Here is a 122,158-nt window from a genome sequence, read left to right as displayed (position 1 = left end):
CCCAACGCCAAAAAACTCGGTTTTTGCTCGGTATTGCTAGATATTATTTGGTAATAACGAGGAATATCATCATGTGAAGACCAATACCGAGTTATACCGAGCTATACCGAGCAATACCGAGCACATACCGAGTTTTCTCTAGAAAAAACTATGTATTTTTTGTATTGCTCGGTATTGCTCGGTATAGCTCGGTATAGCTCGGTATTGGTCTTCACATGATGATATTCCTCGTTATTGTTTGGTATTGCTCGATATTTGCTTGGCATTTCTCGTTTTTTAGCGCGATTTTAGCTCTGGGAGGACGCATCTCTGCGTCAGGTGGGAGGACGCAATAAAAATTCTTAAAGTTGACCTCCATAATTCAAGTTTACCTTTAACTCCCTCTCTAGTCTTATCAACAAGAAGAATATCATCAGCAAAAAGGCATGCACCAATATGCAAGGTACATCCTCTTGGATCACGCTAATGGATGGTCCTGATGAAACCAACTGGAGGCCTGCAATGGCGCATCGTATATAAAATTTTATATATCAAAAAATTATTTTTCATGATGATATTTGGATAACTTTTGAAAGGCTCATATTTTGATCATCACTTTAAAAAGAATACAGCCAAACTTATCTTCTCCACAAATGAGGAGAATGACCAAAAACACGTTTTTCCATTCTAAAAATTGAATTAACCAAATACGTTTTTTTCACGTTGAAGTATTTAAAAAGTTTTTAGCTTATAAATAGCATGCCTAAGCTACAGTTTTTGCCACACGACTGACTGAGTGACCAACAATGGAGACTCCTCAATCCTTTCTGCTTTCTCCTCCACCTAAGGAAACTCGGCAATCAGCAAATTTTCATCCAAGTGTTTGGGCTGATTTCTTTATCTCAAAGCCTCCACTCCCTGACATAAATATGGTAGTACTAATTCCTTCAATTAATCCTACAGTTTTTTTTAAATAAAGTATTAATATCTTCAATCTTGCTTTAAATTAACAAAATATTAAAATAGTATAATGACGATCAAGACAAAATCTGATAAATTTATTATGTTTTGGTGTTTTACGTGTCATGTCTTCTGTCTAACTTAAAAGACTTAAGTTAAATACTATTATGTACTTCTATCCATTGTTTCAGCTCGGATTTTAATGGATTTTTATCTTTATAGCAATTCTTCAAATAGTTTTAGATCTTAATTACATCATTAACATATGGAAATTGTTGTCATAATTTGTTTTTATATTAATCTATTATATTATTGTATCATTCAAATTATTTTCAATATTAACTAAGTTCTCTCTTCAATTGGATTTATAAGTATCTTCACTTTTAACTAATGCTTACTGTTATTTTTGTGTGGAAAAAATAAGACATCGCTCAAATCAAAGAATGACGAGCTAAAAGTTGAAGTAAGAAAAAAATTTAAAATTAATGAATTCACATCTAACTATCTTCAATCTTGCTTTAAATTAACAAAATATTAAAATAGTATAATGATGATTAAGACAAAATCTGAGAAATTTATTACGTTTTGGGGTTTTATATGGTTTATTCCGACGTATTTACCGGCGTATATGACGTCGGAAACATTCCGGCGTCATATGCGCCGGAAAATAAGTCGTAAAATTTCCGTTGCATTAGGCGCCGTTACAGGCGCCATTTCTACCGACGCAAAATTATCCGCCGGAAAATCCGACGGTAATCGCGTGTTTTCCCGTAGTGTCTTATGTCTAACTTTACATGCTTAAGTTAAATACTATTATGTATTTCTATCCATTGTTTCAGCTCGGATTTTAATGGATTTATATCTTAATAGCAATCCTTTAAATGTTTTTAGATCTTAATTACACCATTAACATATGAAAATATTTTCAACAATCATAGAACTTTTATATTACTATATCAGTCAAATATTTTCAACAGTAACTAAGTTCTCAAAGTATATACAATAAACTAAGAATTATTTGTGTTATTAGTCGATCTCTCTTCAGTTGGATTTATATGCATCTTCACTTTTAACTAATGCTTGTTATCTATATGTGGGAAAAATAAGGCATCGCTTAAATCAAAGAATGATGAGCTCAAAGTTGAAGTAGGAAAAATGCTCATCGATAACACTCATCCATTGCATTCACTAGAGCTTATTGATAGGATCCAATGCCTTGGAGTGGCCTATCATTTTGAAAAGGAAATAGAAGAGAAATTACTTAAATTTTATGAAACCAGTGCTAGCTATGATGATCTATACACAGTTGCACTCAATTTTCGACTACTACGACAACAAAGATATCACATCTCATGTGGTAAGTTTTGTTCAGCATAGCATTGATCAAAATGCATATTTTTGCTATATATAAGAGGTCTTTATGTATATATTAAACATGTATTTTGGTTTTCTTTTTAGATGTGTTTAGCAAATTTTTGGATGAAAAAGGAGAATTCATGTCTTGCTTAAATGACGATGTAAAAGCTTTGCTAAGCTTATATGAAGCAGCACATCTTTCTATGCCTGATGAAAAAATATTGGATAAAGCCTTAGACTTTTCAAAAATCCAGCTCAAGACTTTAGCTTCTAATATGGATCCCTATTTATCAAAGATGGTATCAAGTAGTTTGGAAATACCATTAGTCAGAAGAGGAGATAGGTTGAAGGCTAAACTTTATATTTCAATCTTTGAAAAAGAAAGCATATGCAATGAAACCCTCCTTAATTTTGCAAAATTGGACTTTAATTTTTTGCAAGCATCTCATCAAGAAGAAGCACGAAGTTTATCCATGTAAGTTTTCTCAAACTCTTGTCTATTTAAGTTGTAAGAAGTTTGAATAATGATAATACTTATTTGTAATTGTCACATCTTACTTTCAATTAATTAGTAAAGCTCTTAAGTTACAAATATGTATATGTTAGTTGTTTTGTGGAGTTTGATTGTATTGATCAATTAGTTTGCATTGTTGAATCAAATTAACCTATATTTCATTTGTTGAGCACGATAAGGAGCTCTCTAAAGGGTTATAGGGGGTGCAGTGTGCCCCCTACTCAAGGGGGTGTAACAGGTGAGATATTATTGTATTTGCATCTTGAGACGGTGAGTGAGAGTGTGAGTGTGAAAATCTCTATAGTTTCTCCCATTTACATAGAGGGTTTCTTAGTGTTGTTCGACATCATGATTTTTTTTTCTCTTTTTGAATTTTTTCATGTTAAATCTGTTTGATCTTATCCGTTGTTTTATTTTTTTGTGTTTGTTTCATTCTTGATTTACTTCCCAACAGTATAGTCATGCTCCTTCAAAAAATGCTATTATAAAATAAAAAATGTTGCTAAATGCATTTCTTTAAGTCATAGTTTTATTTTCATTTTCAAATAATGCATGATTTATAACTCACATGTATTGGTGTTTCATAGTATATTATCTACTCTGAAAATCTTCCAAAAGTTTTTATTATATTTTTACTCATTGCTAAGGACATATTATCAAATTGCAGATGGTGGAAGGATTTAAACTTGACAAAAAGCTTACCATTCACACGTGATAGACTAATAGAAGGTTATATTTGGGCACTTATAGTATCTTTTGAACCCCATTTTTCACGTGCAAGATTGATGATGGCAAAAGTGATATCACTAATAACCATTCTTGATGACATATATGATGTTTATGGGACAATTGAAGAGCTTCAATTGCTTACAGATGTAATCGAGAGGTAATATTTAGATTAAAAAATTTTCATCATTTTTGAAATTAATGTTCAATGAATTAATATTATTTTAATTTTGATTACACATATCGCTCATAGTTGGCAATTTGAAAATGTTGGAAAGCTGCCTCAATACATGCAACACGAGTTCATTGCATTGTACAAGAACTTCAAAGAGTTTGAGAATAAACTAGAGCAAGAACAATATTCATTTCGTGTGCACTACCTCAAAGAGGAGGTAATCTTCTTTGTACAAAATTATATGTTTACATCCCAAGTAACTAGTAAGCAATATTTTTAAATTCAAAGTTATTTTTCAGAAGAAGAAAGTGGCCAAAGCATACTTTCAAGAAGCCAAATGGGCAAATGATGGCTATTTTCCAAAGCTTAAAGATTATTTGGGAGTTAGCCTTATTTCTTCTGGGTACAGTTATCTTGCATGTGCATCATACATAGGCATGCAAGATGAAATTTCAAAAGAATTTTTTGATTGGGTAACTGGTATGCCTCTAATCATTAAATCCGCTGAATTTATTGCTAGGGTGGTGAATGACATTCGTACAAACGAGGTAAGTTTAATTTCAAATCCAAATGTATTTAAGTAATTATTTAACTTATTATAGACTCAACTCCAACACCATATATAAGCTAAGAGCATGATTAACACTATGTAATACTTGCAGTTTGAACAAAAAAGGAAGCATGTTCCTTCAGCTGTCCAATGCTATGTCATGGAACATGGATGCTCCAAGGAAGAAGCAAGCAAGAAACTTATGGAAATGGTAGAGGAAGAATGGAAGATATTGAATAGAGAATTCATGTTTTCTAAGAAGAAAATTCCTATCCATTTACTTAGGACAATTGTTAACTTGGCAAACGCAATTGAATTCATATATAAGGACACCCAAGACAATTTCACAGAATCCACTAAAACCATGAAAGATAATATCATTGATTTGCTTGTTGAACCAGTTCAGATACATATGGATGTTAGACTTACAAGTCCTTCAAGTGTATAATATAGTATCACATATGTATAAGGTTGAACTCATGAAATATTTATCTGTTCAAGAACTTGTTAGCTATTTGCAAAATAAGTTTATTTCATATTAGTATTCCTCTCTTGGAAATATTGATGTATCAAATAAGATTAATTATCATGGCATGCAATAATAATCTGTGGTGTATTATTTTTATATGATATACTCATTGGAGAAACATGTTATGAATTTGACAAAGAAAAATTTCCTATTTTACTAAGTAATTAGGATCAAGCGCCAGCTTTTCATATCATTAAAGAACTCAGGCTTGCAAATTCATAAACTTTGAAAATTGGGTATTCTTACTAATTAATTTACAAAAGTTGAAAGACATTATTTTTTTAATTTTTAAGAAGAGTATATAGAGCCCATAAAGTGGAATTTAAATGTGCTATCACTAATTTTATATTCAAAGGCATATTAATAAATGATATATCTTTCTCCAGAAAGAAAATATCACTTATTATCCATTATTTGAATATGAAGATAATGATCCTCTCCAATTTTCCTAAAGAAAGTTAATTGATTTATCAATTGCTAAAAATCCCCTTAGAGCTTGAATCTAGTATTTATATATATATTTGTTCCACCGTTATATCAATTTGTCTTAGTAGATCTCATTTAAAAGAAAAAAAAAAACAAAACAAAAAAAAAAACCTTATATTTACAACAATTCATCCCCTATATTTACTCAAATTCATGTTATCCCCACATTCTCGCTCTATCCACTTCTCAGCCGCAGGCCACCGGGCCCCTTCGCCACACCAAGCAAGCACCCATGGCGCAAGCCATGGCGTTGCTGCGGTATTCCTTCTTTCTCTCGCCGTCGGCCTCACACACTCTCTATCTCGCACGGCGGCAGTACCCTCTTTCGTCTTCTCTCCTTCTCAAGAGAAAAACCAAACCCCAAATCTCAGCTTCCTCTCCTTCTTCCATGTCCAACGTCGCCTCCACCGATGCGGCGGCTTTAACGGTTTTCCACCTCCACAATACGTTGACGAAGCGGAAGGAACCTTTCCGGCCAACACTGGAAGGCAAGGTGGGCATGTACGTTTGCGGGATCACTGCCTACGATCTGAGCCACATCGGCCACGCGCGCGTCTCTGTCGTCTTCGATGTGCTGTATCGGTGGGGTTTGGATGACATTTTCTATTCATGTCTATCTCTGATCTGATTTCACATTTCTGCCATTGTACTGGTTTATTTATGTGCTGGGGCGTTTATTTTAAAGAGCAGTGCACCTAATACCCTCAAATTCAACAAGTGCAGTGCTGTAGAGTATTGAGTTTGAAATGCATCTTTGATCCGTATGTGAGTGTTTAAATGAATTCGCCAGTCAAAACTCTAGAAGTGACGGAGACGGACATCCACTGATTTTCGGACCGTCGGATTTGGACTCTATAACATTACTAGTTTGGTGCATTACTAGTTTGGCATATTTTCGTCACTCAAAGACCTGTAAACATTATCAACATCATCTTTAGGCTGTGTATCCTACCAAATTGGCTTATGTTCTCCATTCACATGTACATTGTATATAATATGCCACATAAGATAATGTGTTGAAAAAATGACGAATTTTTGAATGTGGGAAGGGGTGTTCATCTTAAATAAAAGAGGAGTTGATGAGTAGGATAGTAGAATATATGAGAAGGTGGCAGGTCACATTATACGGAGTGCTTACATAAAGCTGATTTTGAAAATGTGCCGATTTATATGATGTGAAGAGGGTTTCTTTTATTTAAATTTGTAATGCTTTGAGGATGAAATGGGGATTGAATTTTTTGCTGAATGGGCTAAAATTATCACAATGGTGCCTTCTTTTCCCAATGACTGTTATCCGTGACTTCAGAAAATGATAATAGCGTTATTGCAACCCATTTAATGAATGATCAATGCCCACTTTCAGCCTATATAGCATTACTCTTTTTAAAATTAATCAATGAACTTATTTTCACTACCATATGAAAGCCATTATGACATTTTTGTGCTGTGCTACTGATGAGGATATGTTTCAATGCAGTTGCAATATGAGTCTTAATTATTTTTAGAGCTGGATTATTCATTTCATTGTCTTGAATTCATTTGACAGTTATTTGAAGCATTTAAAATATGAAGTCATTTATGTGAGGAACTTCACTGATGTTGATGACAAAGTGAGTCCTGCAGTCTTTAATCGCTCTTGTACCTATTTAATTATAACTGGACAAATCTTTATGAACAATTTTTTTCTTGTGGAACCCCTCGAGATCTCTAATAATTATTGTCAATATCTTCTTGCTGCTTCATATTCATCCTTTGAACCTTTATGCATTTGTTTGCTTTTTATATAGATTTGATGATTTACTCACTTCTTTGTTATTTTTGTGTTGTGGAAAAGAATTAATTTAGCATAACAGTTACTAATCTCTACAAGAAATATTATATTTTAGATTACGCTAGCTTTTAAAGGTTTTAGTCAAGCCTTTTAGTTGTGATTTACGTATGTTTTCATTATAGATGTTCCTCTGAGAAATTCCTCTCTAGTTTATTTTTAATCTTTTTTTGTCATTTCTTTTCATTTAGGAGATATTCTAATCAACACCACAATCTTGAAATCACCCATAGCCAAAAAGTATGTTCGACAAAAGAAGAGCATTTTCATTATCCTAATGGCCCTAGCTGGAAGGCAGATACCTGCCACATGAGATGTACTTTTTTCTTTGACAAAATGCTAAATTTTTTACTTATCTTGGTGACTATATAATGTGAGTAGTTCATAGAATGTTGCGTCCATTGCTTTCATACTCATGCCTTAGCTGATACCTGACAAACAGCAGAATTCTTTTCTTGCAACAGAAATCCATTCAAAAGCATGAATTTCGATGTAAAATGTACATAGAATATCATTGTTTGATCAAATTATATTGTTGTGAATTGTGATCCCTACATTTCCATCATTATATTTGGAGGCTTCTCAGACGCAAAGTTTATCATTTCATATATATTTTTGCTTGTATTTTCAAATCCTTCTGTTCTTTGAGAGATCGTTGCCTTGCAGTGAACTTGCATGCCCCCTTTATTCCATTTTTGGAAGTTGTTTTCTATATGTATTATGGATTATTGGGATGCTGTGGACTTGATTTATGTTACACGAGGAGCTTGGTCATTTCTCTTATAGAAGCTACACCATTTATCAATATTTTCCATAATCAACCTTCTATACCAACTATCTTGCATATCTATGACAGGAAACCTGAGTTCTGCACTTTTGGAATTATGTAGATCATTGCTAGAGCAAATGAGTTAGGGGAGGATCCCTTGACTTTGAGCAACCGCTACTGCACTGAATTTCAGTCTGATATGGCTCATCTTCATTGCTTAACGCCTACTTTCGAACCACGTGTCTCAACTCATATGAGCCAAATTATACATATGATTAAGCAGGTATGGAAGTTAAATTAATACCTTAATATATTCTTGTACGGAGAAATGGAATGTTCTTTTTACTTTTTCCAGTGGAGTTACATTGCACCTATACTGTGTGCTTCAATTTACTAAAAACCTACTAGTGTCGTAGGCTTCATTTGGTAATATTGTGTTATGATTATATGTAAGTAATGGTCTCCATTACTCTCACGCGCCTTAACAAGCTGCTTTGCAGGTATGTTGTCAATGATTTTGTAATAACAATGTGGAAGTGCACGGGCAGTATAGCATTTTTGTTACATGTTTTTTGCATAAATTAAAATTTTGTTGTTTGTGGTTATTTAAAAGCAAAACAACTGGTTTCCTTAGTATTTTTATTGGCAAATTAGGTATTTTGTTTTTTAAATAACTTTTGTCATAATTTTTTATCATAAGTATCCATTTTTAATGACTCATTTTATAATTTTAGTCTTGGTTAAATCTGTGTTAACGCTGTACATTTGATTTATTTGAGCTTGGAAAAGAGATTTATTAAAATGACAGTCTATGACATTATGTGCTCATAAATTGAATGTAGTTTTTAAATATTTAAATGATTACTTTAAAACGTTCAATAGAGAGGTTTTAGTATACAAATATAGGCTTGAATTTTGCTTCTGGTTTAGCAACATCACTTTAGCTCAAGAAGACTCAATACTTTTCTTTTTGAACAGATTCTTGTTAATGGTTTTGCCTACAGTATTGATGGCGACGTCTATTTCTCTGTTGACAAATATCCTTCATATGGCCAATTGTCTGGTAGGAGATTGGAGGATAATCAACCTGGACAGAGGGTTGCTGTAGATTCAAGAAAGCAAAATCCTGCTGATTTTGCTTTGTGGAAAGTAAAATAAAATTATAACCTGTTATTGTTTTTATCCTCCATATTTTTGTCAATATATATCTTTTAATTTTGGCGGCTACAGGCTTCAAAGGATGGGGAACCATTTTGGGAGAGTCCTTGGGGACCAGGAAGGCCAGGATGGCATATTGAATGCAGTGCAATGAGTGCAACTTATCTTGGTCATTCGTTTGATATACATGGTGGTGGGATGGACCTTGTTTTCCCTCACCACGAGAATGAAATTGCTCAGAGTTGCGCTGCATGTAAAGAAAGCAATGTAAACTATTGGGTCCATAATGGCTTTGTTGATGTTGGATCTGAAAAAATGTCGAAATCACTTGGTAATTTTGTCACAATACGCCAGGTAAGCCTAGAGTTTAACCGATGTCGGAAATTGGTTGTTTCAGACATATGCAAATAAATTAAATACCATTAATGGAATGACATTTTTGTATGTATACTCGTTAAATTATCTTGATGATAAGTCAAATTATGTTGTTTTTCTGTAAAATTCACCTACTCAGGTTTAAGTTTAAATATTATATGGGAAATAAACCATTGCTACCCCTCACTGTAACATATTTTGCTTTTGCCAACCTTTTCCGTTGGGTTTCTGATATCTTAAAAAACATCTCAGGTCATAGAAGTGTACCATCCATTGGCTTTAAGGCTCTTCTTAATTGGCACTCACTACAGGTCGACAATCAGTTATTCTATTGCACAGCTAGAGATAGCATCGGATCGATTGTACTATATCTATCAGGTATAAAGCTACATTGTTAGCTATTTTTTGCTGCATGCTCAACCTCTAATTGTTTGATATATTTTTTGCAGACTATATGTGATTGTGACAACTCATTGAACCAATTTAATGGGGAAAACCTGAAGGACTATGTACCAAAATATATTGTAGATTGCATAAACAAATTTCTATTTGATTTTGAAAAATCTTTAGCAGATGATCTACATACTCCAATTGCGTTGGCTTCATTTTCTGAACCACTGAAGATCATTAATGATCTCCTTCATACTCGTAAGGTAAGGATTTATTTGCTTATTTGAGAATTATAACAGCCTTCATGCCTGGTTGGTTATTCAATTTTTACTCTTTTTTATTGCAATTATTGGAATGATATTCAACGGTCATTTTCTATTGTTGTGGGTTTAGCATAATGTTTTATTTGTATGTGTGACTGTTCTCAACCAAGATATTGCATCACATGTGTAATGCTTTATATGTGTGTGTGCATGCATTTAAGTAGATTTCTATCTGCTCGTGTGATGAAGATTAGATGGTTCATGGAAACTTTGAACCATAAAGGACATTTTAGAATGCAAAGGTTCGAGATTAGTAGAACAATACTGAATATATTATATGCATTTTCAATAGATGTACAACAACAACATCAAGCCTTTATCCCACTACGTGAGGTCGGCTACATGAATCTTTTTTCTCCATTGCGCCTGTTAAGAGTCAAATTCTCATTTAAATCTAAGAAAGAATATCATTTCTAATCTTTTCTAACCAAGTCTTTTTAGGTCTATATCTACCTTTCGTAATATAAGCTAAATCTAATATATCTACTCTCCTAACTGGGTCATCAGAAGGCTGACGTTTTATGTGACCAAACCATCTAAGGTGACTCTCTCTAATCTTATCTGCCACTGGAGGTACTCCAACCTTTTTCATGCATATGCTCATTTCACATTCAGTCTCTAAGAATAAAGCCACTCATCCACCTGAGCATCCTCACTCTGCAACACTTAACTTTATGCTTCTCTTTTAATGACCATTATTCTATGCCATAAAGGATTACAAGTCTCGCTACCATCTTATAGAAATTTCCCTTAAGTTTGAGGGATACTTTTCTATCACACAATAGACCCGATGCATTCCTCCACTTCAACTATTCAACTTGAATTCTACTAATAATATCTTATCTATTTCACCATCACTCTGAACAATAGACCTTAGATATCTAAAATGTGTGCTCTTATTAATGACTTGATTGCCCAAAGTCACAATCCCCCACTAGATCTATTACTAATAAAATTATACTCCATGTATTCGGATTTAGATCTATTCAAGAGAAAACCTTTATACTCTAAAGTTGACCTCCATAATTCAAGTTTGCCTTTAACTCCCTTTCTAGTCTTATCAACAACAAGGATATCATCAGCAAAAAGCATTCGCTAGGGTACATTCTCTTGCAAATGCCTAGTAAGACATCTATGACTAAATGATGTAGACAAAGGTGGGGTCAACACAAGTCCAAAATAAATCAGATTTTGGCTTCCCTTGAGTCTACTAGCTCAATCCAATTGAGCTAGAATTTTAGCTCATTTATGAGCTAGGCTTTAGTTCATTTATTGAACTAGAGGTTAACTCATTATTAGCTAGGATTTTTAACTCATAGTTATCTTTTAATTAGTGTAATTTTATGCTTTTTATGTTTGTCTCTTGGAATTCCAAACCGGCCTTTGGAATTCCAAGATTTCTTTTTCCCATGGTGGCTCCTTGAATTCCACCATGGCCTTTTAGTATTTTGTGTGTCTCTTGGGATCTCACGGCTGGGCTCATTCTCCCGTGGCCGTGGCTCTTTGGTCCGTGCGGTTCCTCGTTTCCCGTGGCTGTGGCTCTCTGTCCGTGCGGTTCCCTTCGTCTCCCGTGGCTGTCTCCTTGGTTCCTGGTTTGGGTGTAAACCGAGAGCTTGGGGGGAAGTTTTCTATGCTTTTTAATGCTTAGGTTATTGTGTTAATTAAATGTTTGTGTCCTTTTGTATTCCCCTTTCATACCTATAAATATGAGGGGTTATGTAATGTTTTGAATAGTTGAATGTGATATTTGATTTTTGGAAAAAAATCTGTTAACCTGCGGGTTGCTTGGAAATCCTGCGGGCTCTTTCCACCCTTCTTTTCTCATCCCCTCCGGAAATCCTGCGGGCTCTTTCCAACCTTTCTTCTCGGGCTTCTAACCTCTTTCTTCTCTCCGCAAGTGCCACTCCACCTGTATCCTTCTTCTCCAAGTGCAGCAACTTTAGGGTGTCTTTTTAATTTTATTTGGAGTCGTTTGTATTCTAGTCGAGTTTTGTAATTTTAATTTCTTTAATTTCTTTAATTTGAAATATAAGAGTTTGTTTGTCGTTTTTCTCGTCTCATTTTCAATTTCGTCGGTAGAAATCTGTCGTCTGTTTTTGTCGAGCAAGAAATATAGGGAGCTTATAGTTTTTGCCCGCATCACTAAAGCAAGAAGATATGGCTTTAAAGCTGATTCTTGATGTAATCCACAGCTGAAATAGGAAAATACTTAGTCAAGCCACCTTTTGTTTGAACACAAGTAACAGCTCTTGCATATATATCCTTAATGGCTTAAATATAAGCATTATTAACCCCTTTCTTTTCTAGAACTCTCCATAGCACTTCTCTTGGAACTTTATCATATGCTTTCTCTAAATCAATAAATATCATATATAGATCCTCCTTATTCTCTATATACTTCTCCATCAAACCTCTAAAGAAATGTATAACTTCCATAGTAGGCCTACCCGCCATGAATCAAATTTGATTTTGAGAAACATTAGTTACACATCGTTACCTATCCTCAATAACTCTCTCCCATATATTTAAAGTATGACAAATTAACTTAATTCCTCTATAATTCGCACACTCATGTGGTCACCTTTATTCTTAAAAATAGGAATCAACATTCCATTCATCTGGCATCTTTTTAGTCTTCAAAATAATATTGCAAAGTTTCATAACTTAAGAAATTCATTTATCTCCTAAGAATTTTCACACCTCTATTGAAATATCATCAGGTTCAACAGCTTCTCCATACTTCATTTTTTTTAAATCTCTCTAACTTCCAGTTTACTAATTCACTGATAAAAATAATATCTATTTTCAATTTATGTAAAATTTATAGTTATCCATTGTCAACCATTGAAGATCATGTAAGCTCTACTATGGTGTGATATATTTAAGTAATTTTTATTTTAAAAAAAATAAGGGATATAAAGGTGTTACATTTGGATAGTTAAAATAGAGAACACTTGAGTACCATGCAATAAGAAAATTTTAAGAAGGCTAAATTTATTAACTCTATGTAGACTAACAATGCTATATGGATTCAAGTTTAAGGCAAGAAAGAATATTTTTTAACCAAGTTTAGTGTGATAAAAATGATAGTATTAAGTTGGATGTGTTTGAATTTTTAAGAAAATGAAGTGAGATCGTATCAGGTAGACATGGGAGTGGCACCCATCTAAGGTTCGATTTTGTAAAATAAATTTAATTGGTTTTGGCATATACAATAAAATAGCCTTAATAAGGTAGGTATATAGGATCAATCTGAAGAAATTAACAAAGGAAAAGAGTTGGAGCAAAGATAGCATTGATATTAGTTGCGCACAATGACTCCAAAATATGGAGTTAACATGCTCCAAGATGACTCAGAGTTAGGCTTCCTAATACAACTAGTTTGATGTGTTGTATGCCTTCATGCAAAGAAAAATAGCGGATTCACATATCATAAGTAGTCAATAAATTCAACAATTCACTTTCTTTAATTGTAAACAGACGATACTTGAGTTTAAGATCAATTGCTAATGATATGATTGGAAATATCCAAGAATTTTAGCAACAAAACGGTAACAAATAAAATCTGTGAGAAAATTGAAATAATTTTCACAAATCAATTTGTCATCGTATCAGTTTTTTATTTATTTTCTTATGACTATTTTTCAATTTTTATTTAACATATTTATTTTCATTTATTTTATTTTAGTTTTCTTTTTAAGATTTTAATTAATTTTTTTATTGATGATGAACTAAGTTAATCTATTAATAGTTTATTATATATTTATAAATTGCTATATATATATATATATATATATATATATAGTCTTTTTTAAACCTTGATAATTAGTCCTGGTTCTAAGTGACATTTTGACGCTACCTAAGATTGTGATATCAATTTGATGATGGACAACTTAGCGTTAAATTTTCTAATGCAACTAATATGATCATCAATATGCATTCATGCAAAGAAAAGTAGAGGATTCCCATCTCACACATCACCATTCATTAAAAATAAGCTCACTTTATTTTAAATGTAAATATGTGATACTATAATTTAAGATGAATTAATAATGAAATAGTTAAGAATATTTGAGAGCTTGCCAAACATGTTTAAAATTTCCTTGGTTTTGCTTCCTGTTAGAAGTAGCAATCATCTATGTTTTTCTGCATTCAGGTGGAGCAGGCTATAGTCATAAAACTTTGTAAAAAAATTTCATGTATTGGGTTGTGACTTCTATAATAACGGCTCATTATTGTTTTGACCTTTCTGTCAATGCTTCTTCATTTCAATTCATGCTATCTTTATTTTTATTTCTCTTTATTTCCTGATATTAATCTTAAAAATATTTTCTGAACAAGGTTTTCAAGTCATAGAAACTATATTGAGGGATTTTCACACATAAATTCAAATAGATGTGTAGGGGTGCAAACGAGTTGAGTCGAGCTCGAGTCAAGGGTGTTCAAGTCGAGCTCAACTGTCAAATACCGAGCTCGAGCTCGACTCGTGCCAACGTAAACGAGTTTGAGCCGCTCGTCGAGCCGCATGTCGAACCTCCCGCGCAGTCCGTTTCAGCTTCATGCATGCAGTTTTTTAAAACTAGAGAGAGAGAGAGGGCGGTTTTTTAAAAATTAAAACTGCATAGAGATAGAGAGAGAGAGGGAGAGCAACTTTTTTTTGGGTTTTATCAGGGAGAGAGTTATTAGCATTTATTTCTGTCAGAGAGAGAGAGAGGGGAAAACGATGAGATTCTTTTTAATTGTCCAAATATATGATGGTGGGAAGTTAAGTGTGATTTATACAACATTTAATACTAATTTTTTTAAAATATTCGGATTTAATAATTTTAAGCCGGCTCGCGAGCTCTCGAGCCAAACCTAATGAAGCTCAAACTCGATCTTGTTTAGCAAACGAGCTCGAGTTTGAGCTCCATAAGCTTGGCTCACGAGCCCATAAACGAGTTGAACTCGAGCCAGCTCGGCTCACTTACACCCCTATAGATGTGTAGGCATTCACAAACTTAGTAGTGGAGGCTTCGGATTTATATTTTATACTTCTTAAAGAGAGAAGAAAATATCCCAAGCTATCACTTAAATGGAGGGTTAGCCATTGTATATGATTAAAAATAAATTTAAGCTATATAAGTTAACAATTTAAACAACACTGAGGATAAACTTAAATTCTAAACACATGTCCATGACATTTTTTGTCAAAACCTTTCAAATGGGACCTTGATGTTCTTCTTTTATTCTCTGGTGACTTTTAAGCCTGACTGTTACTGTTTTTTTTTTTTTTCCATCGAATACGGTCATATGATAGCTCTTCTTATTGATAAGTTTTATTGTAAGAACTCTACACAAAACATGCTTTTATCCATGATTCCTATCATCTTTTTCATATTAGAGAAAGCTTCACGAATATTGAGGACTAAAAACTAAGATCATCTAATTTGGGTCCCTTCATTCTCCTGCGCTGTTAGGCATCCATAAGCCTTACGAGTATATGATCTGTCCTCAATGGGAAGATGGAGCAATCAAGCATCAAAACATCCTCAATGTAACGATTGTTTTTTTGCTATGATTGATATGAAAATATAAGTTCTTTGTATCTTGCTTCATTTCTTTATTACTTATAGGACCTGGTGTGACAAATTGTCAGGGTAAAAGATCAACAACGAGAACATTCTAGTGCTTACAAAATTGTTCTAACTTTCATATGCGACTGTTCTAAAAAAACCAAGGAAAACATGACCATAAAATTAGCTGAGATGCATTTGCACAAGTTGTTTTCTATAAATATTCAACCGGACCAAAGCAAACAAGTGATTATTTTGTTTGAATCATTTTCCGAAGTTACAAGTTGAACTAAATTGTTCTATGAACCTCCTCAGGGAATATATAGTTTTCATGTGGCTAAGTTGCATTAATTTGACCCTTAATTACCTCATGCCAATAGTGAAAAATCTCCATTTTTGAAATGATTTTGTTCGAAATAGAACATCTTTAGAAAACTTAATATATCTGGTAGGGACCTATATGTGAGGTTTTCAAAGCTAATTCCTTGTAAATGAAGTCATCAAAAGCAGTATTACCATACAGATATTTCTCTAGATTTATGGATTGAGCATCTTATATGTTCTATGAATATTGTGCTCCTCCCATGAAGTTGTTCACATTCTTTCCTTTCCTTCTGGTTTCTTGATAATATGGGCAGGGAAAGAAAGAGCATATGAGGATGGAATCTCTTATGTTACTGGGAAATGAAATCAAGGATGGTCTTCACATTCTGGGATTGAAGCCTTCTAGTTTCTCCGAGGCGAGTAATTTTGTTATTGCTAGAGAATCAGTGCTTTAAAAATCGGATTGGACCGGCCAGTCTGACCGGTTCAACCGTGAACCGGCCTAAAGGCCGGTCCGGTTCAAGCTAAAAACCGCCTTTGGTTCAAACCGGCCAGTTTTGACAAGAACCGCTGGTTAAACCGGCGAACCGGCAAACCGGTCCCAGTTTTTTAAAACTATTCCCTTTCTTCTTGCCCCAACTCCTCTTTCAATTTCCAGGCTCTATTCCAGTTGAGAGAGAAAGCCTTGAAGAGAGCTGAGCTCACTGAAGAACAAGTGTTGCAGAAAATAGAAGAGAGGAGCTCAGCGCGGAAGGCGAAACTGTATGAAAAATCTGATGTGATCAGGAAGGAGTTGGCTGCTGTTGGGATCACGCTGATGGACGGTGCTGATGAAACCAGCTGGAGGCCTGCAGTTCCCCTTCATGTACAGGAGCAATTGCCATCTGCTCTTTGAATTTTTTCAAGCCTTTATGTATTTGAAGAACAATTTGTCTTTGCTGTTAAATAGTTATGCTCAAATTAATTCCTGTAAGTTTACATCCGAATGATTTTGGAGTTTTTAAGTCTTAAACTTGTCTTTGCAATGTATGTGCTGCCCATATCATTCACAGGTGTGATGAATTGTCAGTTGAATGAATCACTTTACTGGGCCTCTAGAATAGGGAAAATTATTGTGTTGTGTCCGGACTGTTCGGATGCACCAGGGTTGGGTGACGTGGCGCGTTCGGATTCGCCTTCAGTCGAATTCGGATGCTGCATGTAATAATTCGCCCCTAGAATAGTGAGTAGCTATGTGATTGCTCATCATCAGCATTTTATTTGCTTTATTTATGTGCAGAGCTTCTTGAAAACCCACAAGGGCTTGCTATAATAAATTATGCTTAGCTCAAATTTTTTTTTTTTTGAACATTTAGGCTAATTAAGTCAAATTTGCACACACATTACATACACGAGATTCAACCGAAGATCTTTTAATTGATAATAAAAACTCTCAACTAACAAATCAAGGTGAGCCGTGTAGCTCGATTCATAACTATAGAGAATAACATGACCAAGCTCAAATTCATTAATGAGTTAAGCATTTGTGTTCTTGTTTAACTCATTTATTAAATATGAATAGAAAGATAAGTTGGTGATCATCAAATATATTTGCATATTTATTTTTAATTGTTGGCTTCACTTATGTGAAAACAAGTTTGTAATTTCATAGCAAAACATTGTTTAAGCATCATAGAATATAAATATATTTGTGACTTTTTATAAAATATTAGAGGGAAGAACACCATGTTTAGAGTTTTTAAGTTTGATTTGATCTCTAGATTGCACTTTGGAGAATTCTAAAAGATGAGCTGAAGTAGTATGCTATGTTAAATGAGGATAATGAATTCAAAAATACAAATATGGGAAAAGCTTTCATGGAGTGCATTAAGGAAGATAGTACATGAAAGCTTGGGCTATGTTTCTTTATAGATGGTGTCCTTCTCAAACAAGACAAGTGCTACTTTTATTGAGATGCTTGAATTAGTTGAAGATGAGGAGGATTTTTTAGATCCCTATAGGTTAGTAAGAGAGAGAACACTAAAAACATTGAAGAGAGATATGATGCACTATAAGACCACTACCTATTAAATAATACTACAATCGAGCACACTATGATCAGATATTATATATTAATACACTATTAAGCTTATGAAGCTATCCCAATGCTAGCGAAGAGATGAATTGATTTCCTTGAGGAAAAAGCACCAAGGATGTCGAACTTAGGGGTGCAAACGAGTCAAGTCGACTTGCGAGCCTACTCAAATTTGACTCGATAACGAGCTCACGAGCCGAGCTTATTGAGTTTTGAGCTCAAGCTTGAGTAGATTTACATGCTCGTTGGATAATGGAGCTCCAGTTTGATTGAGTTGTTGCTCGACTCATTAACTCATCAAGCTGCTTGAGTGGGGAAGGGGGGGGCCGCAAGAGCGGAAGCTGAAGGCGAAACCTCATAAGCGAAAGCTGAAGGCAAAACCTGAACCTACCGCAAAAGTGGAAGTGAACGTTGACCCGTTCGAGCATGCCTCACGAGCCTACATCCATTGCCCCAAGCTGAGTTTGAGAATGCCATTTGAGCTCAAGTTGAGCTAGAGCTCAAGTTCGAGCTCGCCATTTGGCCGATAAGCCGTGCTTGAGTTAAGCATGACTCAAGGTTGACTCTGCTCGTTTACACCCCTAGTTGAGCTTGAAGATCAAGAAGATGCTCACTAAGAAGGATTTGTTTGCATTGCTGATCAATAAAATTATATGTGGTGAAGATCACCGATGTGAATTTTTTATGTACGTGTTATATGATAATTGTTAACTTACAAGCTTTTTCTAACTTATTTTATATATGCAATTCTCCATACTACACTAGTGTATATCAATGATGAAAAGGACTTCTATAAATTTATCATGTATATTCATATAGCCTATTTTAACTAGAGTTATAAAGAAGTGACTTAGCAACCCCATTTTTTAGGGGATAACAAGATAGACAATAGAAGTACAATTTGCTACAATTCAATTCATGCCATTCTATGAAGGGTGAAGTAGCTTTTTTATCACTATATAGGGTTGAGGAGCAACAACTATATGTTGGATTACAATCAAATAATATTGGTGCAAAAATTGGATGCTTTGATCAATATTTTTCATAGTTTTATATGTTGGGATTAGTAAGTGGAATGAGGTAGTATTTATTGCAAACTTAGCCATTCACATAGATGATGTTGGGGATGATGTATAGTAGGAGTATGAAACATAGAGGAGGTAGAGAACATAAAGGACCAATCCCTTGCAATTGTATCTACATAATAGGAGGTCAAGAAGGTTGAGGATGTTAGTCCCTTTCTTATAATTATATGTAAGAGTGATGCACAAATATTATGATTTAAAATAATGGCATGAAAGAATAAGAAGTATTTGACTGAAAATTTCATAAATCCATTTGGAAAGAGGTACAAGCCAATGAACTCATGCTCCGTTTATCTCTTACACTCGATTAATGAGTAATTTCCCTCCTTAAGATCTTGATATCACGATTGGTTGACAACTCCAAGGAGAATTCGATTTGAGCGAGCAATTAAAGCACGTAACAATTCCAACAATTGAGTATCTTATTACATGGTTAGATAGGAATCAGAAATATATTTTAATTTTTTTTAAGGTATGGTTCTATCATTTGAATAATCTTTATGCTAAATTCAATTTTTATCTTTATAACCTATTAATTCTTTATGCTTTTTTAATAAGGGAGTGAATTTGACACCAACCATAAATTTATAAATATTGCATCATTATATTAGATGAAGTTTTTGGATAAGTATTGTAGATTAATAATCTCAATTTACAACAATCTCAAGAGAAACGACTCCTTTAAGCGAACCAATGAGGCCATCGTATACATTATTGGAGAGGAGAGATTCTTAAAGTTATGAGTTAAACCAAAACTCATATCATCAAATAAAGTTATTGATGTTATGTGAGATCTCACTTCCATGAAGGCCATAACATAATATAACTCTGAAATCTCTCACCTTGATATATATCTTACAAACAACAATGTATAAACTCTTCTCTTCAAAATCTCCTTAAACATAGAGGAGTTCCACTAAATATGAGGCCCCAAGGTTTATAGCGAGGTACACAATTTTGATATTTAAAAAAAAATTATGCAACCAATTATCACATATAATATAATGAGTATATTCTATTACATTTCTAATTGAGATTATGAAGTGTATGATATACCATACTTAATATATTCAACTAAAAAGAAAAATCTCTTGAAGTTATGCTTGATTGTATATTGTTCTATAATTAAAGTTTATACAAATATTATTTGAACAAGATTGCAGTCTCTTCAAATAGAAAAATTATTAGGCGCGGAGTCCAGACGTAGAGATACGTCCATACATCCATTTAAAATTTGACACGTGGAATGCACTTTAATTGTTCTTTTATTGTGCGCTTTACTTGTGTTTTACCTACACTTTAGTTGCACTTTGAGTGTTCGTTTATTACGTTTTTTTTTGCCGTGCTTTGATTGTGCTTTACATGTGCTTTCACTGCGCTTTACATGTGCTTTACATGTGCTTTGACTGCGCTTTACATGTTCACGGAGGAATTGTCAATATTTTATTGGAGTCCGGATGTATCTCTTCGTCCGAACTCCCGCACCTGATAATTTCTCCTTCAAATATGATTGAAATTTTATTTGAATCAATGCCATTTGATGGAAATTTTAAATAAATATTTCAAGATCAAAAGTGGCAATATGTTAAATAATAAAAATTTCCAACATATTGTTTACCTAAAAAATTAAAAATTGAGCATATTTAACAAACTTCCCATATAATGTCAAATTTCGCCGCCACAATCATATAAATATACAATGTATCGAGAGAGATTTTGTAGTTCACGGCGGAATTGTCCATCTAATTATTGCATCAGGTGACCGAAGCCATCTCTCCGTTCGGTCGCCAATGGAAATGCGACATCTGTTAGACGTTTTTTTAATTTATTATTAACGCTTTATGTCTTGTCAGATTAGCGACCCGACCCGATAACACCTTTCATTTGAATTCCGGGAAATAAAGAATGGAAATGCCGCGCGACATCTTCACTGTTACTCCAGCTCCAGCTTTGGTTAGCGCTCTCGGATTCCTCCATTTCCTTCGTTTCTGCATTAGCTTATTCCTGCCGGAGGTTAAAAAAACGCATGTCGCATTTCCATTGGCGACCGAACGGAGAGATGGCTTCGGTCAACTGACCCAATAATTTGCCGCTCTCGTGGCTCGTTTTACACTCCTTGCAGTCGATTGCGTTGCGGCTTTTGTGCTCTGTCGAAAGAGGAAAGAAGAAGCAAGTGGAAGGAGAATCGAGCGAAAGGCGAGGGAGAAATGGCCACCATCCTTGCGTTCGGCGCTTACCACTTTCCCATTTCCGACCAATCCCTACCTCTCTTTCTCCTCCGCTACTCCCCAATCCCCACCCCTTACCTTGGCTCCGTATCCTCCGGCTGTCGATATAGGCGGCTTCAGTTCTCTGTATCCGCCTCCAGAGACCGGAAGGTCGAAGAGAAGTCATCTGATGATCGGCGTGCCGGTACCCTAGCTGGCGGGCGGCGGAGCTTGGGAATGGAAGTTCGAAAGCAGGTCGAAAAGGGCTTGGCGAGTGAAGACGGAGTAGTGGATTTTGAATGGAAGTGGCCTTTGTGGAAGGAGCTGCCGATGCGTTATAAGCTCATCGGGACGACATCCCTTGCTTTCGTTGTTTGCAACATGGATAAGGCATTCTTGTATTCTAGTCTTTTTTTTTTTAAATAAGAGTACTGCTATACTCTCCGAATACATTCATAGTTAGAATAGGGTCATATCGCATGTGAGCAATTGATACTATAAACGTTGTGTAAAACGGACTGTACAATAGGAGATCTCCTATTTTATTGTTCTAGTGCCCTAGCCAGTGGGAAGCGTGGCTTGGTATTGGAGGTTAGGAAACCAAACGATAAGGGCTTGACAAGCAAATATGGAGCATATAGGGTATTTATGGGAAGTTGCTTTTATGGAAGGAGCTATCCATGCATTATAAGCTAATTGGAAAGATAAATTATTAGGTATGGATGATGTACTTATCTTCAACCAATGGTACGTTATACGTAACTGTGTACAAAACTGTGTATAACATGTAGATAATTATGTGCAACCTTGCTATTGGCTACCCCTAGGTTCGTCATATGCACTTAATAATTTCTCCATTGGAACAATGTCAATTGCTTTTGATATTTGCAGGATGGATAAGGTGATCTTATATTATAATCCTTTTTTGTTCTTTTGGCTAGAGTAATGCCACACCACACAAATGGATTCACATTTAAAACACAGCAACATCAATTGTGATCAATTAATGCTAAATTGCAAATACCTCTCCAGATTTAATTCTATGCTGGAAAAAGGACTTCTCATTCTAATTCAATGCAACTCTCTCAGCTGAAAAAGCATTCCTGTTGTTCCCCAACATTTCAACCCTACCATTCTCTCACACTTTGACAGCCAGATAAGATTGAAAATCATTTATCATTTTAATAGGTATAAGTGCTTCAGATTTAATACTTCTTATTCAAATATTAATTTTTTTACCTAGATATAAGGTCATTCATTCAAATATGTTTATCTATTATAAGATTTGTGATGTAGATATAAGAATTTATCAACTGTACCATTTACCCAGACATAATTTATTATCATATATGAGATCTTTTGGTCTTATGTGAGATGTTTAATTCATATGTAATTTGGATGATCTAACTAGGATAATGCTTGAAGATCATTCATTCTAAGTATCTTATTATAACATTATGTACATAAACCCATTTTAAGTGTAAATTTATTTGAGTAGTAGTATAGCAGTAAGCAACCAATTCTTTGATGGTGAATCTTTAGTAGGATTAGGTTAACATTTTGCTAATTAAAGGAATAGCCTAGATTTTTTTTTTAAATTATTATATGGCTTTTATGTTTGGAGTGATATTTATGTAGGTTAACTAGTTAGAGCTTGTTTCACGATATGGAAGTTAAAATGAATCATATTCTTTAGAATGGATGAACTACTATTTCTTTGTCCTTCTGTTCTATATCTAATACATTTTAAATCACTTTTAGTAATCTTATTGTCAACATCGAATTTAAGTTTTGACATAAAATTTCTTTCACAGAATGGAAATGAATATTTTGATTACTGAGAAGTGAAGAATAAGTGTAGAAAGAATGGAGGAATGAAGAGAAGGAGATTTAGAAGATTAAAAGAATAAATGTTTAGAAGGTAAAGATAAAGAAAGTATTAAGAGCCCTATTGTTAGAGGAAGGGAGGTTTTAGTTCTGTCAGGGGATGCCAAAAGAAAGCCTTTTTATAGTCTCTTATCAACTAACTGAATTTCAACCTAAGGCCAACTGTTTATAATAGTTACCATAAATTCATAAGTCTTTCTAACATTGCTAAAATTAAAATAATGCGAATCATATCCTAGAGAATATATGATGATTTTACTTTTAATTACCGCCAAAATGACAAATAAGTGAAAGCGACATAAAACTTCTAACTAAACATTATTATGTTGGTACAAATAAGATTGAATTCTAATAGTTAGGAATCATCTCATGGTGCATCATTTCTCTTGGAGTACAAATCTTTAGCTCGGAGAGTTAAAATGTTACAAGATGAAGAGTTGCTATTCTTTGATTGTATGTATAGCTTGTGAGATCCATCTTGAAGAAGAAAGATTGATAGTAATTTTACCCCAAGGAAGATGTGATGAATGTGAAATTCATCTTTTGGAGATGGAGAGGAAGTATATCACTGCTGTCAAAGATTGTCAATCAAAAGCTCTTGTCGAAGATCCTCAAGAACACTATCACAATAAAAGATTTAATTGGAAACTTGAAGGTTTTCATGTACACTGCTTGATTGATTTGATCTGATGGAAGTATTATTTTTAAAGTACAATTTCTGATATCACATGAAATATGCATTTTGCTATCTAAAACGTGAAAGTTCTTTGGAAGAAAATAAATAAACATTTGATGTGAAACGTACATGCGATGATGGAGTTACTTTAAGAAATTAATGAGAACAATTTAAACAAATAATCCCAAAGTAAAATTTATCACTTATAGCAAAAGATTGATCCTTGGAATTCGTGGTTTTTAACTTGGTGGGGCAAAGTAGAGCAAGTTCAATCAACCAAACAATTCAAGAAACACAAAGAATATTGTAAAACTACGATGGTAACAAGAATCCACGAATTAATAAAGAGAACTTTCACCTTTGGAGCCCATACGCTCAACTAATCTAGGCTTTAGCGGAAGAAGAGTCTCCACCTTAGAATCGAGGTCGCTCCGAGGAAGGAGGAACCTTGGATCGTCGTTCTTGGATAGGTGGCCGAAGTAGGGAATTCTGGACAGCGGTTGGGGCCTCCCGGGTAAGGGTGTGGTGCAAGGAAACCTGCAAAATTGTTGGACAGCAGCTACGACGTCATCCCGGACAGTTAGGCGTGCTGAACTTGATGCTAGTGGGCAGTGGGCTGCAATGGTGATCTCTCCAATTCACTGTACAGTGTTGGAAATGGCAGAAAACCTGAAACAGCCCTTGGAGGGCTTCGGGACAGCAACCTGGGTGGCTTCAGGCCACAGAACGGTGAAGAAACTGGGTGGGGTTCTCTTGGCAGCAAGTTGAGAAGGGAACGTCCAGCAAATGGGATATCTAGGACAGCTGGAACGTGAGACTCTTATGCAGGAATTTGGTGGCTGCATGAGGCGTTTGGGGAATTTTCATTGGTACTTTTGATGGGAATTAATTGGGTGAATAGTAGGGAAGGGAACGGGTGGGGCTAAGCAAGAACTCGGTTAGGAAACCTGAAATTAATTTCAGATTTCCTGATTTTAATTTGGACTTTGAAATTTCAAATTTTTGAAATTTGAAATTTAGGCTTAGGAGGGAAATTAGGAATTAATGAGGCCTTATTTGAAGCCATGAATTAAGCTCCTAATTAAGGGGAGGAGTAATGGGTATGGGTGGCCAGCCATAGAGCAAGGAGAGAGGGGGGTTTCGGTTTTGATGAGGTGGGGCCCACTTGGTTAATTAAGGGATTTGAGTAGAAGCTGAAATAAATTCAGATTTTAACCAAAAGGAAAAATTTCCTAATTTATGATTAAGCAATTATGCAGTAATTTGAATTTCAAATTCAAATTGAAATTCAATTAAGATGATGGCATAAATTCAGGAATTTAATTTTGGCAAGTGGGTAACAGCTCTTGGTGAATTTGAATTTCAAATTCAAAACCCAAGAGGGGCCGGCGGGTAGAGAGGTGGAGAGGGAAGGAGGCGGCTGCAAGGGGGAGGAAGCCAGCGGGCTGGGGAAGGGCTGGCCGGTGGCTGTTGGCCGACGGTTGGGCTGCAGGCCGGCGGCCTGGGCAATCCAGGGAGGGGCCGGCGGCAAGAGCAAGGGAGGGGAGAGGGTGGGGGAAATTCTTGGAATCCAAAAAGTGAATTCTAATCTTCCACCAATGCTTTCCCTCGAACCTTCGTGACAACGATGAAATCTTGAGAAATAAAGAAAAGAAAAATTGAAGAATAAGGAAAACCTAGAACTCACAAAGAGATCTAGATTCTCCTACGAACTCACTAAGAGATCGTGGAGGTTGCACTCACAAAGAGAACAGGAACTCGAAAATTTTCATTCAACAAAAACTCTCTATTACAAGAGAAGGACCATATAAATAGGCCTCACAATGACAAATAAAAAGCAAAAGACTAAAATGCCCCTTGGGCTACAATAGCGACCAAATACCCATAAGGGCAAAAACGGAAAAACATAAAATAAAAATAAAATACTACATAAAATAATGAAAATACAACTCATGCTCGTAACCATCGATCTCCGGCGTCGAAAATGCTGACGATGTCTTCATCAACATTAGTCTTGTTTGGAAGATGGTTGCAAGGTTAGAGAGTTGAAGAAGATGGAAGATTACAAGTTTTATAAAGTAAGAAATTTAAAAAAAAAGTTTTTTTTATGAAACACATATCATGATTTTCATTAAGGATTAAGGGAGGGTAGGAGTATCTTGGATTGCGTGCAATGGGAGAAATAATTTTACTGGAAAAAAAGGCTGGATAACTTGAATGGTTGGGAAGGCATTAAGTTTGAATTTATTTGGAGGTTTGCTGAGGATTTTGAGAAGAGGAAAAATATGATATTTAAGAGTAGTTAGGGACGTAAATTTGAAGAGGGAATTAAGTAGCATTTATGGAGGTTGTTAGGATTTATTTTTTAATTTTTTGTTTGAGATGGTGGGGAGAAAAATGAGGATCAATTAAAGAGGTGTCAAAAATGAAAGAAGGTGCTTTTCTTATGATAAGTCACAAAAATGCAGAGGGTGCTGTGCTGTGCTCATAAAAAAAAAAAAAAGTGTGGGTGATGAATTTGAATGGTTTTTGGGATTATTATAGGTCCAATTTAAGGCTCAAGATGATGAATTAGGCGAGTGCTTGATTTAGAAAACTAATTGATATGAAAAACTGTAATCAAGTAGGATAATGATGTATGAATAGAAGAAAGTGAAGTTAGTTAACGACTCCCCTTAATGAGATTAAAAAAAAAAGTGAAGTTAGTTGGTGGCCAGAAATATAGTAAAATAAACCAATGAAATATCCTAGAATCTTTCCTATTGATCTTTATAATGGAGATTAAGATTTAGGATGTTGGTTTTGGCGCATATTTAGGCTAGGATTTTATTTAGAAAATCTAATTGGGCAAGGAAAAAGTACTTACAGCTGACCTTTCGAATTAACTTGAGCTATGCGGGGGAAGTGGGAGAAACTTATCTAGAGCTCAATCTTCGAGGTGGCATGCTGTGGAATTTATTTAAAAGAACAGGGATGACATTGGACAAGGCCTGTGTAGGCTAATGAACATTTGAAATCAGCTGTGAAGTGGATTTGGCATTATTCCTATCTTCCGTATCAGCTTGAGCTTTGGGGTGATAGTTCTAGTGCCAATGGTTCAAAACTGGTATGGTAGAAGAACAATGAAAAAAAGTTCTTTTGGTTTTCTTCTTCAAGTACCTTGAAAACATTCCTCAGTGAATTTGGTCAACGTAATAAAATACCTTCTAAAGTAGCATATCAAATCCTTTCAGCCTTTTCCTTGTTAGATTGATCGAATTATCATCAAATTATTCATAAATGCATTAGACTAAACTTCAAAGTGTGAATTAATAATGGATTTAGTTGCAATATGTGAACAGGGTGAAACCAATTCAGCTAGGAGGAATAAGCATTATTAGAAATGAATACTTCTTGTTGTTCATGGATGCAACAAAATAGCTTGTTTTGTTCCTTTCAGCCTTTTCCTTGTTAGATTGATCGAATTAGCATCAAAATTAATCATCAATAGATTAAACTAAACTTGAAAGTGTGAATTAATATTTAGTTTAGTTACAGTATATGCTCAGAGTGAAACCAATTCAGCTAGGAGGAATAAGCATCACAAGAAATGATGCTTTCTTGTCATTCATGGATTTGGCAAAATAGCTTGTCCTGAGTGTGGAATTCATTTGGAGCTCCTTTCTGGTTAATCTATTGATATATGGCATTTATTTGAGTGCTTCACTCATACATGATATGCAGTTCATTTTGATATTTTGGACATTTGTATAAAACTAATGTTTTGGTTTTCATCTCTGCTTCATGTCAGACTTGTTTTGATTCATAAACGTAGATGGGCATCTGTTGCAATTTGAAACTGATTGGGGTAAAAACCGGCCTGCTTTACCTTTTCAAAGTCTTTTGACAGAATCTTATGCTCTTATATTCTACTTTGCATTTTTTATTTGTTGTTTTTGTGTTCTATGGGTAAATATGTACGCATCTTTGTTCTATTATATAATTATTTTCTTTGAAAATATTGTTTTTTTGCGATTTCTTTCTCAGGTTAACTTGAGTGTTGCCATAATTCCTATGTCACATCAGTTTGGATGGAACTCGTCCACTGCTGGCCTTGTCCAGTCTTCATTCTTTTGGGGATATGCGCTGAGCCAATTGCCTGGGGGATGGCTAGCCAAGTTATTTGGTGGAAGGTTCGTTTTGGATTATGTGCATTGGAAGGATTTGTTTGGTTAAAACAGATTATTAACTAATCGTTGCTTTTTTGTTCTTGTAGTTCTTTTGGAATTTATTATTTTGATTGATTTTTCACAATCAGTTAGAGATTAAATCCTTGATTCAGAAAAGGAATATGTACTAGCTTGACCATAGTCACCATACCAACTGATTGTTCTCCTACGTCGCTGTTTCCATTTTATGTAATTCTTATGGAGATTTTATGAAAGTAGTCAGATGGTTTCCCATAGATTTTCTTTAACTACAATAATGCTGCATTCCAAATGCTTGCTACTTAAATTGCTTTTTTATTTTTTGTTGCTGTTTTATTCTTATTCATTTATGTAAGGTAAATCATGCCATGTTCAATGCATTTAGGACTGGTTTGGTTCCCAAGAAGTGATGGGATGGGTACTTCTCACTTTTCAAAATGATAGCTGGAGAGTCACTTCAGGGCTATAGTTGGTCCTTGCCTCATTCTATCTTAGGTGATAATATGCATCATGGTCTGCCTGTACATATTATATCTTAGGTGATACACCACATTTCTAGTTGCAATGTTCAGTACATCTTCAAGGAAAGAAGAACTACACCTCTTCAGCATTCGAGTTTGCTAGGGGCTGAAACGGCAACATTCACTTTGAGCTGTTTTTTTCAAAGGAAAGTGATGCAAGACGAATTTTGGGAATTAGGATTTTGGGTGCATGGTTTCCCTTGGCTAAGTAGCTGTCTAGGCATTTGTTGAGACTATGATGCTTCTGTGGGCGATATGGAATCTCCTATGCCCTTCTTACATGTTAATCCACCGAGTTTGTTGACGCACAGTGCATGCCCTTCTTTGGCAGCCTCGTAGGCATACTTGCTTGCCATGCTGTCCCCATTCCTGCTCATTGCGATGCCTCACCGTGTCATCCTATTATAGTGCATCAATGCTCTACCTCTCTTGGCTCCTCAGGAAGCTTTGGTGATGCCCGATCTTCCTCTCTCCTGCCTGCCTTTGTGGATTTCATCTTTACTTCGTTACATGGTTCTTCGTCTAGCTCTTTATTCTTGACATTGGTGCTTTATGGTTTTGGCATCAAGGATCTGCCTCGTGATTCTTCTGAAAGTTGGAAAATCAACTTTGTCCTCTCCCTATGTTGTACTTTTTGTTGGGGAGGCTCATACTATCCAATTCCCATGATGACGTCCATACCCTACTCCTATTTCAAGTTCAACTTCTGCCAATCCTATAGTGGCTTGGGATGGTGCTTTTATTAGCCATTAATTTTTGTCTTCTATTTACGCCATTTTTATTAGTTCCTCACATCCATTTACTTGATCATGTTATTGCTCCTGCTAAGTCTACTATTCTCTTTCATTCTTTTGCTGAAGCTGTTAGGGGGAAAGATTTATTTTGTAACCATATCCTTTTGCCAAATTTCCTTTATTGTTTCAACAAGGCTGGGACACTTCTCAATAGAAGTCACTCACTACCCTTTATGATAAGTCCACTCTCTTTTTTTTAAAGATGATATTTCTTATTTGGCAGCACTGTTTTCATTCACTTTAGTTAGTAAACTTACCTTAGCTGTCCTATTTTGGAAATTATTCACATATTCATCTATGATTTACGTTTATTGGTAATTTATCAGATGGATTTTTTCCTGTCACAATGTGCTTGCTGAACTATCTTTGCCAGCAATTTATTCTAAATTTTTTTCCTTGTAGATCATATAATGTGAATGGTCTTCCAACATGCGTGTTGAAGTGTTCTCCATATTTTGATACTTCTGAGGGGCCTATTCCTCATCTTTGCGTTCATCAACCAATCTAAATTGTACTCTCTTTGTAATGATTGTTTGTACGATAATTGGACTACATGTAGTGACATGATTTAGATTTGGTAAGATTTGCATGTTTATGTGTCATTTATTGATTTTATGTGAATTATTAGGGTATTATTATTATTATTATTATTATTATTATTTTGAATTTGGGATGAAAATTTTGATAAGTTTCAAGCGGCCCTTTAGGGTGTTGTGTCACTGTGGTGTTATACTATTTGTTCGTGGTGCTGCGATGCTGTCATGAGGCATTGTGGTGCTCATCTCTCTATTTTCAGGAGTTTGATAAGTGGAAAGCATTTTTTGGGGGAGTTGTGGTGCTTATTTCTCAATTTTAAGGATGAGAATTTGGCCCTTGGGGGTGCTGCAGCGCTAGGCTATATAGCCTTCTCCTAGACAGTTGGTGCTAGGCTTTTTGGAAGGTGTCGGCGTCAGCTTATTGAGGTATGTACAGTAGTTGATTTAGTAGGCATATATGATCCTATCATAGTTGTGAAAGCTTGATTCATATTCCTTACAAAGGAAAGGTACGGACGCCTCTCCACTTGATCACTTCTAAGTTTTTATTTATACCTTGGCTCAAAGAGTCATAATTCTATCTTGATTTAAGTATGAAGACCAATCACAAACTTAAATTGATCATTCAATTGATACCTATACTCACCATGTAATAAATATTTGTTTTTGAGTTTACGTTGTATCTAAGCTCATGTATGTTTAACATTAGGATTTCTCCAAAATGACTTATCTTGTTCCATTAGTTTTGATTCAGTACATTTAACTCATTGGGAATTAAACATATCATAAGCACTATAGAAATCTTGTAAAAACCACGTGACAATCATGAACACAAAACCATAAGAAAATCTTGATTGTCATAAATCTGATTGAATCAAACCACACATTTAAACTAGTCACAAATTATACTGATGAGAAGTATTGAAGAATTGGTTGATAAAATGGAGTTCTAGATCTCATGTCGATCTAGAAATATTTTTCTAGAGGTTGTCAATCATTACTTGCATCTTACTCAAATAATTCATATCTAACTAGTACTTACAAGTACGAGAGGCAAACTAGGATTTCATTAAACAATTTGTTTTTTTTATATGCCCCCTATCCCTATTGATAATCCCAAAGAGCCAAAATTAATAACATTGCCAAATCCAAAAATTAGATATGGTGCTAGAATTGTAACCCACAACTAATGTGAAACAATCCCATGCAAAAATGATTTTCTTAATGAAGTTTGCACGTTTAGATTTAGAGGCAATAATAAGCAAGATCTTATGCGGAATTGAACGATAAAATAAATATTAAAGTGGTACCTAGCTTAGGTTATCTCACATGCATAGAGGTTGAGATCATTAAATAGTCAACTAAGTCTTACTTTAAATACATGAATTATTCCAACAATAAATTTCAATACTAACAATAAGATTAGTCTATGAAAGATCCCTCACACAACTCATTAAGATTAGGCAAGGGCTAATGAGTATTTTTATGTATTTTAATTAATTGTTTGCTTTAAGTATGGGAGGGAGATTAGGGCATGATATGTTTTTGTCTTGTGAAGAAAAATTGGGAGGTTGTTCTTTTAGGTGCGAGGGCTCTAGATCTTCATTCTAGAGAATTGGGAGAGTGTGATCCTCCTCTCGAATAGAGGATCCTTGTATCTTTACTGTTTTTCTTTTATCTACTAGTAAAATACAAGTTATTTCTCAACTATTCTCTCCAATTTGCTGTGTTTTGCCACTGTTTGCTGTCATTTTCTGCTGTGGACAGCAGGTTTTCATTGAGAATTGCTTCTAAAGTGGTTAGGAAATACTTGAAATCAAGTATTTCCTATCATATCCCTATTGTTATTGTAAGTTCTTAGCGCCATACAGATTGGATAGTTAATGTGAGTGATTGAGGTCCTGAGTAAATTGCATCTTTTAGTTGTCATATTGAACTCTGGGCGTAGGTCCAGCTTCTCAAACATTGTACCATTTGTAAACGTATTTTCTAGTAACATCTAATTTGTTGAGATTGTTTTGCTATTCTCTTTGGTTCATGTCTGCAAATATTTCTTAGTTTTGGCCTAGGTGCCAACAAGGTTTTAAAAGGCGAAATCGGGAATCGAGGCGTTTTTTCTAAGCGAGGCGAGGCGTAAGCCTCGAGGCGGATCGAGGCGTAAGCCTCAAAATGATTAAAATAAATTAATTTGTCCGCCTCGAACGCCTTTTTAATCGATGGGTGCCAAGACATTTTCTCCAGATCCTCTAGATGATTTGAGGATAAGCATGTGCATATTTATCCATGAAAATACAATATTGTAGCTTCTTAATCCTACATTTAATGTTTTTTTACACAGATTGTTGTCATTGGTAACTAAAACATTGATTGGATGTTATATCATGATAATGCTATATATTATCAGTGTCTCAAGAACTAGTGTCATAGGGCAATGGAGCATGGTCGCCATTCTTTCCATTGCTTCATTTTCTCCTAAGACAAGCTAGACTTTTTCATCCATCTTCCCTATCTATCTGTTTGTAGGCGGGAATTCATAAATCCTTTTTTTTTTTCTCTATGACTTATGTGTCTTTTCTTCTCTCTCATTTGCTTGAATATTTCTTTACTCAAGTTAGTGTCAAATTTTATTCTTACATTTCTACAACATTATAACGTTGATATAACCTTATGAGATGTTGAATAAAGAAATTTTAAATTCATAAAAATGCTAGTGCAATTTTTTTCTTAGTTTGCCTTTCAAAATAATTTCTTCTCTAAACAGCTTTATTTTAATACAGGAAAGTCCTTGAAGTTGGAGTCTTGTCATGGTCTTTGGCCACAATACTTGTTCCTAATTCAGCAGGATTTATGCCTGGTTTGGTTCTTTCAAGAATTTTGGTACGCCAAAATTTATCTAAAATTTACTAGAAATTTTCTATTTTACGTTTTGAGATTTAGTTGTTCTGAATTCCTTAATGTACATGCTGATCAAAGTTGTTTGATATTTTTTTTTCTTACAGTTTGCTATCTTTTTCTGGCTTGATTATTTTGTTTGACATTTTATTACTATAAAAATTAATCAGATGATTACCCTGTTATGTCCAAAGTTTCTCCCTTTCTGTTATGGTATTTAATATCAACTAGTCATGGATTGGTCCAAATTTTGTGCTTGATTACTTGCATATCTTCTGTACCGGTTGTGCCAACTACTGCAACATTGCAGATAATGTTACAGAATATATAGCTCTTAAAAGTCGTCCAGCAGCTCTTGCATAAATTGCAGACATTGTCCACTAAAATACTGGAATCAAGTGAGTTCTTGAGGATTCGAAGTATTAGAGAATGTGTTGGATTTATCCTAAACCATCTATACATGAGTACTTGTTTGGTATTCTTAATAATTGAAGTACGAGGTCACTTCTGTTGACTGCATCTTATTTATCTTAACTTGGGAATTCATCAAAAATAATTGAATTATGTACATATGTAACACCTTTCCTTTTTTTTTTTGTTTTTTGAATGTCAAATGTAAAAACTTATCTTATTGCATGATGCCTTAGACTTTTTTTTCAGGTGATGTTCCCGTTGAAGCGGAATAATAAGTAAATTCTTGATTTTTTTTAGCTGGTATATTGGTAGTAAACTTATAGCGTCTTGATCATTCACTGTTAAAAAGCAATGCTGACCAGACACATATGGTATCTCCTGTGATAACATTTTGTACAAAATTCCCTTTGTTTCTATCTCACCAAAAGTTTCTGAAGCCCCACCTGGGCATCTTCATTTCACTGTTTTTACCCTCCTCTGCCATGGCTTTACTCCTTCCGATCATAACCTTGCATTAGGTCTTCATTTTGAAATACTCAGGTTGGGATTGGAGAAGGTGTTTCCCCATCAGCAGCAACTGACCTAATTGCCAGGCAAGTTATTCATATACTTAGTTTATCCTTATGTAAAACAATATCCAAAATATATGCTACCCACTTTTAAAGATCTTTGTTCACCTTTATCTAGCCATTTGTCACTTCAAGGTAAGTCTCTCAGGTCATTTCCTTTCCTTTTTTCCTTTAACTGTATTCTACTTCTGAGGTTACCCGATGAAATTGTTTGTTTTGTTATTTTCCTCGGTTTACTTATGTTGCTAAACGCATATTGTTTCCTCCTGGTTACCTAAGCTCTCTCTTTTTTTTTTTTCTTTTTGAAAGCAGTACTGGTTTTTTTTTCCTCTTAAAATTATAATAAAAAGCTTCTAAATGAAAGATTTCAGTTTGTGACAGAACCTTGGAAGTATAGATAATACTGATGGAATTGCTTATGTCCACAACAATCCAATGACAAAGGTTCATGCAGCCGTACTTTTCAGTATTCTCATCAACTAGTATAATTTTTACTGATGGAGATGGTATAATTTTTACTGATGGAGATGGTCTGTTTATTCTGAAATAGATGTGAGTTTATCCAGTAAAAGTAACAGTATTTGGCAAGTGTGGGCCCCGAGAATTCATGCTCGGGATTTATTGGGAGAGTTTTGGTGTTTTGTGTGAAATTTTTCGAAGTCAAATTAGGATAAAAGATGAATCACTACCTAGAGATTTCATCACCATTTTTGTGAGCATTTTATAATTTAGTTCTAGGTTGCCCATAGGTGTAATCCTCTATGATTAATTACCTCTCATGATGACTAGAGAGAATTTTTAGTTAAGGCTAGCCATCAGATGCTAAATGTTTAGTGTCTAGTAAGGTTGGAAATTTTGTCATCATAAACTTAAAGTGGATAGTGGAGGAAATGATGACTTTCCTGATTATGTTTTTGTCATATTAGGTTGTCATAGACCCTATTCTGGTTAATCAGAGATATTTGATTTAACTTGATCGAGGCATTATTATCGCAACCATAAGTTGCTTCATCCATGGGGACGTTTTTGATTTGTGGTGAATGTTTGTCTTAGGGGATGAATTTAAGTCAACTTGATGCAATAAAAAATTTGGGAGAGGGACCCAAATTTTTGATCACAAAAGAAAATATCTTCCTATATAAAAGAAATACTAAAAATGCTAAAGAAATTCATCAAATTCTAAAAAAGACACAAAATAAGAAACAAAGACACTTTTATAATATTAGAGAAAACTCTTACATTTCATGACACTTACAAACAACACTTACAAACTTGGACACACACCTTACAAATGACTCAAACAAGACACCTAAAGTTGCTTTCATCCATTAGAAGAAGGATACAGATGGAGTGGCACTTGCGGAGAGACGAAAGAGATTAGAAGCCAAGACGAAGGTTGGAAAGAGCTCGCAAGATTTCCATAGAAGTAGAAGAAGAAGTGGAACAAAGCTGTCAAGCTTTTTCCAAAGAAACCCTCAGGTTTTCTTACTCCAAAAATAACATTTTTCACCACCTAAAACAGCCACAAACAACACTATTTATAGGCACAAAAAGGGCAGCCAAACAGCCCAAATAGTAGGGAATATGGAAGGTTAAAAGACACCAAGAAGAAGGCCAAAAAGCACCTAAAAATTGCCGTAGAAATCTGTCCCAAATCAGCCCCAAAATCACTTCAATCCCACACATAAATGGGGAATTGAAAAGCCAACAGATTTTGTACAGAAATCCCAAACGTCACAGCAAAATACAAAGAATAAAGCCATGATTTCAAGCAGATACATCACGGAACCCAGCAGCCAAACAGCCACTATAAATTTTGGTAAAAGGGGGGACATGGGTAGTAAAAAAGGCAGCAAAACCGAATGGTTAGCAGCAACCATGGGAGGAAAAACAGCAGAAAAACTGCAGCAGCCCAAGAGACAAAAGGAAGATGAAAGGGCAAGAGAAAAGGGGGAAGGAGAAAAGACATTCAAGAATCAATGAGCTAATTCTTTAGTTCCATTAATGAACTAAAAAATAGCTCATAATGAGCTAACTTTTAGCTCAAAATATTAATGAGCTAGCAAGCCCAAAATAAGTCAAAACCAAAATATTCATTTTGTTTTGACCCCCCTCTATTTTTTTTTTTTTTCCCCCCCCCCCCCCCCCTGCATGCATCACAACTTTAGCTAATAGAGAATTTTTGGCCCTATTAAGGGACCATTTGGATTCATCATTAAAGGGTTTTTAAGCCTTTGGGGAACTTATGGGCTTCGGCTACAACCGCAAGAACTTCGAACCCTTGTTTTAGTCGATCAATTACACTCAACTGTCTCCAAACTTTATTTAGAAGACAAGGACAGAAGCAGCCCGGTAGAAGCTGCTCTTAATTCCTTCCTGGTTTTGCCCAAATCACACGAAAATGCCTATCCTCGTCCTAGCACGCACGAGGAAAAGGGTACTCACGCTCGGTCAAGTCGCACGCACAGAAGTTCCTAGCCATTCCTCCTTCGCTCGATCTCTTCTCAATGCCACACGCACGCAAGAGGAAGCCCTTCCTCTTCGATCACTCTTGCCTGTAAGCAAGTTAGAATGCGCTAGATCACACGAAGATGCTGCCTCCTATTCGATTGGGCCGCCAAGAATGAACGAAGGAGCTCCAAGGATCACACGATCCTTTCTTCCCAGTCGCGCAGGAGAGCTATGTTGTTGCTCTTGCTCTCGCTCTCTCCTGAATCGCTTGGACGGGTCACACTTAGGAGTAGTAGGGAACAAACACTCTCTCTTGATCTCCTCTCTCTTGGCTTCATCCCAACAAGGAAAAAAAATCGAGGCTCTCAATTTCAGTCTTTAGGTAGAAACGAATGCATGGATTCCTCTCTTTGCCTGGGTCGCTCATTCTTCTGCTATAGCCGTTCACACGTCTCTCTCAATATGCTCCTAATCGCGGGAATTTCGGGATGATATATGACAGGAGATTAGAAGCGCAAGTTATCATTTTAAGGTAATTGGAGCCTTTGATTTGAATTTACTTGGAAAGCCTATTTGAGTTTAATTAGAGAGATTGGGCTGAATCGAGTTCAAATTAGTCTAATTTATAGATCGATTTGAGTCCATTTGATTTAATTTGGGTTCAATTAAACTTGATTTGTGTCTCATTTAATTTTGACGGGGTGTGATCGAATTGATCAAGCTCAATCAGGCCTAATCGGGAATGATTCGACTTGATCCGAGTTGGGTCGACACAAAAAAAAGTGTCAACACAACTCTGCTTCACTTTTATGTGTGAATGTTTTGACATAGGGAGCCTTATTAGGTACCATGGTTTTCTTGGTTATCTCGATAGATTATGGTTCAAAAACATGCCAAGGTCAATTTCATGGAAGTGCATTATAAAGCATGACTGATGTGTACTTCAAGTGTATCTTTTAAGTGTGGACATTTGATTTGGAGACATTAACCATCTGATTTAGAGCGAAGTTGTAAGGTGAGATTTACTTTGAAAGGGTCCATCCGCAGGATCTGTTTGGGCTTCTTCGTTCTGAATGATACTTTCTTCATCTTCTCTAGTTTTACCATCTTTCTTTATCAAGCTATGTAATTTATGCTCAATTTTTATTCAATGGTCGACTAAACTCATAGTTTTTTACTGATGATGGAAAACCTTTGTAATTCTTAATGTAGGCTCTTTTGTTTTAGAGTATGAATGATTGTTTTCAATATCTCCCACTCTTTATTTAATTTATATTGTGGCCATGTATAAAATTAACATCTACTGTGATACATTGCATCGATGGAAGAATGTTGGAACAATTAGTAGAATTGAGATGGAATGCTTGCATGCCAAGATAGGATTTTTAATATTCGAGGGTCTATGGAGTTTTGATAATTGTAGGAAAGCCATAAACCTTCTATATCCTTACAAGCTCGACAGAGATCTAATGATGCATATGCTCGAGTCACAACTAATGTAGTGGAGTCTGCTTAGGAAAACTTAGGATATTCACTGTCATTAGTCCAAAACACTTTAATTATTGGTATCTTTACTATTTTATGCACTTCTCATTAGGGATAGAGATTACTGTTGTTTTCATTTCGTAGGATAAATACCATAGTTTGAGTATACAGTACTAGAACATTTGTGTGTAGCACAGTATTTCTCCGTCGGAACAACACTTTCATACATTTTTTTACTTGATTGGCATGCACACTTGCATTTTTATTGGGGTTATATCCAAGCAAACAAGAACTAAACATAGCCCCCATCAGATGCAAGCACGGTTTTCGAATTTGATCGGACCGGTAACTTGGCCGGTTGATATATATATTAAAAGCTGGATTCTGGTATTCTGGTATTGAGTATTTAGATGTTGGCTAATACTGAACCCTACTAGGTTATCCTACTAACCAATACTTTAAATATCAAACGTCAATAACTTCTTAGTTGGATCAAGTAATTGGATATCTTATTGATTTGGTTGGATTGGATCGAATACCCTAAATACACAATTGCCATCCCTATGGGAAATAGATTTTTGTTCCAAATTTCTAATTTTCTGCATGTTTTTAAAATAGTAATGAGTGTTGGTTGATCTTTATCCATGATTTCATGTACAGTGTATTTGTTTTTTCATGCATCTTTTCCTATGTTTTCTTCATTCCATGCAGATCTATTCCATTAGTGAAATTAATATAATTAATTGACCTATACAGATCTATTCCATTACAAGAACGCTCCAGAGCAGTTGCATTTGTTTTTGGAGGTCTGAGTGTAGGAAGTGTCTTGGGGTACGTCTATGAATAAATGGTTCTGTTTCTGACTCACATATTTACTACTTTATGGCTATTTCTATGAATCTAATGTTATTATATTGTCCCATGATTCACTTAGCTTGAATTATATAGCATGCGATATTATTCTTGTCATGTTGGCGTTTTAGTGTTTTCTTCAATATACTAGTGCAGTGCCTAGTATTGTTCTCTAATGTGAATTTACCTCTTGCTTGCATATGCCTCAATGTTAGTGTCTAAACTGGCTTGATAGGGTACTTTGATGGATTTTGTGTTTGGGAACATTGCAAAGAGAGAAAAAACCAACTTATTTATTTTGTTGTTGATTTTTTACTTCGTTGTGACAAAAAGTAGGAACCACTTTGGTCAATTTAAGGAAAAAATATTTGTCCTTGCAGGCTTTAAACCAGTCAATATTATAGAATTGTCCATGTTTAGTTCCTTCATTCGACCTATGCTCATGCTCTAGAGAAGCAACATTCTTCTGGTCACAATAAAGAATAGGAAAGAAGATGAGTTTGAACCTTGGAACTTTGAATAAAGTGCATGCTTAAAGATTTTTGGTTTTGAGTTGCCACTTCATTCAAGGGCTGTTACAGACGGGCCAGTCTTTTAAATATTTTTATCCATGAACTAAACTAATGGAGAGGCATATGCTAGTTTGCCGAAGTTTGTTTTTACTGTAGTTTTTATTTACAATGAAGGAAAGTAGTTGAAGATGTGAATAGAATAAGAGTATGCTATTGGTGCATGGCTTGCCAACTTGACTAAAACTTCAGTTGGCAATGCCAAGTTGAGTGGAATTTTGATATCCTACTGTGATGTGATATACGATGTTGAAGATTTAAACTGTTTAACTGCAAAAGTTGAATATTTTGGAAAGTTTTGTGCTGCTATGTTTTCTGCTAAATCTAAAATGAACAAGTGTACACTGAAGGTTCATTTGGTGCAGGGACAGGGGTTTCCCTGCCACTTCCACCATCTTTCCACTATGTGGCTACGGCCACCACTTTTTCTAGGCAGGTTGGGACGTCTGATGTACACATGCAGGTCACCAACTCAAACAGGCCCTAGACCAAGTGTGACACATGTGCCAATTTATATTAAAAAACGTTGGCTTGGAGAATGAGTTTCTTTGTTTATTATAATGTTGGACTAAGGATGCACTGCCATGAACATTTTATTTGTTTATAATATTTGAGAAAGAGAAGACTCAACCCTAATATATTGTAGATGTAAGTGTTTTGGATGCCCAAATGGATTCAACGACTTTAGTTTAGCTTTTGGTAGCAAAACTAATTGAAACGCCAATCCACCCATTTTTAAATGTTTTAATTTCTATGATGTCTGATGTTTTTAATTGTTAGGAAGTTTAGCGTTTCTTTGTCTGCATTATTTGGATCTGGAGCAGAAATTTTAATTTCCAGGCATGATTCCCTGAATGTTGTCACATCCTTCTCAGTTTAATAATGCCAAATATCAGAGTTTATGCAATAGTAAAAGTTCTCTGCTAGTCTAGTTCATGATGCTGAAATTCTTTGCAGGCTTCTCTTTGCCCCTCCCATTATCCAAGCGTGTGGTTGGGAATCTGTTTTTTATATATTTGGCATTCTTGGAATAATTTGGTGAGTAAAAAAATAACACTTCATCTTGTACATTATGTAGCAATTGTCTTTCTCCAATGTTACAGTAAAATGTTGATATCTTAAATCCAATGTATGCAGGTGCATCTTTTTTGCTAGTTGCATTTGATAAGAAATATTTTAAAAATAAATTGTTTTGAGCCAAAACTTTGTAGTCTCTTTTTCTTAAGTACTTGCATTGTCAATCAAGGTGTTTGGCATTCAAGTTCGTTAAAGAGGCTCAGCCACCACTTGACGCTAAAGAGGAGTTCGTTAAAGAGGCTCAGCCACCACTTGACGCTGATTACTTTGGTAAGTAAATTTTCTATGTTCCCGGACTTATCAATTTAGCATTTAAGACTTGTAGAGTACAACAACCTCATGATTTTGTTACTAACTATTCATAATTTTGAACTTTAGGCATCCTTATTTATTATGAAGTTTTGAATCTACATTAGTATTTTCCTTGCTATTACTAATATATTTCTCAAACTTTTCTTAGAATCAAAATTTTGAGTGCAATTGTTTAACTGCCATTGTGTAAAGAAATCAAATCTCCTACTGTTCCCCACAACTGCCGGAAAGAAATAAGTTAATATTACAGGCTTCACACAAATAGCATTTAGAGTTTTAATTTCAAGTAATATACAGGACAAAAATCTTTATAATAAGAAAACAAAATTTTTTATTTTAAACATTCCTATCTAGTTTTTATTTATATTAATATACACATACAATTTTTTGCTGCTAAGTGTTACTTAATTGAATGTTGCTGCATTTATGTTGTATGTGGATTTTTGCAGGGATATATGGTGACAAAGTATCCTGAAAGAAAATCTGATGCTATAGCTAGCCCTATCTTCTAGATTAGAACTATGAGGTTACAGTGCAGTTTTATTGTCTAATCAATTATGAGAAGAAGATAAATGGTCCCTGGACTAGTTTTGAGCGGCTATTTTTGTCCCAAACTACTGAAGGTGCTTAATTTGATCCCTTAACTCCTCAAAATTGATTCAAATTAATCCCACATTTAAAATTATTGTGTATTTAGATGGAAAGCTCATATGAGATAACTTGCTTGGAGGTTTGAATCTATCAAGTAGCTTTATACTAAATATAGCATTTTAGTTTTTTTTTTACTATTACTAATTTAACTCTTCGTCGAAGTGAGGTCGCTTGCTTGTGATCCACGAGCAGCTGAAAGTTTATGGCAATTGGATTCTAAGTCTAGGCCAAGGTTTGTAAATCACCCATGCTTACCTAAGAATGATTCCTGTAGTGGGTGATTGAGATGGAGGTAGACTCGAGAAGATTATTTTGTTTGTAAGTACAAACCATTGTGTTATTCCTCTTGAGAGTTGTGATCTTCACATTATTCGATCTTAATGATCTCGTTCTTCGTGCACCACTCAATGCTATCATTATTTTTTTTTGTGGGTCATCATGATATCTCATATTTGTTTTCTGTGTGCTGTTGTCAACGGTCTCTAATCTCACCTCTCCCTTGGTGTTTCTCCTTCAACAACCAAGCTCAATTTTTAAGAAATGAAACTAAAGATTATGATAAGAAAAATAAGCTGTAGAAAATTTTAAAAGCTGGCTATATCCTTTAAACATACCTTTGCATGAACTTCTCATCTATTGGCGTAGTAATTCTAACGGTGGGGCTAATTTGGAGTAATTTTAAAGAATTATGAGTTCAAACTGCACACATTCAGCCTAAAATGGTCCCTCATAGAAGTCTAAGGACCATTTTAGGCCTTTTATGATCTAGTTCAAAATTTTGGAGAACATTATGATTGAGGTGCTGTTAAATTATGAAATATAGAGCAAAAAAATATTATAGTTTGGAGGTTGCAGGAGTAGCACTTGTTAAAGATGATGTTATAAAAAATAGATTTGAGTAGTTTGAGCATGGTTGTTGAATGTTGAGAGTAGAAGATGTGTACAAGAAGGCATGTGCATATTAGTAATGTTAAAGGAATATGAAGGAGAAATCTGATGCGGACATCGGCACGAAAATCTGGCGCATCTATCACAGGAGGCGTCGTAAATCGACGGCTCTGATTTAAGTTGTCATTTATGAATTATTTTATGCATTTTAGTTTCTATTTTATGTTATTTCTTATTTTACCCCTAGGAGAGGAGATCCTCTCCCTAGCAAAGCCTCCTCGTTCTACATCAAAATCGCTATACCAAATGTAGCATATCATGAAGTTAAGAAAAATGTTTGGATAAATTAGAATTACACATTACAATACAAAGATAATTAACTAAGTCCATCCAAAATAGTTGAGATGAGGTTAGTGATGGTGATGATGAAAAAGATGAAAATGAATTAATTTGGGGGAAAGCTTTGTTTTGTAGGGCTCTAAAGTTAGGTTTCTCTCATTTTATCCTTTTATGATGGGAGTTAAAGAATTTCATTAAATAGTTTGCTAAACGAAATATATAGAATTCTTTTATGGAAAAACAACATTACTTTACTAGCGAAGGCCGCTAACACTTATTGTTGAAGTATGTGTGTGACTGTTATTTTTTACATGCCATTGCTATGATTCATGTTATGTGCCCTCTAAATCTAATACTTAATGCAATTACATGCTCCCGCTCCTTTGGAAATCATCATGAGCAACATTAATATAATGATCTCATGATCCTCAACACAACCATTTTCAGCATTGTGAACTTTATGAGATCTATTTGATGCTTGCTTTCGGAGGATCTTCATATGGTAATGTCTTTTATGTTTAATGATCTCGAGGAATGGTTCACCTTCAGTTTGATTCACAGGTCACATGCTCAAAACAATGAAAACATCATACGCCATGTCAAGCAAAAAGTGGTGTATGAGCGCTGTGCCGCGCCGCACATTATCGCACGTGTTATTTTGTGCTATTGGCATTTATAACTCTTAAACATTTAGCTTTGTTTGTTTCTTCTTCATGGTCTCTTGTTAGGGTGATATCATTAACATAAACGATGTGGATATAGTTTTTGCTGTGAAATGATTGCTTGGCGATGATTAGATTGCACTTTAGTGTTCCCATGCATTTTTAATCATCATATTGAATATGTTGAACCTAGCTCTTAGTGATTGTTTTAAGCTGTATAAAGATTTCTTGTCTTCAAACTTGGTTCTTATTACTTTTATTCTCACATCCATCAGGAATTGTTTTATAAACTACATCATGTAAAGCGTCATGAAAAAAGACATTTTTCGCATCTAGTTGGTAGAATGGTTAATCTAAACAAGAAGCAAGAGAGAAAATTGCCCTAAGAGTGTTCATTTTATAATCGGTCAAAGGTTTCTTGAGAATTAATACCATTGGTTTGAGTGAAGCCTTTTTCCACAAGTCTTATTTTTATTGGTTAACACTTCTGTTCGCTTTATATTTCACATTAAATACCTATTTTCATTCAACTCCTTTCTTTTCTTTAAAAATATTTGAGAACTTTGATGTACCCTTTCTTTCAAGGGCCTGAATTTCTTCATGAACTATATTTCTTTGGTAAGGAATATTTGAAGTTACTTAAATACTATTAGAAATTTTCAAACTAGAAAGATATGTAGTAAATGCATAATTTAGGAGACAATTTGCCATAAGAGATATAATGACTAATTGGGTGATTGAAGCTTTTCTTGAGAGCTGTTCTAGGCATATTAAGATCATCATTAGAATTAGTATTTCCTTATCTGATGTAGCCAGGGGGGGTCAAAACAAGATGATAATTTGTTTTGACCCTTGGGCTTCTGGTGTTCTCGGGTAAGCCTTGGTTGCTTGGTATTGAGCTCAAAATGCTGGAATTTTAACTAGTTTTAGCTCATAAATGTTTGAGCTAAAGTTTAGCTCAATGATTAGGGAATTTATTGCACTTCCTAGCTCATTAATCCAAAAAGGTTTGGTATTTAGTCTTGAATTCATTTTGTAGTGGGCTTTGCCTCTTCTTCTTCCCTTTGTCTATTTGTTTTCTTGTGCTGGTGGTTTTCCCATGCCTTGTCCCTTGGGTTCCCGTGGCTGATTGTTGGTTTCCTGTGCTGGGTGGTTTTCCCGTGCTTTTGCCTCTTTGGTTCCCGTAGCTGCTGCTCGGTTCTGCAGCTGGCTGCTTGGTCCTGTGGCTGGCTGCTCGGTTCCGTGGCTTTTTTGCTTGGTTCTCGTGGGCTGTCTTCTCTGTTTTGTTGTGCCGTTTGGGGACTGAGGTTATGTGGTTGTTGGTCTTTCATTTCCCTAAATCTAATAGGTTTATTTACTGCTGTTTGGTGGCTGTTTGGGGGGGGGGGGATTCCATGGGATTTTTCAAGTTTTCTGTGCAGTTTTCCTGCAGTTGTTTGCAGTCTTTTGTCCTTCTATATTCCTTGAATTTAATGGGTTTAATGGGAGATATTTGGGCTGTTTGGCTATCCTCTTTTATACCTATATATAGGAGATGTTTTGAGACTTAAAAATGGTTGAAAATGTGATTTTTTGAGTAAGAAAACCTGAGGGTTTTATTGGAAAAGCTTGAGAGCTTTGTCCTCTTCTTCTTATTCTCTATCTTGGGATAACTTGCGAGTTACTCCTATTCTTCGTCTTGGCTTCTAATCCCTTTCTTCTCTATGCAAGTGCCACCTCACATGTATCTTTCTTCTCAACGATTGGCAAGCTCCTTTAGGTTTGTTGTGTCCAAGATTGTAAGGTGTTTGTGTCCAAGTTTGTAAGTGTTTGTATCCAAGTTTGTAAGTGTCTTTATATGATATAAAAGGTGTCTTTTAGTATTTTATATCTTTTTGTAGTATTTTGTGCATCTTCTAAGTTATAGGAAGAGTCATCTTTTGTTAGCAAAAATTTAGGGCCCTCTCCCAAATTTTTGATCGCATCATTATCTTTGTGAATTGATGTTAGGACTTACGTTAAGCATTGTGTTTGTTTCAAGAGAAATGCTTTGTTCAACCTTGTTTGTTGAATTTTTTTGTTGTATGGAATATGCTCCCTTATTTCGAAATGTTGAGATTTTGGTAGGCTTGGAAGAGATGTAGGTTGAGATATCAATAAAGTAGAACTCATATTATAACAGAAGTCATATTCATAGAGAATTGATGTTGTCTTCTTAATTGTGAGTTTTAGGGAAGAAATATTGATTTTTAAAAGATTACGTTAATAGCGGTTTATTGTTTTTTTAGTACTAAGAGAATAACATTTATATCTTTGTTGGTGAGGAGAGTAACCAATATAAATGTATTTAATAACTTTTCGGTCTAATTTACTTCTTTGATAAGGAGGAATTTTAACGAAGGCTGAATATTCTGACAATTTCATAAGAATGATGGAGATGTCTATTTGTGGGATAGGAATGAATGCTGGTTTGGAAAGGAGTTTTGAATTTTAGAATTTGTGATGACAAAGATTAATGAGATATGCAGCACTAATGACAAACTCTCCCAAATACTATTTTAGGACATTGCTAATGATCATAATTGATCGAGCAACCTCTAGAAGCTGTCTACTTTTTCTTATTGTTATTCCATTTTGTTGAGTATTGATGGAAGAAGTTTGACAAACAATTCCTTGTTAAAGGACACACTCTTCAAAAAGTGAATGAACATGTACTTTCTTAATGTTGATTCGTAGTACTTAAATTTGGGTTTGGAATTAGGTCTTTATAAATGAGTGAAATTTTTGAAAATTTGAATTGGCTTTAGACTTTCATGGGAAAAATCTCTTTTAGTCAATTGACTTTTAGTGTGGTCACCAATGAAAGATATAACAACCTAGTACTCAAGATATTATTCACTTGAGATGAGACCCAAATCTAACTATGGCTTGTTGCAAAGCTTTGAGACTTTGTAGGGATGATTAGTATAAGAAGTTTGAGTATGGTTAAATAATTAACGAATTTTATATCGAAACACCTTAAGATTTGTGGCGAAGAATTTTTTAGGTACATAAAAATTTGGACGGCCAAGGTGAAAATGCCCCAACATGATGGTGCTTTTGTTGGAAGAAGATGCATATTGAGCATTTTCTTATTTACCTTTCAGAATTATCTTTATAATTTAGGAGATAGAGTCCAGCATTTTCATTCACTTGTTAATCATTCTCCCCAAGTTCTTATCTTGGGATTCACTATTAGTAGGAAAAAAACCAGTGATAAAGTTCATATCCTTGAAATTTTTTGCTAATTATTAATAAATTGCAGGAAAGTTTAAAAATCAAGAGAATTGAGTTAAGAACTAAGAGCTTATGACATTGATAGTCTCAATGCCAATTATTTCTCATGTTGATCCATTAGCAATTCTGATTATTTAATCTTTTAAACACAAATAAAATATTTAAAATAAGTAGACATCCCCTGTCATCAAAGGCTCAAGTGTCCACAATTCAATACTATGGTCTCTATTTTGGACATTAAAGGCATTCAAAATCTTATCCTTTAGAGCACATCGATGTTGATTTTTAGTGAAGAAGGCTTTGGTTTGAATTGGATAGTCAGCAACATGAAGAAAGTTTCTTGGATACCAGTATTGTCATGGGATCTTGATTCATAGCAAGAGGTAACACATTCTTTCCAAGGTTATTTCGTATTTAACCATCATTATTTAAACAAAAAATTGTGAGGAGAAGAATGAGGAAGCTTTAGAATTGTGCGTGGATGTGCAAAAAATTGGGAAATGTTTGATGTGAAACCACATGCGGTGAACATGAATTGCACGTTAGAGATTAATGAGAGTTTAACTTTGCAATATTAACGATAAAATCTAGCTTTCTCAATTTGGATTCAATAAACTTCGTGATAGATTATGTTAACGGCGGTGATTACATTTAAGAATTACATGAGTCTTACAAAATATAACCAAAATAAACTTGATAATGCAAATAGCTACGACTAAAGCCACACGTTTAAAATTTAGATCATTCACCTTGAGGTCCTTTCATTGCCTCGAAAATAGGGGCTAGCGGAGGAGGATTGTAAGTAAACTTCAACGATGCCACTAATAGACAAGTAATCCCGAGAGGACTCGTCGCCGGGGAGGAAGCCGGATTTGGAGAAGCGGTGGGCGGCTGTTAATGATCCAACGTCCATGCATTCTTGCCGGGAGTTGGTGGAGCATCCGGGAGAAGAGGGGGAAGAATTTTGGGCTGAATTTGCGTTGTTAATATGTCATTTGGGAGAGAGAGAGGCCCACTAAGAGTGGCCGGCCCAATAAGGAGGAGAGAGAGAGATTTAGGAGTTATGAGGGTGGGGCCCAAGTTTAAGTAAGAAATTCAATTAAACTTGAATTTTAATTTCAGATTTAATTAGAGTTTAAGTAACTTCCCACAATTTAAAATAAGAGGGAATTTGAATTTCAAAAATTGTAACTCCTCTTAATTAATTCCCTAATTTAAGGGACTCAATTAGGAAGGTCATTAAGGGAGGGAAATTCAAATTGCAAGGAGGCTAAAGGGAAGCCGGCGGCAAGGGGAGCTGGCGGGCTGGAGGGCTAGCCGGCGGCTGCTGGCAGGCGGGTTGGGCTGGCCGGTGGCTGCTGGCCGGCCCCCTCGGGCTACAATAACGACCAACTACCCATAAGGGCAAAAACGGAAAAACATAAAAATCAAATAAACTACTACATAAAATGATGAAAATAAAGGTCATGATCGTGGCCGTCGATCTCCGGCATCTCCTGATGGTACATGTGTCGCAATCTCTGACGATGTCCCCATCAATGTTTCTCTGATGACATGTTAAAAATATGAAAGAAAAGTACTTATGTAGAACTAAATGTGTGGGGAATTATGTAATGCTGAAAATACACGCCTTTGAATTAGAGCAGCACTACTTACGTTTACTTTTAGGGATTTAAACAAATATTAAAACAACAAAAAGGCGACTTAGCTTAGGCCAAATTACAAGATAAAGTTCGAATAAAAAATAATCAGTTCCAATCACAATTAGCATAGCATGGAGGAGTTCAAAGGAAATCCCTATGTTAACATATAGATTAGGCCCTAATTGGATCCACTCACTCACACTCTTGATGTAGGCTAAACGGAGATAGGTTGCACAACCTTTTATAATGCCACAAATTAAAGGGAAGACTTAGAAAAGCAAAGACTTGGAGGAGAAATTCACCTTTATCAGGGTTTTGAAATGGTGTGCCACTGAGCGGGAGAGAGTTGTTTGTCGATGGCGGCGGCAAGAGAGAAGATAATCCTTTCGATGTAATCCTCAACGGTACGGTCGACTTCCAAGTTTATGTCAAAGAACGAAGACTTGAGGTTGCCCTTAATTGTTGTAAACAAATTCGTGGTTTTGTTCAGGATCCGCCATACAATGGAGAAAGGAAGTAGAACATGAAACTTCATATGTTGTGGAAGTTTGGTAGGGACGACGTCAATTAGTAAATCTGAAATTAATTTCATAAAATTGAAAAATCTGAAATTAATCCGGAGGAGGAATAGTTGGGAGGGAAATTAATTTCAAAGAGCAAAGAGGAAGGGGGGAAGAGAGAGGGGGCCGACGGCTAAGGAAAAGGGGAGGGGGTTATTTCCCAAAATTTGAAGTTTAATTTCATATTTGATTGGGCGGGGATCTGAGGTTTGAATTTTGAATTTCAAATATGAGGAGGGAAAGTAAAGGTGCTCCTTTGATGAGGGAGTTGATTAGGGCTCCAAACGGGGAAGAGAATTAATGTAGGATAGAGAGAGGAAAGAGGGCTGGCGACATGCTTTGGGCAAGAGGGGGGCTGTAGGTGGGGATTTAAAACTTGTCTTCTTAGAATCTTAAATTAGGAAATATTATTTCAAATCAAATCCTATTTAAAATTCAAATAGATTTGATTTTAGTAACATTCCTAAAATAAACATAGTAGATTAGGAAAGAATTTTAAAATTTAAAATGAAAGGAATAAGCTTTTAATACTTTCCTAGTGTGATTTGCACCCAATATGGAAAACAATAATGTGGTAATTTGAAATTTGGAGGCTAAAGGGGAGGAGTTGTGGCTGGCGGCTAGGGTAGGTTAGGTGTCACACCCCAGTTTGACTCACCCTCTACCACGAACTGGAGTATAACAGAGAAAGATTTCAACGTCTCAAACTCCACACTTAACAACAGGAAGCATGTAATATACCTTATTGAACCTCAACATAATTAAAACAAATACAAAGCTCAACTAAAATTTTTAAAATTCATTCACATACTCAAAAGTCTTTACATCTAGCATTCAGATCTCGCTTTAGATCTCTTGCACCCCAAAACGTACTTATATCAAAAGAACGGTCACCTCTTTTTATTGTCTCAAGGGCTCCTTCCCCTTTCCTGCAGTACAACCACTGCTAATGAGCTTGGCTCAATGAAATACGCAAGCAAGTTATAAGAAATAATATTGAACCATTAAGAAATACCATAACTATGCTAACATAATTAAAACACATATTGAAATGTCATATTGAGCATGAAAGTGCCTAGTAGTATTATTTATCTTACCAAAACTATTTCACATCTTTAAATAAGTTAGAGAATGGCTATAAGCTTTTGCACCATTCAACTTTCCAATTCAAGGTTGGGTCTAATTTCCCAACTTTTAGAATGGAAGTTGTTCTCTCATTCAGGGTTGAGTCAAATTTCTCAACTTCTAGAATTAAGAGTGTATGCTTACCTCATCAGGTCTTTCTCCTTTACTTGTGCGGGCCTATCCCCCATATATAACTTATTTCACTTTTCATATAGTCATCCTTTTTAGAGCTAATGACATATGCTTTTGATGATATAGTTGCGCTTTAGCTGCTCTTCAGTTACCCTTTAGCTTCCCTTTAGGTGCCCTTTAGTTGACCTTTAGGTGCGCTTTAGGTGCCCTTTAGGTGTGCTTTAGGTGCCCTTTGCCTGCACTTTAGTTGCGCTTTTGGTGCACTTTAAGTGCGCTTTGTGTCCTTTAGGTACGCTTTTTGTGCACTTGACTAGTTTATGAATATTTACCTTTTATGCTTAAGAAATCATTCAAATTTCTAAAGATTACCCCTTACATAAACAATTTCATACATATACAACCATATTCATACAAAATAACCAAAATCAACTAGAATACATGTGATCATAAACATAATCAAGAGGAAGTGCAATAATAAAACATTTACTAATTCTTATAACCTTGTTTGGATATCTCACCTCGTGAGGAATTGGTTCTCCTAGACTCAACCTTCTTTTCCTTTTGTAAATAACATTCACTAAACTTCCTCATTCAACAGCACAACTTTTTCAAATTTGGTCACCACTGTACCAGTTCATTTCTCCATATTCTTGAATTAAGTAACCACCACCTTCAGCTATATTTTAGAAATTCCAAAATTGTAATTCAACACAAAGATTACAGAAATTGCTATCTCAGATTTTTGAAAGCTTAAAACTCCTACCTCAATTTCATTACATGATAAATCAGCTATCACGCTTGAAATTCCCACACACAACCCGCCTCTTTCAACTCCAGTTCTCCCACGGCTTGCAGAGCTTCGTCTCTTGAATGGGAAGGAAAAATAAAATGAAAGAATGGCTACTAGTGTTGCTAATATAATAATATAACCATTCCACTAAAAATGCATTCTTTATTATAATACTATATACTTAATTCCACTAAGCCACTATACATTAATGCTATCCGGTAGATGAAGTATGAGAGAGATCAGCCATTGCATGTCAAGCTAAGTGGATATGCTACAGTAACCATAAATAGGAAAATTGATTATTTGCTTTAGCAATTAAATCATTTATTTAAATTAATGCTAAGTATTATTACAGGTAATACTTTTAATTAAGTTTTTAAAACAAACTCATTTAAATGATAACATGCCTTTTACATGAATACGGATAATTATACTATAACGATCAAAATTAAAATTAAAAGCTAATACAATAATTTAACATTTCCATATATAAAAAGAAAAAATAATGGATGATTTTATTGAGAAACATTCCCACTTACTTTAACAAACTTTGGGTATTATATTAGGGTTGGGATTGGGGTTTGATGTGTGGACCGGTGGCTATGGGGAGGGGCAAGGCCTTTATGGTCGACAGCTAGGAGGAGGAGGGTGGTCTATGGGAAGGGGTTTGGGGTTCTTGGCCGACTGCTATGGAGGAGGATGGGTAGGGTTTTGGATGGTGGCTGGCTGCTATGGTGGAAGAGGAGGCTTAAAGCCGGTGGCTAGGAGGGGATTTGGCCGGCGGTTAATGGAGGAGGGGAATTAGAGAAAGAAGGTTAACCACGAGCCCGGGCGCTTCCTACTACTGGTGGGTGATCCGTTGCCCTCACCTAGAGTTCTCATCAAAGCTCTCTCTCAAAGCACGTAAGAGACAATTGTTGAAATTTCATAAAATCTTCATTCACCCTCATAAGAATAGGAGGCTATAAATAGTTCCCACATACAATAACAAAACAAAAGACAATAGTACATTCCTTGGGGTCACAAACATCTACTCCCTCAAGTGAGGGTAAAATCAGAAAAGAAACAACAATAAATCAACTGCAATTAATAACTAAAAAATAAAGCAGTGTAATCATGGCCGTCGATCGTCGGCCCCGTCTTTGGTAAACTCTCCAAGGTCGGAAGTCCTCATCAAGTATTGTAATTTTTTTTCTAATGGGGTGGAAGAGATAATATTTTATAGGAGAGATGGCCCATATTAAGGAAAAAATGAAAAGGTAATTAATCTAATTATTTTCATTCAATTTAGCATTTAAAAATTTATTTTGTATAAGAAAATAGTGGTAGGTGGGTTGCATATTGAAGGTGAAATAGTGCGGATTGTTAAGGTAGCTAATCACATGTTTGGTGACATTTACATCCAACAGAGGAGGATTAGGAGCAATGTATTGCCAAGATGGTCTTAGAGGTTTAGGAGCAACGGATTGCCAAAGGTTACGTGGCAGAATTTAATGCAGAATTTGATATACTATTTTCAGGACTTCCACACTTTCTTTACTATATATTTGCTTGGCTTTGAAATCAATTGATGACGAGCAAGGCAACACAATGATGAATATGATCAAATTTTATTTTTATGTTTATTTATTTATGATATTTTGATTTGTTGAGGAAGAGGAATTCAATATAGGGGAACTGGCAAAGATAATATTAGTGCTATTATAAGCACGCTTTAGGAACAAATTGAAGTGATTCTCTGTTCCTTCGCATCGCTTTCCTATGAAGCACAGCTTGCATGAAATTGCACTTGTCGCACTGCTTCATCATATCGCATTGTAGTGTTGAATGCTCAACTTACTGCTTAGAATGAAATCATAGTTCAGATTTCATTACTCTTTTCAACATTTGTTGCAATAACTACAAATGTTTGCTTCTCACCATCTCTCGTAGCAATTGATTTGTTGTTCGGTGATTCTCATTCTCTCCTATTGTTGCTTGTCTCTTCATGTTGGTTCTTCTTTTCATGGTCTTGTTTCCTAATGATTCTTGTTGTTTGCTTTATTAGCTTCTTGCGCGCAGCTTTCTTTCAGGAGTCTTGATGCTTATGTAGACACTTGCTCTCGCTTCCAACACATTTGGTCTCTAGCTAATCACCTAATCTCGCTAGTTTTTTAAATTTTTAGTATTCTTTCATCACGTCCTTTCTATCGTTGATTTTTTTTTACTTTCACATTAGTGATAATTACTATGATTGAATGTATTGTTATTTTTATTGAAAATTATTTGATGTGATCCAAGTTTGGTTAATTAAATATTTTTTGTATTTAGATAATATTTGTGTATATAATATACAAGTTATGATTGCTCTAGTTATTAAAAGTGTGTATTTGCTTTATGCTTTGCTCATTTAAACAAAAAGAACCCTTGCGCATTGCATCGTGCTTAACACTTTGAAAACACTTGATAATGGAACATGAGTATTGAGAAGTTTAGACAAATGAATGCTTTAAAGAGGGACGCAAGAGGTGGAGATGAAGAAGCTTGTAGAAAATACTAGAAGGGAAAGTGAATCCCCTGATGAGAAGCCAAATGAAGAACTCTTAGTTTACATCATGTACTCATATTGAATTACAAGACTAATTTTTACTTGTAGCAAAAAAAATCTTATTTTCCTTGCACCATATTGAAAATTGCAGAACTGCACCAAGCAAACGAATTCTAATTAGTCCTAAATGACAATTACAAATAATATACAATAAATTTTTAGTTTTTTTTGTATACAAATAAGACTTAATACTAATAAATAAAAATTTATATATCTTGCACCGCATCATTAGTACTTAATACAACGGCTATCCCCAAATGCATGAAAGAGAACACTAGTCAGCTCAACATCAAAGAAGATGGTTATCTTGAAAGTTAGAGCAGCTTGATTTTAGTATTAGCAGAAAATTTACAAGTATGCTAACCTCTCAGAGTATGATGCAGTTTGGACTAAATTTAAATGAAACCATTTGCATTCGTATTTTTCACAAATTAAAGGAAGTGATTTTAAGTTATATATTCTTTTAAGATTGTCAGCTTTTGTTGATTTTCACCTTACTCAAAAAGGTATTGTTTGCTTGTATTGAAATTCTGTACTCTTTGGACATGAGTATCAAACTAAGTTGATAATTACTTGATAGATTTTAGAGAAAGGCCCATGGATGTGGTTGACCATTTCGTGGTTTCTAAACCTGAGGAGAAGTCACGGAGTTCATCATTTGAAGAATTAAGTAATTCACTTAAGGTATGTTGCTGGTTAATAAGTAGTCTGCATGTCTGTATTTGTGATATAACATGTTGAATTCATGTTTATTCAGAAACTGCTTTTCTTGTGCCCCGTTTGCTGTGATAAAAAATTCATCAAATGCAGTTTCAATGCTGTTAATTATTAACTGTTTATTATCCAAACTTGGAAGCATTTAATACACTTTTATTCAATAGATTTTCATGTTCTATCAAGAAAAATTGTAGTTAAAATAGAATAATTTTCTTAAGCATAGAAGATTTCCTGGACTCTTATGTGAAAGCATCCAGGTTCACTCTTAAGAGTAATTTTTGTCACAGAATTATTCAAAGTGGACATTAATACGTTTTATCATGCAAATAAACAGATTTAAAATTCGTTATTCTACCAATTTCTTGTAATACCTGGATCTTTTATTATATTATGGCATGCAACGTCTCATCCAACTCTATTCTAACAATTAATTAGCGTCAATGTTATTTTGCTTCCAATTGCAATTCCTTTGGGGGAAATAATTTAATATAGTTCAAAAGTTCGTGAAGTACTAGAAGCATCAAGAAAAAATTCAATGACAATTTCTAGATGAATGTCACAGTCAGCTGGCTAAATTGATAATCTATATCATTTTCTATTGAAAATAGGACGTGCCATGGAGAGCATTTTTCAGAAGTCGGGCAGTATGGGCAATGGTGTATGCTCATTTTTGCGGAAGTTGGGGACATTATACCTGTTTATCCTGGCTTCCTACATATTTTGGGTACGCCACTTCATATCTTTTCTTTGTTTGTTTATTTTCCATCTTTTGTGTATCCTAAAACAGTTTGGATCGCGCACAACATTGATCACTAGCTATAGTCCACTGATCACTTCCTTATTCTTGAGAAGCTTAACTGATTATTTCTGAAAATCTCGAAACAAGCTTATCCTTTTTTAAGTTTTTAATGTTTCATAAGTTTATATACTTCGATTAAGTGAAACATCCTTCAATTATTATGGCTGTTATTCTCAACACTTGTCATTTTAAGTCTATAAACTTTTAAGGACGTTTACTTGGTATTCTGTAAATTCCCGGTTAGAATGTTTTCATTAATGTTAGTAAACCTTATGTTATGTTTTTCGTTTATATTCTAGTGTAAAACCTCTAGTAGCCTTTAATTTGACTAGCTCATGCTTAGGAAGTTCGTTTTGTGTAATGGGTTCTTCTTTTTTTCCTTGCTGAAAAATGAAACTTTGGATGCTTTGATTTCTATCTGCATAATTCAGTAACCTCGATTATTTTCTTAGTCAGTGTGGCCTTAATCGTATTTTCATATTTCTTTTAAGGAAAATTACATCATGTTCATCTAGCTTGTACAAAGTAATAATTAGGTCAATTTCTTTCCAAACTTTCACCATAAGAACCACAAAACTTTATAACCATTTCATATGGCTAATTCATTTTATGGATTTGATGCAATATAATAAGGATTTGTTTACCATTCAACCAATTTTTCCTATACAATGCTAGTTTTTCATAGGCCTCCATCTACAATCCCAAGTGCTGCAATTTTTTACAATTGTTATGCTATCAAGCTAAAATAAATTAAAATCTTGCATATATATTATGTTTGAAAAGTTGGGAATATGTATAGGTTTATATAAAATTTTCAAGCATATTATTGTTGGTGAGAGTGAGAAAGCAATTAAGAACAATTTTAACCAAAAAAATGGTTCATAGGCACAATCTAAAACAATATATAAAATAGTGAGACTATAATATAATAATAATAATCATAAAAAATGAGCTGCAATAGAGTCAAATCAGGCTGCAAAAGAGTTGAACTAGATCAATTTTCAAGCCTTGCTGCAATCTAGTTCTTTGTACCTTCTTTTTGGTACTCTTTTATATCAAACATAGTTGTAGCCTATTAGACCAGTCCATTGGACCGGTCCACGTGGGAGCGGCCCAGACGCGAACGAGGCGGAATGCCTCCGCCTCCTGTTGTTGTCGCACGCGCCGCAGGAGCTTTTTAGGAAGGATTTTTGAGGGATTTGGGAGGGAAATTTGAAGGTAGGGACTGATTAGGGGTTTCCTTTTGATTTGTATGCATTAAAGACTTTGTTTTCCTAGGGTTAAGGCATCTTGAATTTGGCTAAAATTTGAGATCTCTTAGATTTACGTTTTTCTTTGGGCTCTAGCGGCATCTGGAGATTTGGGAGAGATCGATCCTGCTCTCGAATAGAGGATCAATTGTATCTTGCTATTTTTCATTTCCCTTTCATCAAATAATATAAATTATCTACTGTTTTTGAGATTTTGTGCGGATTTTTGTGAAGAATTCTCGTTGTTTTCAGAAGATTGGTAGGAAATAGTTGCGATCTACAAGTGCTTCCTATCAAATTGATGTCAGAGCACGTCGTTCGAAGGGGGACCAATGGCCGGAAGGAAAATGAAAGATTTGGAGGGAGGACTTGGGCAACTAAAAGCAGATTTTGAGGAAAAGATGGCTGATTTTCAAAGTCAGAGTGCATCCATCAATGAAAAGATGGAGGAAAAGTTCACCGTGGTGGAAGACATGTTGAAGAAATTGCTTGAAGCCAAAACCAAATTGGTGACATCGGAAGCAAAGGAAACTACTGGCGGCCATGGAAGAGATGGGAACCCTAACACATCTAGGGGAAGGGAAAAGCCATAAGTGGAGATCCTGCAGGGAGAAGACGGAATGCCTTCTCTAGAATCACTTTCTAGGGAGGAGATGAGCATTGGCTACACAAGAAGGGGTGCTGAATTTGTAAGGAGAGGGGATGATTTCGATCGTCGAGGTGCTGGTTTTGAAAGAAGAAGAGGGGATTTTGATGAATGGTTTGGGTATGATCGTCGGTGGGAAGATCATGACAATTGGGGAGCACTTCTGCTTCGAGGAATGGGAGGTTATGGAGGATTTAGGGGAAAAGGGTGTGATCTGAGGGTGAGGAAAATGAAGAAGTCAATCTTTGAGGGGGGATGCGCATGAGTGGATCTACAAGGTAGAAAGATATTTCGGTGTCAATGGGATGACAGAGGAGGAGAGATTGACGGCAGTGGGCCTATGCTTAGAAGGGAATGCTTTGTCTTGGTATTAGTGGAGGGACATGCGACGACCTATACAGAGTTGGAGAGAGTTCAAGGATTGTTTGGTAGAATGTTTTCGAACGGGCAGGGAAGGAGACTTCTACGAGCAGCTCTTCGCCTTGACACAGGAGGGTTCAGTGACGGAGTATTGGGAGAGATTTGAGTACCTTGCTAACCGACTGGATCGCCTTTCTGAGACAGTTCTAGAGGGAAACTTCATGAAGAGATTGACACCAGAGATCCAAGCAGTGGTTAGAGTAATGAGGCCTCGTGACTTGGGAGACGCTATGGAGCTAGCTTAATTGGTAGAAGATTAGAGGCACCTGGAGGGAGAGACTGGAGGCGGCAGCTTAGGAGGCTCGTACAGGATGACCACCACTTTATTGAAATCCAAGGAGCCAACATCGGATACTCTTCGGGGGACTTCAAAGGAAAAGACTGCAGAAGGAAGACCTGGGAACAATTTCAAGAAGCTCACAGAGACAGAATTACAGGAGAATAGGGCGAAGGGGCTCTGTTTCAGTTGTGATGAGAGGTTTACGCCGGGGCACAAGTGTAAGGATCGAACTCTTCAGGTTCTTACTTTTTGTGATGAAGAAGGAATGGAGGGTGTCATCTTTCCACCTTGCGGACAAGGTGGATCTTTGGGAGGGGATTATTATTAGACCGGTCCAGCCAGTCTACGCGAGATCGGCCAGGCGGAACATCCGCCTCTTTCAGTGGACGACCACATCGCAAGTGCCAAACAAGCATTTTAGGAAGGAGTTTTTAGGGTTTTGGGAGGGAAATTTGAATGTAGGGATTGTCTAGGGATTTCCTTTTGATTTGTATGCATGAAATAGTTTGATTTCCTAGGGTTAGGGTTTCTTGAATTTGGCTGAATTTGAGATCTCTTAGATTTAGGTTTTGCTTTGAGCTCTAGCGGCGTCTAGAGATTTGGGAGAGATTGATCCTCTTCTCGAATAGAGGATCAATTTTATCTTGTTAATTTCCATTTCCCTTTTATCAAATAATACAAATTATCTAGTGTTTTTTGTGGTTTTGTGTGGATTTTGGTAGAGAAAGCTCATTGTTTTCCGAAGATTGATAGGAAATACTTGAGATCTACAAGTGTTTCCTATCAGATACTTATGTTTTTCAAAATCAGTTTGGATTCATGCTATGAAAGCTATACATTTGTTAAGAGGTTGGATGGAGAAGTATAGAGAGAGTAAAGAGGGTCTATATATGATATTTATTGATTTAGAGAAAAATATATGATAAAGTTCCAAGAGAAGTGCTCTGGATAGTTCTAAAATGTAAATGAGTTAATAATATTTATATTCATGTCATTAAAGATATGTATGCACGATTTGTTACTTGCGTTCAAACACAAAGTGGTTTGATCAAGTATTTTCTTAATTCAGTTGGATTACATCAAGGATTAGCTTTAAGCTCATATCTTTGTACTTTAGTCTTAGATGTTCTTACTTGATATTTGCAAGTGGATGTACCTTGGTGTATGTATTTTACTGATGATATTCTTCTTGTTGATAAGACTAGAGAGTAAGTTGATGAAAAACATGAATTATGGAGGTCAACCTTAGAATCAAAAGGTTTTTGTTTGTGTAGTTCTAAAATCTAATACATGCAGTGTACTTTTAGTAGTAATAAATCTAGTAGTATGATTTGTGACATGGGATGATCAAGTTATTAAAAAGAGTTTCACATTTTAGATATCTAAGTTCTATTATTCAAATTGATGGTGAAATAGATGGGATATTATTAGTAGAATTCATGTTGGATTGTTGAAGTAGAAAAATGCATTGGGCCTATTGTGTGATAGAAAAGTATCCCTCAAACTCAAGCGACAATTTTGTAAGAGGGTGGCCAAACTTGCAATGCTTTTTGACAGAGAATATTGACCATTAAAATATAAGCCTAAAATTAAATATTGCAAAGATGAGGATGCCCAGGAGGATGAGTGGCTTTACACTTAGAGACATAATGCAAAATGTGTATTTGTGTGTGCGCACACACACATATATAATGATTTTGATTTTCCTATGCTCATATTTTGATTCATATTTCATACCATCATAATGTTGATTGATTATTTTAATTGTTATCATTTTAGATCACATAAACCATCTTTTTATAGTTATGCTTGTGAGGTCCAGCTGGAATCAGTTCCATAATAAAGCTAGCGGAGCGGGCTAGTGAAGTAGTGCGATCGAGCGGGGGACAAAGTGATTGCTCGCATGAAATAAATTGAGTTCGCTCGATTTAGTAAAGTCGAAGGCAATGAAGAGAGGATTTACATGTGGGAGTGGGAAAACAATGTGTGCAAGGAAAAATTTCGTGCCCTTTTTTGTTAAAAAAAGGTGAGTGGTTTATTGTTTTTTGACAATAATCGAAGAAGGTTGGAGAAGTAAGAGAGTTGCGTGCGGTTGATGCTCAGCAAAGTTTGTGCTCCGCTTAAAGGAAAAAGAAGAGTAAGTAAATTTCTAACTAAGAATGGGCTTATGATTTTGATTTAATTTGACTGATTTCCTTATGCAATTGTATGTGATAGAAAAGAAGAAGAAGATAGTATAGTATGTGTGATGTCAATTGTCAATTCAATGGGAAGAAAAATAAATTGAGGTTATTAATATAATTTAAGTATATATTATATTGATCATATGATGTGTCACCTAATTAGAAATGTAAGTTAAAGAATGATGTTGTTCTACGTTGCCCTTGTAGCATTCTATTTCTCCAAAGTTATTAGTATTGTTAATATTGTTTTTGGATAGTGGAAGAATTAAGCCATTGAGCCGAGGAAAAAATACCGTAAGCCAGCAAAAGTTCTCAGGTAAAGTTTAGGTGTTGCATTAAGGAACATGTTCTAAGTATGAATCTTCTTTCTTTGATGGCGGCCCTTATTATGTTAGATCCATAGTGATGATAAGCTTTTAATGATGGTCCTAATACAAATGTTTATGATGACACACCTCTTTTTTTATGATGAATTGGATAATTATGAGTTATCAATACTTGAGTTTATTATTGTACCTAAGGTTGATTCTAACATATTATTGGAGGCTAAGCTAGTGCCTATGTTTGATTAAGTGTCTGATCTGAGAATGTTGCCTGACAAGAGGCAATGTGATGCAATCAAAAATTTGGGAGAGGGACCCAAATTTTTGATCACAAAAATTCAAGCTCTTCTAGAGAATAAAAGATTACAATAACTCACAAAAATTAGACTAATTAGACAAAACAAACTTTAATATTATAATTTGCATACATCACAATGTATGACACACCTCTAGCCCTTGCATCAAGAAATGTGCAAGTGCATCATATTGGCACATCAAAAGTGCAAGTAGATCAAAAAGCATGCAACAATATTGTGCAAATGTTCCGTGTAGGCATATTAAAAAGCACACAAGTGTATCATAAAATTTGTATGCATATGCAAATTACATTGAAAAGCAGTGTTACATGTCAAATCACCCAAAATAATTCACTTACGGGTGCTCTAACTAATGCGTCAAACTCTTAAATGTGAGGTACGAGAATATTGTGTGGGCAATAATAAAAATGAACTTAAATTTGGCTCATCTCAAGAAACTTGCAAGTGTATTGTGAATTATAAAATACATTATGCAAGACATCAACAAGTCTGCAGACCATTTTAAAAAAAGACTTAAGTTGTTTAAGTCAAAACAGCTGCATGCATTTCGACAAAAGCATCAAACTCTTAAATTTGATGTTTGAGAAATTGTATTTAAATTTGACTCTTCTTAAGAAACATGCAGTGCTTTATATTAGCATGCCAAAAATTATACAACCATGTAAGTGCTTAAAAGAATGTGCAAGTGTGATGCAAATGCATTAAGAAATGTGCAAGTGTGATGCAAATATATTAAGAAATGTGCAAGCCTATCATGCATATGCATTGAAAAATGTGCAATAATTCTATAGTCAGAATGTTTTCATGTGCGCTGGCAAAAATATTAAGTGCTTGAACTTATCATCTAAGAATACTATGCGGATAAAAAATAATATGAATGCAAGTTCTTCTTGCTCAGAGAACTACATAAATGCTTTGAAAAATATCTTATAATCATTTTTGAAATTGTGCAGTTACTCTTTTAAACCAAATTCATTCATATGTTGTACATTGTTCTCGAGCTAGTCGCCATGCTTATATAGGATAGGGTAGTAAGTTCCAAAATTCAATTCTGATTATTTGTGTCCCAAGTACTGGAGTCGATATGACTTGAACCCCTATGATACTTGTGTTGAAAGTAAATATTTATCTTTCAAAAGGCCCCATTGCAAATCACTTTGGGGCCACATTCATATATATATATATATATATATATATATATAATCACAAATGAAATGTATATCCTAAAAGTTAAATTACAATGTATGCAACTATTTGTCGAGGGTGAAAATTTAAGAATAATATTAGCTCACAAAAGCTCATGCTTTGTCGACGATATCATTATGATTCACTCACAAGGGATCTCTAACTAGCAAGTATAGGGCACGTTTCTCAATGGACACCATAGATAAACGGTTATGATTGGGGCCCTTTGATCGATTGGTTGTCTCAAAAAGGTACCATTAAATTACAATCATGGCTGCAATTTCTCCAAAGATTTATAAGGTAAATGATAGAAATACTTGAGTCTGCAAGTAACCCTAAGGTAATACTTGAGTTCGCAAGCAAACCTAACTAAAATGGACGAGCAAACAACAGATTTACTGCTGTTTACAGCAGTAAAACAACAAAAATCAGGAGAAAATTGAGAGATAGGGATGGAAGTTTGAAGCAAATCCAAGCAATTAACTTGTATTTCACTAGTAGATGAATAAAACAGCAAACGATACAATATTCTTCAATTTGAGAGGAAGATTAACTCTCCAAAATCTCTAGTCAAGAAAGACTAGAGCCTACGCCTCCAAGATGATCCCAAATTCTTTTCAAACTCAAGATGAAACCCTAAATCACACATTAACTCCTAATTAAAGACAAAGGAAAATTACAAGCTCCCTAAACAGCCCCTAATTCAATTTTTTTCCTCCCAAAACTAGATTTAACACAAGTTGGGGCCCACAGGGCTTCCGCCCCCTGCCTGGTTTCGCCTGGAATAGAACTGGACCGGTCTAAGCTGGACCGGTCCAGTCAGCCCCTCCTGGGCCGGCCTAAAAGTACTCCCCTCCCAAAGACTCACCTTGTCCTCAAGGTAAAATGAGGGGAATTGATCTTTCATTCTTTAAAATGGCTCCCAAGTAGCATCAAAGTCGGGAAAGCCTCTCCATCTAATCAACACTTTTTTGTTGCCCTCTTTATATGATCTTACTCCTGTAAGCTCCAGTGGCTCTAAAACTACTTCCAAATCCTCAGTCAGTGTAGTTGGATGTTCTGTGCTAACTGCATGCTCCCCAGAGCTCTCTTCAATTGGGACACATGAAAAACTGGGTGTATGGTGTCTGATGGTGGTAACTTCAGTCGGTACGCCACTGCTCCGATCATGTCCAACACCTCATAAGGGCCGAAGTATATTGGAGTCAGCTTCTCGTTCCCCCTTCACACAACTGTCCTTTGCTTGTAGTGGCGTAGTTTTAGGAACACCTTCTCTCCCACCTCAAACTGCATGTCCCTCTTATGTGAATCCGCTTGCTTTTTCATGATTTGTTGTGCCCTCAGTAGATATTTCTTCAGTTTGTCCAGCACCTTTTCCCTTTCCTCCAAGTATTGCTCAACTAAAGAAACTGGTGTGCTTCCCCTCCCATAGTGCACTAGGTGTGGAGGGTCCTTGCATACATCACCTTGAAAGGAGTCATTTGAGAAGCAGAATGGTACGATGTATGGTACCAATACTCGGCCCAAGGTAACCACTTCACCCACATTCGCGGTGTTTCAAAGGAAAAACACCTCAAATATGTTTCCAAGCTCCGGTTCACCACCTCTGTCTGTCCGTCTGTTTGTGAATGGTAGGCGGTACTTCTCTTGAGAACAGTGCCCTGCATCCCGAAAAGCTCCCTCCAAAACTGGCTAATCTTCTTCCTCCACTTTCTCACTCTCACCTCCCTCAGTTTTCTCGTCATCGCAGACGGTGACAACCTGAAGAGTTCAGTCCTTACACCTATGCCCCTGGAAGGTACTTCTCATCGCACCTGAAACACAACCCCTTAGCCCGCTTCTCCTGGATCTCTTTCTCAATTAGCTTCTTAAAGTTTCCTTCAGGCCCCCCCTCCTCCATTCCTCTCCTTTGGTTCCTCTCGTGAACCCCCCATTGCAGCTCCTTTGGGTGCTAGGAAAGTAGTAGCCATCCTATTGGATCCCCCGGAACTACTGCCTCGACACCCCTTCTCCAGATGTTTCTGATCCTCTACCAGCTGAGCCAACTCCATGGCCTCACCCAAGTCGCACGGTCGCATCACTCTAACAGTTGCTCTGATATCCAGTTTGATCCCCTTCATGAAGTTCCCTTTGAGCACTATCTTAGATAGACGATCCAACCTGCTTGCTAAGTACTCAAACTGATCACGGTACTCTGCCACTATCCCTTCTTGTGTTAAGGCAAAGAATTGTTCATAGAAGTCTCCTTCCCTACCGGTTCGGAAACGTTCCAGTAAGCACTCCTTGAACTCTCTCCAACTCCTAATGGGTTGCCTCATGTCCCGCCACTGGTACCAAGCCAGTGTCTTTCCTTTCAAGCATAGTCCTGCCGCCGTTAGCTTCTCTTCCTCTGTCAGCCCGTTGACGGAAAAAATAACGTTCCACCTTGTAGATCCAACCATGGCCATCCTCGCCCTCAAAGATGGGCATCTTCAGCTTTCTTACCTTCGGGTCACCCTAATGGCCCCTGGCCCCTACATATCCTCCCATGTCGCGAATGGGAGGGGCTCCCCAGCTGTCCCTATCTTCCCTTCAGCGATCAAACTCATATTCGTCATCAACTTCCTCTCTTCATCTTTCAAATTCAGCCCCTCAGTGGTGGAAATCTCCCCTTCTTCCCACAAAATCAGCACTCCTCTTTCCGTACCACATACTCATCTCCTCTTTATAAAGTGGCTCTAGAGGTGGCATGTCATCCTCTCCCTCAATGATCTCCAATTCCAGATTTTTCCTCCCCCTAAACGGGTTCGGATTTCCTCCTACGCCATGGCCTTCAGTGGTCTCTCTTGCTTCGGATGTCGTAGGATTTGTCTTCATCTCCAACAATTTCTTCAACATCACTTTCATCACCGTGAATTTCTCATCCATTCTTTCATTGTTGGAGGTGATTTGATTTTGAAAACTAAAGAATTTTAACTCCAAATCTGATTTTAATTGACCGATTTCGCCTTCCAAGACTTCCACCTTCTTTCCGGCCATCTCTCTTCCCAAGAATCACAAGAGATCTTCCAGAAGCCAAAAACCCGCTGAAATTTCAGAATTTCAGCCGCCGATGGTCCTAAAAACGGTACTCTGATACCAATTTGATAGGAAATACTTGACTCCGCAAGTAACCCTAAGGTAATACTTTAGTTCGCAAGCAAACCTAACCAAAATGGATGAGCAAACAGCAGATTTGCTGCTGTTTACAGCAGTAAAACAGCAAAAATCAGGAGAAAACTGAGAGATGCAGATGGAAATCTGAAGCAAATCCAAGCAATTAACTTGTATTCCACTAGTAGATGAATAAAACAGCAAACGATACAATAATCTTCAATTCGAGAGGAAGATTAACTCTCCAAAATCTCTAGTCAAGAAAGACTAGAGCCCACGCCTCCAAGATGATCCCAAATTCTTTTCAAACTCAAGATGCCCTAAATCACACATTAACTCCTAATTAAAGACATAGAAAAATTACAAATTCCCTAAACAGCCCCTAATTCAAAATTTTCCCTCCCAAAACTGGATTTAACCCAAGTTGGGGCCACAGGGCTTCCGACCCCTGCCTGGTTTCGCTTGGAATAGAACTGGACCGGTCCAGGCTGGACTGGTCCAGCCAGCCCCTCCTGGGCCGGCCTAACAGTAAATTATAAGGTGCATTTGATTTAGCATTGTCATATGTTAGCTAAGATTTTTTAAATTCGTCCTCTCAGACAAACATCCACCTTAGGTCTACAAGATTCCATTGGGCGACAACTCTTAGTTTCTTACTAGGATCCTTCAATTAGGTTTGATTTGACTACCCTCGTTGACTAAGTATACTTGTGTCCATGACAAACGGGGACGATGGGATTATAAGGTGATAAACTTCTCAATATCCTCACCAACCTCTTTATGTTTAAGACTTTAAGGTGATGAACTTCTTAACCCTAATCTAAATTTCTCTCTTATTACTAGAAGGGATAATTAACTATAGGAGCTTATACCTATAAGAACCTTATAACCATATAAGTAAATTCCTCGCAAAATTGAGGGTGAAATCTCTTAGTAGTGTCTTGGCTGCAGTATAATTTTCCTTTTGAAAATTTCACTCAGAAAACATAAATCTATCTCAGCTGATGTGCGAGTTTTTAGATCCCACATTGCGGACAATAAGCATGCAAGCTTGTGGTCATGAGATTCCCATTTTTTTCGGTTGTCTATTCAAGTGCTATTTGGTTGGGTTAGATTGAGCTTCAATTTGGATTTTGATTTAGATTACTAATTTAGTGTAAGGATTTTAGGATCTATTAATTATTTGAATTTCAAATCTATATTCAAAATTTTCAGAGGATTTGTTGAGATATTTTAGCAGTGAAGTTTGTGGAAATTTTGAAGGCAGGTTGAGGAGAAAGCAATGTGAGGAATGAGTCGTGAGAAAAAAAATATGGCAAAAATGTAAGGGGCGGGCGGTGAGAAAAATTGTGGAATTTTGCTGGTTTTTTATATGGATGGGAGAAAACGTGTGGGGAGGGGAAGAATATTGTTCTGTAATCAGGATAAAAATTAGAGATAAAGCTATATTCAAGTGCAAAAGCAACAATAAATTGACGAAAATGAGAGCAAAATAGTAGAATGTTCTGTTTGAAAACATAATAAATTGAAAGATACACTGTTGAATCGTAGAAAACATAGGAAATTAAAAGAAACAAGGGGAAAAAATACCACAATAGGAGATCCCAAGCTATTTTCGTGAATTCTCCAAGGTAAAAAACGTAGAAAACTAACGTAATGGGTCATTGAACTCATCATGACATCAACAATTAGTAAATATGTGGCTAAGTTTATTATATGATAATCATTATGAACATAAGAGAGTAACAAATTTGATAATTAACTTGTAAATTTAAAATTCAAATACATTAATAATATCTTATCTATCTTGATCACTATCAATCGAATAGCAAATGGCATGGTGCATCAGTTATACTCCTTATTGCATAATGTATATCACTGAAGTTTCCCTCCCCATCATCACCCCCTTCTTTTTCACTCCATTCTATTCTAATTTTAGCTGATCATTCTATTTACGGTTAGTTAAGGTTTTGATTACAAATAGCTGACTCTGAAATTAATTTGGTGTGCTGGTGGTCAAAACCCATCCTACAATTTTTAAAACTGTACCCAATTTCTTGCATTGACATGAAAAATTGCTATTTTAACACCTGTTAACAATTTTTTTTAAAATTATGTTAATGCATTGACAACTGTGGGAAAAATGAACACTCTTTAATTGACAATTCTGCTAAAATGATTTCCAGTCATATGCTTTGACTTTGTTACTTCCAATTGTTCACTGCATGTCATAGGTAGCTTTCCCTGCTTGCCGCACATCCTTGCTCCACTGATGTGGATCAGAATTAGGTCTTTTGGAAACGCAACCTTTATATATATCCACGTTGCCAGCCAAACTTTGAAGGGACTATGGTTTAACGTGGCAAAAAAGTAAAAACTTCTGAGGAATTTTTGTGAAGAATTTGATGCACTATAATTTGTCTGCTTGATATTATCTCAGATGCTTGAATTTTATCATCGTTCAATAACTTGAATAACATTGTTTTTTGGCTTCACGTTTGTTTAGCTGTTACTTTATTTCATCATGAATAATCATATGATTTCTCATTTTTGCACTTTTCTCTATAACGCAGTGAAGAGCTTGGCTTAAACTTGACAGAAGCCGCATGGGTAAGTAGGTGGTCTTTTGCTTGAGTAATGTTAGTTCTTATCAAATTATGTTAGTGAGCATCAAAATAATAATTATAGGCTTAAACTCATGCGGTGAACCGTATATTGCAATCACTCTAAACCATCTTGCATCAATTATGATATAGCACTTTTCTAATTCTTAAGTATTTCCTTCTTGGAATGGAGGATTTGAATGTTAACCTAAGTATTACTTGTCTTGTAAAAGATACAGTGAAACTTCGTAACATGAAGTCTAAAAAAAATACATGAAGCCAATAAAAAGATGTGTGTTTTGCAAACCCAAGTGATCCCCAGAGGACAAGAAGAGTCAAGTTTATTCTGTTGGAGTGTTAACCGAACCTTGGAGTGATGCTAGGGGCTGTTGAAGCATGAAGCAAGATAGAGTTGCGCAAGACAACTATAAAGCTGTTTTATCCGGAACTATCTGGGCCATCTTGGGATGGATATGCTAGTCTTTATACTCAAGCTGAGATATTGTAACAGTTGTGTTGGGATTGAACAGAGTAACCTGCCAGAGCTAGTTGGGGTATTTTTATGAGTCTTCCTGTTTGTTTTTTGTTTTACAATCAAGCCTAGTATTCTCTGTACTTCATTTTTACCAGGAGTCATGACACTCAGAGATGCCTCGTAACTGTAGCTATAGGTACTAGGTAGTTCCGGTGAATATATGAATAATTTGTTAATTTGTGGTGGTTAATTTTATTTTGGTAAAACTTTATAAAGGGATGAATACGCATAAAAAATTCTTAGTTAGGATAAGGCAATATTTATATTTTGCTTAATTTAAAATGAATGAGAAAGCAAAATCATCTTGATTTAATGCATCTGCCCCTCCCCGTCCACCCACAAGAGGTGGAAGTTTTGGATCACATTTCTTTTATTGTCTGCAATTAGCAGCTTGTTTAGGAATATTCATTCTTGGGATTAAATAAATATTTCTCAAAATGTTTAAACTGATTAATATAGCGCCTTTAAAAGTAAATGTGCTTAGGTAATAATAAAGTTGTTCTGTGCTAGCTAAAATGTTGATTCAAATTTGTTTACAATATTAATTCGCAGTACTTGCACTACAAAATTATCACATCCCAACATTATCTGCCTCACTGGCTTGTATATTAAATGTGTTAAAATCTTTTTTAATTTTGTATAAAGCTTTTCTTGATGAATAACGTCCATGTGACATTAGGGTTTTTTTCCTCTTGTCTGGGCTCCCATTCAAATTTTAGTCCTCATGATGCACTTTTACTTCTCACTGCAGGTCTCAATACTCCCTCCTTTGGGTTCAATTCTGGTCACATCTATTGCAGCATTATTTGCTGACAACTTGATCTCCAATGGAGTTGAAACTACAACTGTAAGGGAGAAGATGAACATCCAAGTCTTTACTACAATATCATTCTTACTTAATTACAAGTACTTCAATATCATTCTTACTTAATTACAAGTAATCAAACTTTATATAGTAGTAAAAAAATGTATATTTTCACCTTTGATTTTCTTAAAAATGTTTCAAGCAAAAGTTTAGGTGATTTAGTTAAATACTGAATGTAGCATGGTTTACATGTTATGGTGTTTGCACGGCTGGTGTGTATGAATGTTGACATCTCCAAAACTTAAATGTACTATGGTAAGATGTTCACTTTAACGGGCCAGCTTGTTTAGGAATCGATAAATATTTAACCAATTGAGAAAGACGACTTGTGCATTTTTTTCCATAAGTTTTAACTGGTTGTTATGTTTCGTTAACAGTCAAAATGCAGCTTTCTGATGCCATTTCTTCTCTTTATAATATCTTTTACAAGAGGGTTTTGCAGACATGTGTTTTGTCTATAAAAAAAATGAGAAAAATCAACAAAACTTTAGCTTTCATAGGATTTGAGTCAATGCACCTAGAGCATGTACAATGATACGTTTACATGACACGGTACAGGCACAAGGTCTCAACTTTCCTCCAAGAAGCAGAACAATGAGGCATTTTGGGGCATCATAAATAAATGTTAACATGTTATTATAATAAAATATTTGTATAATTAAATTAAACAGTTGCAGAGAAAAGGACAGGTGACAAAAGCTCATGGATTTAGGTGAAAGTCCGGCGGAGATATATATATATATATATATATATATATGAAAATAGATAGAGAGAGGGACACAGATATAAAAAGAGATGAATGTGCAATGGAATAACATGGAGATAAATAAAAAGTTTTGATGTTTTCTGGGGAGGTATTGAAACTAAAAAGTCTAAAAGTTAATATGAACGTTAATTTGAAATCCATTCTCATTTTCCAAATTTTCCTAGAAAAAAGGTTTTATGAACAATCCAAGAAAGCATCAAGTTTCTAAGGCGTGCCCAAGAAAAATTAAAATCACAGGACATTAGGAAATGTGATATAGGTTAGGGTTAGAATTCCTTAGATCTTGATTTCTTGTTGGTTGCAGTTGTTTGAGCAGAGGAATTTGCGAGTATAAGAGTTTTGATTGGGCTAGCGGTTGGAGAAGAGACGGAGAATTGCAGATGAAGACAAAGGAATAGGAGGAAAGAGAGGAATTGGTAGGGGAAAGCAAAACCAAGCGTGGACTGTAGAAATCCATATATTTAAAGAAAGCTTAAATATTTTCTAAATATAAATCACTGTTAAAAAACATTAGTCACACACAATGTTTATATCAAAATTAAGTCTTTATTTAATTAACCATTCCCTGAAGGTATCTAAGATTTGTCTCCAGAGGGTTTTGCTGAAGATGCTCATCAAGAAGGTTGGGAGAAATGAATTGTTGCTCGTCATTATGTCACTTAATAATCATTTAAAGGCGCATGTTTTTTTCGATTTGACAAATATTGATGCTCATCTTAAGGATCCAATGTAATTTCATTTGATCTGCTTTAACATTAGGAATTGATGTAGGAGTCGGTTGAAGAATTCAACTGACCTTATTGGTGGAGATACTAAAATTGCACTAGTAGAGATTACAAGTAGGCAATTTTGAAGGCTAGAAGTATCTCTATATGATATTTATTCCTCAACTTTGAGAAGAATTGAGGGAGAGAGAACTTTTGTGTGTGTTGGGGGGAGGGAGGGAGGGAGAGAGAGAGAGAGAGAGTTTTGCTTCCAAGATTAATTTCCTAACTCATTCATTAATTCCCCTCCTCTTGACCATAGGGATAGTATAAAAAAATAACCCAAGAAAGTTGCATGAAATAAGAGAAGAAACAAAATAAATTAAATTTTTTCTCATGGGTAAGTCCAGGTACATTAAAGTAATTCTAAATATTTTCTAAACATAAATCACCAATAAAAATAACTAGGATTATGATCGGATTGAAGGAATGGAATAAATGACGTTTGAAATGCTGATTTTGCTTCTTGAATTTGACATTTGTGAAGCCTTTGTCAGATTTAAAGTAGTTATGTGGCTTTAAAACTAAGGAGAGGATGAAAAGGTCTGTTCTTAGCATCTCTTCACCTCTTTCCATGTTCCTTTTAGTCGTAATCATAGTCAATAGCTTTGCAAGGTGATCAAGTTTGGAATGGAAAGATCTCGATATCAATATGATATTTTTTCTGGGTTGAAGGAAGATGTGTAGCTACTGGCTATTAGCGGCAGTAGTAGCAAAGAAAGAAGCATCTCCATCTACTTTACTGAGAAAAAGAGCCACAATGAAATTAGCTAGTGAGGAAGGGACTGCAGACTATGTTTCAATTTATGATAACTTGCGTGATTTTTATGGGATTAATTTTGATCAATAACTTGTTTATTACATGTAGGTACGAAAAACTTGCCAAACAATTGCTTTTTTGTCACCTGCAATTTGCATGACGCTTTCCTCTTTGGATCTAGGGCTGCCTCCTTGGGAAGTTGTTGGTGTTCTTACTTGTGGTTTGGCACTATCAAGCTTCGCATTATCGGGTAACCTTTTGATCTATCTGATGATTTTATATCTGTTATGGGGTCAATTTCGGGTCACGGGTAGGGTTCGGGTCGAACTCGAAACTGACATGGAACTATTCGGGTTAGCTCGAACCCGACCCGATTTTGCAAACGGGTCGGTTTTTTGGACCTAAACCCAAACCCGACCCGCTTCGGGTCGGGTCAACCCGACACGACCCTGAATGACTTGGTTCCAATAAATAACTGCTAGTTTTCGGGTCCAAAAACAGGTCAATCTCCGCTTTTCGAGTAAAAAAAGGGTCAATCTCGGGTTGTCGGATCAAAATGAATTTTCGAGTAAAAACGGGTCAATTTTCGTTTTTGGGTCGGATTCGAGTCGGGTTTTCGAGTCGTGCCAAATATTGACACCCCTAGTATATGTGATTTGTATCTTTAGTTCTTATTAATCACCTGTTTCTTTAATATTTTTACGTTTTTGTTGTCTCTGCAGGACTTTATTGCACCCATCAAGACATTTCTCCCGAGTATGCTAGCATTCTTCTGGTATGTCACGCCGCAAATTGTTTAAACATTTGTATTGGAATTATACTTTATGTAAAAAGAAAATTCTTCTCTAAAATCTCTCCATACAAAGTTCCCTTTTGGGTAAGTTATGCCCACACTGACAACAATGTTTCAATTCCTTTCTTAGGGTATTACAAACACAGTAGGGGCGGTACCTGGAATCGTTGGTGTTGCGCTCACCGGCTATCTTCTCGATTCAACTCATTCATGGGGTGTAAGTCTTCCATTTTTTTTTTCTCGGTCCCATTCTGTACACTTTCATATTACATGAACCCTTACAGAGATACCTCTTCTGCAGCTATCACTGTTTGCACCTTCAATTTTCTTCTATCTAACGGGCACAGTTGTATGGTTATTATTTGCCAGTAGTAAGCCTCAAACCTTTACCTAAATTGATTTAGGCTTCGTTTGGGACGGCTTTCTTATTGTTTCTTAAAACAACTTTAGTATAAAAATTTTAATTTTTTACTAGAAAGTTGCTTTAAAAAGTAGTAAAAAGCCGTCCCAAACGAATTGATCTACTGGTTATGAAATGACTCTAATGGAATCAGTCCAAGATTTTCTTACTGGATAATAGAGTTGAAAGAGTGCAAATTGTTGCTTCTTTGGTTATTTTTATGAGAGATGGAAGATAAAGGCAAGGATCATAGATCAATTTGCTTTGTAATGGAAATTAGTTAAGGTAGGAGAAAGAGGTTCTGTCTGGATTTTGAGATGGCATATATAGATTTTGTATATATATAACACTGTTTAGTTCTATAGAAAATATTGCAGGAAATATTGTACAGATTCTTTTTGTATGAAATTCAAAGAAATGTACTGTAGGTGGGAGAGGGACATTCATCTCTTTATTTATATGAATTATACTTTATTTATATTTTGTTTATGCAATGCTACAGCTGCTACCATAACGGTTATGTATGAGGTGAAATATTCTATGATATCCTTCAGAGCATTTAAACTCTGATTGGTTGGCAGGTGTAATTTTATAGAAAAATTTATTATGTGCGGACATTGGATGTTCGGAGGCGGATCAAAGTACGGTACGTCGTCTTTTTGTTATGTACTGTGGCTGCATACTCGTTGTGTATCATGTGATGTAGTGCGCTCTGATTCGCCTTCAAACGGTCCAATATCCGCACCGAATAATTTCTCAATTTTATAATTGTTGTCAGGGTAAAATTATGGATCCCCAAAAACTCAATATGAATTTGATCCACAAAATTTGGTTTTGGGTTGACCAGTTTAAAGAATGGGTCAAATTTGAATTTTAAATCTTAACTCTTTTAAAAAAATTGGATCAGATTAGGGTCAAACTGTCAATTCAAAAATGTTGCGAAATGAGGATTTAAGTACTGGTTTCGTCATTTCTTTTGGTTCATGAATGATTGCATGAGGCGGGCTTAGTTAAGCAATATCATGTTTTTTTTTTTTTTTTTTTTTTTTTTTTTTTTTTTTTTTTTTGATAGGCTGTAGTTAAAGTATTTTTTCATAAAAAGTAAGTATAATGCATTTAAAATTAATAAATAAGTGATAAGTAAAATGTAAATAACAAAGTATATTGTGGAATTTGATTTTATATGACTAAATATATCTGAAATTGGTCAAATATGTCTATTATTTTCTTATTTATTTTGAAAGTAATGTGTATGAAAATAAAAATTTAAATGCTAATATACATTATTTTATCTGAAATTCCCTATTGAAATTTATCGTGCATGAAATTGATTTGAATTTTGTTCAAATGTATGTTTGCGAAACTTGGGAATTCAAGGGATTGGCAAGCACATGAAGGAAAAGGGTGGTGATCCAATAAAGCTCGATGTGAAGAAAGATATTGATGAGATTTTTGTTTTGTTTGTGATAATTTTTTGTAGTATCTTTTAAAATAGTTTTTTATATAAAAAATTTTAATTCAACAAATTTTATACTAAAAAGATGCTTTAGAAAGCAACAAAAAATTTGTCTTAATTAGGTTTCATTTGGGAGCTTTTTTAATATTTTTTAAAACAAGTTTTAATACATAAATTTTCAATTTAAGAAAGGTTTATGTTAAAAAACCGTTTAAAAAAGCAATAATAAAACTAAATCAAACAAAACCTTAGTAGTGTATGAAAGGAGAAGGGATAGACCTAGTAAGCTAGTGATTGCTTTGTGATTATAATTTTAATTAACACTGATTAGGATCTAACTACTTTTAATTGTAGTAATTGACCCGAATTAGTACATTAGATAACCTGGGTAATTAGTAATTACTTATCAGATGTTTATGCTAATCGAAGCTTAATGCAATTAGTTGATGACGTCTAACTCATCATCCAAATATAGATCCATATGTCAATTCAAAAAATTTCTCTAACTATTATTTCATTAATCTAATCCACATTATTTATCTATAAATATTTATTCTTTGATTGATCGTTTCTATTTATGACTATGTTCTGCTATGGCTATTATATTATATCCTTAAAATTGAATTCTATTTGTGTAATGATAACTTTGTTGTATCTTTTAAATTAAACCCTATTGTATATACTCTTTATTGTGTTTAGGTTAGGCCTGTCCATATTGGACCCGACTCGAAAACTTGACCCTAACCTGACCTGAAAATTTCGGGTTTGGGTTGACCCGAAACGGGTCGGGTTCGGGTCTAGAAAATCGACCCGTTTGATAAACCGGGTTGAGTTCGGGTTGACCCGGAAACTCGGGTTCGACCCGAAATAACCCATAAACCCGGCTGTCGTTCCGCATCACCGCGTCGCGGAGTCGAGCGCGCACCGCATCGCGCGCCACCCCGCTGCTGCGCAGTCGAGCGCGCCCCGCTCCGCATCGCACACGCGCAGTCGACTGCCTGCCCCGTTGCCAGGGGTCCACAGCTAGTCGCGACCGCTGCTCAGTGCCCGCGTCATTCACTCGAGCAACCGACTTGGTGAGCGCGCCCTGCGTCCCTCACTCGCGCCCTGCCGCGCACCACCGCGACTCGAAATTGGGGGTCATTCACTCGAGCTGCCGCACACGACCACGACCGCGCCCTACGTCGCTCACTCCCGACCGCGGCTGAAACAAGTGGGTCGGGTTGACCCGAACCTGAAGTGGGTCGGGTTCGGGTCTAGAAAATCGACCCGTTTGTAAAAACGGGTCCGGTCGTCCTGAACCCGAATAGTGTCGGGTCAATTTCAGGCTTGACCCGAACCCGACTCATGACCCGAAATTGACACCCTTAGTTTAAGTTGTTGGAGTGCTTTCTAATGTGTTATAATTGTTATGATTATACTTATTAAGCTGTGTCAATATTGCAGTATGTTGTGTTAGAATCATTGGAACACTCCCTGATGTATCTGTCCTAAGGCAAATCATGGCTAAGCTTTGTTTGAACTTGATCGAGTCATGCTCAATCAACAAATGAACCTTGTTCTAAACTTGTTCAAACTTTGACAATGTTCAAATTGTGTTTGTATTATATTCAATCAGGTTATGAATACGGTCGAGAACATATATAGGCAAATATTTGGATCTGTTGTGGATGAGGAGTAAACATTACAATGACGAACCAAGCAAGAAAGTAAACGCAATGGAAAATAAAAGACATTAGGATTTAACTTGGGAAAATTCAAAATAAAGAAAAAAAAAATCATGGAGGCACAGCACACTAAGAAATCCACTATGAAATTTGGGAGAATAAGTACATATCTCTATTATCTATCGCTCTCTCATTGTTTATCTTTTTACATGCACCGTTCTCTGTCTACACTACGCAAAATATAAGATAAAGCCAAGTAAAAAACCCCAAGGGACGCAACCATTTAGAAAAACAAGAAAGAAAACTGTCCAGTCCGGCTCGCAGCGCTGCGACGCCAGTTTGGGGCACTGTGACACTCATGCCTTTTGCCTAATAATGTTGCAACACTCAAACTCACAATGTTGCGTCGCCAAATCCAGAGCGTTGTGACGCTCTGCTCTTTGTCGTCCAATGTTGGGGCGCTCAGCAGAAACACAATGTCGGGGGCTTGAGTACACAACGCAGGGCGTTGTACAGAAAAAAAAAAAAAAAAAGTTTGGTGCAGCTGAGGGTAAACCACCCGCACCCCCTATCAAGCATGACAAACTTGAGATTGGAGGTAATAAAACAATCTGATTGATCAACACAATCAAATTCCACACATAACATGATCATATTTGAATCTTATTCATCCAATATGGATTGAAACTTTGCTCGAATATGGTTCAAATCACATTTGAATAATATTCGAATATGATCCAAATCTTGCCTCAATGTGATTTCATTATTACTCTATTCTTATTCGAATTTATATCTTTCGAAGTAATTTTCAAATAAATGGTCATATAACAAAATGCATTTTAATAATAATAATAATAAACTTAGGTGTAATTTTTTTTTAAAAGAGCATTCTGCAAATACGATTATCATGAGTTATATAAAGTCAATTTTAACTAATGAAAATTGCAACCATATAGTATTCATATCAGAGCTACGGCCTTAAGAATATCGTCCATACTCAAGGAAGGGTTTCCGAGAAACCCTGGAGAAAATCCGAGGAGCTACACTGGTTAGTCATGGGGAAGATGAGAAGTCATCTTCTCACATGGAAGGCTTCGAGGTTCTTCTCCACCTTGCTTTGGCTTTACGTTGCTTCCTATGCTTCGGCCGATGAGATCTTCACATCCGCTCCTGGTATACCCAATTCATTTTTCTTTGTTTTGTTGATCTCTCCTGCTATTTATTTCACACGCATGCAATAGTTCTTGCAAAATAGGCATTTTTTGTCCTTGTTCTATCATCACCTTCCCCCTCAAATCTTCGCCATAATTGACGCTTACAAGTGTGAAAGATTAGACTGGATGTGAATGTCACAGGGAACAATGTTTTCGGCATCTTACAACGGCCGTCTCTTGTCCTGCTAAATCAATATATTTCCGGTGATTTTTTTTTCTCGTTGTACCTGGAATTTTTTTAATTGTTGTTTGGTAAGGCAAATGTTTTACACCTTGTAACAAAAGCGGAAATGGGTAGAAAAGCGTTATAGTTGCAATGCACATGCAGACATCTTGGATCACTTGCCGGAAGAATGACATTGTTTTTTTTTTTTTTTTTTTTTTTTTTTTGTTATATTTTAAGAAAAACGCTGGTATTTGAATGCTAGAAGATGACTTATTGGTAATATACTTATAGGATCAATGGTGTTTAAAAAATCATTAAAAAATTTTTTGGAAAATATAATAAGAAAGTCAACTTCGATCAATAATATAGGAGGGGAACGTGCTTGACCAAACTCAACTTCATCTAGGAACAATGAAGATTGCCCCAAACATATTAGCAAGTAAGTCATCAATATAATGACTGAATGTTCATAATCTATGACTAGCATTGCTTGCAAAGATTGTAAAATAATTCTTAGTAAAAGTTTATGTATCCAGCATGGCAGCATCACTTATTATTTTTTAACTTTAAGATAAAGGGACAAATTATAAAAAATAAGATAAAATGTTTTCCTAAGAGGCATTCAAAAAATACTAACAAAAATATTTTTGACATAAAGATTCAAGATCTTATGATTTTAATTGTGCATGTGGAAGTTAATGTTTTGTGGGAAAAAGTAGTTAGTGATTTTAAGAATATTACAAAGGATGTTGTTATGTCTCCAAAAAATCATCTTGATCTAGCATGAATCTCAATGCAAATTTGAATTTGAAAATTCCAAAGTTAAATTCAGGATCATCCAAACTCCGATTTCAGCAAACTTATAGTCAAATTGAACATCTCAAGGAGACGAATCCAACAAAACCAAATTTGGTCTAATCTGAACCCAAATCAAAGGACCAAACATATTTAAAAGCTTCAAAACATTAATTGGATACCTAAATGATATCCAAATATGACATGCTTATAGTCGAATCGGGAGACTCGACAAGAAAAATCCAATGAACCTAAGATCACTCAATTCTGACATTATTAAGGCACCAAAATGATCGACAAATGCTTCATGATAAAAAAAATCAGTATGATCTATCCTATGGAACACTCTGTTAGGCCGGTCCGGGTCTATGCCAGACGGAACCATCGGCCAAACAAGGAGGGGGCGAAAGCCATGGTGGGCCCCAGCTTGCATTAAACCACTTGTTGGAGGGAAATTTTGAATAGGAGGGTTGTTTAGGGATTTTGTATAAGTCCTTTTGCTTTAATTAGGGGCTAATACTAGAATTAGGTTTTATCTTGAATTTGAATTATAATTTGAGATCTAGGGTTCTTTTGCTTTGGGCTCTTTGCATTGCCGAAGATTTGGAGAGTTGTTCTTCCTCTCGGATTGAAGAATTGTATTTTTGCTATTTTACTTCATCGTCTAGTGGAATACAAGTCTCTACTTGAGTTTTCTCTCAGATTTCTCGTTGTTTTCCTTGTGTGGCTGCTGTCCCCTGCTGAAAACATTCCTGCTGTTTTCCACTCCGATTTCAATTAGGTTTGCTTGCGAACTCAAGTATTCCTTAGGGTTACTTGTGAACTCAAGTATTTCCTAACACACTCTGAATTAGCTCAAGATCTTCTCCATATTTATTGAGCATGTCAATCCCAAAAAATTATAAATATGCCCCCATTCTTCTCTTCACATGAGGGGAGGAAGAAAAAGTAGAAAACTATATAGCTCTTTTGCATTTTCTAGTCTTTGTTGCTATTGCCCAATCTCTTCCCTGCCACCGATTGTCATTGGACTTTCACCCATCTATTGATTATCATTAAATCTCCTCCCTGGCGTCGCCATGACCTATCTCATCCCTGGTTTGCCGCTGTCGTATCTATTGCCGACTACTGACCATCGTTGAAACTCCGTTCGACCACCTGACTACCTCCATCATCGGATATTTGCTAAACTTCTCCCAACTGCTGACACCAGGCTCTAACATTCATCGTTTGATTGCAATCATTAAAAATTCCTAAGTAACTATACAAAGTTTGGTCAATTCTCCAATCAATTATAATTTTACTATCTTTAAATTAAGGGACACATTGACCTTTATAATCTACTCAGATATAGTGGAATCTTTTCACCTAGCAAGCCCTCATGGTTTTTCTCTCTTTGAGCTTTTCACGTAAAAAATTTATGGTGTTCCCCTATCATCTCAATTATCTGTTTGTGTGCTGAATTTTTGTGCATCGCTAAGATAAAAAAACTCTCACTCTTCCGCTTCGAATCTTTCATCTCGCAAAAAATGTGCTTGGAGCATTAAAAGGAAAAGCTCCAAATAGTAAAAATAGTTGGTGGTGGAATCAAATATGCGAGAAAGGATAAAAAATAAGAAACTTCGTTATAAAAATTGGTTTAGGTTTAAAAGCTCAGAAAATTGAGAAAGATATAAAGAGATCCGCAATAAGTCTAAGAAAGCAATATGCAATACAAATATTTTAGCCTTTAATGATTTATATAATAAATTAAATATTAAGGATTGCGAAAAATATATTTATAAATTATCTAAGCAAAGAGATAAGAGAAGTAAGAATTTAGTTAAAATAAAGTGTATTAAGGATAAATATCAAAAAGTGTTTTTATTAAAAGATGATATTCAACAAAAATGGATGAGATACTTTATTAAGCTTTTCAATGAAGATTGTGAGAATACGATTGAATTTAGTAACCTTAATATCCTAAATGAATATATATATATATATATATATTTTTATTGACATATTAGTAAAACTAAAGTTAGTGAGGCTTTAAACAAAATGATGTGCGAAAAAGTTGTTGGACCTAATGATATTCCAATAGAGGTGTGGAAATGCTTATGAGGTAAAATAATTTCTTAACTTATGAAACTTTTCAATATTATTTTGAGACTAAAAGGATGCCAAATAAGTGGAGTGTATTGATTCATATTTTTAAGAATACTGGTGATGCACAAGAGTTTACGAATTATAGAGGAATTAAGTTAATGTATCATACGTTAATACTATGGGAGAGAGTTATTGAGTATAGGTTACGATGTGATACTAATATTTCTTAAAACCAATTTGGATTCGTGCCACATAGTTCTGCTATGGAAGCTATACATTTTTTGAGAGGTTTGATGGAGAAGTTTAGAGAGAATAAGGAACATCTACATATGATATTTATTGATTTTAAAAACAACATATGATAAAGTTTCAAGAGAAGTGCTCTAGAGAGTTCTAAAAAAGGGGTGGGGGTTACTAATAATGTTTATATTCAAGTCATTAAGGATATGTATGCAGAAGCCATTACTTGTGTTCAAACACAATGTGGTTTTACGAAGTATTTTCCTATTTTAGGTCGATTACATCAAGGTTCAGCTTTAAGCCTATATCTTTTTGCTCTTGTCATAGATGTTCTTACTATAAATTTGCAAGAGGAAGTACTATGGTGTATGCTTTTTGTTGATTATATTCTTCTTGTTGATAAGACTAGAGAGGGAGTGGAAGATAAACTTGAATTATAGAGTCAACCTTAAAGTCTAATGGTTTTTGTCTAAGTAGATCTAAAACCAAATATATGGAGTATAATTTTAGTAGTAATAGATCTAGTGGGGAGACTGTAACTTTGGGCAAGTACTTGTTATAGATATCTCGGGTCTATTCTTCAAAGTGATGGTAAAATAGATGGGGATATTATTATTAGAATTCAAGTTGGATGGTTGAAGTGGCGGAATGCATCGGGCTTATTGTGTGATATAAAAGTACCCCTCAAACTTAAAGGAAAATTCTATAAGATGGTGGTGTGGCACAAAAACTTTGTCATTAAAAAGGCAAGCATAAAATTATGCTAAGTGTTGCAGAGATGAATGCTCAAGTGGATGAGTGGCTTCACTCTTAGAGACAATGCGAAACAGGCATATACGTGAAAAGGTTGGAGTAGCTCCAGCGGCAGATAAGATTAGCAAGAGTCGCCTTAGATAATTTGGTCACATAAAACATCAGCCTTCTGATCACCCGGTTAGGAAAGTAGATGTGTTAGATTTGACCTATATTAAGAAAGGTAGAGGTAGATCTAAAAAGACTTGGTTAGAAAATATTAGAAATGACATTTTTATTAGATTTTAATGAAAATTTGACCCTTAACAGAACTCGATGGAGAAAAATGATTCATCTAGCCCACCCTACGTAGTGGGATAAAGGCTTGATATTGTTGTTGTTGTAATGTTCATAATCTATAAGAGGCCCCAAACATATTAGTTTAGCAGTTTAAACTAATCGATTGGTGCATATTCTTTCTCTGTTCAATGTTCAACATTAACTTGTAATTTAATTCAGTCATTTCTTTTAATAAAAACTTCGGCTAGAGATGATGATCAATTCCTTTCATCAAAGGAACTATCCTTCATATAGTTCAGCCAAGCATAGAAATATATTATGTTCCATATTGTTTTTCTTTGAGGAGACACTTGTGCAATGATGCTTTGGATGTAAATTATAAATATTAAATTGTAAAAAGAACCTTTTATTCGTTAAAGTAAATAATTCCTTTTGCACTCATTTTCTCTAAGGATGATATGAGAGATACTATGCTTTATGTTGTATGCATATCTTGGTATTTTTTACTTTTAAGAATTGTTTCAACGATAACATTGTGTTCCTAAATTTGGGGCTATAAACAAGCTAGTGCAATTAATGAACAACTTGATACTCGCTCATATAATGCTCATTTATGTTTGCTTATTCTCATAATTGAACAAGCATAAATAAAATTTTAAAAGCTCGTCGTACAAATGAATATGTTAGAACACCATCTTGCTTATTAATTTATGTCCGTAAACATCTCACTTGTTGTTTAACAAATTGCTTGCTATCTTATTTTTTTATTTGATGACTTAATCTATATTATTGTGTCAATTTTCCTAGAATTTATATATTTAAAAATTATGTATATTATTATATGTATATACATATGATGAAAATATCAAATAAATAATTAGACAAATTTAAACATTTTTGTATTATTATATAAACTTTACCAAACAAATCAAATAATAAATGAGTGAATTATATTAATTTTACTTAAATTTTATAAATCCAATTATACCTAGTAATTAGCTATATGTTTAAACTATTAACATCAAACATATAATTATTTAGGCTTGATTAAAGCTCGATTTCGGATCAAACTCTATATGAAAAGTATAAAATAAGCTTGGATAAGATTTTAAAACTTGAATTATATTCTAGCTCAGTTCGAACTCTATAAGAAAATAAATTAATGAACTTGATCAATGTAATATTTGGCTCGACTGAGTTCATTTACAATCAAGCTAGAATAGAGAATCGTCCTTGACTAGAAGATGTAAATAAAAGGTGAAGCAAGGCAAACAATAAATATTTCAGAATTAGCAAAATTGTTTTTTTTTTGCTGATTACTTTAACAAATTTGCATAGAAGTGTTCTTATACTATCCAGTTTTCATTCTATGCACCCTATCGAGAGTCATTCTCAAGTTTTTTTCTCATTAGCTTTAGAATATGTTGAAGTTTGACTGTTACTTCTTACTTGTTGGCAGAGTAATATATTATTGATGCATAGATATTGTGTTATTTATCTACTACCTTTTGTTGCAATATTGCTGTTATCTTTGATAGATATCTCTTAGAGTCAGCTTCAGCTAGGGAACTTGATTGGGATTTCTAATTGATTTTATTCTTACAAGTATTAAATGTTTTGCTTTTTTAATTCTTTCTATCAGGTGTGAGATTTGGTCGCAGCTCACGTGAACCAAAGTATAAGATAGAATTTCATGAAGCAAATTCTCATTTTCATACTGTATGTAAATTCTATTTATACTTCTTCTCTGATACTTTCATGGCTACCCTTCTTTTCTGTTAAATAAGCTTCCTGGACATAGAATTACCACTTATATGATTGTTTGCAAGCACAGCAGTATTTATTTCTTGGTGACTTTTATGCACTTTTAGTTTTTCTTGAGAATTTTACCTATTTTCAAGTAAATTTTATCAAATCTGATGCAAGGGTTGTCAAGAACTTGTTTTATGTTGCAAACCATAAATCTCCAAGTTAGAGATCAAGGCCAATACCACTCAACCTATGATGCACCGACACGGACACGGCAACACGGACACGGGACACGGCATTTTTTAAAAATATAGGACACGGGTGCGGCGTGGACACGGCATAATAATTTTTTAATTTAATATATATAAATTAAGGTAATATTATATTAAAAATGGCAAGCAATAATAAATCAAAGTCATGATAATTTGTTTAGCTTATAACATAAAGATGTTTAATACAAAATGTCTAGTTCAACCACAAAAATTAAAATATAACCAAAAATTCATTTAGTACAACTTAAAAGTCCAACTACTCAATAGAGGGAATGATAGAATTAGATTCAGAGGTTGGTCTTTGACCTTCGATATTATCATCATTGAATATCATTGCTTGCAACTCTGGTTCATCTAGAGAAAGATTTGCAACCTCCAATAATCCCATATCATCAATGCACTCGAACCCATCTCCAGCAACATCCAATATTTTGTTATCACCTATCATATAAAGTGGGATTTTCCTTGATAGAAGACGAAGATTTGTATGCACATAAATTAAATTTTCAGCCCGTTGTGGAGTTATTTTATTCCTCCTCATTGATTGAATAAATGATTACGTGCTCCAATTTCTCTCACAACAGGAAAAGGATGATACTTGACCAAGAAGTTTTATTGCTATGGTTTGAAAAAGCAGTGCTGAAGCTCCATGAATCAACCACCACATTTTTGGATACATCCTCCATCTATCAACCAAAGATTCTTGATCACCAAAATCCTCTAAATATCCAAGGAACTTTGCAAGTTATATATTAATTTTTCTTCTCCTTCTCATTTGAAAAATATCATTTCAAGCATATCTTTCTCATATTTGACACTTCTAAATCTTTTTTGTACTGAGACATATTGAGGGTCTTCTTGAAGTCATTCTTTACTTGAATACCTTCAAATAATACAAAGCTTATAAAATTATTTAATTATTTATCAAGAAATTTAAAATTAATTTAAAAGATGAATACAAATGACTATCACCTCTTTAATCAAATTGGCAATAAAATATTTATCCATGTATTATTTTTCACAATTCACAGCTTTAAGAAACATTGGGCAATTCTCTGTAACGGCCATGAAATTAATAAGTGGTCTTCTTTAAGGATCAGTCCAACCATCACATATCAAAGTGACTTCTTTTTTCTTTCCACACACATTTTGTTGGTTCAAGCAATGTTTTAATATGTGCTCTTTCTCTTTCCAATAATTTTGGGAGGCATTTTGTAATTATTTGATGAACCTGATCGACTCCTATCTATCCATTTAGGAGGATCGAGTTCAAATTTATTGTCCCGCACAGCTTCCCTAGACGTCACATGTGTACCAATAACACGCTCTTCGGAGCCCATGCGGGTGTTTAAGGGTATTTTGTAATTATTTATTGAACCTTGTCGACTACTATCTACCTGCTTAGGAGTATCTGGTTCAAATTTATTAACCCACGCATCATCCCTTGACGTCACGTGTTCTACAACACGCTCGCCGAGGCACATGCGGGTGTTTGATTATATTTACCCCTTTTGTGTACCTATATGTATACAAACTACAGTGCATGTACGGGGGTATTCTTGAAATATTTGTAAACGCCTTCTGTCCGCTTGTATAGATGTTGCGGATCCGGTGGCGTATCGTAGTAGCTTTTGAATTGACTTGTTCGCTGCTTTATATAGATAGAATGTCGTGCACTATTTATTGTTTTATGCAGTTGGATTATAGTGCACTAACGAATCTCCTGCTTTTGGATATAGGTGAATCGTTGCGTTGTCACCTGATTGTAATGAGACACATCAATATTCTGATGTAAACTCCCTTTTATCATTCACCGAGTGGTTTTTCTCGAAATTCGTGATCGCTGATTTGAAAAGAACTCCTTTTAGAATCTTTAGTGTAGTAGACATCTGCATAGTTGGCTTTCTAAATGAATAGATGTATCTAGGTGCACTTGTTATTTCCAGTATTCATGGATTTTAGAACTATTATCTTCCAAAGTTTAAAAACACAAAGAAATTTTGGAAAACCGAGAAGTTTAGTTCGAATTTGTTCAAACATCTATTCCATTATGCCAGGAGGTATCTTTCTCCATACACCGAGTTGTCTCCATACTTGACACACTCACAAATCTTAATCATCGTTGTTATAGATGATATATGTACTTGTGTCCACAAGGGTTCGTTCTACTTATGGACCCACTGTTGTTATCCACAAGTAGCTCGTGTTTATTTACAGGAACCTGTTGTATTCACCACGGCCTCCTGGAAGTGTTCGTAGAAGAGCCATTGTTCCCACATGATATCCACCTTTCATCAATCTCAAGTGGTTTGATGTACTTGTTTGCAAGGATGGGCCTTCCACTATCAATTGACAGTGTTACTACCTCAATTCATAGGCAAATTGTTGTTTGTGTTAAGGCTCTCGTTGGCACAAGTAGGAAACATTCGTACATTCCACAGTTTAATTGTCGTCTCTTACAAATATAGGGTATTCAGTTGCATGCAAACTAATAATGTTGGCTATAATACATCGTCATTTTCAATGTTTATTGTCTTTATACGAACTGTTGTGTGTATAATAGGCCTTCATTAATGCATGTGGGAGATAATCGTGCATTCAACACATGGCTATTATTGCTTGCAAGTACAATATACTTGACCTCATAGGAACTGTTGTGGGAGTTTGTTTTATTCATCATGGTTCCCTTGCATATACTTGTAGGATGATGGTTAATGATATTGCTAAGTCCTTGATTTTGCCTTTGGGATGAACACTCGTATTATAGATCCTTTTTTTTCTTTCATTGACCCATGCTTGCAAGCTTGCAAGCAAGTTAGGTCACAAGCTCACTTGTTCATTAACATTTGTTTGAGTGCACTGAAGGTTTGATTTAAATCAAGTCTAAGTTCATAAGTCCTTGCAAGTTCTTATATTCAGTTCACATCAAGCAAACGTTCAAATTTGCAAATCCCTTGATGTTCAAGAGTTTGCAAGCTCAAGTTCTAGTAATCTTGAAACTTCAATTTCTTATCACTTTGGTTAAAGTTTAAGTTAGGTCCCTTATCTGCATTTGTCCAAGTTTGAGTCCAAGTTGCAAGTTAAAGTTCTATGTCCCGTTGATGGGGACATCAGATCATCATGGAAAGTTTATCAGAGACGTGGCCGCCGATCTACTGCCACGATCAAGTCTTTATATGTCTGATTCATTGGTGTATTTTATTATTCATGTATTTTGTTATTTGCTTAGGTGTATTTTATTATTTCCCGTTGTACCCCTCTTATGGGAGTTGTCGTATGTAAGCCCAAAGGGCATTTGTGTCTTTTGTTTTGAGTCATTTGTATGAGGCTATTTAAAGCCCCACTTTGTTCTATTTTGATTAATGAATGTTTGATTATTAAAATTTCTTCTTGCATGAGTATTGAGAGAGCTTGAGAGTTCTAATGGAGAGAGCTCCCTATGAGAGGAAAAACGGATCACCCACCAACCTTGGAGACGGCCAGGTTCGTGGTTCTCTTCTTTGTCTTTCATCTTTCCCTTTTACATTTCCTTTTTCCAACATCCTCGCATTCCAATCCACCTCCAAACCAAGCCCACATCTTCCCATAATCAATCTCTCCAGTTTCACCCACCCACAAGCTGCCGACCACCTTGGCAGAACCCCACCTCCCGCCAGCCCCTTTCCTGCCAACCTCCCCTTGCCTCCTTGCCAAATTCGGGTTGCTCAATTTAGGGGCTGATTTAAAATTCGAATTCAAATAATTTGAGTTTTGAAATCTTTCCTAAATTAGTTAATCTATTTTTTGAAAGTTTCTAAATTGACACTATTTTGAATTCAAATTTAAATAGAGTCAATTAATTACTTTCCTAAGTTCCAATCTAATTTTGGCAAGCTTGCACACTTGGCAATCAAACCCCCACTCCACCTTGATGCCGCCGGGCCCCTCTCTCTTAGCCTTTTAATGTTTTCAAATTATTTCCTAAATCCAAGTCTATCTTTAGGAAATAATTTCACATATTCTAATCTCCCCCCAAACCGAATTTCCTCAACTCTATTTCCTATTCTATTCCCCAAATCACTGCACTGATTTTGGAAATAGAGAGTCTCCAGATTTTTTTTATTTTCCCACCTTCTCCCTCCTCTTAATTGTTCCGGATTGCTTCCCTATTCAAGAACCTGGGATTGGAATTTCCTCTCATCTTTTCTCTTCACCATTAAGCCTAGACTCCTCCCTCAAAATTTCTCTACATCCTAGTATACTAAAACCTGAGAATTCATCTCAGATTTTTGTTAGAAATCTGAAACTATTTTCAGATTTTTGAGAACACTAGGTCTAGAGTTTGTTTTCTCTTCAAAGTGCAAGAGAAACTTCTTTCTCTTTGCCACTAATCAAGAGGCCTCCCAAGTACCTAGAAGATTCTACACTCAAGCATCTATGAATGGCGGATCCGGACACTGATTACGGCATAACTTGGGACGAAGACGGCTACGTAGATATCCTACAATCTACGTTCTTCGACGTGAACCCAAGAGTTGATTTCACCGTCGAGAATTACTTGGAGCGTACATTGATATACTTGGTAGAGGCTATCGACGAACATTTTGAAGGCATTGAATGGAGCATCTCCACTAACCCTTGACGAAGGTTTCTTCTCTCCCGAGCATCTTATTCCTTTTAGTCTAAATTCTTGTTGGTTTGATTGCAGTGACGACGGACTCTTCCAATTGCTCTCGCTTAAGCTTAGTAATTGTAGGATTTGAGTGTGCCTCATTGCATCCTAATTCTTATTGTTATATTAGGGATTATCTTGAAAACTACTACTTTGTGTTGTATCATTTTCTTATTTGTCTTAAAAGCTTCAAAACTTGTAGCATGTGATTTAGCCTAAGCGGATAACTCCTTACTTGTTTTGATTCTTCGTTTTAGATTGCTATTAATTTTATTCTAGTGTTATTCTAATCATTAATTATGCAATGTCTAAATGAGTTCATAATCATGTCATCTATGTAGTCCTGCATCACCCGTGTAGTCCAACTCAAGTCTTTGCTTGAGTTCAAATTCAAGTTCACTTTTTTTTGTTCAAGTCCTTGTGCGCTTCAGATGAAATTTCGGCAGCCTCCTGTTGTCTTCCCCGTTTAGCGGAAAATCCGAGATACTAGCTTTCCCCTCGTCGCTACTTGAGCGCTTTAGGTAGGTGTCAAAAATTCTCCACGGCCGCAAATTCTTTAATCCCCGCCTGCTACATGAGCGTTTAAGGGTCTTGGACACCTGTTGAAAAGATCACAGAGATTTCCCCACGTATGGGCACTTAATTTTGTCCCCCTCACGCTACATGAGCGGTCCGGGGATTACCCACCTCATTGCAAGCGTCGTGTCGGTTTCCCTCCCTACAACGCTACGTGAGCGCGTAGGGGGTTTACCGGCTCGTCGCAAGCGTCGAGAGCAGGATTTAAGTTTAGGAATTATACCTTGGGGATCGGCGGTGGAGGCTCATGGATCGAGGCGGGAGAAGCAAGCATATTGCTTCTTTTGATAATTTTTTTTAAAGTTAATTATAATTAATTATAATTAAATTGTTATAATTAATTAAAATAATTAATTATATTTAACTTTTAATTCAAGTTAAATATAATTGATACGTCATCATGAAATTATCTTGATCGGGCACAAATCTCGAGACAAAACACAATCCAGAAACTTCAGAAATTAAATTCGGGAGCATGTGAACTCCAATTTCAGCGAGCTTATAGTCAAACTGAGCGTCTCGGAAATACGAACCCAACGACACCAAGTTCGACCCAATCCAAGCCCAAATGGGTCCGAATCATGGACCCGAAGTGCTGTTGGAAGGTTCAAACCGCACTTTGAGTTACCAAACGGTCTCCGATTTTAACGAGCTTATACTCGAATCGAACGGCTCGACGAGACGAATCCAACAAGCCCATGATCGCCAAAATCCGACATCACTAAGGCCCTCAAATGACCAACGAACGGTGCACGATCGTAGGATTCAATATCAGTCGTCCATTCGACCACTCCCTATTCGCCCCTGATCTCATGCCTATTTACGGGCCATGCCACTCCAGAAAATCTATAAATAGAGCCATCATTTCTCATGAGGGGGGATCCAAGCAAGAAAAGAAGAGAAGAGGAGAAGAGAAGGAAGATGAGAAGGAAGAAGCTCCTCCTCGACCACCACCGGAACCTTGCCGGACTACCGCAGGAGCCTCGCCGAACCACTGCCGAACCACCGTCGGAGCCTCGTCGGACCACCGTCGAAGCCCCGCCGGACCACCGTCGGAGTTTCGCCGCACCACCACCTCAAGGCCCGACGTTCAGGCCCGACGTTCAGGTCCGACGTTCTACTGAAGACCCGACATTCAGGCCCGACGTTCTACTGAAGGCCCGACATTCTGCTCAAGGTCCGACATTTTGCTCAAGTCCCGACGTTCTGCTGAAGACCCAACGTTCTGCTCAAGGCCCGACGTTCAGGCCTGATATCTTCACCAGAGGCCCTCATCTTTTCAAGAGGCCCTTGTCTTCGCTAGATCATCATCAAAGGCTGTGTGCTCTACCAGAACATCATATGAGGCCCAGACTTCCGCCGGACCACTACTTGAGGCCTTGAGCTCCACAAGGCCACGACCTGATGCCCACAGTTCTCCTAGAATACTGCCGACTATGGTCCTTTCGACCTCCGTCGCCTACTATGGTCCATCCGGCCTCCATCAACAGACAACGGTCTTTCTGACCCCGGTCTCTTGCCGACTACGGTCCTTCCGACCTCCGTCGCCTACTACGGTCCTTCCGACCAAACAAATATGTATATGTAACTCCCACCATGTAATACACTCTATATGATGTACATTTGTGACATCAATCCATGGCCTTCTCCCTAAGAAGGACTCATTTGTAATAGACTACAAATACTAGTGGATTCATTCAAATTGGGCCAGGCCCCGTGGTTTTTCCCCCCTTTCAGGGGTTCTCCACGTAAAAAGTCTGGTGTCTCTTATGAATGCTACACCCTCTCACTTATCTGATTGCGTGCCGGATTTTCGTACAACGCTAAGACGATAAACTTTATATTTCTCTATCGTCGCGAATACTCCAGGACGCAATAATAATTAATTTAAATTAACTAAAACAATTTAATTAAAATTAACTATAATTAATTAAAATAATTTTAATTAAAATTAACTATTATTAATGTAAATCTCTCTTTCCCCTCTTTTTATAGTTCTGCAGCTTTACTGGATTTGGCCGAGTAAGCGCAAGAAGGGGAGAAATTTACCTTCTCAGCTATCGGGCTCCTATTGTCACTCCCGATCAAAATTTTTTTGACTTCCTGTTCGGCAGGAGGGGAAAGTCGTCAAAGGAGCAAAGTCGATCAACGGCAAAGGAGCCGAAGTCGGACAATAGCAAAGGAGGCGAAGAAGCACCGGATAGGGGGAAAGTTATCCTCACAGCGACAAGCTCCCACCGTTGGTTCCGATCAAAGTGTCGTATCTTCCAATACGACGGGAAGGGAATTTCGCCGACAGAGCGTAGTCGAACATCCACGAAAAGGCCGGAGAAGCGTACGCAAGGGAGAAAGTTAATCTCACAGTCAGCAAGCTCCCTTGGTTGCTTCCTATCGAAATGTTGCAACGTCCGATCCAATAGGAAGGGCGAGTCGTCGACGGTGCTGGAGAAGCGCACGAGAGGAGGCAAGTTAACTTCACAACAAGCGAGCTCTCGTCTTTGCCTCTGATCAAATTGTCGTAACTTCCTATCCGACTTGAAGGGAAAGTCGTCGAACAAGCGAAGACGAACAGCGACCAGAGAGGAGGAAACCTCGGCCTCGGTTTCTTCGGGCTTTTAATCACTCAAGGAGATCGTGGGAAGAAGCCACGTCGACGTGCGAGGGTGTGAGCGACATGCGAGGGGTGCGGACGACGTGTGAAGTTCGGCGTAGGACAAGTACGAGCAATTTATTTTCTCTTTTTTTTTTTTGTATTATCACACAGGTCAACAGAGTGTGGGATCATTTTGACACTTTTGGTACCCACACTTTTTATCATTATTAAAAAATCTACAAAATCAGATACAAGAATATTGTTTGAGGCCATATAGAGCTTTTTGAGTCTATATGTCTTATTAATGTTTCTCTAATTCTTCCATCTAGGTGGGATCTCCATATATACTTCCTCCTCAAGGTTCCTATTAAGAAAATAATTCCTAATTTCAAGTTGATGTTGAGGCTAGTCCAAATTTGCTGTAAAAGAGCGCAAATTTTGAATTATTTTGAGGTTGGTAACTTGAGAGAAACTTTCTCGACAATCAATGCATATGATTGGGCATACCATTTCACAATGAGTTGAGCTTTAAATTTATATGTGCTCCCATCTACTTTATATTTGTTTATCAAGATTCATTTACATCCAATCGATTTTTTCCTAGCGTAAGTTTAAAAACTTTTGAAGCGCCATTCTTTAATAAGGCCTAGATTTTCCATTAATTTCCTTCCACTTGTATTTTTTAGAGCTACATGAATTTTGTTTGGAACTTGTATTTTATTAATTGTGTTTGGAGCATGATCTCGTTCTTTTTCATAAAAAATAGGACAATACAGATCAATGTTATCATCTATGAATGTATTCTCACCAATTTGTATTTCATTGGTCCACAAACCAGGTTTGAGTTCTTGAGTGTGTTGGATACATGTTGATTACTCCCCTTCTTGATTTTTCTTTTTCCTCTCAATATAACCATGAAGCTCATTGTCCATAGTTCGGTTGTATTGACAAGGTAGTGAGGGTGGTTTAGGTGGGACTTTAGTAGTTGAATAAGGGGCAACTAGAAATGCTCATTGTTCATGGGTTTAATAAGAGATGATGGTGGATTAAGTATCCAAAGATTTCTGGAGGTAAAGAACAAATAATTTTAATCTTGGGAAATGAGTAGAGAAGGGTTTGAAATTTAAACACCCTTGAGCATTCTATTAATGGGAAGCGTTATTAGGAAATAATTCTCCCTAAAGATACTTAGGAATATTTATGGTGAATGTTGTTGATCTAGCTATTTCTGAGTGGTTTTTTTTTTTTTTTTTCACAAGCCTATTTTGTTGAGGGGTTTTGACACAGGAATTTTAGTGAATAATCTCTTGATGTAGGAGGTGATTTTCAAAGACCAATTCAAAGTACTCTTTGGCATTGTCAATTTTTTGGACTTGGATTTTGAAATTAAATTGAGTATGGATAATTTTATTGAAAGTTTATAAATTTGCACAGCTTTAAAATTTTCTTTCATTACGAAAACTCGAGTGGGATAGGCATGATCATCGATGAAGGAAATAAACATAAGTTCAAAGATATTTTTGACTTTAGATGGCCTCCACACATCACTATGGACTAAAGGAAAATGTTGGAAATATGTGTAGGTTTGAACAGGATAAAAAGTATGAGTGCGTTTAGCCAAATGAAAATTTTCACACTAAATGTCCTTTGAATTTTCTTGGTGAGTAAAGAAGGAATTAATTTTTATGCTAATTTGGGTGTTCTCGGCTAAGTGTATATAAAATTTGAAGTTGGGGTTTTGGTAGATACACAACCTATTATGTGAACCTATACTTTACATGAGTTATTCTTTAGAAGGTAGAGTCCCAAACTTGTCCTTGCACTGTCTATAATGCTACCCAAGTTCAATCTAAAAAGTTACAAAGATTGGATAAGAAATTAACAACTCAAATTTATCTCGAGTGTGTTTGATGATTGATAATATTTTGCAATCTGGATTAAACATTAGAAGCACAGAGTCGCGTGTTATTTCTTTTGAGAGAATGACATAATCATTCCGGCCGCTTTTGATAGTGATCCATTTGTAGTCTATACATTATAATTTTCATGATATATGCTTTAATTATGGAAGACATTTTTGTTTCCTATCGTATTATTTGAAGCTTCTTAGTCTACTATTGAAATAGTAGTTTTTCTTTTGAGCAACCAAGCTTATTTTGGCGATGCTGTGGAATAAGTTCTTACTGCAGTAGTTGGATGTCTTCGGCATGCTATCCAGATAATTGAAAGAGAAAGGAGAAAGCTATTGCGGTTTGTCTTTATTTCTGGTTCTCTTTGGAGCTTTCCATCCCACTATTTTTTATTGATTTTCCATGTTCTGAATTTGAGTTTTCCATTCCAGAATTTTGATATCTTTGATGCCATCTTGAAGATTAAAATGAAAAGTACAGAGAGTAGAAATGAGAAATTGTATTGCTAAATTTTATGCTTTTATTTTGTGTAAAAAAATAAGATGATAAGTTGTTCATAACTAGTAGAGAAATAACTACTAAAAAAAGTATCTGAAAATTAGTTTTTAAATTTGGAATCTACAATTAGCTACATAACAGAAATGGATTACTATACGGATTCAAGATTATTTCAACAGAACTTAACAAATATTTATGTCAAATGATGGAGGTTTATTTAAATTTTTTACAGGATAACGAACTGGAATCTGTGGTCATGACTAATAAGCAGGGACAGAATTATGTTTGTTTCTTGCCCATGGTTGATGAAATCAAACCTGCCAAACCAATTGTTCATCCAAATTCAACCAGCATTATTTTAGATACCGATCGAAGGATAACACAGAAGACACCGAATGAACTAATTGATGCCATAAAAGACAAGTGCTTCTACAGGGTAAGTACTTCTTAAAAGCTATATGGGCCGGGTCTATGATGCATGTTTTAGAATGGTTGCCATTGGTAATTATTTTTCAGCATGAAGGGTGGTGGTCTTACGAATTCTGCTATCAGAAACATGTCAGACAGCTCCATTTGGAAGATAATAAGGTTATCCTCATAATCCCTTTATAAATTGATTCCAATACAAAGTTCCATTTGGAAAAGTTCTGCGCACCAGATTAGTTAAAACTTTTTCACCTGCTCTGATATTGAAAACCTGACATATAATTTTGATATTTGCGAGTATGTATGATGGAATACACTATTCTACACGTACTCAATGGCTTCACAACCATGGGTAACACTTGCAACAAATTTAGTTACCAATCTCTATGACAGTGGTTACTACTTTATTTCATATTAAAATGAAGTATTACATCAACACAGCTATACTAAATGAAGCCAAAAAGACTTATCATAGATTCATTAGCGTCAAAATAAGAAGTATATATAATCGTCGAGAAATTTGTAACATTATTGCCGTTTTTTAAATATTTTAGATTTTGCTACACCTCTAAATAAGTTGAAATAATGTAAGCTTCATCATGGAGTTTTAGCCTAAGCAAAAGTGTGTATGATTGTCTAATGCTAAGACTTTTATCTTCCATTCCATCATTTTTTGAAAAGCAAAATGAGCTCTAGGGAAATGGTGAAGGTTTAACAGAGTCTTCTATAGAAGCCAATAAGCCCTTATGAAATCGTGTTACAAAGTTAGAAAAACTTTTGAGGGTGGAGGAAATGTGTCATTCAAATGCAATTACTATGATGTCATATACAAAAGATTATATTCTATGGTAAAAGCACATCTACACAAGATTTAATATTGTTTTTTCATTTATAATATGATGTTACATTAATTTCTAGCACTATATAAAAAAAATTGTAATGTCGTGTCCACGCCATACTTGTGTCCTATATTTTCAAAAAAAGTTGTCCCGTGTCGGTGTCCAGTCGTGTTCGTGTCGTCGTGTCCGTGCATCATAGAATACAACTCTTTCTCGTCCATCATGATTGACATGTTCTTACTTATAGAAATAACAAAATAAAAAAACTGACATAAAAAACAAATAGAATGTGCATCAATCATTTGCTTGATGCGACATCTAAACATGAATAAAAATATAGAATTTCATCCAATGTGACTGGCTTGAAAAAATTCGGCTATGATAAATTTAACATTTAATAAAATACTTGTTAATAGTGTAAAATATAACGCACCATAGCGAATAACATAGCGCATCTTTTGCACTATTTACATGGCAAGACGTAACAAAGCAAATACCGCACTCTATTTTGCTTTCCTAGTTCATTATTGTGTTTTTTTTGTGTAATTATTCATTTAAATTACTTTTATGAATAAGTTTTTATTTTTTTTTTTTTTGAGTTTAGACATAATATTATGAGTGTGTTTTCGTTGTTAAGTTTAAAGTCTCATGTAGATGTATTTGTTCCACCCTTAGTGAAGCAACATGATAGATTTGTAGGACGTTAAAATCTTTATAGGATTTTAGTCTGGAGTTCATATTTTTTATTCTAATTTGTCAAGCAGAACTTACATAATAGCTACAGATCTATCTCTGCTTTCAGACTCCTTTTCTAATTGAAGTCCCACTTTTAATCAAATTCTTTTGTTTCTACTGAAGGAAATTTGATGCTCAAACGATACTAATTCTCACAAGAAAAGAAAAGAAAAGATTTACATCTCTTATCATTGCGTGTTAAGCTGCTTGCAATTACTAAATATTTAGATCCATTGCTTGCTTTTTTTTTTTTTTTTTGGTTACAGCCCACTCAGGAGTTCTTTATGGGCATTTTTGATCCAGTGGCAACTGCTGATTTCAATCAAAACCAGTCAGATCCTACCCTGCTAAAAGATCCTCGCTCAAAAGATGCTTCCCAGAGGTAAATTTCATTCCTTCTGCTCAATCTTTCTCATTCAGCAATTCAATTAAACGAACTTTACTAACTTTGTTCTCAAATTTCAGGTACCATGCTCATCTTTACACAAATGGAACCATTTGTGATCTAACGAATCAGCCTCGAGAAACCGAGATCAGGTTTATATGCTCAGAACCATCCGTCGTAATCAGTTCCATCAAGGAGATCTCTACCTGCAAGTACGCCATTACTGTACAATGTCCGATGCTCTGCAAGCACCCGTGAGAACCTTCATCCACTCTCTTTCAATCTTCATTCATCTATGTCGTACAGGGGCGGAATCAGCTTTAATTTTAACGCGCGGGGGGACTTATAAGTAAAAGTGTAGAGATTTTTTTTCCATAAATATCTTTACAACCAAAATTTTGTTCTGGGAGCACTGCCCCTCGACTCCTATTTGTTCATATCCTTGATTGTTGTACGCTTCGCAGATGTGTCTGGGTCTAAGAGGGCAGTGCCTAGGGGTGTCAATATTGGACCCGACCCGAAAATCCGACCCAAAAATTTCGAGTTTGGGTTTACCCGAACCTGAAACGAATCATATTTGGGTTCAATAATTCAAACCGTTTCAAAAATTTGGTCGGGTTCGGGTTGCCCAAAATCCGCTTTTGACACGACAATCCGAGATTGACCCGTTTTTTAATCGAAAAGCAGAGATTAACCCATTTTTGGACCCGAAAACTAGCAGTTTTTTTATCCGTCTCGTTTCATTCGGGTCGGGTAGGGTTGATCTCGACCCGAAACGGGTCGGGTTTGGGTCCGGAAAACCAACTTGTTTGCAAAAATGAGTCGGGTTCTGGTTGACCCGAATAGTATCAGGTCAGTTTCGGATTCATCTCAAACCCGACCCATGACCCGTAATTGACACCCCTAGCAGCACCCCCTTGTGGGGTTCGACCTATTGGGGCAATTTTCTAAATACCATATTTTAAAATTATTAGGGGGTGCAATTGCCTAAAAACTAAAAAATAGATGGAGGGGGATAAATTATCTAAAGAATCATATAATAATTTTTTTTTTTTTTTTGTGGGGGGTGGGGGGCAGGGCTTATATTGGATCCGCCCTGATGTCATATCGTCTACATGTTCTTATATCCTGATCGGTGCATCATAGTTTCCGATGACTAAATGTTGTTTAATGTTGCAGAATGTTCCAACAAGAAAGACCATTGTGGCATACCATCCATTGCAATGAGGTTACCGAAGATGCCTCGGCTGCATCTGGAGAAGATCTCTCTAAAGTTGCGCAGATGATGATGGTTACAGAAGATTCTGCTCATTTTGTGACTTGATTAAGAGATTTGTGGATAAGAGAAACTCAGGTGGCGATATGTTCTGGCAACTACATTACATTAGTAGTTCATAAGCTGGTAACTATAAGATCTTGCTATCTGCATAAAGATCTTTTTTGTTTAAAAAAAAATTAAAGAAAATGATAACAAAATTGATGAAAGAATTTGCTGTATTAGATCCGTCCTGTTTTAAAATACTGAGTTAGGAAGCACTAGAAATTTATAAATGATAGAATATTTTGTTGAAAAAACAAAAACAAGAAAAAATTCTCAATATTTTGAAGCTTATAATATTTACTTGAGATTTTTATGTGGAGAAAAGCTCACCAAGTGTTATTAAAATATTTTTTTAGATTAATATTATATAATATATTCTTATTAAAGTTAATAAATTAAGATGATATAAATATATAAATAATATTTAAAATTGTAATGATATAAAATTAAATTAAACATGATTGACGTGAGGTTAGCGGCGACAATTCAACTAGGTGTTTGTAAATAGCTCATGTTCAACTTATTAAGCAACTCATGCTTATCTCATTCATTAATTAACAAACTGAATATGATAAAAATATAATAACATAAAAATTAAATCAGAATATTTTGGTTATACGAGGCCTTAAATTTGATTTTTTTTTTTTTTACTTTTAATTCAAAATAATGAAAAGCAATCTTTTCGATGATATATTTTATTATTTAATAAATAGCATTTTGTAAATAAAAATATATTAAATTATAGAAATTTTTATATTGAATAGTTTATTTTTAGAACCACTTTTAAAAAATTATTATTTTTATAATAACTTTCCAATGATCTTTACAATAAGTTACATCCATTTTAAATAAACTCTTAATCTGATGATATTATTTTGATTTAAAATCTTAATAATTTGATTTGATTAAATAAAGCTTTTTTATTAATAAAATAAAGTTATTGTGTTTAATTAGCCTTAAAATATACTAGCTAATGATTAATTAGGACATTATCTTACACTAGTTATGGTTTAATTAATTTTCGTATGATGGATAAAAATCTCAATTAAATATATTACCATTCAATACAAAATAAGATATAGATACATTAATTAAAATTTTAAATCAACTTTAACAACATATATTAATTAATTATAAAATATTAATTTAGATATATTAATTTTTTTTATAATTAAATTTGATTAAATAAGATTAATTATGCTAATCAGCTTACTAAATTAATAATTAATTGAGATATTATTTTATTTAATTATGAATTATGATTATTTAATCAATCTAATTACGATTATTTCGGTCAACTAGATATAATAAAATTTAATGATCATAAAAATATTTAAATTCTAAAATAAATATAAAAATTATATAATTAAATTTTATATCTGTCGTACCATATGATTTTCAAAATTTAACTTGTAGAATTTATTAAAATCCGTAGGATTTTACTAAATCCTATTTGCAGTCAAACAGCCCAACGAAATCCAGTAGAAATTTCTCCAGATTGTAGACTTCGCTCACCCTTCTCCTTATTGGCGAACCTGATCTGATTTCAACGTCTTCTATCTTGCAGGTTGAGGATTTTCAGATCAGAGAAAACTCAAATTTTTTAGCTTCGCATTTTCGTTTCTTTCCCATAATCAGGTAATCAATGCCGTGTTCTTCATTTTACTAATTTCTATTTTTAGTTCTTCTTCGAACGAATTCCAAAGGTAATCTATGCTTATTTAATCACATGCGCTGTAGGTCCACGATCTTATTCTACATACCTGATTTTCGTTGGTTGACTTCAAATCTGATATTTTTCTTCAGTCGAGAGGAAAAATCCAATCCTCAATCAAATATCAAATTTTTATCAACATGTTTCTATTGATCTTGTTTTCAGATCTGAAAACCCCTGTATTAGCTTGATTTCTTCTTCCAAACCTGAGAGATCATACTTAAAAATCAGATTTTGATCATTGCCCATATTGGCTCATCTCCGCTTCTTTTCGGTTCTCCTTCTAAAATCCTTGAAGGCCTAAAATGAACAGCAATTACACTGTCATCTCCAAAAGCTCCTCCATAGAACTTCAGCACCTTGACAATGGCATTGAGAATGAAAGCCCTAATCATAATGGTACGCTGAAGGAAAGATTTGAAGAAGAAGATTTTGATGAACTCGATGATCTTCCCCTCATTGTCGATGGTGCTAAGCTCATGGCTAGCAGTGATGCTGGCTCAGGCATCCCTGGCGCAGTTTTCAACCTTGCTACCTCTATTATTGGCGCCGGGATCATGGCCCTCCCCGCCACCATGAAGGTTCTTGGCCTTGTACTTGGTTTCATCGCTATAGTTGTGATGGGAGTTCTATCAGAAATTAGCATTGAACTTCTTGTTCGGTTTTCTAACCTCAGCAAATCTGCTTCCTATGGTGAAGTAGTACAATCTGCCCTTGGTTTCCCAATGAGGATATTATCAGAAATCTGCATAATTATTAACAATGCTGGTATACTAGTGGTTTATTTGATTATCATTGGAGATGTGATGTCAGGTTCACCAGATCATGTCGGCGTTTTTGACCAATTGTTTGGTCATGGAATATGGGATCTAAGAAAGCTAGTGATTCTTGCCATGGTGGTTCTTTTTTTGGCTCCTTTATGTGCATTGGAGAAGATTGATTCGTTAAGCTTTACATCAGCTGCTTCTGTTGCTCTTGCCATTGTTTTTGTTGTAGTCTCTTGTGCAATTGCCTTTGTGAAGCTTGTGGAGGGAAGGATTGCAAAACCAAGGATGGGGCCTGATTTTGCAAGCAAAGCTGCTATCCTTGATTTGCTAGTTGTTATTCCCATCATGACAAATGCATATATTTGCCATTTTAATGTTCAGCCCATCTACAATGAGCTGAAGGGAAGATCTCCTCAGAAGATGGATAAGGTTGGGAGGATCACAACACTTTTGTGTGTGCTAGTATATTTCTCTACTGCGGTTTCTGGGTATCTATTGTTCGGAGCTGACACGGAATCAGATGTGCTCACCAATTTCGACAAAGATCTAGGGATTCAATTCAGTTCGATACTGAACTATGTCATAAGAATTGGGTATGTTCTTCATCTTGTTCTTGTGTTTCCTGTGATCCATTTTTCGCTTCGGCAAACGGTGAGTGTTTTGCTGTTTAAAGAACCACTGCCTCAAGGTAGGGTGAAGAAGTTGGCTTTGACTACAGCATTGTTGGGGATTATTTATCTTGGTTCTACTATGGTCCCTAATATCTGGGTTGCCTTCAAGTTTACAGGTGCCACCACTGGGCTGTCCTTGGGATTCATATTTCCCTGTTTGATTGCATTGAGGCTAGACAAACAAGGTGTGAATTTGACTCGTGGAGAGAGATTATTGTTATGGATCATGTTATCTTGGGCACTAATAGTTAGCATTGTAGGAGTTGTAGGGAATATCTATGGCCTTCAAAGCGATTCTTCTTAATGTGACTTCTTTGCACTTTTTTCACATTTATATCATTATCAGATTTATGGCACTCTTTTGGATTTCTTGGAGTAGAGCTTGATGAGAAGACATAGCATCAATTCCACATTGCCACTTCTAGATGAGATAATTTATTAGTGAAGAAATGATACAGATTAAGATAGTATCACATTTTGTTGCTGAGAATAAAAATTTCTGAGGAATCTGATGAATTATCAGCAGATAAACTTGAAAGGAACTTGCAACTAAAAAAGAGGAGTCTTTAAACAGGTTTGGATGACCACAAACTTTTACTTGATCAGAGGTTTTGCTCAAATCCTAGCTCTTGTAAGTTTATTAATGATTAAGATGGTATTTTTTTATTCTTTTTCATGTATAAGGCTACATTATCCGATCAACATGAGGCATTGGCTTAGATTACTGAAAAACTATTTTGTTGCTTTTATCTTGTTCAAAATGCTACTATACCTTTCCTATTAATATTTGATGTATTTCTATTTCTTGGTTTTTTTAGAAGAGAAGCATAATATTAAGTTAAGCGTTGTTGGAATGAGGATGCTCAGGTGGATGAGTGGCTTTAGTCTTAGAGACAGGATATGAAATGAGCATTTATGTGAAAAGGTTGGAGTAGCTCTAATGAAAGATATGATTAGGGAGAGTGGTCTTAGATGGTTTGGTCACACAATATGGCAGCCTTCCGATGACCTAGTTAGAAAAGTGGATATATTAGATTTGGCTTATGTTAAGAAAGGTTATAATGATTTTCTAATGCAGTTATAATAATGCAATGAAACTCAACCCTGAGAATCTCATCCACCAGTGAGACTCTCCATCAGATCCATCCGACTTGGACAAATTCAATTCTAGCAAGATTTAGTATTTGGTATTAATTAAGCAGATCAGGGCTATCTTTTGTGCTTTTGGCAAAGTAATGTTTGAGTCCTCACAAATAGGTTTGTCATGGAAGTACAGATGATATTTTTATAATCCAACATTTATGGTGAACAATCTCATCATTTAGAATAGATTTAGGGACAAGTTGTATCCGATTGTTTGACAACATGTTGAATGAGGATTAGGCTTCATTTGAGGCTGTTTTCTTACTGCTTCTTAAAGCAGCTTTCTAGTACAAAATTAAAATTTTTGTACTAGAAAGCTGCTTTAAGTAGCAGTAAGAAAGTCATCCCAAACGAAGCCTTAATGAGGAAATGGAAAGAGAGAACAATTCAAGTAATTGATGCTAAAATTTCCTAACTTCCCTTGAATTATTCTCATAAAATAATACCAGTTATATTCTTATATTGCTTATTTAACTACCCTCCTGTTGTTAATATCAATTTAATCATGAATAATAACATTAGATAATTCTTTAGAAGTTATATTTTTAAAGCACTCATTTTACTCATCAAATTAACTTTTCATGATTTGTTCTATTTCACAGACAAGCATAGTTTCAATGTCCATTGGAAATTTGATTCAAGTATAATATAGCTCAATTTTTAAAATCAAGTTGCACTATTGTTTAAATATAAATTTCGGTTCATGAACATGCTTTAATATATGTGCAAATTCAAATTCAAAATTATTAATTATAGATTCATATCATAAATACAAATCATTGTTTATTTCTAGTATATTCCCAAAAGAATATTCATGAACTATAATTACTTTAATAGGATCATATTCATCAAACAATCTTTGTGTTGGGTTGATCCTACGCATGGGAGGAGAAACCTGTTCGGGACGAAACCGCGGTTCCACACTTCTTAATTATCTAGAGTTTTAAGGATGGGATCAAAAATATTTACGGTAGTTAGAGCAAGTGATTTTTTTATTATTATTTAAAGTAAATAGTAAATTTATATTAACAAAAAATAATTATAAGTGTTATCCATATAAATCTATCTTTTTCATTAGAGAATTCACACTTTCTTTTTCTTCTTCTTCCATGTAGTAATAATGATAGTCATGTGATCATCATGATGAAGCAAGAGCAAGAAACTCAATGAAGCGCTCATCTTCTCATATTATTGATCTTGGATATCAATAATATGAAGTTCATAATGTATCTTGGAACTGTTGTGAAATGATCCATAACCTCAGATCTGTTTAGCACATTTTTCTAAGGATAAATGGCTAAATTCACATCTTCTGATATGTCAAATTTAAAGTAACATTAGCAATCTCCTTTTAAGTAAAGCTACTTTAAGTGGATTTCATCCTTTGTTTAATCAAAAAATTATGAAGATTTCTGTCTTCTTACCTACAAATTTAAATTCTTTGGCTTGGAAATCAAAGAGACTTCTCTAGTGACTCTTTTTAAGCTATAGTTTTTTATTAGGTTGAATGTATAGTGCAAGTGATTCAAGGCTAAATCCATCAAGTATTGGTAGTAGCTTGGGTGCTTAGGCAAGTTGGTTGTCTTAGAAAGTTAGAGTGAATTGCTTTGAAGAAATACTTGAATGTTTAGGCTTGGAATAAGAAGTCTTAATTGGCATATTCATTGTATCTTTAGAGAATATTTAATAAAAAAAAGAATAAGAGAAGTAACCATATTATGCTAGTGAGCTTTCACATCATTAAGGATATTGATTTAATTTGTTGGATATGTTAAAATCATAACAAAATTATAAATAAGGACATGAAGCAATCATTTGAAGATCGCACCTAGGAGTTCAACCGATTCTAGCCAAATAGTGAGCCAGCTCGGCTCGACTGGTTAATGACTTGAGTTCGAGCAGAATGTTGAGCTCGTTGTATAACCGACATGAGTTTGATTCAACCAAAGCCTGGCTTGATTACTCACGAGCCGGCTTGGATGCCTGGCTGGAATGTGAAATGTCGGGTAGGATTTGGGAAGGCGGGAACGCTAAATATCAGCGAATGTGAAATTTCGAATGGAGTTCAGACGCAGGACGAAGTTCGTACGAGGGCGTGTGCGGACGGAGTTCGGACTTCAGATGCGGGACGACGGTCAAACGTCGGCTTGCGTGGACAGAGTTCGAACTTCGGACGCGGGACATAGCTCAGAAGGGGAAGAGGACGCGACAAAACTTGATTCAATTCAATGGCACGAGCCGAACTCGAACTCTCCTTCTAAGCTCAACTCGAGTTCGAGCTCGAGATTTGGCTCCTGAGTTAAGCTTGATTTAGGCCTGACTTGAGCTTGACTCGACTTGTTTTCACCCGTAATCCCACCATTTAGTTAAGAAGCTGCTACTTAAGAAGGTGGCGATAAAATCAGGTGAGTCCAGTACTTTCATTGTTGATTATAATTTTTTTTTGTATTAAAAAGCTGTTTTAAGAAAGCTGTCCCAAAGGAAGCGAAGATGAATAAGAAAATGAGTTAATGACTTCCCATAAATTTCCTCTAGGACAAGTTATCCAAGAATTAGTGAGTAAAGGAGGAGTAGATAACAAAGAATAATTTATCATTGAGAAAAGAGGTGAGAAAGGTAATGCATCTTTAGGTCTTTTTTATCATGTTATAATGCATTTTATTGTGAGCAAGCTTTTAGATCAAGTTGATAATGAGATGGGACAATTGCGGTGAGTTTAATCTCGCCAATTCCCCACTTGGATGAATATACTATAGCGCCTAGCGGATGGTTTCATCCCAATAGAATTACCTCTTTCTAATTTTTCTGCCAATAATTAAAATCAATTTAGGCTTTATCTAAGATGATTTTTTCATTGCTTTGTAAAATTATTTTTAATATAAAAATCTCTTAAAAATAGAGAAAATTAGTAGTCTAAAATTGTCCGAAATAAAATCTTAGATTTCATTTGGGACAGCTTTCTTCCTGCTTTTTTAAGCAGTATTTTTAGTACAAAATTTTTTGAGCTCAAATTTTTTGTACTAAAAAATTATTTTAGAAAACAGTTAGGAAACTGTCCCAAATGAAGCCTTAGTCATTCTACTTTTGATGATATTTCACATAGAATGCTTGAGAAAAAATTTAATACTACATAGAAAAAGAGTTTTGATATCCTTCAAGAGGTTGGCATAGAGGATTGACACAAATAATTCCTAATAAAGATTATACAAATTTTCTTTAGATGTTAAGACTATTGTAATAGCTATTGAGGGAAAATAAAGAAGATGCAAATATTACTTCCCTCAAAGGACAACTAGGGGTGTTAAAAAGGAACATTGTGTCAGATTCGAGTCCAACATGAATACGATTCGTTAACGAACGAGTAAAAAATGCGGACTAGAACTTGACTTGCTAGCAACACAAATGACCCGAATATGGCCCGATAACTGATTTTGATTTTTTTTTTAATATTATATTTTTTAATAATAGATTTTAGATTAATTGATGAAAAATAAGATAATCGTACAATAAAAAAAATTAAGGAAAAACTAATTTAAACTTGTCATTTCGTGTCAAAATCGGATTGGAGGGTTAACCTGAACTTGATCTGTTTATTAAATGAGTTGGAATTCCGAATAAGAACTCGACCCATTTATTACATGGGTCGACCCAAATTTAGATTTTTTGGGTCACGTCATTTTTTGACATCCCTAAACACAATTATGAGGCCTACTCTAAGAGAATTTAATTAGATTTCTCTTTATGTAAAATTTGAATACTACGAGTATGTTTGGGGCGGTATCACTTTTTATAAAAATGATTGTGAAGTTGTTGCAAGCAAACTAATTTTTGTTTAAAGTTATTTTAAAACATAGCTTTCTAACAAAAAAATTTAAAAAATAGTGAAATTAGTAGCCAAACAAAATTTGTTGTTGTTGACTGAAAAAAAAAATAGTAAAAACATTGTCTAAAAAAAACTGAAATGACTGTATATATAACTCACGAACTGACTTGTTTAAAAAATATTAATATAAAATATACTTAAATTATATTAGAATTCAAAATTTTAAGTGAAAAGTTATTTCAAAAATATTTAAATTTATATTACTTTCTTATATTAAGTGATTCTTTATTATTTTTTATAATTTGTCATTTCTTTCTATCATTTTATTAGAATAATTACATAAATCATAATCATTACTCTCTTTTATAATAAACAAGCTAGCTCGTGAGCTTGGAGCCGGCTCGAACTCGTAGAATAAAGCTCGATTAATTAATAAAATTTAACTCAAACTTAAATTAGAGTTGACTCAAGTTGGACTCGACTAATTTCTAATCACGCTTAACTACACTTACATCATAAAAATATTCCCTATAATTTTCTTTTTCTTAAGGCGCCATCCCCTAAGAACTTCGAAAAATCCTCCTATAAATACTGCACCGGATCGATTCTTCTGTGCAAATGCGGAAGAAAACCTCCCTCCCTCTCTCTCTCTCTCTCTCCCAGAGACCCAGTCCAAACTACAATGGCATCCTCTTCAAGAAATACGAGCCATATTCCACTACACCGATCCGACAGCTTCGATCACTTATTTCACAAAGCTGTCGATGGAAGTGGCGGCCAATTCTCCGATAATCGCCGGAAAATCTGCCTCTGCTCTCCGACAACCCACCCAGGCTCCTTCCGATGCAGTCTCCACAAGGCCTCCCCCTCCTTGTTGATGAGCCCGCGGAAATCGGCCATCACGAACTCCATTTTGCGAATCGGTCCCGCGAATGGAGAGTGGGTAAAGCGCATTCTCACGACAAGGAACTCGCCATCGTCGCTCCATAAACGCCGATGCGAGGCGTTCCGGCCACGGCCGAGCCGGCTTTCCGTTATGACCAAGGCTGAAGATCTTTGATCTCAGATCGACGAATCGGCAACTGGTTCCTCTGCATTAGAGATCGAATCGGCGAAAGTTCTCTGATCTGAGATCTTCCGCCGGATTCCGCCGCTCATGGCTTAGAGGTTCGTGAATTCATAATAAGAAGTTAGAGAGGGCTTCTAACATTTTAATTTTCTTTTTCTTTTCTGGTTAACATTTTTTTATGACCGGAGGAGCTCATAATTGGTCGAGAACAAGATTGGATTGTTGTGTAGATTATATTCTGAAAATTAGGAGCCAATTGTCATTACTTTTATTTTTATTTTATTTATTTATTTATATTTTGTTAGAAAATAAAATTCGTTTTGCATCTTAAAATATGTTTTCCTTATTTATACAATATTGACAGCTTGGAGACAACAATGGTGGCCGATGAAGTGATGATGTCTGTTGGTGGAACAATTATTACGTCCTCTGATCGGACGTAGAGCTACGTTCGGCCGCCAACAGCATGTCGCCACGTGCTCTTACTCTTTACCGCGCGGCCCGACGACTTGACCCGGACGGGAACCCGGGAATGCTAAGTTCGCGTATTGCGAGATATTACTCGGTACTTGCTCGGTATTGCTCGGTATTGTTAGGTATTGCTTGGAAATAACAAGAAATACCGCTCTGTGAAGACCAATACCGAATAATACCATGCAATACCAAGTTCTAGAAAAACTCGGTACAACTCGGTATTGCTCGGTATTACTCGGTATTTACTCGGTATTGCTCGGTATTTGCTCGGTATTGATTATTGCCAAGCAAAATCGACCAATACCTAGCAATACCGAGCAATATCGAGCAATACCTAGCAAAATCGAGAAATACCGAGCAATCCTGGGTTCATTCCGGGTCGGGTTGTCAGGGCGCGCGGTAAATGGCGAGAACGCGTGGCGCGATTCTACTGGCGGCCGAATGTAGAGCTACGTCCTGTGACCGGACCAAATAAAAATTCCTGTTGCTAGCCGACGGTGGCCAAATGCCAATGATGATAATTGTTTATAAAATGCTTACAACCGATAATTATATTTAGCGTAATTTTAAATAAAAAAATCACGTCAAAATATTTTTAAAAAATTTGTAGATAGGATTTAATGCTCTTATTAGTTTATATTTATTTTAGAAGATGTAATATAGATTATTTATATATTATACTCTTTCAAAGCAAATGCATCATGATATCTGATCTTTTTTATTGTATGATTTGATAGAATTTGTTTTCTTTTTAAAAATAATATGATATATTTAAAAACTAAATAAAACCCTAAAAAATAGAAAGGTTCCTAAAAATTGCATGTAAACTACTACAGAATATGCCGAGTTAAATACGAATGTAGGACTCAATAGAATTAGTTTGGAAAGTTTTTAATTTCAGATTTTTTTTTTTTCTTTATTGAGGATTTAGTAGACAGTTGAGATCGTTGCGCAACAGCCCTATATCCTTAAGAAGCATCGTGCGATTCATATGCAGGTCTTGATTTTATTGTTTATACGAGGTGATCTCTCTTATGTAGTTTACAAACTAATCGTGAAGATTTTCACAATAAGGCTTCATTTGGGAAGGCTTTTTTATTGCTTCTTAAAGTAGTTTTTTAATTTAAAAATTAAAATTTTTATATTAGGAAGCTGCCTTAAGAAGCAGTAAGAAATCCGTCCCAAACGAAATCTTAATCTAAAATATCACAAAAAAGGATCGGGCATCAAAATTTGACACCAGCAATCCACAATTCGCAGTCAGGATAGAGATCATCTAAAATTTCAGCATAATTTTGTCAAGCATCAAGCAAATGATAACAAAGTTCCTTAATGAAATATGAATAACAATAAGTCCAAACAATTCTCAGAATTTATCAATTAGAAACCAATCCTTCCAGCATAGAAAAGAGAGACCTCATCAGTAATATTCCAGTACTTTCAAAGCCTCTTTCATCCTCATTGCCATTTTTCCAACCCATCAACTTGATAATAATAGCTTTGGTTATTTTCTTAACCAAAGTATTTGCACATAAAGCAGAAGACAAGAAACTTCTATTGTTCCTCTCAATCCAAATGTGATAAATAACAGCATTCAGAATAAGAAGGCGAGCAGACTTAATACTTTTAGACTTATCCATATTATCAATATGGAGAAGTGCTAAATAAGCAGACAGCCTAAAATAATGTGTCTGGAATGATGGGATGAGCTTGACTAACACTTTAAAAGAATAGTCACATTCAAAAAGCAGATGTTATATAGTCTCCAAATTATTATGACATAAATTACAAGTATTTTCCTTTATATGGATATTCCTAGCAGCCAATACTTCACAAGTTTTTAAACCCCCTCTGAGCGCCATCCAGGAATAAACAGAGTACCTCAAGTCATGTTTTTTATGTCAAACCAAATGATGCCAATCAAAATGGACATCATCAGCAAAAAAATATAAATAGAAATCTTTAAACTTAGCATTCTCCTTCTTGTCCCAACCAATATGATTCTTACCATCAGTTGCAATATGAATATCTAGGATAAAATTCCTAAGAGAGGAATTTTCAATTTCCGGGATGTACCAAACTCCATCATTAATCCAACTAGCCAGCTGACGTTTATTATTCAAATTAAGATGAATATTTTGAAATTTTTCTGAGATAGTTTCCCCCAGACACCAATGATCCCAAAGAATAGAAATAGGACTATTGTTAGAAATGATAAATTGAATTTCTCCCTTGTCATTTCAACAGTTTTACAAATGCTTTTCCAGTACACCGTTGCTTGGGACGAAGCATGTTTCCAAGGAGAAGAGTATCTAGCTATCAGCCACTTAGAAAGAAGGGAGTTTGAGTTGTAACATCTCAAGATAATGCAACAGTTGTAAGAAAAATTTAAAACTTGAAATGAAGCAATACCCAGTGCACCCAAAGAATACGGTTTACAAGTATTATTCCAAGATATGAGGTGTATTTTTTTACTGTCAATGTCCCCATGATATAAAAATTTAGAGCATAACTTTCCTATTATCTTGCAAATAGACTTTGGAATAATCATACTTCTAATCCAATAAGCCACAGTGTTAATAATGATATATTTAATGAATTGCAACCTTCCAGCAAATGAGAGCATCCTAGCCTTCCAACCAGTTAGTAACACAGTTATTTTCTCCAAAAGAGGAGCAAAATCTGAAACCGTTGTTCTACTAATGGATAAAGGAATGCCTAAGTAAACTTAGTAGAAACATTGTGAATTTGCAACGTATTAGAAATGTCATTAGGACTAGAGACATTAGGGGATATAATAATAGAACTTTTCAGTAAGTTCAACTGCAGCCCAGTAAGTTTAGTGAACAAGTTAAGGGTTCTCATAAGCTTAACAGTTAAATGATATTTAAAAAAAAAAATTGTACTAAAATTTAATTTTTTTACAACAACTTTAAAAGTAATTTCTCTGCAACAGCTTTACAAAAAAAAAAAAAAAGTTATACCAAACAAAATCTTAATTTGTAAATATGCTGTAGATTTAAATGATATCTCAATATATTTTATATAACCATTTTTTATGGTCTTTTTTTCTTTTATATTTGGAATTTCAAAAAAGCTCGAGTATTCTTTCATTATTTAAATCTTACTTCTATAATTTTAGTGAATCCCATTATCACCCTTATGAGATACATATAAATTCAACTGAAATCCAATATAATGTTATTTGGGTTGAATTTTAATTATATTTTATTCTTTTAAAGGCCAATTAGTTTAGCGTAAATCTTTAGATGATATTTAGGCTTTGGCTTCGTTTGGGACTGTTTTCTTATTGCTTCTTAAAGCAGTTTTTTAGTAAAAAAATTAATTTTTTTCCCTAAAAAATTGCTTTAAGAAGTAGTAAAAAAATCATCACAAACAAAACTTTTATTTGGGACGGCTTTCTTATTGCTTTTTAAAGAAGCTTTTATAGTACAAAAAGTTTTAGTTCAAAAATTTTTTTATTAAAAAACTCCTTTAAAAAATAATAAAAATAGATAATTTTAAAACCCTAAACTTAAAAAAATGAGAAGATCAATCAAGAGCGCTTTGCTTTGCTGTAAAATTCACATTTTATTTTGTCAATCTTTTTTGTTTTACAAATATTTTTTTTTTTTTCAAAAGATCAATTAGTATTTTATTAAAAGATTCGGCTAAATCATTAACCATAAGAGAATAGATCGTCGAGTATCGTCATTCAATGTTATAATGTTAAATAAATTTATTAATGTTTGTGCTTTTGAAAGCTCGGAAATAATTTGTAGAGGTATAATAAACATATACGCAACTCATCTTGGTCTGTTGATTGGGAGCTTTGGCTATCAACTAAGTGGTCTTCGATTCGAGTCTTACGTATATGATAGTGTGTGTAAATTTGACTTAATTGACTTAAATATCTCAAAAATAATGATAATAAACATATAGAATATGGTCTCTAGAAAAGTAGCACATTTATATGCTTTACCTTCTCTCAACAATATTGCTACTACCTACTTGGAGAAAAAATTTGTTGCAGCCAATATAAACATACGCCCTTTTAAAAAACATCTTAGAGCCTGACCTCTGCATCTCAACATTCAAATAGATTTGGAGATGCATAGAACAGATCTTTATACTTGTTGTGTGTTAGAAAATACGAGGCGGTAGAGTTTGTAAATTCGCGTTCGAGCGTTGCACGTAAGTTAACACACAAACAGAAAAGAGAAGTGAACACCAAGAGTTTTTACGTGGAAAACCCAAAAATGGAAAAAACCACGGGGCCTCGCCCAGTTGCAAAGTTCCACTAGTGTTTTTGTAGATTAAAAATGGCGGATTCCATCCCACAAGTTGGGATAATCCAAATACAATTTGTTTCTTCCAAGAAGTTTACAAAATTCTGCGAATTCCCGGCGTTTCCTGAAAATCCGGCAGAGTTCCGGCGTCTTCAGGCGGCAGGAAGAGCTCCGGCGGTGGTCGAGGAGGTGAGGAATCTCCTTTTCCCCTTTCTCCTTCTCCTTCTCTTCTTCTTCTCTCTCTTCATTTTAGTCCCCTTGGTGTAGAATGAGAGCTCTATTTATAGTTTTTCTGGAGTGGTATAGCCCGTAAATAGGCGTGAGATCAAGGGCGAACAGGGAGTGGTTTGAATGGACGGCCAATATCGAATCCTTTGATCATGCACCGTTCGTTGGACATTTGAAGGCCTTAATGATGTTGGAATTCGATGATCTTGGGCTCGTTGGATTCGTCTCGTCGAGCCGTTCGATTCGAGTATAAGCTCGTCAAAATCGGAGACCGTTTGGTAACTCAAATTGCCGTTTGAACCTTCCAACAGCGCTTTGAACCCTTGATTCGGACTCATTTGGGTTCAGATTAGGTTGATCTTGGTGTCGTTGGGTTCGTATTTCCGAGACGCTCAGTTTGACTGTAAGCTCGATGAAATCGGAGTTCATATGCTCCCGAAATTAATTTTTGAAGTTTCCAACTAGCTTTTGTCTCGAGATTCGTGCCCGATCAAGATAATTTTGAGATGACGTATCAATACTTAGCATTAATCAAAGATTCTAAGTAATGGTTGGTCAATAATAGACATACACAGCTAATTTTGGTCTGGTAGCTTTGACTATCAACCAAAAAGTCTTTGATTTGAAGCTTATGTGTGTGAGTTTGTCTTAATTAGCTTAAATGTCCCAAACAAACAATAATAATAGACATATTTTGTTTTGCAATTTCATTTATAAGTGTTATTTGACGAGCCTTGCATAATCTTTCATTGATTTCGGTCACAATTTTATTGGCCTTATCTTTATCAAGATAACAAAGCCGCATCTGATTGAATGAGTGATGATAATAAATACAATTGATTATCATGTAAGACAATATTCTCTTCTGAATCTTAGCAACAAGAGATCAATATGTAGGGAGTTGATGCGGGGGTCAGTTGAGTCAATTAAGACAAACTTGCACCCACATCACATATATAAATTTTGAATCTAAAACCTCTTGATTAATAATCAAAGTTCTCAACCAACAAACCCAAATGAGTTGTGTTATGTGTGGAATTTGATTATGTTGATCAATTTGGTTATTCTATTATCTCGGACCTCAAAGTTTATTTTGTAAATTGGGGTGTTACCCCTACTTGAGTTTGGGTTATCTTAATCCGATAATTTTTGTTTTCCCGTACAACACCATGACACTACATACCCGAGTACCCCTACACTAAACGATAGAAAGCAGAGCGCTGAGCGGTTCAAGACATAGGCTTGAGCGCCACAGCACTACAAAACGGACTGGACAATTTTCTTTCTTGTTTTCTAAAGAGTTGCATCCCTTGAAGTTATTTTGCTTGACTTTCTCTTGTATTTTTAGTTAGAACAAGAGTGAGAACATTACATGTGAGAAGAGAAACAAGGAGAAGTAAGGGAGAAAAGAGATGTACTTATTTTTTTCAATTTTCATAATAAATTTTTTGGTTTGATGTGGCTCCGTAATTTTTCACTATTTTTTATTTTTCCCATTAAATCTTGATGTCTTTTACTTTCTTGCTTGTTTCATCATTTCATGTTCCATATTTAAAAACTAATGAACATTAAGATAACCTAGAAACACCATTTTCCTATTCTGAATTAAAACATAATTTAGGATAATTAGTCTTACCTAAATAAAAATAATTAATCTAATCATACAATTAGCAATAATCATAGAAGAATAATAAATTAGCATTAAATTTGAACTCCATTTACCAGCAGACTTAGAAAGTTTGAAATCATTCCTACAAACAAAAAAAAAAACATCATTAAAATTACTTGAAAACAAAACGCATCCCATCTTCTTCCCCAACTAATATCAACAAACACTTCCCATACAAGCTCTAATCATCAAAATCCTTCCTTCACTAAATTCTGAGAACCAAACACACCATCAGATATTCAGATCCAAACCATTCTCTTCACAGCAACAAAGCTACAACTGAACGATCAGTAAAAACAAACAGTCCCTCTACTTATCCATCACTGGAACCTGTCCTTGATGAAAATACCTCTGCTTTCCATAAACCCGATGCCTCCTTTCTCGAGCATAGACGACCCAAAAGATCGTCGAAAGCATCACCGCCGTCGAAACCAGAGTCAGACCAACGTACACCCACTTGGTGTACTTCTTGAGACCAGGGCAGTTGTTCTCGTTGATAGAACTGAATGTCTCTCTTACAAAGCTGCAATCTTCAAGCTGAACAAGGAAAGGTCCGTAATGGTATAGCCCATATCCCACAGATACAGCAGCGGCCATTTGATCATATATAGAAGGAGTTACACGCCCCACTGTCGTGCAAATCTCAACTCCATTTGTAGAACTGGCACTGCACTCGTATTTCTTCCATACCTGCAGGATCTCAAGATCATTTGGAAGATTTCAAAACTGGAATCTTAGGGTTTGAGTGATTTTCAGTTGTTTAGGGTTTACCTGTGATGCATTGGTTAGAGTAACCTCGCCGGAAGAGCAAGTGCGATTGCTCAGATCGTTGTTGAAGGGGTTGCACAGTGTCGGCATCAATGGACCGGATTGGTTGAAGCGAATGGTCGGATTATTAGGGTTTGCCACATTGTTGATGACATTGTTGACAATGTCTGCCAGCTTGTAGGTGACTTCCCTGCTCCTGTACAAGGATTCATTTGCAGTGGAGATATCTACACAAGGAAGGATGTCATCCAATGCAGTGTGCTCGCTAGGGTGAATGACCCATTCGTTCATGGAGACGCAGGTGTCAGCAACGACGCTGAAACAGGGAGAAATCTTTGTCAGGTTTGAAGGATTTGATCATTCTATTATGCTGAGCATCATTTTGCATGCAAAATTTTTTTTCATTGAGTATTTGAATTGTGTACTGAACTCGGGAGTTAAATTTCTGAGTATCTGATGTTTGTATTGATTTGAATTTTTTTTAGATATGCTACCAGAAAATTAATTTGATCAAATACAGATTTTTTAAACAATTTTTTATCCCAAAAAAACTAAGTATTTGGGCTAGAAATTTTGGAAATTGAGTTTGGGATCGTCTAAACACCATTTCAAAAAATAATAATAATAATCAAGATGATGAGATATGGCAAGTTGAACCCAACAATATTAATAATACAGATGAAAGTCCAAATGAGCTTAAATCAAACAATTATTAAGTATAATTAACTTTTTAACATTATTTAGAGGTCAAACATACTCTAAATTTAAAATAAATGCCCTAATGAAACAAATAAGATGAGTTCAAAATCAATCAATTGTAATTTCAATTAGGCATTTAGAAATAAAATTTTAAAAAAATTGATCAAAATGGTCCCTTTGACTTTTTATTAAAGACCAAAATGATCACCAACTATATTAAAAGACAATTTAGGTTCCTCAACTCTTTAAAGTGGAACCAAAATATTCCCATTATGATACTATTTAATTTCGTTTTAAAGACTTAAGGGATCAAAATGATCCTTTAATATAGTTAGTGATCATTTTGGCCCTCCATAAAGAGTCCATGACTATTTTGATTCTTTTCTCAAAATAAAAAACAATAATCACGAAGAACTTTTTGGATTACTAGATGGATTTTTTTTTTAAAATGACAAAATTTCCCCTTCTAAAAACCTATTTCTACACATTCAAAAGTAAGAGGGCCTATAATGGGGTTACTTATCAAATGTAAAGAATTTCATAGCCATGACGTCACTCGTCAACTAATATAGATGCTCGTTATCACCATTGTCTGGCGCCAGCCATCAACCAATATCAAAGCCCGTTGTCATCATTACCCGCCTTCTTAGTCACTCGATCTCCCCTCTTATCAAGAAAAAGACTGAGCTAACCGCCTATCATCACTTGACTTCTGATTTCCTCATCATCCATTGTCTAATCCCTACCAACGACCAATGTCAATCAACCACCAATGTTCAACTTCTAACCCCTCCTTGTCGATCACCTAGTCTCCCCTTGTACTAAGAGAACGACCAAGCTAACAGTAATTGACTTTAGACATCCTTTGTCAACCATCTAATGCACATGCATAACCAAAGTCTGACATCCGCCTTCATGGTCACCCAGTCTCTCCTTCTATCAAAAGAAGAATCAAGCTAGTTGTCACTCAACCTCTACCATTCCTCATCAACCATTTCCTAACCTCTAAAATTCCTCATGTACTATCATCTAACAATTACCAATGATTAACATCTGAGATCTGACATCTATCAATCAACAACATCCCGTTTACCTAATCTCGTCTTACTAAGGAGATTGTCCAAAAGGAGCACCCAGCAATGCCTAACATCTAACAATCTCCATCGAACGTTGTCTAATATATTCCTACCAAAGAATGATGTCCAACTCCCATCTTATAGGTCATTTGGTCATTCCCTCCAATCAAAATAATGACAAAGCAAGACCTAGAATGTTATTTGACCTTCAGCATTCCCTATTGAATGTTAGCTGAAGCCTACCTACAATCGATGTTCAATGTCCATCTTTTCGATCATCAAATCTCTCCTAAGATAGAACGACCAAGTTGATTGCCTAATGTTGCACAACTTCTAATGTTCCCAATCAAACGTCAACGAATTCCTACAAACGATTTATATCTGGTGTCTGATGTATGCTAACCATCAACCTGCTCAAGTTTCCTCTTTTATGAGAAGAATGACTAAGCTAATCATCGATTATTGCCCAACCTACAACATTCCCTATAAGCAATCATCCAACACCTACTAACAACATGCGTGTGATATTCATATCATTGTTTGCCTAGTCACCTCTGCTATTAAGACAATAACCAAGCATATCACCCACCATCACTCAACTTCCGACAGTCCTTATTGATCATCAATTGACACCTACTAACGACTAAAGTCCATCTTACAAGGATCTCATCTCCTATCAAGACAACAAGACTGACCGCCCATCATCTCTAAACTCTCAAAGTTTTGGTCAACCATTGATCGATACCTAAAAATGATCAATGTCAAACAATATCTTCTCAATCACCCAATCCCTATCCTATCAAGAGAACCAAGACGATTGTACATTGTCAGTAGACTTTTCACATTTTCATAAATCATCATTCAATGCCTACCAACTAATGCATGACAATTGTGTTACCAATTGTCTAGTCTTCCCTCTTATTAGAAGATGAATTAAGGCAACCATTGCTCGACCTCTAGCACTCCCAATCAACTATAATCTAAAGTCTATCAATTTCTAACATTAATCAACAACCGACATTAAACACTCATCTAAAGCCTACCAATATCTTACTATCCATTGTTGCCCAATGCCAACAATGAACGACATCCAACACAAACCTTATTAATTTCCTCATCTCCTCTCCAATTAGAACAATGATCGACTTGATCATTGATCATCACCCAACTTCCAATGTCGTCAACCAGCAACCCACATCTTATTGGCCATCTAAACTCCCTACTATCAAGAGAACAACCACCTATCATTATCAGATGATAACTTTAGTATCTCAAGACTCCTCTTTATAACATCATAAAAGATATCTTCCATGATTCATATCTACTATGAATTAACACCACCTTCTCTAGTTATGAAGAGGAAATCCTTTGTAACTTTTGACTAGCATTAATGGAACTATTTCAACTAAGCAAAGCCAAATGATTTTTCCCCCTCAGTTTTTTTCATATAAAAAATCTTATAAATTATACCTTACTCTCAACTTATCAATGTGAGCGAAATTTTCAGGAAACGAAAAATAGATAAACTCTCCCTCTACCTTCATAAATATTCCATCAAGCAACAATTTGTTGTGCCTATGAAAAACAAGTCAATATTGGAAAATAAACATGAAAGTAACGGTATAAGAATGTATTAAATTAACATCTCAAGCATACTTATCATCAAGCATCGTCTTCCCACTACCATCTGCAGACGTATCAATACAACCTCATCTTGCCCAAATTAGGGTGAAAAATGTCAAGGAGGTAGCTCGTATTGTCAAAATTGATTTAAGACTCTGTTTATATTGAAATCCTGAGGTGTTGCCAATGTTTATGTCTAGAGAGTGATAGTAGTTAAAGGGGACTTATCCTAACAACCACTTCTCCAAGGCATCATACATATATGAGGAATTCCACAAGAAATTTTTAACAAAATCTCAACTTTGCACATAACCCCTATAAGGGCTTCATAATCCAAAAAAATTTGGAGGGCAAGCTAATTTAAAAGCCCCAAAGTGTAATTAATGATAAACAATCCCCAAGAGAGCTTCATAATATGAACCAAAAACATAAGTGATAGGTAAGACATCCACTTATCTAAGAGACTCTAGAGGGCATATTGAGCCCCAAAGTGTGTACCTAATGTTTGGTGTATTTCTTGCTAAAAAAATCCTTAAGAGGGCTCCACAGAAGGGGCGCATGATAAATAAGATCTCCACTTTCATCGCTTCACCTCTTTAATTCATTTGAGATTAAAATGTATCCAACGATCATTTAACCTTCGGTTCTTTAAGCATAGAAGTCGATGAATTTTGACTCGAACTACTTAATTTTGATTAATGGTATCTTTTTGATGGTCCAATACATAAAATGTCATTATCCATCACCATGTTAAAATCATATCACATATCAACATGTGGTATTTCATTAATTTGTTCTATGAACTCCTTGTTCATATACCCTTGAACTTCATATTTCACATGTTTTAGGCAGTTGCTACAAGCTTTAGCTAACTCCCACATGCATTGAAGCCCTCTCCATGTCTTGCATTCATCGCAAAGCCTTAGCTAAGTCTAATAAAAAATAAAACTACTAAAAAAAGTAAAGAATATTGACATTTGTTTTAAGTGATAAAAATAGAGAAATCAAAATAGCATGTATTACAGGGCAATGTGCAATGCGCTAATGCCCCTTCATAGCGCTAAGAGAAAGAGTAATTTGGATAACCCATGCCTTGCTATGTAAATACTGCATGAATGCACCTCGACACACTATGGACGATAGTATGTTATTATTTTCTATTAACATGTATGATTTGACAAGGGAGTTTTAAGAAACAACTCAACTTTCCCTTTAGGTCTATGGGATAATTGTTCAACAAGTATTGTTCCATGATTATAGATTGGCTCCATCCTTTAATTTGCTAAACTTGAACATTTATAAGAATTGACTTGACATAAATAGCATTTTGAGCAAATGAGAATAGCTCGATCTTTGGACTTTGAGAGTTTGTAAAATGGTCTAGCTAACAACATATAATAGCTCTTGAGTACTAATTCATCACTCTACAGTTTTAAGGCTAACCACATAATCAAGGTATCTAATTAACATTGTCCTATGGCTTTCAAAATTTTGTTTAGCTTAAAGTCAAACTTCGTCAAGGGCTTCAAATTTATTGAGTCATACAAGAGCAATTCTCATGTGACTTCATATTGGATGGCAATACGGAGTAAAAGTGGCTCAAACTCGAGAGAGGGTAGCACATCTATTCCGAACAATGGAGTGACCAACATTATAATTTTATGTGGTATGACAAGCATAAAAGGCCCATAGAACTTATATTAGTTTTTTCTGTCATTTGTTTCTTATTTTTAGAGAGAATTTTCTCAAGAATTATTGAATACCTCGATCAAATCAATGGCTCACGGGTTATATAATGAGTACTCCAATCTATCTTATGTAGCTTGACGAATCGATAGACTTTAAAACTTCTGAAGGTCATGTCATTAGCAGATATAATTCAACGTGGACTCCTAATTGATAGATAATATGATCTTAAAAAAATTGTCACATTATCTACATTGACTTCTTTTAGGAGAATCAAATAATTAGTGGAAACAAGGTTAAATCAATATCCTGAGAAAGACAATGGGTCTATAGGATCGATCGCATTGGTGCCCATTGGATATCCATGCTTTACTCAGTTCCTGGTTGGGTACCCATTGGATACCCATGGAGTTGGGTCTTAGGACCCCATGTAGAGCACCTCAAGTTAGGTTGTAAAACTATAAAGGACGGTTTGATTTCTTACGAACTTATTCATGTAGAAACATTCCATTGGTATATTTTGGGGTTGTATTACTCTGATGCTACAACTTGATGCTCATCAATAAATTTTAGAGATTTGAGGCCTTAAACTCTAAGTGCACTGTAGCGACCTTATGAGGGTGAATATCTAGGAATAGCATTATCCCAGATGTTACTCCCTAATGCTCATCAAGCAATTTTGGGTATTTAAAATCTTGACCATGGAGTTGGGTCTTAGGACCTTCCGATGGTGGATCTCTAGGATCTATGCTACCCATATGTCATATCTCGACGTTCAACATAGCATATTTTCATATAATTCAAATCTTTTGGAGTGCAAGCATGTCATGAAACAACTTCTATGATTTTTCACTTTGAGGTTCTCTGTCTGATATCATTAAGGACAATTTGTTGGGAGATTTATGGCCACTTGCAACCTTCATTGGAGTTTCTTCTCCAACTTTAATAAATCTCGTATTTCTTGATACAATTTTTCTTTGACAATCATTTTTCTTACCTACTCATATTGAGCCTTTGCAAGAGATAGACGTTCCACCCACTTTTCATATATTAAATCCTGGCCTTTAAAAATTCAAATATAAATTTTTCTATGAATGAAAATGCCCAACTTTACGACTTCCCAAGATGAACCACTAGATGAATATGTTCAAATTGATTTACTACAAAAGCCAGCTAGTTGAAATTCGATCAATTCTCTTATACATTCTTAGAGAATCACTCATCCTCCAAATTGGAATGACTTTAACACTACCTTGGCATCTATTTCCATTCCTTCATGTTATTCATAGGCATTAAACATGTTTATTAGCATGAAGCAATGGCAAAAAAACTTCGAGCTCTTAAGAACAGCCATACATAGGATATTGTTTATTTTCATCCTAATATTAAAGTCATCAAGTGCAAATGAATTTACTTGATCAAGATATGCTTTGATTGTACTTTGCATCACTATAAGGCATGCTCGTTTGTTCTTGGAAAAAAACAAGAATACGGATGGTTAAAATGACTAAAGTATAAATGATTATTTCTATTGTTGCTTCACAATGATGACCACTCAAAATGAATGTTAAAAATATTTTTCTTCATGATGACCTAATGAAGGAAATTTACATAGTTCTCTCACCTAGATTTTTCTCTTATTCAAATGCATATAAATTGAAGTATACATTATAAGGATTAAAATAAGCTCCTTGGGCATGATTTGATAAATTTTCGTCAACCTTGTTGTGTTTCTCCTTTAAGCAGAGCCAATATAACTCATCTTGTTTTTGCAAGACATCTACTGGTATTGTTTTCCTAGTTTATGTTAATGATATTGTCATCACTAGAATAAATTTAGCACATATTACCCATCTGCAATAACTTCTGCCATATTTCAATTCAAGAAACTTGGTAATCCTACTTACTTCTTAGGTCTGGAAAATTTACACTAATCCCTTCGTTGTTTCTTGAATCAGCCTAAGTATATACATAATTCGACTATACTAGTAGGCCTACAAAATATTTATCCTGCAAATACTCCATTAGAAGTAAGCATGAATTATCTTAGCATCTACGTATCGTCATGAAAAGGAGAACACAATTTGATTCTCAAACCTAAACCTTAGTTTCTCTCCTGTGGTGTCTTGTGTAAAATTGAGTCAATTGATTATCAAAAACCTCAAGATAATAGAAAGATGGGCCAAACCCAAATGTTTTTCAATGGCTGGCTAACTTTATAAGTTATGAGTCATATAACATATTTGATAAAACACAAAAGCCCTTTTTTAACCTTGATCGCACCTGAAATTAGCATTTTTTTAACAAGCTTTCATCTTGGATAACACAACCCATAGTTGCTACGAAAGGTTGTCCTGTCAAGTTAGATCAACTACATTCTCTACGTAGAATAAAGTCCATGAAAACTCAACAACAACAACAACAACATCAAGCCTTTATCCCACTACGTGGGGTCGGCTACATGAATCTTTTTTCTCCATTGTGTCCTATTAAAGTCCATGAAAACTCGAGATAACAAAATCATAAGATCTTAAAGTCCATGAAAACTCGAGATAACAAAATCATAAGATCTTAAATGGATCTATCATCATCCTCCAACAATCTACTTTGAACCAAGGGTGGCATATCTTTTTCTCTTCAATGCAAATCATTACATGTCATACCATATAGGAAGCTATCATAGTGGACTATTGTAAAGCGTACAATAGGTTGGACTCGTACCAAAAGAATTGATTAAAAGTACAGACAGATCATTTTGACTTTTTAAGCCGCAAAAGTATTGCATTCAAATTTAAAAATCAATATAGGCAAATATTTTAAATTAGCATAATGCATCATCCAATCATTCCTGTTGGGTGGGTGCCCAATAAGGTGTTAACTCTATTTTGCACAACTTCTAGACATATTAACTGTAGTCTACACCCCTTCTTCATAATCCTTCCACATTATGTTTATTTATTTGTCTTATTAGTGCATTCAAATTTGCACCAGCTAAGAAAGATTTTTAGGAGATGCTTCTTAATTGCTGCTTTAAAATTATGTAGAATTGCTGCTCCTAACCATCACAGCAGCAACTATTCCCTATCAAGTCATAATTTTTAAACCATTTTGAAGTCGACAATCAAAAGTCTAACAAACTTAAGTAAAATTTTAAAAATATATATCAGACTTCTACAAATTCCACAGTAACTGCTTATGGTTCCAACCACAAGCAGTGCAGTAGACAGGGGACAAACTTCAAAAAAAATAAAGAAGCAACAACAACATCAAGCCTTTGTCCCACTACATAGGGTCGGCTAAATGAATTCTTTTTCGCCATTGTGTCCTGTTAAAAGTCAAATTCTCATTTAAATCTAATAAAGAAATATCATTTCTAATATTTTCTAACCAAGTCTTTTTAGGTCTACCTCTACATTTCTTAACATAAGTCAAATCTAATACCTCAACTTTCCTAACCGGGTCATCGGAAGGCCTCCGTTTAATGTGACCAAACCATCTAAGACGACTCTATCTAATCTTATCTTCCACTGGAGCTACTCCAACCTTTTCTCTCTAATCTTATTTTTGTTGCACTTAATGTCAAAAAATAAAGAAGCGATTGGGAAAAATAATGTTGGAAGTTAAGGCATGCTATAATGAAAATTGAGAAAAAATTCCTCTGCTCACAGATTCATTTTTTTCTCTTTATTTTTATCATGATGATACATGCAAGTTTCACATGTAGAACACCATTTACTATATCTATCAAATTTTTGGCAATTCATTGTGCAACAAAAATAAGTAAATTTGTTTCAAAAAGGAAATTATCCATGTTAATTTAAAATGCTAAATACTTCAACAACAGTGCAAAGAATGCTTACAAAGGTGCCCAGTAATCTAATCATAACTTAA

General features: G+C 35.3%; 6 protein-coding genes across 17 annotated transcripts in view; 5 read left to right on the top strand and 1 right to left on the bottom strand.

Annotated features, from left to right (window-relative positions):
- Positions 1-754: 754 nt before the first annotated feature.
- Positions 755-4,885, top strand: LOC110094034 (alpha-humulene synthase). 2 transcript variants are annotated; one of them, XM_020819154.2, is made up of 8 exons: positions 755-911; positions 2,047-2,296; positions 2,398-2,770; positions 3,477-3,538; positions 3,683-3,695; positions 3,789-3,927; positions 4,010-4,258; positions 4,373-4,885. In XM_020819154.2, the coding sequence occupies exons 1-8, from the start codon at positions 786-788 to the stop codon at positions 4,706-4,708; spliced, it is 1,548 nt and encodes a 515-aa protein (XP_020674813.1). In that variant the 5' UTR covers positions 755-785; the 3' UTR covers positions 4,709-4,885. The 2 variants fall into 2 exon arrangements, with proteins under 2 accessions (XP_020674813.1, XP_020674812.1); XM_020819153.2 differs by having other exon boundaries at positions 3,477-3,695.
- Positions 4,886-5,413: 528 nt separating this feature from the next.
- On the top strand, positions 5,414-17,022 carry LOC110094038 (cysteine--tRNA ligase CPS1 homolog, chloroplastic/mitochondrial). 9 transcript variants are annotated; one of them, XM_020819162.2, is made up of 9 exons: positions 5,430-5,857; positions 6,822-6,885; positions 7,994-8,155; positions 8,851-9,021; positions 9,103-9,384; positions 9,658-9,783; positions 9,855-10,058; positions 16,312-16,413; positions 16,656-17,022. In XM_020819162.2, exons 1-9 carry the CDS (start codon positions 5,508-5,510, stop codon positions 16,890-16,892), a joined length of 1,698 nt encoding a protein of 565 aa, XP_020674821.1. In that variant the 5' UTR covers positions 5,430-5,507; the 3' UTR covers positions 16,893-17,022. The 9 variants fall into 9 exon arrangements, with proteins under 9 accessions (XP_020674820.1, XP_020674819.1, XP_020674821.1 ...); XM_020819166.2 differs by lacking the exon at positions 6,822-6,885 and adding an exon at positions 7,295-7,419 and having other exon boundaries at positions 5,720-5,857; XM_020819165.2 differs by lacking the exon at positions 6,822-6,885 and adding an exon at positions 7,295-7,419 and having other exon boundaries at positions 5,720-5,857; positions 7,960-8,155.
- A 3,768-nt stretch (positions 17,023-20,790) lies between these two features.
- LOC110094019 (probable anion transporter 6, chloroplastic) lies at positions 20,791-72,128 on the top strand. Of its 3 annotated transcripts, none has more exons than XR_002302780.2 (16): positions 20,791-20,900; positions 21,248-21,753; positions 27,953-28,098; positions 32,742-32,841; positions 33,811-33,863; positions 38,532-38,606; positions 40,154-40,234; positions 40,443-40,543; positions 53,798-53,901; positions 54,543-54,658; positions 67,043-67,079; positions 68,359-68,454; positions 70,944-71,012; positions 71,485-71,537; positions 71,686-71,772; positions 71,857-72,128. XR_002302780.2 is itself a non-coding variant. In XM_020819113.2 (16 exons), exons 2-16 carry the CDS (start codon positions 21,364-21,366, stop codon positions 71,947-71,949), a joined length of 1,674 nt encoding a protein of 557 aa, XP_020674772.1. In that variant the 5' UTR covers positions 20,791-20,900; positions 21,248-21,363; the 3' UTR covers positions 71,950-72,128. The 3 variants fall into 3 exon arrangements, 2 of the variants coding, with proteins under 2 accessions (XP_020674772.1, XP_020674773.1); XM_020819113.2 differs by having other exon boundaries at positions 70,871-71,012; XM_020819114.2 differs by lacking the exon at positions 20,791-20,900 and adding an exon at positions 27,717-27,773 and having other exon boundaries at positions 21,621-21,753; positions 70,871-71,012.
- A 3,900-nt stretch (positions 72,129-76,028) lies between these two features.
- On the top strand, positions 76,029-96,675 carry LOC110094079 (protein OS-9 homolog). Its single transcript, XM_020819223.2, has 7 exons — positions 76,029-76,251; positions 82,256-82,332; positions 93,095-93,298; positions 93,379-93,450; positions 95,129-95,244; positions 95,328-95,501; positions 96,427-96,675. Exons 1-7 carry the CDS (start codon positions 76,134-76,136, stop codon positions 96,569-96,571), a joined length of 906 nt encoding a protein of 301 aa, XP_020674882.1. The 5' UTR covers positions 76,029-76,133; the 3' UTR covers positions 96,572-96,675.
- Positions 96,676-98,040: 1,365 nt separating this feature from the next.
- Positions 98,041-100,467, top strand: LOC110094015 (amino acid transporter AVT6E). Its single transcript, XM_020819108.2, has 2 exons — positions 98,041-98,206; positions 98,309-100,467. The coding sequence occupies exon 2, from the start codon at positions 98,588-98,590 to the stop codon at positions 100,022-100,024; it is 1,437 nt and encodes a 478-aa protein (XP_020674767.1). The 5' UTR covers positions 98,041-98,206; positions 98,309-98,587; the 3' UTR covers positions 100,025-100,467.
- An 11,959-nt stretch (positions 100,468-112,426) lies between these two features.
- Positions 112,427-122,158, bottom strand: part of LOC110094072 — an 11,391-nt gene continuing 1,659 nt past the window's right edge. The window contains exons 8-9 of the mRNA XM_020819217.2: positions 113,187-113,499; positions 112,427-113,105 (exon numbers count right to left, since the gene is read on the bottom strand). Coding sequence (XP_020674876.1) covers positions 112,725-113,105; positions 113,187-113,499 — 694 coding nt within the window. The 3' untranslated portion in view covers positions 112,427-112,724. The remainder of the gene's footprint in view (positions 113,106-113,186; positions 113,500-122,158) is intronic.

The sequence above is a fragment of the Dendrobium catenatum genome, unplaced genomic scaffold (assembly GCF_001605985.2).
Source record: "Dendrobium catenatum unplaced genomic scaffold, ASM160598v2 fragScaff_scaffold_156, whole genome shotgun sequence".
Lineage (NCBI taxonomy): Eukaryota > Viridiplantae > Streptophyta > Magnoliopsida > Asparagales > Orchidaceae > Dendrobium > Dendrobium catenatum.
The sequence above is the reverse complement of the archived record's forward strand: the minus strand, read 5'-3'. Positions and strand labels throughout refer to the sequence as shown.

Coding starts and splice junctions, on each gene's coding strand:
- LOC110094034 (XM_020819153.2), top strand. CDS start 786: ATGGAGACTCCTCAATCCTTTCTGCTTTCTCCTCCACCTAAGGAAACT. Junction 912..2,046: donor CACTCCCTGACATAAATATG/GTAGTACTAATT, acceptor GGGAAAAATAAG/GCATCGCTTAAATCAAAGAA. Junction 2,771..3,476: donor GAAGCACGAAGTTTATCCAT/GTAAGTTTTCTC, acceptor ATCAAATTGCAG/ATGGTGGAAGGATTTAAACT.
- LOC110094038 (XM_020819160.2), top strand. CDS start 5,429: ATGTTATCCCCACATTCTCGCTCTATCCACTTCTCAGCCGCAGGCCAC. Junction 8,156..8,850: donor TTATACATATGATTAAGCAG/GTATGGAAGTTA, acceptor CTTTTTGAACAG/ATTCTTGTTAATGGTTTTGC. Junction 16,414..16,655: donor AGCCTTCTAGTTTCTCCGAG/GCGAGTAATTTT, acceptor TTCAATTTCCAG/GCTCTATTCCAGTTGAGAGA.
- LOC110094019 (XM_020819113.2), top strand. CDS start 21,364: ATGGCCACCATCCTTGCGTTCGGCGCTTACCACTTTCCCATTTCCGAC. Junction 40,235..40,442: donor GGCATTCTTGGAATAATTTG/GTGAGTAAAAAA, acceptor TTGTCAATCAAG/GTGTTTGGCATTCAAGTTCG. Junction 40,544..53,797: donor ACTTGACGCTGATTACTTTG/GTAAGTAAATTT, acceptor ATTACTTGATAG/ATTTTAGAGAAAGGCCCATG.
- LOC110094079 (XM_020819223.2), top strand. CDS start 76,134: ATGGGGAAGATGAGAAGTCATCTTCTCACATGGAAGGCTTCGAGGTTC. Junction 82,333..93,094: donor CAAATTCTCATTTTCATACT/GTATGTAAATTC, acceptor AATTTTTTACAG/GATAACGAACTGGAATCTGT. Junction 93,299..93,378: donor AAGACAAGTGCTTCTACAGG/GTAAGTACTTCT, acceptor ATTATTTTTCAG/CATGAAGGGTGGTGGTCTTA.
- LOC110094015 (XM_020819108.2), top strand. CDS start 98,588: ATGAACAGCAATTACACTGTCATCTCCAAAAGCTCCTCCATAGAACTT.